This window comes from Hylobates moloch, unplaced genomic scaffold, assembly GCF_009828535.3.
Source record: "Hylobates moloch isolate HMO894 unplaced genomic scaffold, HMol_V3 SCAFFOLD_19, whole genome shotgun sequence".
In the NCBI taxonomy this organism is placed as follows: Eukaryota; Metazoa; Chordata; class Mammalia; order Primates; family Hylobatidae; genus Hylobates; species Hylobates moloch.
In genome coordinates this window covers 38,185,462-38,310,177 of record NW_026652294.1, presented here as the reverse complement: position 1 = coordinate 38,310,177, position 124,716 = coordinate 38,185,462, and the positions used below count along the sequence as shown (strand labels likewise).

The 124,716-nt window shown below is 54.0% G+C and overlaps 11 protein-coding genes and 1 long non-coding RNA gene across 38 annotated transcripts; 8 read left to right on the top strand and 4 right to left on the bottom strand.

Moving 5' to 3' along the window:
• The first annotated feature begins 8,644 nt into the window (after window positions 1–8,644).
• Window positions 8,645–15,044, top strand: YBX2 (Y-box binding protein 2). Of its 2 annotated transcripts, XM_058431835.1 has the most exons (10): window positions 8,762–9,066; window positions 9,761–9,824; window positions 11,246–11,279; window positions 11,753–11,797; window positions 12,149–12,238; window positions 12,759–13,040; window positions 13,246–13,349; window positions 13,592–13,769; window positions 14,471–14,555; window positions 14,661–15,044. In XM_058431835.1, the coding sequence occupies exons 1-9, from the start codon at window positions 8,793–8,795 to the stop codon at window positions 14,519–14,521; spliced, it is 1,122 nt and encodes a 373-aa protein (XP_058287818.1). In that variant the 5' UTR covers window positions 8,762–8,792; the 3' UTR covers window positions 14,522–14,555; window positions 14,661–15,044. The 2 variants fall into 2 exon arrangements, with proteins under 2 accessions (XP_031995636.1, XP_058287818.1); XM_032139745.2 differs by lacking the exon at window positions 11,753–11,797 and having other exon boundaries at window positions 8,645–9,066.
• Window positions 15,041–21,580, bottom strand: SLC2A4 (solute carrier family 2 member 4). The gene is made up of 11 exons (XM_032139743.2): window positions 21,331–21,580; window positions 19,948–20,064; window positions 19,664–19,836; window positions 19,447–19,571; window positions 19,220–19,335; window positions 18,930–19,092; window positions 18,637–18,824; window positions 18,375–18,479; window positions 18,125–18,226; window positions 17,392–17,595; window positions 15,041–16,871 (listed from the first exon to the last, which is right to left on the bottom strand). Exons 1-11 carry the CDS (start codon window positions 21,361–21,363, stop codon window positions 16,668–16,670), a joined length of 1,530 nt encoding a protein of 509 aa, XP_031995634.1. The 5' UTR covers window positions 21,364–21,580; the 3' UTR covers window positions 15,041–16,667.
• Window positions 21,581–28,882: 7,302 nt separating this feature from the next.
• CLDN7 (claudin 7) lies at window positions 28,883–32,200 on the top strand. Of its 2 annotated transcripts, XM_032139739.2 has the most exons (5): window positions 28,883–28,936; window positions 29,758–30,274; window positions 31,127–31,291; window positions 31,385–31,469; window positions 31,575–32,200. In XM_032139739.2, exons 2-5 carry the CDS (start codon window positions 30,052–30,054, stop codon window positions 31,735–31,737), a joined length of 636 nt encoding a protein of 211 aa, XP_031995630.1. In that variant the 5' UTR covers window positions 28,883–28,936; window positions 29,758–30,051; the 3' UTR covers window positions 31,738–32,200. The 2 variants fall into 2 exon arrangements, with proteins under 2 accessions (XP_031995630.1, XP_031995631.1); XM_032139740.2 differs by lacking the exons at window positions 28,883–28,936; window positions 31,385–31,469 and having other exon boundaries at window positions 29,623–30,274.
• On the bottom strand, window positions 32,165–40,509 carry ELP5 (elongator acetyltransferase complex subunit 5). Its single transcript, XM_032139737.2, has 9 exons — window positions 40,287–40,509; window positions 39,848–40,008; window positions 39,627–39,687; window positions 39,459–39,539; window positions 37,629–37,849; window positions 35,394–35,575; window positions 33,411–33,506; window positions 33,167–33,267; window positions 32,165–32,527 (listed from the first exon to the last, which is right to left on the bottom strand). Exons 2-9 carry the CDS (start codon window positions 39,939–39,941, stop codon window positions 32,413–32,415), a joined length of 951 nt encoding a protein of 316 aa, XP_031995628.1. The 5' UTR covers window positions 39,942–40,008; window positions 40,287–40,509; the 3' UTR covers window positions 32,165–32,412.
• Window positions 40,510–40,542: 33 nt separating this feature from the next.
• Window positions 40,543–48,604, top strand: CTDNEP1 (CTD nuclear envelope phosphatase 1). Of its 2 annotated transcripts, XM_058431496.1 has the most exons (9): window positions 40,543–41,178; window positions 44,978–45,044; window positions 45,139–45,257; window positions 45,459–45,530; window positions 45,952–46,068; window positions 46,185–46,296; window positions 47,565–47,649; window positions 47,951–48,007; window positions 48,245–48,604. In XM_058431496.1, coding segments are annotated over exons 1-9 (732 nt in total). In that variant the 5' UTR covers window positions 40,543–41,076; the 3' UTR covers window positions 48,246–48,604. The 2 variants fall into 2 exon arrangements, with proteins under 2 accessions (XP_058287479.1, XP_031995629.1); XM_032139738.2 differs by having other exon boundaries at window positions 47,951–48,604.
• LOC131381979 (uncharacterized) lies at window positions 41,155–49,288 on the bottom strand. The gene is made up of 3 exons (XR_009211098.1): window positions 48,827–49,288; window positions 42,225–42,358; window positions 41,155–41,259 (listed from the first exon to the last, which is right to left on the bottom strand). It is a non-coding gene; the product is annotated as an uncharacterized LOC131381979 (long non-coding RNA).
• Window positions 49,289–49,691: 403 nt separating this feature from the next.
• Window positions 49,692–51,730, top strand: GABARAP (GABA type A receptor-associated protein). Its single transcript, XM_032139742.2, has 4 exons — window positions 49,692–49,902; window positions 50,474–50,552; window positions 50,693–50,811; window positions 51,234–51,730. The coding sequence occupies exons 1-4, from the start codon at window positions 49,813–49,815 to the stop codon at window positions 51,297–51,299; spliced, it is 354 nt and encodes a 117-aa protein (XP_031995633.1). The 5' UTR covers window positions 49,692–49,812; the 3' UTR covers window positions 51,300–51,730.
• A 752-nt stretch (window positions 51,731–52,482) lies between these two features.
• PHF23 (PHD finger protein 23) lies at window positions 52,483–57,078 on the top strand. Of its 5 annotated transcripts, none has more exons than XM_032139732.2 (5): window positions 52,483–52,564; window positions 54,446–54,477; window positions 54,638–54,730; window positions 55,344–56,181; window positions 56,274–57,078. In XM_032139732.2, the coding sequence occupies exons 1-5, from the start codon at window positions 52,519–52,521 to the stop codon at window positions 56,486–56,488; spliced, it is 1,224 nt and encodes a 407-aa protein (XP_031995623.1). In that variant the 5' UTR covers window positions 52,483–52,518; the 3' UTR covers window positions 56,489–57,078. The 5 variants fall into 5 exon arrangements, with proteins under 5 accessions (XP_031995623.1, XP_058287840.1, XP_031995625.1 ...); XM_058431857.1 differs by having other exon boundaries at window positions 52,504–52,564; window positions 55,545–56,181; XM_032139734.2 differs by lacking the exon at window positions 52,483–52,564 and adding an exon at window positions 52,678–52,898 and having other exon boundaries at window positions 55,545–56,181.
• A 520-nt stretch (window positions 57,079–57,598) lies between these two features.
• Window positions 57,599–67,362, top strand: DVL2 (dishevelled segment polarity protein 2). Of its 2 annotated transcripts, none has more exons than XM_032139725.2 (15): window positions 57,599–58,047; window positions 61,844–61,913; window positions 62,213–62,358; window positions 62,489–62,598; window positions 62,701–62,836; window positions 62,968–63,058; window positions 63,202–63,271; window positions 63,430–63,569; window positions 63,659–63,735; window positions 64,659–64,726; window positions 64,920–65,048; window positions 65,168–65,299; window positions 65,434–65,613; window positions 66,069–66,287; window positions 66,391–67,362. In XM_032139725.2, the coding sequence occupies exons 1-15, from the start codon at window positions 57,854–57,856 to the stop codon at window positions 66,837–66,839; spliced, it is 2,211 nt and encodes a 736-aa protein (XP_031995616.1). In that variant the 5' UTR covers window positions 57,599–57,853; the 3' UTR covers window positions 66,840–67,362. The 2 variants fall into 2 exon arrangements, with proteins under 2 accessions (XP_031995616.1, XP_031995617.1); XM_032139726.2 differs by having other exon boundaries at window positions 57,616–58,047; window positions 62,489–62,586; window positions 66,391–66,982.
• Window positions 67,363–67,437: 75 nt separating this feature from the next.
• On the bottom strand, window positions 67,438–72,764 carry ACADVL (acyl-CoA dehydrogenase very long chain). 5 transcript variants are annotated; one of them, XM_032139728.2, is made up of 20 exons: window positions 72,634–72,764; window positions 72,483–72,558; window positions 72,144–72,209; window positions 71,987–72,059; window positions 71,833–71,897; window positions 71,605–71,739; window positions 71,012–71,156; window positions 70,615–70,744; window positions 70,391–70,516; window positions 69,828–70,026; window positions 69,455–69,559; window positions 68,962–69,048; window positions 68,817–68,879; window positions 68,623–68,724; window positions 68,449–68,546; window positions 68,299–68,371; window positions 68,140–68,212; window positions 67,989–68,061; window positions 67,819–67,894; window positions 67,438–67,746 (listed from the first exon to the last, which is right to left on the bottom strand). In XM_032139728.2, exons 1-20 carry the CDS (start codon window positions 72,693–72,695, stop codon window positions 67,606–67,608), a joined length of 1,968 nt encoding a protein of 655 aa, XP_031995619.2. In that variant the 5' UTR covers window positions 72,696–72,764; the 3' UTR covers window positions 67,438–67,605. The 5 variants fall into 5 exon arrangements, 4 of the variants coding, with proteins under 4 accessions (XP_031995619.2, XP_031995620.2, XP_031995621.2 ...); XM_032139729.2 differs by having other exon boundaries at window positions 72,649–72,749; XM_032139730.2 differs by lacking the exon at window positions 72,144–72,209.
• A 17-nt stretch (window positions 72,765–72,781) lies between these two features.
• On the top strand, window positions 72,782–103,327 carry DLG4 (discs large MAGUK scaffold protein 4). Of its 14 annotated transcripts, none has more exons than XM_032139717.2 (22): window positions 72,782–73,849; window positions 74,039–74,137; window positions 74,397–74,437; window positions 84,403–84,468; window positions 88,321–88,374; window positions 88,515–88,565; window positions 88,758–88,882; window positions 88,981–89,150; window positions 89,253–89,389; window positions 89,535–89,679; window positions 96,080–96,375; window positions 96,557–96,659; window positions 96,798–96,912; window positions 98,638–98,814; window positions 99,139–99,175; window positions 99,268–99,295; window positions 99,418–99,465; window positions 99,548–99,649; window positions 100,014–100,186; window positions 101,127–101,236; window positions 101,755–101,846; window positions 102,404–103,327. In XM_032139717.2, the coding sequence occupies exons 1-22, from the start codon at window positions 73,831–73,833 to the stop codon at window positions 102,508–102,510; spliced, it is 2,295 nt and encodes a 764-aa protein (XP_031995608.1). In that variant the 5' UTR covers window positions 72,782–73,830; the 3' UTR covers window positions 102,511–103,327. The 14 variants fall into 14 exon arrangements, with proteins under 14 accessions (XP_031995608.1, XP_058287018.1, XP_031995606.1 ...); XM_058431035.1 differs by having other exon boundaries at window positions 73,816–73,849; window positions 88,321–88,375; window positions 88,507–88,565; XM_032139715.1 differs by having other exon boundaries at window positions 73,816–73,849; window positions 84,403–84,567.
• A 10,629-nt stretch (window positions 103,328–113,956) lies between these two features.
• ASGR1 (asialoglycoprotein receptor 1) lies at window positions 113,957–117,912 on the top strand. Of its 2 annotated transcripts, none has more exons than XM_032138746.2 (8): window positions 113,957–114,393; window positions 115,559–115,675; window positions 115,814–115,909; window positions 115,989–116,060; window positions 116,862–116,948; window positions 117,035–117,186; window positions 117,257–117,363; window positions 117,490–117,912. In XM_032138746.2, the coding sequence occupies exons 1-8, from the start codon at window positions 114,324–114,326 to the stop codon at window positions 117,662–117,664; spliced, it is 876 nt and encodes a 291-aa protein (XP_031994637.1). In that variant the 5' UTR covers window positions 113,957–114,323; the 3' UTR covers window positions 117,665–117,912. The 2 variants fall into 2 exon arrangements, with proteins under 2 accessions (XP_031994637.1, XP_058287424.1); XM_058431441.1 differs by lacking the exon at window positions 113,957–114,393 and adding an exon at window positions 115,104–115,309 and having other exon boundaries at window positions 117,490–117,842.
• The last annotated feature ends 6,804 nt before the right edge of the window (window positions 117,913–124,716 follow it).

Genomic DNA, 124,716 nt, shown 5'->3' with positions numbered 1-124,716 from the left:
TTTTTTTTTTTTTTTTTTTTTTTTTTTGAGACCGAGTCTCGCTCTTTCGCCCAGGCTGGAGTGCAGCGGGATGATCTCTGGGCTCACTGCAACCTCCGCCTCCCGAGTTCAAGTGATTCTCCTGCCTCAGCCTCTCCAGTAGCTGGGATTACAGGGACCTGCCACCACATCCTGCTAATTTTTTTGTATTTTTAGTAGAGACGGGGTTTCACCATGTTGGCCAGGCTGGTCTTGAACTCCTGATCTCAGGTGATCTGCCCTCCTTGGCCTCCCAAAGTGCTGGGATTACAGGCGTGAGCCACCGCGCCTGGCCTCATGTACATCTTCTGCAAAAGAATCCCTTTAGGTCACGTGCCCACAGGATGAATTGCCTGGTCATAGGGAATGTAAATATTTAATGTGAGGAAGTATTGCTAGAAAAAAAAACGCATTTTAGACAAAGCTTTCTGCCTTCATTCATTCAGCCACATATCCACTGGTCACCTACTAGTTGCCAGGTACTGTTTTAGGAGCTGATAATACAGCAGTAAACAAGACAGACAAGATTCCAAGCTTACAAATTATAAACAAGAAAATACGAACAAGAAAATATCAAGTAATAGCTGGGCACAGTGGCATGTGCCTGTAATCCCAGCTGCTTGGGAGGTTGAGATGGGAGGATCACTTGAGCCCAGCCTGGGCAACAGAGCAAGACCTTCTCTCTACAAATAAAAAATTAAAAAATTAGGCCAGGCACAGTGGCTCACACCTGTAATCCCAGCACTTTGGGAGGCTGAGGCAGGAGGATCATGAGGTCAGGAGATCGAGACCATCCTGGCTAACATGGTGAAACCTCATCTCTACTAAAAATACAAAAACTTAGTCGGGCGTGGTGGCGGGCGCCTGTAATCCCAGCTACTTGCGAGGCTGAGGCAAGAGAATCACTTGAACCCAGGAGGCAGAAGTTGTAGTGAGCCAGGATGCGCCACTGCACTCCAGCCTGGGCAACAAGAGCAAAACTCTGTCTCAATCAATCAATCAATAAATGTGCCCGCCGGTCGCAGTGGCTCACACCTGTAATCCCACCACTTTGGGAGGCCGAGGCGGGCGGATCACGAGGTCAGGAGATCAAGACCATCCTGGCTAACACAGTGAAACCCCATCTCTACTAAAAATACAAAAAATTAGCTGGGCGTGGGGGTGGGCGCCTGTAGTCCCAGCTACTCGGGAGGCTGAGGTGGGAGAATGGTGTGAACCTGGGAGGCGGAGCTTGCAGTGAGCGGAGATCGCGCCATTGCACTCCAGCCTGGGTGACAGAGCGAGACTCCGTCTCAAAAATAAATAAATAAATAAATAAATAAATGTGAGAGGATAAGATGGACAGTGTGGGTATGAAACACTGTTGCTGTTGGGAAATAAGAGAGCAGTTATTAGGACAGAGAAGAGGTAAACTCTGATTTGGGCTGCAACAAAAAAGTTGGAGTGAAAAGTTTCTGGGAGTAGATGGCACCAGGGGATAGAGGTGATATCATCTTTTCTTTTGTTTCTTTTCTTTCTTACTTTTTTTTTTTTTTTAAGTTTTTGTAGGGACAGGGTCTTGCTATGTTGCCCAGGCTAATCTCAAACTATCAAGCAGTCCTCCCACCTTGGCCTCCAAAAGTCTTGGGATTACAGGCATGAGCCACCGTGCTCAGCTGACACCATTTTTTCAATCGTTCAAATATTATCTCAGTTTGATCACACAAATCTTCACCTTTATTGTGCTAAACCTGGGCCTCCGGGAAGATTGTTCTGCGCAAAATGACTGTGGATAAGTGGTGATGACGTAAACTCAGTGAGGAGGGAGAACGGAGGGAGGAAACAGAGGAGCTTAGACTTGGACTCATCAAATTCCAGAAGCCTGAGGAGCTGTTGGCTGGAGACTACCTGACTTGGGGGTCTGGCAGAAGGTGGGAGGGACTCAGGAGTGGAGACACAAGTTTGAGAGCCATCAGAAAGTGGTCATCGAAGCCAGGGAAATGGACAGAACAATCTAAAGAAGGGTTGTCTGGGCGCGGTGGCTCACGTCTATAATCCCGGCACTTTCGGAGGCCGAGGTGGGTGATCACTTGAGGTCAGGAGTTTGAGACCAGCCTGGCCATCATGGTGAAACTCCATCTCTACTAAAAATACAAAAATTAGCTGGGTGTGCCTGAAATCCCAGCTACTCTACCTCAGGAGGCTGAGGCAGGAAATTCACTTGAACCCGGGAGGCAGAGGTTGCAGTGGGCTGAGATTGTGTCACTGCACTCCAGCCTGGGTGACAGAGTGAGACTGTATCTCAAAAAAAAAAAAAAAAAAAGAAGGAAATGACAGGAAAACATGGCCTAGGAAACAGTGGGATTGGAGAAGGAGAACAAGCATAACAGGAGAGGTGTGAGGTGACAGGGAAGGTTGGATTGTGGAAGCTGTGGCAGGAACACTTCATTTGACAGAGTCCAAAAGGAACCAAAGCCATCCACTGCATATCTCAACTGAGAAGGGACAGTGGGGCATTGCTGAAGCTGTTGCAGTGGAGTGATGGGGCAGAAACCAGATTTGGGTTGGTGGGTTGTCAAAGAAAGTTGAAGTAAACACAGCAAAGACTGGTTTCAGGAAATTTGGTGTTCAAATAATGGAGAGGTACAGGGCAATAGTCGAGAAAGCAGGATTTTGTTTTGTTTTTTGAGACGCAATTTCACTCTTATTGCCCAGGCTGGAATGCAATGGCATGATCTCGGCTCACTGAAACCTCCGCCTCCTGGGTTCAAGCAATTCTCCTGCCTCAGCCTCCTGAGTAGCTGGGATTACAGGCATGTACCACCATGCCCAGCTAAATTTTTGTATTTTTATTAGAGACGGGGTTTCACCATGTTGGTCAGGCTGGTTTTGATCTCCTGACCTCAAGTGATCCTCCCGCCTTGGCCTCCCAAAGTGCTGGGATTACAGGCATGAGCCACTATGCCCAGCCTGTTTTTTATTTCATTTTTTGACGCATGGTGTCACTCTGTCACTCAGGCTAAACTGCAGGGGCACAATCACCACTCACTGCAGCCCTGACCTCCTAGGCTCAAGCAATCCTCTCACCTCAGCCTCCCAGGTAGCTAGGACTACAGGTGCACGTCACCATCTTCAGTTAATTTTTGTGTTTTTTGAAGAGATGGGGTCTCATTATGTTGCCCAGGCTGGTCTTGAACTCCTGAGCTCAAGCAATTCTCCTGCCTTGGCCTCCCAAAGTGCTGGGATTACAAACATGAGCCACTGCACCCAGCCTGTTTTTGTTTTTAAGTAATGAACAAAACAGACAGGTAAAGAACACTTCAGGTGAGCAGGAACTAATGGAAAGGAAGTGACAGAAAAAGAAGGAAGGCTTTTCACTAGAATTCCTGGAGCCCTTGTTATCTACAGTACTTAAAAGTATTTAAATAACCAGAAAATTATGGCCAGGCATGGTGGCTCACACCTGTAATCCCAGCACTTTGGAAGGCCAAGGTGGGCAATGGCTTGAGCCCAGGAGTTCACCTAGGGTGAAACCCCCTCTCTACAAAAAGTTCAAAAAAATTATCCGGGTGTGGTGGCACGTGCCTGTAGTCTCAGCTCAGGAGTGGGCCAGTTAACTACAGGCAGGAGGTTGAGATGGGAGGATCACTTGAGCCTTCAAGGTGGAGGCTGTAGTGAGCTGAGATGGTGCCACTGCACTCCAGCCTGGGTGACAGAGTGGGACCCTGTCTCAAAAAAGAAAAAGAAAGGCTGGGCGCGGTGGCTCACGCCTGTAATTCCAGCACTTTGGGAGGCTGAGGCGGGCGGATCACGAGGTCAGGAGATCAAGACCATCCTGGCGAACACTGTGAAACCCCGTCTCTACTAAAAATACAAAAAAACTAGCCAGGCGTGGTGGCGGGCGCCTGTAGTCCCAGCTACTGGAGAGGCTGAGGCAGGAGAATGGCATGAACCTGGGGGGTGGAACTTGCAGTGAGCCGAGATAGCACCACTGCATTCCAGCCTGGGCAACAGGACGAGACTCCGTCTCAGAAAAAAAAAAGAAAAAAAAGAAAAAGAAAATTACATGCACAAATCCTTCAACTGAAGAGGACAATGAGCTGCATCTCTCCGTGGTATCTGCGAATTCTCCTCCATGGGGATGAAGAGCACGTAGCTGTTGAGCTGTTGCCAGTGTAGCTGTTGTTTCAACAGCCAGGAGTACATTTCCCTGCAATGCTCCCACCTCTGGTCTCCTCACATCCTCCCATTTTCTCTTCTTTTCTTTTCTTTTTTTTTTTGAGACGGAGTCTCGCACTGTCGCCCAGGCTGGAGTGCAGTGGCGCGATCTCAGCTCACTGCAAGCTCCGTCTCCTGGGTTCACACCATTCTCCTGCCTCAGCCTCCCGAGTAGCTGGGACTACAGGCACTTGCCACCACGCCTAGCTAACTTTTTGTATTTGTAGTAGAGACGGGGTTTCACCATGTTAGCCAGGATGGTCTGGATCTCCTGACCTTGTGATCTGCCCACCTCGGCCTCTCAAATTGCTGGGATTACAGGTGTGAGCCACCGCGCCTGGCCACTTTTTTTTTTTTTTTTTTTGACAGAGTCTCACTCTGTCACCCAGGCTGAAGTACAGTGGCGCAATCTCAAATCACTGAAATCACCGCAACTTTCGCCTCCCGGGTTCAAGAGATTCTCCTGCCTCAGCCTCCCGAGTAGCTGGGATTACAGGCGCGCACCACCATGCTGGGCTAATTTTTTTTTTTTTTTTTTTTTTGAGCGGGTGTCTCGCTCTGTAGCTCAGGCTGGAGTGCAGTGGCGCTATCTCGGTTCACTGCAAGCTCCGCCTCCCAGGTTCACGCCATTCTCCTGCCTCAGGCTCCCCAGTAGCTGGGACTACAGGTGCCCGCCACAACAACCGGGTAATTTTTTGTATTTTTTTTTTTTTTTTTTTTTTTTTTTTTTTAGTATTTTTTTTTTTTTTTTTTTTTTTTTTTTTTTTTAGTAAAGACGGGTTTTCACCGTGTTAGGATGGTCTCGATCTCCTGACATCATGATCCGCCTGTCTCAGCCTCCCAAAGTACTGGGATTACAGGCGTGAGCCACCGCAACTGGCCAATTTTCTGTATTTTTTAGTAGAGACGGGGTTTCACCATATTAGCCAGACTGGTCTCGAACTCCTGACCTTGTAATCCACACGCTTCAGCCTCCCAAAGTGCTGGGATTATAGGCGTGAGCCACCGCGCCTAGCCAATTATTGTATTTTTAGTAGAGACAGGGGTTTCACCATGTTGGCCAGGCTGGTCTTGAAGTCCTGACCACAGGTGACCCACCGGCCTCCTCATCCCAAAGTGCTGGGATTACAGGAGTGAACCACCGTGCCCTGCCCATTTTCTTAATCTTACTACAAAAAGGTTCAGCTTCAGGCCGGGCCTGGTGGCTCACGCCTGTAATCCCAGCACTTTGGGAGGCCGAGGCGGGTGGATTACGAGGTCAGGAGATCGAGACCATCCTGGCTAGCACGGTGAAACTCCGTCTCTACTAAAAATACAAAAAATTAGCCGGGCGCGGTGGCGGGCGCCTGTAGTCCCAGCTACTCGGGAGGCTGAGGCAGGTGAATGGCGTGAACCCGGGAGGCGGAGCTTGCAGTGAGCGGAGATCGCGCCACTGCACTCCAGCCTGGGCGACAGAGCGAGACTCTGCCTCAAAAAAAAAAAAAATGGTTCAGCTTCCCTTCCTAGGTCCTCTTTTCTCACCCTCCAGCCTGTAGCTAACTGGCCCACTCCTGAGCTCCGTCTGTGCCTTCCATGTGATTCTTTTGCTGCAGCGGTCACACTGTGAGGTTTCTTGCCTGCCTTCCCCAGCCTTGGTCTTAGGCTTCTCCAATTTCTTGAGCTCAGGGCTAGGCACGGGTAAGTTGGTCCTTAACAGTCTAAGGCCAATGGTCATTCTTGTATGCTTCACGGCCTCGTCTTGCGACTTAGTTGTTTTCTTGTCTCTTCTCTTTTTCTGTCCACTGTGCGCGATGCCCCGGAAATCAGAATCTTCAACTCTGAAAGGGCCGGAGGGGTGCGGCGGGCGATAGCAAGTGGAGGGTCAGTGAGGAAGCGGAATCCGGCGGCCTCCGGGAGCGGCCGGCAGAGGGCGCGCCGGGACCGGGAGAGGCGACTACGGCTGCTGCAGGCAGCTGGCGGCGAAGGGGACGCGGAGGACGCCAGTCCTTGGGAAGCGCACGTGGGGCTTGCCCAGCAGCGCCTGGGGGCACGTGTGCTGCCCCGGGGCGCACTGCCCTGGCTAAAAATACAACGCGCACCCGCGTCCTCCCTGGTTGGGGAGGCGGCCCTAGGGAGGAGATACTGCTGGAGCCTCGTTTTTCTGGGATTACAGGCATGAGCCACCGCGCCCGGCCCATTAATCCTCCCAGGCTCACGAGAAACCTGGTACAAGCCTCGCACTGCCCCTCAGTCCTCTCATCTGTGGAATGGGGGGCCGTTCCCGTATTCGATAAATATTGAACGTGTACGTTGTACCAGGCACTGCTGCAGGCGTCCGGCTGTACAAGGCTCTTACTGCTGTGGAGTTTACAGCCTACTGTGTGCAGGGAAATAAAATAAGCAAATGGTCAGGATCAGACAATTTTCTTTTTTTTTTTGAGACGGAGTCTTGGTCTGTCGCCCAGGCTGGAGTGCAGTGGCGCAATCTCGGCTCACTGCAAGCTCCGCCTCCCGGGTTCACGCCATTCTCCTGCCTCAGCCTCTCCAAGTAGCTGGGACTACAGGCGTCCGCCACCACGCCCGGCTAATTTTTTGTATTTTTAGTAGAGACGGGGTTTCACCGTGGTCTCGATCTCCTGACCTCGTGATCCGCCCGCCTCGGCCTCCCAAGTGCTGGGATTACAAGCGTGAGCCACCGCGCCCGGCCAGACTATTTTCAAAAATGCCATTAGAAAAATAAGGAATGGTGTGATCGCGAAGAGTGGTATGTAAGCTGCTAGTTGGAGAGAGCCACCCTGAGACACGAAAGCGCGTTTTCGGCAGAGGAAACTGCATGTGCAAAAGGCCTCGAGTCCGCTGGAGCTTGACGCCTGGCCGGAGACCACAGCCCCGGGCATGCAGACGTGAGAGACCCCAAAGCCAGTCTAGGGCGGTAGACATCAGAGCTGCAGCGGTCGGTGTGGGCCACATGGGTGGACACATTGATCAAAACTCAGCAAAGCCTGGGCCCAGTGGCTCACCCTGTCATCCCAACACTTTGGGAGGATGAGGCGGGTGGATCACCAGAGGTCAGGAGTTCGAGACCAGCCTGGTCAATATGGTGAAACCCCATCTCTACTAAAAATACAGAAATTAGCCAGGCTGTGGTAGCGCACGCCTGTAATTCCAGGTACTCAGGAGGCTGAGGAGGGAGAATCGCTTGAAACCGGGAGGCGGAGGCTGCAGTGAGCCCAGATCGCGCACTGCGCTCCAGCCTGGGCGACAGAGGGAGGCCTTGTGTCAAAACAAACAAACAAAAAAACCAGCTCAGCGAAGAGTTGCGCATTGTACTACTTGTAAACTTTGTTTCCAATACAAACATAGGTAGGGCAGGCCGGGAGCCACCTCAAGGTGGCTCAAGGCAGGAGAATCGCTTGAATCCGGGAGGCGGAGGTTGTAGCGAGCGGAGATCGCGCCACTGCACTCTAGTCTGGACGACAGAGTGAGACCCTTTTTTTTTTTTTTTTTTCGAGACAGAGTCTCGCTCTGTCGCCCAGGCTGGAGTGCAGTGGCACAATCTCGGCTCACTGCAAGCTCCACCTCCCGGGTTCAGGCCATTCTCCTGCCTCAGCCTCCCGAGTAGCTGGGACTATAGGCTCCCGCCACCATGCCCGGCTAATTTTTTGTATTTTTGGTAGAGACGGGGTTTCACTGTGTTAGCCAGGATGGTCTCGATCTCCTGACCTCGTGATCCGCCCGCCTCTGCCTCCCAAAGTGCTGGGATTACAGGTGTGAGCCACCACGCCCGGCCTGACAGAGCCAGACCCTGTCTCAAAAAAAAAAAAAAAAAAAAAGAAAGAAAAAAGAAAAACAGAAAAGTAGGGGGTCCTGGTTCATGGGAGCAAGTGTGAGCCGGGAAATCCATTCTGCTGCGCTTTCCAGCCTATCCTGCGGGCGGACCCCGCAGCCCCAGGGTGTGCAGGGCCGTCCTGTGGGGAAAGGGTGCCAAGGGCGGTGGTGGCCGGAAGGCGTCTGCACCTGGCAGCATACGGGCAAGGTCGGTCTCGAGGGTGGAGGCGAGCGGTGCTACTCACTGCCAGAACCGAGGCTGTAGACTCCCGCCCCTCGCTCAGGTCGTCAGGGGCAACCTTGGCGCTGCGGCCCCGGCCCCGCCCTTCGCGCAGAGGCCAGGTGGCAGTTGGGGCGCGATCGGCCCGTTTGATTTCCCGCGGCCGGTGGAAAGGGGCGGAGGGGGGAGGGGAAAGGGGCCGACGGCCAATGGGTTGGGCCGGGGGCGGTCACGTGGCGGCCCGGGGGCGGGGCCCAGGTGTACTTACTGGGCAGCTGGCGGGGGCCGGGGCCGCGGTGCGAAGTCCGGGAGGCGGGGTCGGCGTGCGGGCCGGGGGGACTGCTTGGCTGGGATTGGCCCGTGGTCGGGAGGCGGGGTCTGCGCGAGCGGCGGCAGAGGGCTGCCATTGGCCTCGGCTCCGGGCCCGCTGCCGGCGTGCGGGCGAGGCTCGGGGCGCGAGGACCGAGCAGGGCGGCGGGTTCGCGAGCCGGGGGGAGGGGCTGGGGCGGTGGCGGCAGCGGCGGCGGAGGCCGGTACTGGACCCGGCGGGATGAGCGAGGTGGAGGCGGCAGCGGTGGCTACAGCGGTCCCCGCGGCGACGGTGCCCGCGACGGCGGCAGGGGTGGTAGCGGTGGTGGTACCGGTGCCCGCAGGGGAGCCGCAGAAAGCAGGCGGCGGGGCGGGCGGCGGGGGCGGAGCCGCCTCGGGCCCTGCTGCTGGGACCCCCTCGGCGCCCGGCCCCCGCACCCCTGGCAACCCGGCGACGGCGGCCTCGGGAACCCCCGCCCCCCCGGCCCGGAGTCAGGCGGACAAGCCGGTGCTGGGTGAGGGGCAGGCGCGCACAGGGCGGCTCTGAGGGGTCGGCGGGCTGGGGGAGGGGCAGTGTGGAGCCCGGCAGGATCCGGAAAACCAAAGGCGGCCTGGCCCGGAGGCCCAGAGCGCTAAATGGGCTGGGAGCTGCGCACCAAACAAAGTGGATTCCCCTGGTGGGAAATCCTGCCGTGCCTTCCTGGGAGAGAGGGCGGGGCCGGCAGGGTCAGCTAAGGTCTTGGGGTGGAGAATAAAGCCCCAGGGTCCGGCCACGCCCCCGGGCGGGACACAGTGCCTAGTTGACTGGGTTAGAACTAAGCAAACCTCTGAGCCCGGCAAGCAGGTGCACTGGGGACCCTTGCATTGGGAGGGCTAGAAAAACCCTCAGTTATGACCTGGGGGCGGCACTTTGCAGACCAGGTGAGTACCCAGTTCTAGGTGAAGGGGCTGGATTTGTAGGATGTGGGGAACGTGACTTAGAGTTGGAAGGCTTTTTGAAAGCCTGAGTCCCTGTGTGGGTGATTTCATTTGGTGGAATAGGGTAAGAATACCTTGAAGCTACTAGTGAAACCTGGTTGGCTTGAAGGTAAGCTTAATAAGTAATAAGGCAGTAGGCTAGATTTTTTTTGTTTTGGAGTGCCTCAAAACTGAGTTCAACTCCATCTCTTCCCCCCATCTCACTGTCCCCACTGCATCTCTGCCTGGCAGCAATCCAAGTCCTGGGCACTGTCAAATGGTTCAACGTCCGGAATGGTTACGGATTCATCAACAGGTATCCAAGGAACCCAGGGCGGGGGTGGAATGGGTGTCTTCCGAACTGGCCTGTGGGACTGGACACACGCCCAACCTCATCTCGACCCCTGCGGAGGCACATGGTTGCAATGTCCAGCTGATGCTGGTTGAAAGCCTTTAACCGCAGCACAAATGTGTGCTTAGTGACAAGAGGAAGCCTCCTCCACATCTTCAAGGGCAGCGGAGGATTAATGATTCAGGAACTTGGCAAACCTGGCTCTGACCCTGCCAGTTTCTCATCTCACCTTCTGGAATTGCTTCATTACTTTTACTCTGACATGCCTTTGGGGCAGAATGTATTATAGGGTTCTCTGTGCCTCAGGGCCCCAGGCTGGAATCCTCAATGATTTCCTGTTATGGCAGCACTCACAACTCAACTCCCTTCAAGAGCTGTGGCTCATTCAAGCCCCCCATCTGTTGGGACTGAGGCTGACAGTGGGACTGAGGCTGACAGAGGAAGGAGCCAGAGGCTGCTGCTTTCCTTCAGTAGGCAGCCCCACCCCTCAGCACTGGGAGAGGCTGTGGCAGTGGATTCTGAGCAGAGCCAGGTCTCCCCCAGTGGGTCCTTCCCCAGCCCAGGCATCCTGCCCGGCCTGGCTCTCCTGGGAGGCCCTAGTTCCCTCTTAGCAGGCTGACCTTTGTGCAGATCCAAGTGCTTCAAAGCTAAAACGTTTGTTCTAGGGAAGGGTCCCTGTCTAATTCTGGAAATGGCAGACTGGGTGGGGGACAGAGTATCTCCAGGGAAACTTTTCCTTTCTCCCCTCCCCCAACCCACTGGGGTTCTTGTGATAGAGAATGGGTGAATGTTTTCTTCTCTCACCCTTGGTCCCACGCGTCTGGAGAGTGGGCCTGACTCTGGGATTCACCTCCAGGCTGAGGATGAGAATAAAGTTTGGCAGCTGTTCAGAGCAAGTTCCTGACACGTTGTTCCCTTCTCAAACTCGTTCTGCACCTCTGGCCCCATCTGCACTTTCTGCCTCCTTGACTATAGAAGGAAGAAAACTGGAATTTTCCAACCCTGATGGGGGTTGGGGGAGGGGGTGTTGGCCAAGGACAGTTGCACCCAGCGCTGGCAGGTTGTAAGGCTAGCCTGGGGTGGGAGGTGGAGTCCCGGCAGGGGCAGAGCTGTCTCAGGTCCCTCAAGGTGCCTTTGCCTCCCCAGCCTGCCCTTTTCTTGTGAAGTCCAGGTTTGGCACTGAGGCTTTAGGTGTACCTCTCTTTACACCAGCTTCTGGGGGCCCTGCTGGCTCTCCCTCCCGTTCCCCAGGCCCTGTCTACCCCTAACTGGAATGCTGGAGAGGATGGGCCCACTGAGCTTAGACTGGGCAGCTAAGGGGGCCTCAGTGAGGAGCTGAGGGCTTTGTTAAAGTCCCTTCCTTAACGACCCATCCTGTTCTGCAGGAATGACACCAAGGAAGATGTCTTTGTTCACCAGGTAAGAGCTAGGTTGGCTTTCTGAGGGGAAGAACCGGCCGTCTTTGAAGGCCTTTGCCGTAATTCTTAGCAGTGCGCCCCACCATGTTTCTCTGGCTCTTCTTCACAACGGCCCATCTGCCAGGGAATAGCTCCCCCCATCCGCCTCGGGTGCCTGTGTCAGCCACCATTAGCCGCACTTGTGTTGGGTTACTAAACGTCTGTCAGAATTGAGCATGTTGCCCCTGGGCATGGCACGCTTACTACCTACTGGGACCTGTTAACACTCCAGGAAGCACTGAGGCAATTTTCAGAGGGAGAAGGTCCTTGGGTGCAGTGGTTCTCAGAGCGTGGCCCCTGCACCAGCGGCAGCAGCATCACCTGACATCCAAATTCTCAGGTCCCACCCCAGACCTGGTGAATCAATCAGAGCTGGGGCTGGGGCTCCGCAATCGGTTTAACGAGCTCTCCAGGTGATTCTGATGCACGCTACAGCTTGAGAACCACTGCTTGGTGGAGAGAGCTCTCACTGGGACTGAGGTAAGAAGCACAGTGCATTTTACCCACTTTGCAGCTGAAGGCTGTCCCTGCCTTTTGCTTTGGAGTTCATATTTCTTGCCTCCCTTTTTGAAATCCCTGAGGGGTAAAGCGGGGCGGGAGGGGGGGTGCGGGGAGTGTGTCCTGGGGATGTTGGTAACTGCACAGTCTTTGCTGAGGCCCTGAGTTCAGGACTTTTCCCCTGCTAAACTTTGACCACCGCCTTGCTCCACCCTCCAGCTCTAGACCCCAAGTCAAATGTTGAAAGAATGAAATTGGGTGGTGGCCCCAGCAGGGGTAACAGAGACTCCTGTCTTGCTGTCTCACTTTTCACGTGGCCTTTTCCCCAATCAGACAGCTATTAAAAGAAACAACCCCAGGAAGTTTCTGCGCAGCGTTGGAGATGGGGAGACTGTGGAATTTGATGTCGTGGAAGGAGAGAAGGTTTGGGGACTGCTGTGGGGTATAGAGTTGACTGGGCTTATGGGAGGGTGGCCTGGAGGTCATCACAGGCTAAGACCCTCCTGGGGCCAGCTCTGATGTCCTCTTCCTTAATGCTAGGGCTAAGGGATGTCCTAAGTATGTCCCTGTCATCAGTCGGCAGTGTCTGGGTTTCTTCTCTGTAGTTCACCAAGCACTTCGACATCCATTCTCCACGTGGGGCCCTGTCCTAGACTTCCCGACTCCGCCTCTGGAGTAAAAAGGTGGATGCTGGCTGCCAGGCCTTTCTCCACCCAGTCGTATACTGAGGAGGGTGCAGTAGCAATTATTTCAAAAGGACATGTTGCTCCTTCCCAGACGGGTGCAAACACATTCCACTGCCTCTCCAGGGAGGGTAGAAAGAAGTTAGAGGAGCTAAAGGAAAGCTGGAGAGGGGTCTTCCCCTGTAAGAAGGGGAAGCAAGTTGGGAAATGCACATTGGCTGTTGGAGCAGGTTCTGACTATTCCCTTACCACCTTCCCAGGGCGCAGAAGCCGCTAATGTAACTGGGCCCGGGGGAGTGCCTGTGAAGGGCAGCCGTTATGCCCCCAACCGACGTAGGTTCCGCCGATTCATCCCCCGGCCTCCCTCAGTTGCCCCACCACCCATGGTGGCAGAGATCCCCTCGGGGGGTACAGGACCTGGCAGTGAAGGGGAGCGGGCTGAAGACTCTGGGCAGCGGCCCAGATGGCGGCGCCCCCCACCCTTCTACCGACGGCGGTTTGTGCGAGGCCCCCGGCCTCCCAACCAGCAGCAGCCTATAGAGGTGAGGGGAAGCTGGAATATGGGAGCCAGTTCCCCAAATTCAGGAGAGGAGTGGGAGTTAGGATAGAGACCATGGGTCCCGAAAGAAGGAGGAACTGAGGGTTGGGCAGAGCTGCGGATAACCTGGCTCCAGGGCAGCTGCTGTCCCCACAGCTCACTGTCCCCACAGCTCACTGTCCCCACAGCTCACCTTTGCATGTTCCCAGGGCACTGATGGGGTAGAACCCAAAGAGACAGCCCCATTGGAGGGACACCAACAGCAGGGAGATGAGCGGGTCCCCCCGCCCAGATTCCGGCCCAGGTACCGAAGGTAAGACCCCCCTGCTGGGGCTTGGTCTTCCCCTTCCAGTGTTGGTTCCTTGGGGAAAGGGACAGGAGGATGGAAGGGCGAAGCTCTAGGCAGACCCTGGGCTCCTGGCGAGAGAGGTGCCTTGCGGGGAGGCAGTGCTCATGGGCTGGAGGCCTGGCTCCTGGAGGTGGGGTGGGGCAGCTGGGTGAGCCCTGGGGAGGGAGTGTTCCCTGGTCCCCTCAGAGCCCTGCTCCTTTCCTTAGGCCTTTCCGTCCCAGGCCACCCCAGCAGCCTAACACAGAAGGTGGGGACGGTGAGACCAAGCCCAGCCAAGGTCCCGCTGATGGTTCCCGGCCTGAGCCCCAGCGCCCACGAAACCGCCCCTACTTCCAGCGGAGACGGCAGCAGGCCCCTGGCCCCCGGCAGCCTGCAGCCCCTGAGGTGAGGACCTCAGATGTGGGATGAAAGAAGAGACTGAGACCAGCTCCCTCCCCCACCGGCTCCTTTTCTTTTTCTTTCCTACTCTTATCCTTTGGCTCCTCCCCTCCCCTGCCCTGGCCCTGCCACCACCCTCTTCCATGCAGCCTGCTGGGTCCACCCCTGGCAGGTGCCCCCTCCCACCAGGAAGCCCCTGCAGAGGCAATCAAGCCCATGACTGCCCATGATGGCCATGCCCCCCCCAACCTGTCCCCCACTTGCTGCCTGGAGCCATCCTACCAGCTTGTAGATGTGAACTGAGGGGTGTGATTGAGGTTTTAATGGGAAGGGAAAAAGTGAAAGAAGGTTGAAGTTCGGGGCTCTGAAGAACAAGTCTCAGCCCTGCGTGATGGCTCATGCCTGTAATCCCAGCACTTTGGGAGGCAGAGGCAGGAGGATCACTTGCGGTCAGGAGTTCAAGACCAGCCTGACCAATATGGAGAAACCCCGTCTCTACTAAAGATACAAAAATTAGCCGGGCATGGTAGCACGTGCCTGTAATCCCAGCTACTTGGGAGGCTGAGGCAGGAGAATCGCTTGAACCGGGAGGGGGAGTTTGCAGTGAGACAAGATCATGCCACTGTACTCCATCCAACCTGCAGTGAGACTCTGTCTCAAAAACAAAAAAAGAGAACAAGTCTCAATTGGCCACCGCTGTTCTTTAGACCTCAGCCCCTGTCAACAGTGGGGACCCCACCACCACCATCCTGGAGTGATTCCAACTCAAAGGACACCCAGAGCTGCCATCTGGTGAGTGGCTGGTGCAGTTGGGTGGGTGGCCAGGAAGGCGGGGTACTGGGTGGTGATGACAAGTCGCTCTTGTTCACAATCCGTCCATTTCCTTTTCTCTCTCAGGTATCTGCCAGTTTTTCCAACTGACCTTGTCCCACCCAGTACCCTGCTCCCCTTTCCCATAATTCATGGCATCAAAGCACCAGCTTTTCACCTTTTCCTTGAGACTCAGGAGGACCAAAGCAACAGCCTTTTGCTTTTTCTTTTTTCTTCCCTCCCCTTATCAAGGGTTGAAGGAAGGGAGCCATCCTCTGTTCAGACAGCAACTCCCTCCCATAACTCAGGCTGAGAAGGAACCAGCCAGCTCTTACCTCCTCCTGGTTGTTTTTCTTCCCCCCTCCCCAAGTTTATTTTTGTTTTCCCCCAGCCCCCTACCTCTGAAGCCATTTTATGATCTGTCATGTGCCACCTGAGCCTCCAGTAAAAACAAAAACAGGCTTTCCTGTGGTCTTGGTCTCTGTCTCTTCTGTTTTGGAGAATCGCTAGTAACTCACTGTTGAGGGTGGGGAGGAGGGGATGTGGGGCTGTGGGCAGGGCTTGGCATCCTTGCTCCCCTGTCTCCAGCTGTGCCCCTGGGGAAGAGTGCCCCCATCAGGGGTTTCACTGCCCATCCGTGACATGGGCTGACACCTCCCTAGCAGAGTGAGTATTCTGCAGATGCCAAGAGCAGTGTCCGGCACTGGCAGCTACAATTTATTGAGCATTTACTATTAATAAAGCAATGAGTAGAAATGTGAGTAGGGGCATGAGCAACGGCGTTCAGAAGATTCTGAGGCCTTGAGCTGAGGCAGGACAGAGGGAGGAAGGGGGTGAAGAGTTCTGGTCCCTGTCTCAGCCCGTCCTCAAGTGCCTCCACAATAGGTGGCACTGCTTGTCTTCAGCAGTGACTTTATAGAAGTATCTATATATATACATTTAGTACAACCGACCTTTGGTTTCTTCTCTCAACCCCCTTTTCAAACGTATATAAAAATATCCAAAGGCTCCTCCCAGCCCAGTGTTTCCAGGCAGCCTTTCAAATCCCCTCTTTGCCTTAGTTGGTCAAAAGCCTGTGGGTGCAGCACCCTTCCAGAAAGGGAGAGGAAGAAAGCTAGGGCTCCTTCTTGGCAGCCTTGGGGAACAATCGGGGTAGAGCCCCAAGCCTAGAGGCGGGAGCCTGCCATCCTTCCATCTTGCCACACATGGGCACATACTTTCCTGTTCCCTCTTGCCCTGGAAGGCTGCCTGCAGTGAGGGAAGTGAGTCCTTTTCCCTGCAGGGGTCAAGAGAGAACCCCCTTCGCCGGGCGCAGTGGCTCACGCCTGTAATCCCAGCACTTTGGGTGGCCGAGGCGGGCAGATCACGAGGTCAGGAGATCGAGACCACCTGGCTAACATGGTGAAACCCTGTATCTACTAAAAATACAAAATAAATTAGCCAGGCGTGGTGGCGAGCGCCTGTAGTCCCAGCTACTCCGGAGGCTGAGGCAGGAGAATGGCGTGAACCCAGGAGGCAGAGCTTGCAGTGAGCCGAGATCGCGCCACTGCACTCGAGCCTGGGCAACAGAGCGAGACTCCGTCTCAAAAAAAAAAAAAAAAGACAACCCCCTTTGCCCAGAGTCTGTGTGGCGAAAATTCAGTGAAAGTCCCAGATTGCGGGAGGAGTCCAGGGTGGTGGGAAACTGGATTTCTTGTCTCCTATCCTGCTCTCTGCTCTGGTTTGTCCCGCTGAGAAAGTCTAGACCTGTCTTCCCTCCAATCCCCCTTCTCTAGCAGGGAAGAAGGTATTCTGGAGCTGAGTATGGGGGGAGGTGGGGAGGAAAGAGGATGGGGGAAGGAAGAGGGAGGGGACAGTGGCCCACCCTGATGGCCACGGCCAAACCACAACACATAAATAATCCAAGAGAGTCACACGAGGGGAATGAGGGGGTGCTCGGACCACCCTTCCCCCAGCTTCCCAATTCTACCAGGCTGCAGGGATTCTTTTCCACCCGGAAGTAATAGGGAAGAGAGGGTTAAAGTGCTGCAGAGGAAAGGAAGGGGTCTCTGGGGCGGGTAGAGACAGCTGGCTCTCCCACCCTTGCCTGGCCCCTCAGTCGTTCTCATCTGGCCCTAAGTACTCAAGTTCTGTGCTGGGTTTCACCTCCTGCTCTAAAAGAGAGGGTGTCCGGTGGAAGGCAGCTGAGATCTGGTCAAACGTCCGGCCTCGAGTTTCAGGTACTCTTAAGAAGGTGAAGATGAAGAAGCCCAGCAGGAGGACCGCAAATAGAAGGAAGACGTAGGGCCCCATAGCCTCCTGGGACAGGTGGAGAAAGAGGTGTTGACAGAGTGAGGTGGGGAGGGAAGGGGTGGTTTCAGGCAACCAGGAGCTAAAGGCCTTCACAGGGAGCTGGGGAGACGGCAGACAGCAGCTGCCTCCTCCAGGGACAAGGGAAATGAGCAGGAATGAGAATTTACACTGAAAAGAGGATTCTCTGAACCCCAAACACTCTTTTAGTTTTCGCCCTCTTCACCATCCTCAGTTACTGCACTCAGAGGAGAGTCCCAGCTGTTTGTAGTATTAATGCAAAGTGTATCATTTTATTCTCAGACTAACGTAAGTTATGCCACTGGTGCGTTTCAGACACCTCAGTTACTATCCAATCTAGGTCAGCTCCCTTCCTTGCTTTGATTCTGTGGAGCAGGTGGTCCACCAAAGTGACCCAAAGACCCATGATCTGTGGCTGCAGGAGTCCCTGACGGGGAAGCAGGTGGGCTAGCTGTGTGATGCCCACCTCTGGCCTACAGTGTGGGAGGCTGGGGTGGGGGGGACCTACCGCAACATACTGGAAACCCATGCCAATGATGAAGTTGCTTGTCCAGTTGGAGAAACCAGCCACAGCCATGGCTGCCGGACGGGGTCCCTGGCTGAAGAGTTCGGCCACGATGAACCAAGGAATGGGGCCAGGGCCAATCTCAAAAAATGCCACAAAGCCAAAGATGGCCACAATGGAGACGTAGCTCATGGCTGGAACTCGCTCCTAGGGGCCAGACAGGGAGGGTGGAGAATCCAGTTGAGGCCTTTCTGGATCTTTCCTTGCCCTCAACTCAGAGAAGTGAAATCTAACCCCCTCCCCAGCAGCTTGTGGGGGGCCTGCCGTCCCCGGTTAGAGCAGGCCCTTGAGCCTTTCTGAGCACTGGCATTCTGCTGGCTATCCCAAGTGGGTTCAAGGCAGAGGAAATGTTACAGCCTCTCAGTTCTTATGACGGTCAGCTCTCCCTGGGCTCTAAAGCTGGGTCCTTAGGAATGATTGTTCCTGAGGCTTGACAGGGGCTCTCCCTCCTGGCTGCCAGAGTTGTGCCACAGCTGCCTCCCAGTGCAGCCCAAATCCCTCAGGAGCAGACCATAGTCCCAGCAGATTCTGGAGCCAGTCACCCATAGTCCTGGTCCAGAGCTGGCGCCAGGATTGAAAGCATGTGTGTTAAGAAGGGGCCCTGGCTGGTCACAGAGACTCTCAGGACCATTCCCATGGGCTGGGCTGCTAGCCTCTCCTAGTCTCCAGGCCTTACCAGCAGGAGCAGAGCCACAGTCATCAGGATGGCACAGCCACACATGCCCGCCAGGCCTAGGAGATGGAGCGTCCGGCGCCCTGCCCGCTCCACCAACAACACCTGCGGGGAGAGTCAGAGCTTGACCGGAGCCTTTCAGGCACAGGAAGTAGGAGGGGCTGCGTGGGTGAGGGCAACCAAGAGCAGGACCTCCGGGACACCCAGGGATGTGAAGCCAGTGGCTCGGGCCATTCCAGAGGTGAGCAGTTACCGAGACCAAGGTGAAGACTGTGTTGACCACACCCGCTCCTATGGTGGCATAGGCAGGCTGGCCTACCCCTGCTGTCTCGAAGATGCTGGTCGAATAATAGAAAACCTAGAGGTGGGGGAGAAGAAATGATGGCAGGAATGTCCCTTCCTCTACTCCAGCCACAACAGGCTGGCCCTACCCTGAGTGTTGGTGGAGTGTTTGCTCCCCACTCTCGTCTCCCCTCCCGGGGCTGTGCCCTGCCTGGAGGCTCCTCCACACATACAGCATTGATGCCAGAGAGCTGCTGGCTCAGCTGCAGCACGACCGCAATGATCAGGGGCTGCCGGTGGGTACGGCTGCCCAGGAGCTGGAGCAGGGACAGTGGCCGCTCATGCTCCAGCTTCCGCTTCTCATCCTTCAGCTCAGCCAGCACTCCAGAAACATCGGCCCAGCCTGTCAGGCGCTTCAGACCTGGAGAAGGGAAGGTCAGGCCTGAGGGGACCTGAGAGGAAGCCAGGTGCTAGCCAGAAGAGGCGGAGGCATGGGCCTGGGCCAGGCTGCAGCGGGAGAGCTTACTCTTTCTGGCAGGCCCCTCGAGATTCCGGATGATGTAGAGGTAGCGGGGGCTCTCGGGACAGAAGGGCAGCAGGACCAGCTGCAGGAGGGCAGGTAGCACTGTGAGGCCCAGGAGCAGTGGCCACAGGCTGGCAGTGCCCAGCAGGGACTCCAAGCCCAGCACCTGTGGGAGAAGGTTGGGAAAGAAGGCAGGTCACTCAGCCCTCCTGCCTTACCTTGGAAGCCCACCATATTCTCCAGAGCCCCACTCTAACCACTGCCCAGGCACCCATGAGGCTTGTCCCGGTCACCTGGGCGATCAGAATGCCGATGACGATGGCCAGTTGGTTGAGCGTCCCCAGGGCGCCCCGCAGGTGAGTGGGAGCAATCTCCCCCACGTACATGGGCACCAGCCCTGATGTCAGCCCTGGGCGAGGGAAGAAGAGAGGGCTGAGGGCAGGTGTCCATTCCCATCTGAAAGCCCAGGCATGGTGAAAGAGAACAGGGTGCTAGGCAGGGCTGCGGTGCCCGTGAATACCTGAGTAGGCGCCAATGAGGAATCGTCCAAGGATGAGCATTTCATAGGAGGCAGCAGCGTTGGCCAGGCCCATGAGGCTGCCCCCCAGCACCGCCAGGATATTGTTGACCAGCATGGCCCTTTTCCTGGCAGGCAGACAGAGTGAGGCTGTGAGGGTAAGGGCACCCAGCAGTGGCTCCCTTCCTGTTTCCCCCACCCCTGCCCTCCAGCTGCGAACCTTCCAAGCCACTGAGAGATGATACCAATGAGGAAGGAGGAAATCATGCCGCCCACGGAAAAGATGGCCACGGAGAGGGCCCAGAGGGTGGTGAGGGTGCCTGGAGGGATGGAGCTGGGTCCCTCAGGCCCCTGCCTCCCCAGCCACGTCTCATTGTAGCTCTGTTCAATCACCTGGGGGACAGCAGAGGACAGATTTCCTGCAGACCCTCCCCTTTCCACCACCCCCAAGACACCTGTCCTCCTCGTTTGGGTACCCCCACCCTGCCAGCTGCAGGCCCTCACCTTCTGAGGGGCATTGATGACCCCAATGTTGTACCCAAACTGCAGGGAGCCAAGCACCGCAGAGAACACAGCAAGGACCAGGGTCCCAGTCACTCGCTGCTGAGGGGGTTCTCCATCCTGGACAGGCAGACGCAAAGACACAGCATGTCACATGGAACCATGATTTTTTTCCTTCCGCTAGGGGCCCGGGCCCAGCTGGAGCCTGAAGATACTGGGCTCTATCCAGCATGTTGGGTGAGGGAAACTGGGCCATATTAGGAATTGCACAAAGATCTCAATGTAAACAGGAGCTCAACTGCAACCTGGGCATAAAGGAGAAACTGGATGTTTGAGTCCATAAGGCAGAGAAATGTTTGAGAACTTGTCTCAAAATTCTTCTGTGACCTTGAGACAGGCTTGGCCTTAAGAGCTCAGATTTGTGTGACCTTGGCCAAGTCACTTCCCCGCCCCGAACCTGAGTGTCCTCTGTGAGATGGGGGTGATGTTGCCTGCCTTGCCTACCTATCTGTGAGAGTGTTGTGAAAATCAACATCACATGTTAACGGTATCCCCGACAGTGCTGGTTCCATAAATTAACAAGTGCATTATCATCAGCCACTGTCCTCTTCCCTCCCCTCTGGGGGTTCTGTCTCCAGGAGGCCCCCAACAGGACCAAGAAGTGCTGTTCCAGAAAGGACATCCCGGTCATCTAGGGGTGGCCTTCTCTATCTATGTCGCGGCCTGCCCTCCCCCTCTAACCTCCGTGCAGGGAGGGCCGTCCAGGGGTTCTGCCTGGGAGGGCCATGCCCAGGGGAGGAGGGCAGGAAGGTGGTGTGAGGGGCGGTGGCAGTGGTGGCCGCTCGCTGGCGGCACAGAGTGTCTCCAAGCGGAAACCTGAGCTGGGGGAGGGGGGGCTGACAGTCCCCTCTGCCCCTCCACCAACCATGGGGCCAAGGGAAAGTTCAGCGTCCTGGAGGGCGGCCAGGAGTGGGGGTGGGGGCCCACGGAGAGCCTCTGGTCCTCGAAACACTGCCCGCGAGCGAAGACGGACGGACAGCTCCCGGAGGGCAAGACCCGCCTGGATCTGCTTTCCCGAGTTGGATCGAGGGCAGGGTGTCCCCGATTACGGAGCGCCGCGCCTCCTACTAGGCAAGGGGGTGAACCCTGGCTCGCAGAATCCATTTGCTGCCTGTGCCCCGAAAGGCCCTCCAGACCCACTCTGCCTCTTGGTAGGATTGGAATCTCACAGTCACGGGTTGTCCAGGCCGGGTATAAATAGCCAGCCCCCCACCTTCACCCCCTGCGCCTGCGCAGGAACCACCCCCAGCTGACCCCAACCGCGACCCCAGCCCAAGAAAAGCGGGACCCGTGCCCCCCCGCCCCGCCCCCCATGATGAATCCTACTTCGGAGCCTATCTGTTGGAAGCCCGACGGCATCTCGTCTTAGAGGAGCTGGACGCGCAGGGGCGGCGAAGATGAAAGAACCGATCCGGGAGTCTCTGGTCCCGGCCTGGCACGCAGAACCTGCGAAGGCCGCGGGGGTCCCGGAGTGACGTGCGAGGGCGGGCCCGATGGGACCCACAGCCACAAGCCAAGGAGCCAGAGAGCAGTGGGTCTCCCGCGGATCTGGCGGAGCGGGGCTGGGGGAAAAGACGCGAGGAGCCCCCGCCACCTCGCTCCTGCCCCAGCGGGCCACGCCCTTCACAGCACCCATTGGCCAGGAGCCCGCACACCCCAGAAGACCACGCCCCCTCCGCCTGGGGTTTAGAGTTTGGCTGGAGTTGGTGGGGCCGGCCAGTGAGGCCTCGCCCCTCCGCGTGGCTGGCGAGACACGCCTCTCGGGTTCCCGCCAGCCTCCGACTGGGAAGTTTTGAGAAAAGAGTCCCTGGAACAAAAGGCCCCGCCCACCCACGTGTTAGGACTCCGCCCACCAGCTAGGATCCCGGGCTGCAGAAGCATCTTAAACTCTGCGGGTCTGGACAGTGGGGTCTGAGAGATGAGGACGGGCCAGGTGTACTTGCCCCGGGGAAACGCCAGCGGCCTGAGACGGCTCGCGAGCCGGCGCGCGGTTTGGGAGAGGAGCAATGCCCCAAAGTAACCCGGGGCTATTTTTAGCTCCCACGTTGGGAGCCACCAAATGTCAGGTCCCGGGCGTCCCGGCCTGTCCCAGGAGGGGGCGGAGAGACAGGGAGATTAAGCCTTAAAGGGTCCGCGACATGCTTCCCACGCGAGTGTGGCCCTGGGGGCCAGGAAATTCCGTTCCCAGAACGTGTCTGGTGGCCAGGCTGCTTGGTCCTGTCTTTCAGTGCCTCCCTGCTCCGGGCACTGTCTATCCCGCCCTTCCCCTACACACATTCCCCAGGTTGGTTTCTGGAGCCGGTCCGAGGGACCACACCACCAGCCCTGAGGTCTCTGAGCCTCTGAGGTCTCTGAGCATATGCTGGCCGCGTGAACGACACGCTGTCTGGAGGCTGCTCCGGGTTTGGATCCTCGGCCAAATTCTGCCAGGCAGAAAGTGCGCGACCTAGGGTCGGCGCGTGGGGAGAGAGAAGCGAAATACCCAGAGCGTGGAGAGTGTCTGGCTCAGAAAACGGGCTTCGGAAGCGCAGGGTTGTGGTGCCACCTGGAGGGCGAGCGAGGAGCCGCAGTGGATTGCACTTGGAATCTCAACCCACTATCTCTCGCCTTTCCGCCACCCTAAGGCTTCAGTGACATCTAACCCAGGCCCTTCTCTGGAGCTGCAGATCCAGGTGTTCGTCACCGCCCGGATGTGGCAGCTCTAGTGATCAGCATGTCCAAACCTGCTCCTCCTCCTAACTTCCTTATTTCAATGAATTACCCGCCCAGTCACCCTATGGTAGAAGTCATGCTCGATTCCTCCTGTCCTGCGCCGCTCTCCCCGTTTATCCAGTTAGTTTCCAACATTGGTGCTTTGACCTCCAGAACTCTCTCACATTCATCCGATATTCTCCGTGACGGCTGCCACTTCAGTCCAGATCACCATCACCCTCACTGGTCTTCCTGCTCATCTTATTTCCTTTATGATGAGGGCAGAGAACAATTTTCGAAGGTCCAATCTCATCTCTCAAGCAAGAAGTCTCTGTTGCCCCAGTTGTCAAGTTCAAATCCCTTTTCAGAGTGAACAAAACCTCCTGCCTCTCTTATCCAATCTCTGGCCAGGTTTACCTGTCTCTCCTGCCTCTCCTTCTATCTCCTTGGCCTCCTGTTCTGGGCAATGCCTAAGTCCTTATTGTACCCAGAACACGCTGTGCCTTTACATCCCTTCTTGATCCCTTTGCTGTACTAATCCCCTGCAAAATCTGGAATGCCGGCCGGGCGCGGTGGCTCATGCCTGTAATCCCAGCACTTTAGGAGGCCAAGGCAGGTGGATCGACTGAGGTCAGGAGTTCGAAACCAGCCTGGCCAACATAGAGAAACCCCATGTCTGCTAAAGATACAAAAATTAGCCGGGCGTAGTTATGCACACCTGTAATCCCAGCTACTCGGGAGGCTGAGGCAGGAGAATGGCTTGAACCCGGGAGGTGGAGGTTGCAGTGAGCCGAGATCGTGCCCTTGCACTCCAGCCTGGCGACAGAGTGACTCCGTCTCAAGAAAAAAAAAAAAAAAATCCGGAACACTCCTCTTCAACCTTCAAAGAAAGCTTCCTCACCCAGCTCCTGCTCCACAGGTTCACTTTGCTTCCGGCTTCTGGGGACCTTGATCCCTGAGTTCCAACACAGAAGATTGAACGAATGACACAGTTATTAGCACACTGTCTTCACTGATCTATGTCTCATTTTTATTTTTGTTTTTGTTTGTTTTGAGACGGAGTTTCGCTCTTGTTACCCAGGCTGGAGTGCAATGGCACGACCTTGGCTCACTGCAACCTCCACCTTCCGGGTTCAAGCCATTCTCCCGCCTCAGCCTCCCGAGTAGCTGAGATTATAGGCATACGCCACCAGGCTCGGCTAATTTTGTATTTTTAGTAGAGATGGGGGATTTCACCATGTTGGCCAGGATGGTCTCAAACTCCTGACCTCGTGATTCCCCCCGCCTCAGCCTCCCAAAGTGCTGGGACTACAGGCATGAGCCAACGTGCTTGGTCTCCCCCCTTTTTTTTTTTTGAGACAGAGTCTTGCTCTTTTGCCCAGGCTGAAGTACACTGATGTGGTGTCGACTCACTGCAATCTCTGCCTCCCAGGTTAAAGCGATTCTCCTGCCTCAGCCTCCCGAGTAGCTGGGATTACAGGCCCCTGCCACCACACCCAGATAATTTTTTCTATTTCTAGTAGAGATGGGGTTTCACCATGTTGGCTAGGCTGGTCTCGAACTCCTGACCTCGTGATCCTCCTGCCTCTGCCTCCCAAAGCGCTGCGATTACAGGCATGAGCCACCACACCTGGCCGCACCATTTTTTTTTTTAAGAGACAGGATCTCCCTCTGTTGCCCAGGCTGGAGTGCAGTGGCATGATCATAGCTCACTGCAGCCTCGAACTTATGGGCTTAAGTGATCTTCTCACCTCAGCTTCCTGAGTAGCTGGGACTGCAGACATAACCACTGTGCCTGGTCATGTCTGGCACATTATAGACACTTAGAAAATATTTGTTGAGGGCTGGGTGCGGTGGCTCACACCTGTAATCCTAGAATTTTGGGAGGCCAAGGTGGGCGGATCACCTGAGGTCAGGAGTTCGAGACCAGCCTGGCCAACATGGTGAAACCCCGTCTGTACTAAAAATATTTAAAAAATTAGCTGGGCATGGTGGTCTGTGCTTGTAACCCCAGCTACTTGGGAAGCTGAGGCACAAGAATCGCTTGAACCTGAGAGGCAGAGGTTGTGATGAGCCAAGATCGCGCCACTGCCTTCCAGCCTGGGTGACAGCAAGACTCCATCTCAAAAAAAAGAAAAAAGAAAAAAGAGAATATTTGTTGAACGGTGAATGAAAACATTGTTTATTTGCAATTTGAAATCCAGACACATCTCTACCCTCTTGGAGCATACGGTACAGTGGTGGTATTGACACTGAATAAATAAATACATAAAGTAAATACAGTATTTTCAAACTGTGATAAGAGCTTTGAAAGCAAAGTACTGGTAGCCGTGAGAGTACTATGCAGATGATCTGACTCAGTTTGGGGTGGGGTGGTCAGGCCAGGCTTTCTAAAAGAAGTGCTATTTGAGGGATAGCTGAAGGATTAGTTGGTTAGCTGGATAGAGGAAGGTGGGTGGGAGTGGATGGAGAAGAGCTTCCAGACCCAGAGAACAGACTGTACAAAGGCAATTCAGCGGGCAGGAACAGAGAGAAGGCCAGTGTGGCTGAGGCAGTCAGGCCAGCCATGGTGTGGCACTTACTGGCAAGAACATGAGTATCACTGAAAGATTTTATTTTATTTATTTTCTTTTTTTCTTTTTTTTTTTTTTTGAGACAGAGTCTCGCTCTGTCGCCCAGGCTGGAGTGCAGTGGCACGATCTTGGCTCACTGCAAGTTCCACCTCCCGGGTTCACGCCATTCTCCTGCCTCAGCCTTCCCAGTAGCTGGGACTACAGGCGCCCGCCACCACGCCTGGCTAATTTTTTTTTTTTTTTTGTATTTTTAGTAGAGATGGGGTTTCACCATGGGATTATAGGCATGCACCACCACACTCGGCTAACTCTTTGTATTTAGTAGAGATGGGGTTTCACCATGTTGGTCGGGTCGGTCTCGAACTCCTGACCTCAGGTGATCCACGTGCTTTGGCCTCCCAAAGTGCTGGGATTACAGGCATGAGCCACTGCGCCCGGCCAACTGAAATATTTTAAACAGGAAATGACAAAGCTCTGAGTGGGTAAGAAGTGGTCACTCCAGAGAATAGAGTTTAAAAGGACCAGTGTGGAAGGGAGATTGGTTTGGAGGCAGTTGCTGTGTCCAGCCTTGGGCTGGTGTGCGGTGGCGGCAGTGAGTTTGGAGAGAAGCTGGATATAGTTAAGTGATGACAAACATTTTCCTTTAGAGCTGAAGGAAAATTTTCAAGAAAATCTCAGCTGGTCTGAAGGTAGTGAATTATTTCAATTGATTGTTCACAGTCAGTTACAGACGGAACTTCTTTTTCTACTCTCGCCCCTTTCTCACTACTGCATCTGACTAGTCTTTTAACATAATTAAAAAAAAGGCCGGGGGTGGTGGCTCACGCCTGTAATCCCAGCACTTTGGGAGGCCGAGGCGGGCGGATCACGATGTCAGGAGTTTGAGACCAGTTTGACCAATATGGTGAAACCCCGTCTCTACTAAAAATACAAAAATTAGCTGGGAGTAGTGGTGCGCGCCTATAATCCCAGCTATTTAAGAGACTGAGGCAGGAGAATTGCTTGAACCTGGGAGGCGGAGGTTGCAGTGAGCCGAGATCGCACCACTGCACTCCAGCCTGGGCAATAGAGCAAGATTACATCTCAAAATAAAATAAAATTAAGAAGAAAAAAAGAAAATCTCACCATCGGAAAAAAAAAAAAAAAAAGTTCGGGGCTAGGCGCCTCAGCTCACATCTGTAATCTCAGCACTTTGGGAGGCCGAAGCACGTGGATCACCTGAGGTCAGGAGTTCGAGACTGACCTGACCAACATGGTGAAACCTCATCTCTACTAAATACAAAAAGTTAGCCGGGTGTGGTGGTGCATGCCTGTAATCCCAGCTACTTGGGAGGTTGAGGTAGGAGAATTGCTTGAACCTGGGAGGCAGAGGTTGCAGTGAGCCAAGATTGTGCCATTGCACTCCAGCCTGGGAGCAGTGGCTCACGCCTGTAATCCCAGCACTTTGGAAGGCCGAGGCGGGCGGATCACAAGGTCAGGAGATTGAGACCATCCTGGCTAACACGGTGAAACCCCGTCTCTACTAAAAAAATACAAAAAAATTAGCCGGGCATGGTGACGGGCGCCTGTAGTCTCAGCTACTCAGGAGGCTGAGGCAGGAGAATGGCCTGAACCTGGGAAGGGGGAGGTTGCAGTGAGCTGAGATCGCGCCATTGCACTCCAGCCTGGGCGACAGAGCAAGACTCCGTCTCAAAAAAAATAAAAAAATAAAAAAAAATGAAAGTCAGTTGCCGTAGCTCACTCCTGTAATCCCAGCACTTTGGGAGGCTGAGGCAGGGCGATCACTTGAGGTCAGGAATTCGAGCCCAGCCTGGCCAACATGGTGAAACCTCATTTCTACTAAAAATACAAAATATTAGCTGGGCGTGGTGGTGTGCGCTTGTAATCCCAGCTACTCGGGAGGGTGAGGCAGGAGAATTGCTTGAACCCGGGAGGCAGAGGTTGCAGTGAGCCGAGATCGTGCCACTGCACTCCAGCTTGGGTGACAGAGCGAGACTCTGTTTCAAAAAACAAACAAAGCCAGAACAATGATGACACATGGCTGTAATTGCAGCTATTTGTTTTGGAGTGGGGGCATCCTTTGAGCCCAGGAGTTCAAGGCTGCAGTGAGCTATAATTGCACCACTGCACTCTAGCCTGGGCAACAGAGTGAGACCCTGCCTCTAAGAGTACGTTAATCCAGAAAAGTACCATTAATCCAAAAGTACAACAATAAAAATGAATAACAAAGAGTTCATGGCTGGGAGTGGTGGGTCACGCCTGTAATCCCAGCACTCTGGGAGGTCGAGGTGGGTTGGGATCACCTGAGGTCAGGAATTCGAGATCCGCCTGGCCAACATGGTGAAACCCTGTCTCTACTAAAAATACAAAAATTAGTTGGGTTTGGTGGTGGGCACCTATACTCCCAGCTACTTGGGAGGCTGAGGCAGGAGAATCACTGGAACCCAGAAGGTGGAGGTTGCAGTAAGCCGAGATCATGCCATTGCACTCCAGTCTGGGCGACAAGAGCAAAAACTGTCTCAAAAAAAACAAACAAACAAAAAAAAAACAGTTCATGAAGTCTTCATTTTATACAAAAGCAGGTCAATTAGCTTAGCATAAGGGGGCCTTTAATGTGTTTAGCGAATAAACGAAGGAAAGACAGAGAAATGTTTGAGAGGGCAAAATAAAGATAAAAAATGTGAGAGAGTTGAGATAAAAAATGGAGAGAGGAAAATGAAATGAGAGAGAGCCAGAATAAGCAGGGTATGTGAGAATCTGAGAAGTATGAGGAGGTTGGAGGGTAGTAGGAAGATTGGGAGGAAACTGGGCAGGGTGGGTGGGGAAAGTGCAGTGTGCACCTAAGAAGAGGAAAGAAAGATTAATTGCTGATACTGGGTTCCAAGGAGACTGGAGACAAGGCGCAAAGGTAAACGAAAAGACAAGGAGTGGGCTGGGTGCGGTGGCTCACGCCTGTAATCCTGCACTTTAGGAGGTGGGGGTGGGGGGATTGCTTGAGTTCAAGTGTTCAAGACCAGCCTGAGCAACATGGTGAAAACCCTTCTCTACCAAAAATACAAAAACTTTAGCTGGGCGTGGTGGTGTGCACCCGCGGTCCCAGCTACTGGGGACGCTGAGGCGGGGTAATCGCTTGAGCCCAGGAGGCGAGGCTGCAGTGAGCCGAGATTGCACCTCTGCACTCCAGCCTGGGTAACACAGACCCCCCCTCTCAAACAACAACAAAAAAAGACAAGGAGTGAAATAGGAAGCTCCAAAGCAGGAAAGGCAGGAAGGGGAGATGACCAAAGATGAAGGAGGAAGGAGCAAAAGGCTGGAAGGAGTGCCCGGAGGAAGGAGGGAGCAATGCTTTGGGGAGAGACAGCAGGACTGCAGGGTGAGGGACCATGGACGACCACCTTAGAGAGCCAGATTATAAGGAGGACGGAACAGTGAGGGCGTGAGAGAGTGCACAGCAATTGGCAGTCCAAGCCCAGGCCCGGGAGGGAAAGAAAAACGGGCGAGTGTGGGGGAGGGGTGGGAAAGGTGGAGGATAGGTCTGAAAGGGAGGGGAACGATGGGTGTGGCCAAGACTCTGACCTAGCCCTCACCCTGCTCCCCACCCTCGGCCGGCTTTCGGTTCCACTGGTTTCTTCCTCCAGTTAGGAGCCTTGATGCCGGAGGGGATAGTGGTAGGTGGGGAGGTTGAGTGCAAAGGGTTCAGGCTGTAAGTCATGTTGGGTTGGAATGGGGGCACAGGAAGGTGGGGCTGTTGGGGAGCCACGCTAAGCCGGGTGTCTGTAGCAGAGCCAGAGAACCGGGACAGTGAAGCGGGTGCTGAAGGAGGCGACTCTCAGGGATCGGGCCAGGGTCCCCGAAGGTGGGATCGACCAGGGTAGGAGACAGAAAAAAAAAAAAGGAGAGCAGCGGATGGGGGCGAAAGCGGGGCCGGGGAGAGAGCACTTTGGACAGAACCCGGCGGGGAAAGGACGGCGCCGAGGCTGGTCAGGGGCGCCCCGCAGCGTCCCAGGCGCACCTGTTGGGAAGAAAGGAAGGGGCTTCCCCCCGGTGTTCGAGGGAAATCCAGTCCGGAGGGGCTGACTCGGAGCTTGGGACTCCCGGGGAGCCACCGCCTCCTCCCCAGCGGCGGTCAAAACCGGGCAAGCGAAGGGGCGTGACCCTGGTGCTCAGGTTTCTTCCTCCTCACCTGGGCAAGGAGGGGTGGGGGCCACGACTTCCGGTTCAGGTGAGTGTCCCTTCGGTGACGTCAGGTCACCCTCGGCCGCCCCTCCGGTCCCGCCTCCCCCTCCCGCGCTCCCGGGGCCCGCGGGCCGCGCCCCCGACGCCCTACATATACTCAGGTGCGCCCCACCTGTCCGCCCGCACCTGCTGTCTCACCTCCGAGCCACCTCTGCTGCGCACCGCAGCCTCGGACCTACAGCCCAGGATACTTTGGGACTTGCCGGCGCCCAGAACCGCGCCCAGACGGCCCCTCCACCTTTTGTTTGGCTAGGGTCGCCGAGAGCGCCCGGAGGGAACCGCCTGGCCTTCGGGGACCGCTTTTGTCCGGAACCACCCTCCCGGCGTATCCTATTCCCTCTGCCGCGAGGCCATCGCTTCACTGGAGGGGTCCATTTGTGTGTAGTTTGGTGACAAGATTTGCATTCACCTGGCCCAAACCCTTTTTGTCTCTTTGGGTGACCGGAAAACCACCTCAAGTTTTCTTTTGTGGGGCTGCCCCTCAAGCATCGTTTGTTTTACTGTAGGGTCTCCCGCCCGGCGCCCCCAGTGTTTTCTGAGGGCGGAAATGGCCAATTCGGGCCTGCAGTTGCTGGGCTTCTCCATGGCCCTGCTGGGCTGGGTGGGTCTGGTGGCCTGCACCGCCATCCCGCAGTGGCAGATGAGCTCCTATGCGGGTGACAACATCATCACGGCCCAGGCCATGTACAAGGGGCTGTGGATGGACTGCGTCACGCAGAGCACGGGGATGATGAGCTGCAAAATGTACGACTCGGTGCTCGCCCTGTCCGGTAAGGCCGCGGGACAGACGGGGCGGACGCGCCCTGGACCGAGGTGGCGGGGTGGCGCGCGTGGGAGAGCCGAGGCCCCACGGCTGGGGGCCCTGGGTTGCTGGGGAGCTGCAGGGCGAGGAAGTGGTCGGCTGGGGGCGGCGGGGCTGGGTAGGGGCGGCGGGGCTGGGCGGGAGCCGGCCGGGGTTCTGGCGGCTGCACGTGGGCGCGCACCTCGGCCGCCCACGGTCCTCTTCCGCCCCCAACCCAGCCTCATCCCCGGCTCGGAGCAGCGGTCTTAGGCCGGGGCCGTCCCCTCCCCCATCCCCGGGCAGGCCATGGCCTCCGACATCTCCCGCCCTTTTCTCAGACATAAACGGCCCCGGGGCGCGGGGCACGGGGCGCGCCGAGGGCCGAAGGGCGGTGCGGCTGGTCAGAGTGGGCCGCCGCCTGCGGCCTCTAATCTTATCGGCCGATTAGCCGAAGCCACAAAGCCGGTGGCCTCGATAGCGGGCTCAGAGCAGGGACGTCGGCTGGCACGTGCGCCGCGCGGGGCTCGGGCCACCGTCTCGGCTTCTCTTCGCTGCCCCCTTTCACCCTTCCCCCTATCCAGGGCAGTTTCGCCGAAACCCCGGCGCCCCGGGCGGATCCTTGAGCGGAGAGGGCGGGGCGGGAGCAGGAAGGCCGCGCTGTCGGGAGGGGCGGGGACCTGCCCGCTGGGCCCAGGCCTTGGACACCTGGGCGCCGCTGGCCCGCGGCAGAACACGGCCCCGGACAGACGAGGTCCACGGGTTAGTGGGCGCGGCCGGCGGCACGAAGGCTGGAGCCGCCTCCATTTCCAGCAATGACGGCGCCCTTTCCCCTCGCCCGCAGCGGCCTTGCAGGCCACTCGAGCCCTAATGGTGGTCTCCCTGGTGCTGGGCTTCCTGGCCATGTTTGTGGCCACGATGGGCATGAAGTGCACGCGCTGTGGGGGAGACGACAAAGTGAAGAAGGCCCGTATAGCCATGGGTGGAGGCATAATTTTCATCGTGGCAGGTGAGCTCCCGGGTTCTCCATCTGGGAGGAGCAAGGCTGGGCAAGGTGCCCGTTTGGGGCCTCACTATACTGAAACCCTCATTCTCTCTCCAGGTCTTGCCGCCTTGGTAGCTTGCTCCTGGTACGGCCATCAGATTGTCACGGACTTTTATAACCCTTTGATCCCTACCAACATTAAGTAAGTCTGGGAACCCTGCCTCCTAAGGAGACAGGTCTGGGATCCTGGAATAGGGAGGAGGGCAGAGGCAGGCCAGGGTTTCTAACCACCCCCTTCTCTTCACAGGTATGAGTTTGGCCCTGCCATCTTTATTGGCTGGGCAGGGTCTGCCCTAGTCATCCTGGGAGGTGCACTGCTCTCCTGTTCCTGTCCTGGGAATGAGAGCAAGGCTGGGTACCGTGCACCCCGCTCTTACCCTAAGTCCAACTCTTCCAAGGAGTATGTGTGACCTGGGATCTCCTCGCCCCAGCCTGACAGGCTATGGGAGTGTCTAGATGCCTGCAAGGGCCTGGGGCTGAGCTCAGCCTGTGGGCAGGGTGCCGGACAAAGGCCTCCTGGTCACTCTGTCCCTGCACTCCATGTATAGTCCTCTTGGGTTGGGGGGGGCTGTTGGTGGGAGAGACAAAAAGAGGGAGAGGGTGCTTTTTGTACAGTAATAAAAAATAAGTTTTGGGAAGCAGGCTTTTTTCCCTTCAGGGCCTCTGCTTTCCTCCCGTCCAGATCCTTGCAGGGAGCTTGGAACCTTAGTGCACCTACTTCAGTTCAGAACACTTAGCACCCCAGACTCCACTGACAATTGACCAAAAGGTGCAGGTGCTCATATCTCGACATCCATTCCCACCCCCCCCCCCTTATTTAAATAGCTACCAAACTACTTCTTTTTTAATAAAAAAATGAAGATTTTATTAGGTCCGGTTCTACTCTCTCACATTACCCCATGTCTTCATCCTACCTTCTGTCCTGATGAGTGCTGCTTCCTGACTCACAAGGCGGGGCTCCATAGACAAGGGGAACCAAGGTGGGACAGGGACAGGGTAAGGCTAACACAAACAACAGAAAGATGGTTCTGGGTCCAAAGCCTTCCCGCGCCCCCTCCAATTACAATCTAATCAAATCTGGCCAGTCAAATATCCAGGTCGTCATCTGGGTCTTCTTGGTCCAGGTCATCATAAGCATCTGGCTCATAGAAGATGTGGCTGGTAGCCTGGCCTGGCCTAGGCCGCAGGAGAGCCTGCTGTCTGAGAAGGGAAGATGTGGTGCTGGTGAGGGTAGCTAACAGTTGGGGCTGGATACTTTCTTCCAGGTGACTGTGACTCTCATTAAGGCAACCTGTTAGGCCTCCATGTCATTTTATTGGTCCAAGTCCCTTTCTCTGACCTCCATGTTAGAGCTGAAGCACCATTTGGTACTGGGATAGATACCCTTGTACTGCTCTCCTAATAAAACCGTAAGTTCCTAGCAGCTTGAGGGCAAGGATCTTGTAGTCTTGCTTCATCCGCCCACATACTGGGCACAGAACAGCAGGCATGTAGTAAGCACTTGTTAACCAGCCTTTGCCACGCCCATATAGCCTTCTGTCCTAGCACCACTGCCTATTGATAGGGCCACCTCCCAAGGGTCTGCTCTGGCTCAGCCCAGGCCCAGGGTGCTCTGCGGACAACTGGAGCTGTGACCCAAGGGTCTAAGGGAGAGAAAAGGCACATAAAGGCCCTCTGCCATTATAGGGGGAATGGGTGGATCAAGAACTTGGACTTGTCTCTGGAGGTGGACTTCAGCCCCTATAAAGTCAGGTTAATCAATAACCTCTTGCCCCACCTCTCCACGGCCCAGATGCTGGGCTCTACTCAGGGATCCACGTACCCAGGTCCCAACCTTACTTTTCAGAGCTGAACTGGAAGGGCAGGGTCAGGCTATCTCTGGCTTCTCTCTCTTTCTTGGACAGGTGAAGGTTAAAGGTCAAATGAGTTGTGGGATCCACCTGTAGGTACAAAGGATGCTGCTACTCTGTCCCATCCCTAGAATCCCTGACCCCACCCCCAACCTCTGCAGCTTTTATTCTCTCTCCCTTGACCAGACCCTAAACTACATTTCCGTGTTCTGGCCCTGGCATTCTTAAGATACCGGGGGTATATGAGGATCGGAGTAGGGCTGGGACTCTACAGAGGGCCCCTCTTGGAGACGCAGGCTGAAGTCCGGAAGGATGGAGAACCACTGAGTCTGGAGAGAAAAAAGAAAAGAGTTTTTCTCATCTTACTGAAGAAACTAGACAGACTCCAGGACCTCACATCCTCAGCCCCCAATCACCTATTTAACTAACTGGTTTCAGCCGCTGCCCTCAACTTTTTTTTTTTTTGAGACAGGGTCTGGCTTTGTCACCCAGGCTGGAGTACAGTGGCGTGATCTCGGCTCACTGCAACCTCCGCCTCCCAGGTTCAAGTGATTCTCCTGCCTCAGCCTCCCGAGTAGCTGGGATTACAGGCACATGCTACCACGCCCAGCTAACTTTTGTATTTTTAGTAGAGATGGGCTTTCGCTATGTTGGCCAGGCTGGTCTCAAACCACTAACCTCAGGTGATCTGCCCACCTCGGCCTCCCAAAATGCTGGGATTACAGGTGTAAGCCACTGCACCCAGCCTCTATTTTATTTTCAAAAGTGAAAGCAAGTTGATTAAGGAAATAAAGGAATAAAAGGATGGCTACTCCTTAGGCAGAGCAGCCCCACTTACTCTTTTTTTGAGACAGAGTCTCGCTCTGTTGCCCAGGCTGGAGTGTAGTGGCATGATCTCAGCTCACCTCAACCTCCGCCTCGCTGGAGTGTAGTGGCATGATCTCAGCTCACCTCAACCTCCGCCTCCCAGGTTCAAGTGATTCTCCCGCTTCAGCCTCCCGAATAGCTGGGACTACAGGCACCCACCACTATGCCCAGCTAATTTTTGTATTTTTCATAGAGACGGGGTTTCATCATGTTGGCTAGGTTGGTCTTGAACTCCTGACCTCAGGTGATCTGCCCGCCTCTGCTGGGATGACAGGCATGGGCCACTTTGCCCAGCCCCACTTTTTTTTTTTTTTTTTTTTTCTGAGACGGAGTTTCACTATGTTGCCCAGGCTGGAGTGCAGCGGCATGATGTCGGCTCACTGCAACCTCTGCCTCCTGGGTTCAAGCGATTCTCTTGCCTCAGCCTCCGGAGTAGCTGGGACTATAGCTGTGTGCCCCATGCCTGGCTAATTTTTGTATTTTTAGTAGAGACAAGATTTCACCATGTTAGCCAGGCTAGTCTCGAACTCCTGACCTCACACGATCTGCCCACCTCAGCCCCCCAAAGTGCTGGGATTATGGGCCTGAGCCACCTTGCCTGGGCCCCACTTACACTTTATAACCTTGGTAAGTGACTTAAATTTAAACCTCCTTGGGCCAGGTGCAGTGGCTCACACCTGTAATCCCAGTACTTTGGGAGACCAAGGCCAGAGGATGGCTTGAACCTAGTTATTCAAGATCAGCCTGGGCAACAGGGTGAGATCCCATCTGTATAAAAAACTAAAAAGCTGGCTGGATGTGGTGCTACATGCCTGTGTTCCCAGCTCCAGCTACACCAGAGGCTGAGGCAGGATGATCACTTGAGCATGGGAGGTCAAAGCTGCCGTGAGTTATGATTGCACCACAGCACTCCAGCCTGGGCAACAGTGAGACCTTGTCCAAAAAAAAAAAAAAACCCCAAGGAAAAAAAACCCTCCCTGGACTGGCTTTCCAGCCTGAAAAATGGTGACAATAAAACAATCTACCTTAACCATAGCTAAGAAGATTAAATGAGGTGAGTAATAGAAAACAGAGAAATACCTAAATCAGCTTTTTTTTTAGAAAAGGTCTCCCTGAGGGGTGGGCACAGTGGCTCACGTCTGTAATCCTAGCACTTTGGGAGGCTGAGGTGGGAGGATCACTTGAGCCCAGGAGTTTGAGACCACCCTGACCAACACAGTGAAACCCCATCTCTAAAAAAAGTTTGTTTTTAAAGTCTCCTTGAAACATCAGCTTTTCATTGTTCTTCCCATTGTGCCACTCCTTTCTCTGCCCCCCGTTTCCAGTCCTTCCCTGTTGGTTCTTCTGACCTGGTGAGTTGGGCGCTGTCGGGGCCTCTGACACAGGATGTGGGCTGAGGCCTGGCCCATGGTACCGCCCAGGGTCACCTCAGTCTGAGCAAGGCTGCTGAGAGCTCCCACAGGGCCTGGTCCATGAAGCTCTTCATGTAGCAAGCCCAGCACACTCACTTTCCCCACTGCGGGGCTGTCACCTAGAGGAGGACAAGAAATGTAGAATAGTAGGGAGCATTCAGGTTGGTGGCCTGGGAGCAAACAGTGAAGAGGAAAGGAGAGAGCCTCACAATTCCATCACAGTGCTGCCAAAATCCTGACTTCCCTTGGCCAATCTCACTACCGTGCTCTGAGCCTCCTCCAGCCCACACCTTCATCTCCACTATCATCCCAATATAAAGCTGATCAAGGCACCGCTCTAACTTCTATCCTTCAGCAGCTCCTTCGCCTTCAGGATGGAATGAATGCTTCCAGCATGTGGTGTCCACTTACTTTCCAACCTCATCTCTTACACACGGAAGTACTTGTACTTTCTGGAACTTCCCAAGATCTCAGTCAGTGCCTTCAATTCTCTGCCTCCCTTTTTGGGAGCATTTAGAGTGTCAGGTACTATGCTAAACCCTTTAACACAATGTTTGAACTCTTACAAAGGTCAGCGTTTTTGGGTCAAACCATATGAAATCACTGACATTTAACAATTTTCTTTTCTTTTTTGAGACAGTCTTGCTCTGTCGCCCACGCTACAGTGCAGTGGCACAATCTCGGCTCACTGCAACCCCTGCCATGGGTTCAATACTGCCTCAGTCTCCCAAGGAGCTGGGACTACAGGCACGTGCCACCACACCTGGCTAATTTTTGTATTTTTAGTAGAGACGGGGTTTCAGCATCTTGGCCAGGCTGGTCTTGAACTCCTGACCTCGTGATCTACCTGTCTTGGCCTCCCAAAGTGCTGGGATTACAGGTGTGAGCCACTGCACCCGGACTGTTTTTATTTTTTTGAGATGAAGTCTTTCTCTGTCACCCAGGCTGCAGTGCAGTGGCGTGATCTCAGCTCACTGCAACCTCTACCTCCTGGGTTCAAGTGATTCTCCTGCCTCAGCCTCCCGAGTAGCTGCGATTACAGGCGTGCACCACCACACCCAGCTAATTTTTTGTATTTTTAGTAGAGACAGGGTTTCACCATGTTGGCCAGGCTGGTCTCCAACTCCTGACCTCAGATGATCCGCCCGCCTTGGCTTCCCCAAGTGCTGGGATTACAGGCGTGAGCCACTGCGCCCAGCCAATATTTAACAACTTTTGACCTAAAAAATGGCAATATAGTGGTCATCCTAATACTTCCCTTGTACCTTCCCCCATATACAGGGGAAAGTGAAGCAATGAGAGATCAAGCACCTTAATACAAAGCTGGGCGTCTGACTCCTAAGTCCATTTGAGTACCCACAGTGCACTTCAAGGCTAGTCCCAGTGCCCCTGCCCGGCCAAATTTGCCTGGCTGACCTGTTGCTCTTCAAGAGAGTGCCTTTTTTTTTTTTTGAGATGGAGTCTTGCTCTGTCCCCCAGGCTGGAGTGCGGTGGCCCCATCTCGGCTCACTGTAAGCTCCGCCTCCCGGGCTCACGCCATTCTCTTGCCTCAGCCTCCCAAGTAGCTGGGACTACAGGCGCTCGCCACCAAGCCCGGCTAATTTTTTTTTTTGTATTTTTAGTAGAGACGGGGTTTCACCGTGTTAGCCAGGATGATCTCGATCTCCTGACCTTGTGATCGCCCACCTCGGCCTCTCAAAGTGCTGGGATTACAGGTGTGAGCCACTGTGCCCGGCTGAGTGCGCCCTTCTTTAAGGTACCCTGTGCATGTCCTATATCATCACAGCCTTTATCAGACCATCTTGTAGCTGCCTGTTTACTTATCTCCATCTTTTATGGGACTTTGAGCTCCTGGAAGGCAAGGACCCAGCTACAGTCAGTCTGTATTTTGCCATTATCTAGAATTGTACTTGACACATTGTATGTATTTACTACTGATTTGTTAAATGAATGAATGAGTGAAACAAATGAGTAAAAAAATAACTTGGAGGAAAAAAAAGCAAATGGTAGATGGCATTAAGGAGAAGTTAAAAAAAAAACCAGACAAAAAGGTCAAAAAAATGAAAAAACATCTGGAGAACCCAGATGTTTCTTCTAGGGTAGAAAGGAAAAGGGGCACACTCCTTGGCAGAGGGAGATGTATGAGGGGAAACAATGAAGGAGGGGTCTCACCAGGACAGGAGTCCTGATGGCTCACAGCATGTAGGGCCTGGCAGAGTGTGGTGCAGGGAAGGCGAAGTAGCAGCCAGCTGAGTGAATCGAGAGCAATGGTGACAGGAACAGGATCTGTCCTCTTGCACATGGCTCTCAAGGCTCCCAGCGGCCCCCCAGGAAAGGCCTCCTCAGTTTTCGACCAGTTAAGAGGGTCTCTGAAGAAGTCATGGTAAATCAGCCTGCAAAGGGAAAATAAGACACAATATAATATTGCCCCTTCCCCCCAGAGGATCACAAAGTTCATCCTCTGATCTTTGTGGCTCTGTTTTCTCAATTTTCACGAATATCCTAAATATTAGTGAAAGATAATTACTGAGAGATAGCATACAGTGATTGGGAGGACAGACTTTGGTGTCTGACAGCCTGACCTCCAAGCTTGGCTTTGATACTTGCCCAAGGTCAGCTAACTGATACATTATCTCTAAGACTCAGTTGCTTCATTGGTGATATGAGATGCCAACCTCTAAGCATTCAGCACAGTGCTTGACACATAGTATATGCCTGATAAATGTTAGTTATCACCATTATCAAATATTTCCTGTGTGTGGCACCTAAAGTTTATCACCCTGGATGAAAAAAGAGAAAGCAGAGGACATGAGACTTGGTCCTGCCTGTAGAACAGCTTAAAGAAAGTCAAGAATTAAGTCAAGGAGTAACAACTACAGAAAAAACAGCTCAGGAAAGGGAGACTGGCATAGGTAGCAGAACTTTTTTTCCCAGATATCTCTTTTCTATCTTCTGGTTCTCTTGTGGAATGCCATCTTTTTCTTTTTTTTTTTTTTTTGAGACAGAGTTTCGCTCTTGTTGCCCAGGCTGGAGTGCAATGGCGCGATCTCTGCTCACTGCAACCTCTGCCTCCTGGGTTCAAGTGATTCTCCTGCCTCAGCCTCCCGAGTAGCTGGAATTACAGGCATGTGCCACCATGCCCAGCTAATTTTTTGTATTTTTTGTAGAGATGGAGTTTCTCCATGTTGGTCAGACTGGTCTCGAACTCCCGACCTCAGGTGATCCACCCGCCTCAGCCTCCCAAAGTGCTGCGATTACAGGCGTGAGCCACCGCGCCCAGCCATGGAATGCCATCTTAACATACACCACCACCTCTATCACAACAATGGCTGATGCAAAATTAGAGGCTCAACAGATAAGATGTAAACTACTATTAACATCCACTGAGTTGCCCGGACTAGGAAGTAGAAAGCATCCTACTAATGGTTCTTAATGTCTCCTGATCAGGCATGCAGCTGGGTTTAGGAACTTCCTTATCTCAATACTTTCTTCTCCCCCACATTAGTCAATAAATCCTGGAAATTCTACCCACTAAAGTCCTTTCCATGTATTCTAAAATTTCCATCTCTACTGCCACTGCCTTAAACCAGGCCTCTATCACTTCCTACCATTATTCCCAAAAATTCATTAGGCCAGGAACAGGTCTGTCTCACTCACTGCTGTCTCCAGCATCTTGCACAGCACCTGGTTTATAGCTGGTGCTCGGTACATATGCACTTTAATGAGTGAACCCGGATTAATGGATTACTGCAATACCCTTCCCACATGTTCTCCCTAACTCCAGGCTATTTCCCTCTCAACTTCTATGATCTTTGCTTTGGACTCCCCAAATACTCATCACTCCTCTTACTAATTCTTGCCTCTTGAAAGACCCATATCCAATTCTTCAATGAATATTTAAGGAACTGCTACTATATACCAGGTTCTGCGCTTGTTGTAAAGAAAATTTCCTTAGCAATATAGATCTCAAATTTAATCAAATCTCTTCCAACTGGTACTTACCGATTGTTGATATCAGAGTCAAAACCTTCACGAAACTCTTCCTCGCTCACTTCACAGCCCAGGATATGCACTTGCTCCCCACTAAGGCAGAGATGAGAAGGGATTGTCAAAGAGTGGGCACAGGCCCCCTATCCAGGGTAGGCCGGGGTGACACTGTGGGATACTCACCACAGTGCAGATTTCTTGACAAGCGCCTTCAAGAGACTGCGCCCCTCCCACTCCACGGAATCTGCAGAGCGAGGGAGGGATAAAGAGTGTGAGAGCGCTGGGATTACCGCCTTCGCGAACCCGTCGCGATCTCCACACCTAGCCTGTGACTCATGGCCCTTCCTCCCCACTTCCGTCCCATCAGCCAGGCCCGAACCCACCGCCGTGCCTCTGGCTCTCACCCCGAAGCAGCACCAGGCCGCCCAAGGCCAACAGCGAGTCCAACATCTCCAACTCGCGTCCGGTCCTTGCTCTGGCGCCCTCTGATGGCGTCATGACCCAGTGTCCCGCCCCCTCGGCGTGAAACGGGCGGGGCACTCGGGCGTCCTCCCACCATTAAGACCTAACATAGTCCGGAATGAGAGGTGATTATGTTCAATATTCCCAGGGGGGCGCTCACGCGGAGGGCGCCCCTCCCCGAGCCCTGGCGCACAGTCGTACGGACAACAACCCCGTCTAGATTTTCACTGTGACCGGGACGGGAAAAGCAGTTGGGGCAGTTGTCAGTAGGAAGCGGAGGAGGACCCACAAGCCCCCCCAGGCCCCGCCCCGCGGCCACATTCTGCGCGTGCGCAGTACTGCAGCCTCGTTCGGAGTTCTTCTGGCTTTCCTTATACCTACCCTCATAGACCGCGCAGGAGGAACTTGGTCCCGGTGACGCGAATACACGTCACCACCGGAAGTAGTGTCAAAGGGGAAGAGGAGGGGGAAAGATAGGAGGAGGGAGTCCTCTGGGCGGTAAAATGGCGCCTGTCAGAGTTGGAAACCCAGCTGCAGAGGCTGCAGCCCCGCTCCCCAGCGGCTAAAGGACCCCCGAGCTCGGGGAGGGGGACGCCGCTCCGGCCCAGCGCTCCGCGCCCTCCGGCTCCCCCTCCCCCTCCTTCCCTGCTCCTTCGCTCTGCAGGCCCGTTCTCTGCTGCCGCGGCCCTTTGCGCGCCGCTGCCCCCGCCCTCCCCTTTCCTGCGGGCAGCCCCCTAGCGCGCCTGCGCAGCGGGCCATTCTCCGCTTTCCCCCCTTCCCCTCCCCCTCCCTTTTCCCTTCCTCCCTTTTCCCTAGCCCCCTCCCCCACTGCCCCCTCCCCCAATTACCCTTCCCCTTCCCTCCTGGTCTCTGAGGACCCCATTCTAGCCCGACCTGTCTCGGCCCGCAACCTCCTCGAAGCCGTCGGTGCCACTCCCAGCCCATGTGGGCCCCCGCGGGCTGCCCACGCCTGTCCCCCAGCTCCCCGTTCCGCTGGGCTTTCCCCTCGCCAGGGGTGGCTTTCTGAGCCGTCCGCTCCGTGCCCCTCTCCGCAGCCTCTCCTGCCACTCGGGGCCCCCGTTCCCCCTCCCGGCGGCGGGGGGCTGCCCCCGGGGGGCTGGCGGAGCTGGGCCGCGGGGGCCCCGGGGCCGGCGGTGCCGGGGTCATCGGGATGATGCGGACGCAGTGTCTGCTGGGGCTGCGCACGTTCGTGGCTTTCGCCGCCAAGCTCTGGAGCTTCTTCATTTACCTTTTGCGGAGGCAGATCCGCACGGTGAGCCAGGGTGGGCGCTGGCGGTGTTGGGGACGTCTGTCCGTGGTACTCAGGGGTTTTCGGAGTGTCGGGCCTCTGGGCCTAGGAAGGGAATCCTGGCTGGGGCTTTTCTCGCCAGAGAATTGGGCACCCTAAGCGGGGCGAGGTGGGAGACCCTTGTAATAGAACCTAGCCCTTGGGGGTTTTGATGGGGCTAGATGGGACAGGATTTGGCAACTCTTGGGGGCTAAGGTGGTGGGTGGGGCGCTCTTTAAGAAAGCTGGAGTTGTTGCTAAAGAAACCCAGAGGCGGGGAACACCTGTTTGATGACAGCCAGATCTGTGGATGTGGGCTTGTGAAAGACCCTATTTGGAACCTCGGTGTGTGTTTGGTCCCATAACAAGGGAGAGACAGACTTGTGTGTCAAGGGTGGAGGTGGGTGGGAGGGCATATGTTACAAACAAGGACTGGAACTTGGGAAAACCCTGGGTGTGAAGGAGAAACTCCTGCGGTTTCCATTAAGAGAACTCCAAAAAGGCTGTGAAAATTTATTTCATAGTGTGAGTGTAGTATCTGGATTTATTGAAGACTAAAGTAGATGCTTTTATGACGGGCCTCTTTAATTGTGGGAGGGAGTTCAAGGTGGGTGCTGTGCCCACCACTGAAGCTGGGGTGTCCCTGTCAGAGGACAGCGCTGGGCAGTTGTAGGGCTTGAAAATGAGGACGTTTGCTTCTCCAGGAGAGCCTAGCATTCTGAGGGACACTGTCTGGATGGACCCAAGCATCTCTGGGTCCCCTCCCCCTTAGCTTTTCTCCAAGGTCAGAGGTCCTTCAGCTAACAGCACTTTAAATCAATGTGCTCTTGTGGTCTCACCACCACCAGGGAGAATCCTCGGAAGGAGTCTGGGGAGAATTTAGTAAGCGGAGACAGAGGTTCTGGGTCTGTACTCTGGTCTGTACCCCTTACCATACCTCAGTACAATTTGAAAGAATAAACCCAGGTTGGGGCGACCTGGGGTCCAGGGAATTTCCAGAAAGCCCTCCGTGGTAGTGGTGGTTGACTTAACTGATTTGGGAGAATGGGTCTGGCCTTGGGTTCATTCTGTCCTTTACCAGTCTGCTTCCACTTCTTGATTTAGGGTGCGAACAGTACAGGATGGTTGTGGCTGTAGGCAGCAGCGCTATTCCCTCGAGACAAGAGCTAGGAGCCAAGAAAAATTTAGGGCCAGAGATTCTGGGATATGTGTGGGGCTATCTCCTGGGGTTTTCTTTTCTTTTCTGAGACAGTCTCGCTTTGTCGCCCAGGCTGGAGTGCAGTGGCGCCATCTCGGCTCACTGCAACCTCCACCTCCTGGGTTCAAGCGATTCTCCTGCTTCAGCCTCTCGAATAGCTGGGATTACAGGCACCCGCCACCACACTTGGCTAATTTTTGTAATTTTAGTAGACGGGTTTTCACTATGTTGGCCAGGATGGTCTCAAACTCCTGACCTCAAGTGATCTGCCCGCCTCGGCCTCCCAAAAGTACTGGGATTGAGCCACTGCACCTGGCCTCCTGGGGTTTTCTTTATGGGTTGACTGCTGTCTTCTCTGACGTTCTCGCTCTAACACATCAGTTTTCTGGGCATAGGGGAGTGGCGCTTCAGCTCATCCACAGGTTACTTCCAAAATTGCTCTCCTTTGGGCAGCATTGATCCCATAGCCTTTTGTCCTCCCTTCCCTTCCAATCTGGTTTCTTTCCCCACCCCCCTTCTGGCAGATGCTTGGAGCATTCCCTACATGCCCAGCATTTGCAACCCAAGATAGCAAGGCTGGACACCGGAGCTGTTTCGGACCTCATCATGGCCCAGGGAGAAAAGAAGGGCAGATTTTGACTAGGGGGAGAGAGCCCTGTGGGTTTACAAGGGAGAACCTGGTTCTGGTGTGGCTTGGGGCCTAGGTATGCACTGAAGAGGGTTTGTGCCCTTGAAGAAAAGTGTGGAGGAGGGAATTGCCAGGCTTTGCATGGGGAAATGTGCATATTAGGAAACAGGAGCCCCTAGAGAAGGCTTGGAGAAGCAGAGCTGGAAGGATGAGGTGGTGACGTCCTTGTCCCTTATTCACCTCTCACTTACTTCACTCTGGCCTCCTCCAAACCCTGCCAGTCAGCCTGGCAGGGGCTTTCCAGTGTTCTTTGCCTCACCCTGGGTACCAGGATAAGGAGACTGTTCAGAGGGCTGAGGTTCTCTGAACTTGTGACTTGGCTAGAAGAGACAGAAGTGGACAGGTGGCTGGTTAAAATAGGCCTGGTGGCTCCTAGCCAGAGGAACTTAGCTGACCTGACAACCTCTGGATTCCCTCATTCTATATTCCCATTAAGGACCCAGGGATCTCCTCCCGACTCCTACTCCATGTGCACTAGGGAATCTGAGGCTCTTAGTTCCCAATGTGAGATGACGGTAGTTGCTACAAATAATTCTTGGGGTGAAGGTTGCGTTGTGGGGGTCGTTTCTTTGTTCAGTGTAGCAGGATAATATCACAGTTAAGAGGGCAGGTTCGGCTGGGCGCGGTGGCTCATGCCTGTAATCCCAGCACTTTGGGAGGCTGAGGCGGGTGGATCATGAGGTCAGGAGCTTGAGACCAGCCTGGTCAGTATGGTGAAACCCCATCTCTACTAAAAATACAAAAATTAGTTGGGCACGGTGGCACGCGCCTGTAGTCCCAGCTGCTTAGGAGGCTGAGGCAGGAGAATTGTTTGAACCTGGGAGGTGGAGGTTGCAGTGAGCCGAGATCGCGCCACTGCACTCCAGCCTGGGCAATGGAGTGAGACTCCCTTGTCAAAAAGAAAGAAAAAAAAAAGAGGGCACGTTCTTGGGTTGAACTGCATTGGTATAATCCTGGCTCTATCACTTCACTGATTCTACTTTTTTTTTTTTTTTTTGAGATGGAGTCTTGCTCTTTCACCAGGCTGGAGTACAGTGGCGCGATCTCGGCTCGCTGCAACCTCTGCCTCCTGGGTTCAAGCCACTCTCCTGCCTCAGCCTCTCGAGTAGCTGGGGCTACGGGCATGCACCACCACGCCCAGCTAATTTTTGTATTTTTAGTAGAGACAGGGTTTCACCATGTTGGCCAGGATGGTCTCCATCTCTTGACCTTGTGATCTGCTTGCCTCGGCCTCCCAAACTGCTGGGATTACAGGCGTGAGCCACCGTGCCCGGCAGATTCTACTAATATTAACTGACCACCTTTGCTACTGTGTTCTAGGCACTGGGAATACAGCTATGATCTAGACAAAATCATATTCTCATGGAGTTTCCATTTTAATTAGGGAGAGAAACAACTTAATTCCTAGCTGTGTGGCCTCAGTTTCTTTAAAACAGGGATAACAGTAATATTAGGGTTGTTTTGAGGATTAAATGAAAAAGGCCAGCATGGTGGCTCGTTCCTGGAATCCCAGCACTTTGGGAGGCCAAGGCAGGAGGATTACAAGGTCAGAAGTTTGAGACCAGCCAGGCCAATATGGTTAAACCCTGTCTCTACTAGAAATACAAAAATGAGCCAAGCATGGTGGCGCGCGCCTGTAGTCCCAGCTACTAGGGAGGCTGAGGCAGGAGAATTGCTTGAACTCGGGAGGCGGAGGTTGCAGTGAGCCGAGATCACGCCACTGCACTCCAGCCTGGGTAACAGAGCGAGACTCCGTCTCAAAAAAAAAAAAAAAGAAGAAATAATCCTAAATTACAATACACAGTACCTGTGGTAAATGTTCATTATGTGCTCCCTGTTACTGTTACTGGGGAAGGCTTCCTTATCAAGGGTTTCAATCCTCTTTTGTGCTATTTGTAGGTAATTCAGTACCAAACTGTTCGATATGATATCCTCCCCTTATCTCCTGTGTCCCGGAATCGGCTAGGTAAGTATGTGGTGGGAAACCTCCTTTAGGGTGAAGTAGGGGCCAGCTCTGGGCCAGAGGTCGGTCAATATTATTCCTCCCCACTGTGGTTCAGCCCAGGTGAAGAGGAAGATCCTGGTGCTGGATCTGGATGAGACACTTATTCACTCCCACCATGATGGGGTCCTGAGGCCCACAGTCCGGCCTGGTACACCTCCTGACTTCATCCTCAAGGTGTGTCGTGGTGGGGAGTGATGAAATGGTTTCATCTGTTCCTCTGCCCAAACCTGGACTCCCTTTCCCAGTGCCAGAGCATCTGTCTTCATCTGCTGGCACCAGTGTCAGCCTGGAGGAGGGAAGCAGATGGGTGGGGCGTTTTCTAGGCCTGGGTTGTGGTGGTCATGACTTCCCCCAGCCCATCTTGTTCCTCTGTAGGTGGTAATAGACAAACATCCTGTCCGGTTTTTTGTACATAAGAGGCCCCATGTGGATTTCTTCCTGGAAGTGGTGAGTTTTGGAGAGCTAAAGGGAGCTCTGTAATGAAGGAATGGTTTTAGGGCTCTGGGAATTCGGAGGATTTGGAGGAAGGGGTGAGGATAAATGGGTAAGAGCAGTTTTCTAGAGGGAAGGCTGTGGAATAGTAGGGGAGTGGCTTTCAGTACTTAGGGTTCATTGGTTGTGCTGATGTAATTCTTTTCCGCTGGCATCTTTCTCTTTTGTTCTTGCATTTCTGAATCTTAAAGAGTGTAGGATGCCTAACACTGAGTTTGGAGGTTTGGGCTGGGGGTTCAGAATTTTGTGTCCTCAGAGACATTTCATGTTGATGGAAGGCCTGAAGGACTGTGCCGTTGCCTTTCTGAAAAATAACTGTATGTCTAAAGGAATCATCGCCTTGTATGGCATCGCCCTCTCCCCCAATCTATTTCAGGTGAGCCAGTGGTACGAGCTGGTGGTGTTTACAGCAAGCATGGAGATCTATGGCTCTGCTGTGGCAGATAAACTGGACAATAGCAGAAGCATTCTTAAGAGGAGATATTACAGACAGGTAAGCTAGAATCCCAGTCTAAGAGTGTGGCTTGGGAGGGAGGCCACCAGGGAGGGATCTGGGTTTGAGGAGAGTGTCCTGGAGAGAGGCCTGCTACATGATCCCCTGCCTTCCAGCACTGCACTTTGGAGTTGGGCAGCTACATCAAGGACCTCTCTGTGGTCCACAGTGACCTCTCCAGCATTGTGATCCTGGATAACTCCCCAGGGGCTTACAGGAGCCATCCAGGTACGGGGGAGGGTGGCGAGTCTGGCAGGACCAGAACATGGTTCTGAGAAGGTATTTTTGCAGGAGACCTGGGCTTTGGTCCTTGAGAGCTGGGATTCCCTAGATTATCCCTAGTTTGCTATAAGTTGAAGTGCAAGTTATTTTTCTGTTTCAAATGAGATACCATATATGTCCATTTCATAGGTCAGATTTCTTATATTATTTTTTTCTTTTTTAAAATTTATTTCTGGCCGGGCACGGTGGCTCATGCTTGTAATCCCAGCACTTCGAGAGGCTGAGGCAGGTGGATCACGAGGTCAGAAGTTCAAGACCAGCCTAACAAACATGGTGAAACCCCATCTCTACTAAAAATAGAAAAAACTAGCCAGGCACGGTGGCGCACGCCTGTAATCCCAGCAACTTGGGAGGCTGAGGCAGGAGAATTGCTTGAACCCAGGAGGCGGAGGTTGCAGTGAGCCGAGATTGCACCATTGCAGTCCAGCCTGGGTGACAGAGCGAGACATAAAATAAAATAAAATTTTTTTTTTTTTTTTGTGGGTTCATCTTTCCAGGTGTGTGTCATTCATAGTCATGCGGCCTTGATCCCCATCAGTGATCGTTTTTTTCAGCCTCCCAGATAGTTCAGTGAAATTTTTTTTTTTTTTTTGAGACAGAGTCTCGATTCCGGGTGAATGCAGTGGATGATCTCGGTTAGCACCTCAAGGTTTCGTAGCCTCCCAAGTAGCTGGGATTACAGGCGCCTGCCACGATGCACAGCTAATTTTTATATTTTTAGCAGCGATGGAGTTTTACCACGTTGGCTAGGCTGTTCTTGAATTCCTGACCTCGTGATTCGCCTGCCTCGGCCTCCCAAAGTGCTGGGATTACAGGCGTGAGCCACTGCCCTTGGCCAATTTTTTGATTTTTAGTAGAGAAGGGATCTCGTTATGTTGCCCAGGCTGGACTCAGACTCCTGAGCTCAAGTGATCCTCCCACCTCGGCCTCTTAAACTGTTGGGATAACGGGCATGAGCCACTGCGCCTGGCCAAGTGTGTTTCAAGTGAGGCACAATGGCAGTAAGCTTGACTAGAGGCATCAATAGGTATGAGATCTGGTGATTAAAACTTAGTTTCGGAGCATAAATCAGGAAAGTTTTACTTAGGTTGTTGACTTCCGGTAGTGGGAGGCATATATTTTTAATAATAATTCCTCCTTCCCTCCAAGAAGAGAAAAACACCCAGTCTCTCTTGAATTCTGTTTCTTCTCATCTGCATTTTCACCCACCCTAGACAATGCCATCCCCATCAAATCCTGGTTCAGTGACCCCAGCGACACAGCCCTTCTCAACCTGCTCCCAATGCTGGATGCCCTCAGGTAAGGGAAGTGGGCTCTGGACACTTGGATATCTCAAGAAAGGAGGTGGGGATCCTCAGAGGGAATAAAAAACGTTTGTCCTGTTTTAACTCTGTTCCCTTAAGAATTTAACATTTGGACCCAGGTCTTCTTACTTCAAAGCTCATCACTTTAGCTAGTAGGCCGTGGGCAAATTGAACCTATCTAATCATGAATATGGTGATAATTTAGGTCCCACATCTCCAGTGATGCTGCCTTACATGAGTGTTGTGAGGGTATCAACTATAAGGTACTCTACCAATGCAAGTTATTGTCACCCCAGGTTCACCGCTGATGTTCGTTCCGTGCTGAGCCGAAACCTTCACCAACATCGGCTCTGGTGACAGCTGCTCCCCCTCCACCTGAGTTGGGGTGGGGGGGAAAGGGAGGGCGAGCCCTTGGGATGCCGTCTGATGCCCTGTCCAATGTGAGGACTGCCTGGGCAGGGTCTGCCTCTCCCACCCCTCTCTGCCCTGGGAGCCCTACACTCCACTTGGAGTTTGGATGGACACATGGGCCGGGGGCTCTGAAGCAGCCTCACTCTTAACTTCGTGTTCACACTCCATGGAAACCCCAGACTGGGACACAGGTGGAAGCCTAGGAGAGCCGAATCAGTGTTTGTGAAGAGGCAGGACTGGCCAGAGTGACAGACATACGGTGATCCAGGAGGCTCAAAGAGAAGCCAAGTCAGCTTTGTTGTGATTTGATTTTTTTAAAAAACTCTTGTACAAAACTGATCTAATTCTTCACTCCTGCTCCAAGGGCTGGGCTGTGGGTGGGATACTGGGATTTTGGGCCACTGGATTTTCCCTAAATTTGTCCCCCCTTTACTCTCCCTCTATTTTTCTCTCCTTAGACTTCCTCAGACCTGTAACCAGCTTTGTGTCTTTTTTCCTTTCCTCTCTTTTAAACCATGCATTATAACTTTGAAACCAAAGCGTCCTTAGGTCCTTCTCTGGGGTTTTGGGAAGTGAAGGGAGGGAACTTTGTTCACATGCACCCTGTCCCCCAGGCAGAGCGGGAAGAGACTGCTGTTGGACTCAAGGGGCAGGGGGAAAGGTGGTGTTGAGTATAGGGATACAATAATGTGGACACCAGATGCTTTGGCGGGAAGGGCCGAGTGACAGGATGGGCGCGCTGGTGGGGAATGGAAGGATACCTTCGGAGCAGCAGGCCATAGAAGCACGAAAGGGGAAACCTGGACGACCAAAGGGCGTACAGCTGGAGAAACTTCGGGCTTCGTCCGGGGCACTGACGTGGACAGGCTAAGCAGGCGCTGCCCCCAGGCGGCTGGCGCCCCGACCTCCGCTGTCGGGGGCGGGAGGGCGTCGGTCCCCCTCCCAGCTGTGGCCCAGCCGGCCCCGCCTCCCCGGCGCCCTCCCAAGCCGGCCCTACTTCGCTCACCCGCCACGTGACGCTTCGCCCTCTTTGAGATCACATGATTACACTCAAGCCCTGCGGTGTTCCTCCGCGCTGGCGTAGTCCCTACCTCTCCAGCCTCCTCTCCAGCCCCTGTTGGTCTCATTCTTGGCATTTAAGCGTTCTCTACATCTCTCCAAACATCTGTTTTCTTTTTGACCTCTTATTTCTGGAGATCATCTCCCCCACTTGGGTACTACTTTGTTTTGGTGTCAACGGCCGCCTTCAGCGTAGCAACACGGTTCGTGAATAGCTAACCTTGTAATTGTCTCTGCTGTTCCTCTACGTTGTTAACGAAACGAACTTGGAGAACCAAGTCTCGTATGATGATTACCATCTTTTACTCCTCTTCAGCCCCAGCTTCCTTGAGGGAAAGGTTGGGGAACAGGTTTAGAGTTATTTTCGATGAGCAAAAGCCAACCGTCTTTGCTACGTCGCCTGCGTAGCCCACAAATTGATTCCAAAGCGATTACGCTAATGGCGTGAGGGGGCCGGTCAGTGGGTGGTGCTACGCTAGCAGCGTTAGCGCCGCTGAGGTAGTGGCGTATCTTAGCGGGGGGGCAGTCCCCAATAGTCGGGGGCGGGGTTGGTGAATAGGGAAGTGGCGCAAATTCGTGGATCGCTCCGCTGAATCCGCCCGCGCGTCGCCGCCGTCGCCGCCGCCCCCCGTCCCGGCCCCCCCCGGGTTCCCTCAGCCCAGCCCGGTACAGCCCGGTTCCCGGGAGGATGAAGTTCGTGTACAAAGAAGAGCATCCGTTCGAGAAGCGCCGCTCTGAGGGCGAGAAGATCCGAAAGAAATACCCGGACCGGGTGCCGGTGAGGACAGTAGCCAGGGCCGAGGGCGCGGGACGCTTACGCTGACGCCACAGCCTGGCCTTGGATCTGGGACAGGCAGCGCAGGGATCAGGCTGCTGGCTGTGGTGGGGTTGGGAGCAAGCCTGAAACTGCTGTCCTTGGGACCCAGAATGAAAGGAGTGGGGTAGTGGTGAATGTGGGGTTGAGAGGGATGTGGACAGGAGAGAGAAACCTTAGCATTTGTGTGAGTGGAGGCCTTAGAGAGTTTGACAGCCTGAGCTTCAAATGGTCATCCCCCCAGCTAGCTAAGGTTGCGAGATTGAATCACTAGTCGACCCAGACAAGTCATCTCCGTCTGATTAAGATAGTTGTTTATGGTGACGCCCTATTGGGGGATGGATCCTGTATATTTAAATGAGCTCCAGTCAGTTAGGTCAGGATCTCTGGGACTCAGTGCTGCACCGCGTGTACAAAGACAAAGAGATGAGTCTGGGGTAGATTTAGGTACTAGGAATATTGTTTTTTGAGTTCTTGACAGGTGCAGCTTCGGGGCTGCATTCCTTCTGTCTCCTAATTTTCATCTCTTTATCAGGTGATAGTAGAAAAGGCTCCCAAAGCTCGGATAGGAGACCTGGACAAAAAGAAATACCTGGTGCCTTCTGATCTCACAGGTGGGAACCTGACTCAAGACTCAGGCTTGCTTCCTGTGGGTGGGAGTGCAGTCTCTGCGGGAGGAGGCTCCACCTAGCAGCTGTTCTTTTGAGGGCATTTTTGACCTCTGTGACTTTCTTGCACCTTGTATCTTTTGCAGTTGGTCAGTTCTACTTCTTGATCCGGAAGCGAATTCATCTCAGAGCTGAGGATGCCTTGTTTTTCTTTGTCAACAATGTCATTCCACCCACCAGTGCCACAATGGGTCAGCTCTACCAGGTATGGTGACTGGGAAGTGGTGGAGGCTTTGGAGAGGAATCTTGGAAGAGCGTGAGAGGAAGAAAGTGTTGTTACATCAGTAGTTTTGGACTAGTTTCCTGGCTTGCCTTAAAGTTTCATAATAGCTGTGGGTTGGGGGTTTGGACAGAACAGTAGGAGTAGAGAGAAGGAAAGAGAACAGTGAGCTAGAGAAATTGTCTGTTTGGGACTCTTCCCAGTCCCCCTCCCCATTCCAAAGCAGCAGAAAACAGTTTGAGGCCTTTTTGCCCAGGACTGCAGAGATTATACTGCTCGTGTGGTAGGCCTTGGAGTCAGTGAAGGAGTCAGGCAATGGTTTGTGGTTCTAGAAGAACGTGGCTGGGTTGTGGTTGGTTTAAGTAACTGGAGCCCAGTTGCTGAACAGTTTTCTGCTTTCATCCCAGGAACACCATGAAGAAGACTTCTTTCTCTACATTGCCTACAGTGACGAAAGTGTCTACGGTCTGTGAAGCTGCTGCCCCTGAGCTGGAGGGGGGTCTCATTCTACAAAGAGAGAGGTGGCCCCCCTTTCTTGACCTCCTCCTCCAAGCTCAAACACCACCTCCCTTATTTAGGACCGGCACTTCTTAATGTTTGAGGCTTTCTCTCCAGCCTCTCTTAGAAGGGGTAATGGTGGAGTTGGCATCTTGTAACTCTCCTTTCTCCTTTCTTCCCCTTTCTCTGCCCGCCTTTCCCATCCTGCTTTAGACTTCTTGATTGTCAGTCTCTGTCACATCCAGTGATTGTTTTGGTTTCTGTTCCCTTTCTGACTGCCCAAGGGGCTCAGAACCCCAGCAATCCCTTCCTTTCACTACCTTCTTTTTTGGGGGTAGTTGGAAGGGACTGAAATTGTGGGGGAAGGTAGGAGGCACATCAATAAAGAGGAAACCACCAAGCTGAACTGAATTTTGCCTTGTGTTGCTCCCCTCGTCCCGCTGATTTTAAGTCTTTCCAAGGTGTCAGTGGGTTTCAGTGGTGGGGAAAGAAGAGTATTGGGTACAAGCTGGAGGGATAGAAGTATATGTTGGTTTATTCTGTTCATGATGGGCTTTTCCCTGTCTGCAAAAAGAGGGTGCTTTTGTTGTGATGGAATGGAATACTGAGGATCATTTCTTGAAACTTTAGTTTGACACGTATGTGAAACTAAATGTTAAAAATGCTAATGTAAAAAATTTTTTTTTTTTTACTGTGGGTTCCTGTGGAGAAAGTTCCGAAGTACCTGCTTTAGGTGAACATCCACATTTGCTAGAACATTCTAATTAAGGAAGATATTTTCATGTGTGTGAGCTAGTAAAACGGCTGTTCTCAGTTGCATGTCAGTTGGCTAGACTTTTGCCGGTGTGTGGGATCCGGCAGAGTGGAATCAGGGAGGGAGAAAACTGGGAGGGGGAGCCATTATCGCCAGGAATACTTCATCTCCCAGCAATCATTTCTCCGGCAGGCCGGAAGTGGGGCGGTCCCCCGGGGGAGAAAGAAGCTGCAGAACGAGGCAGTATGGTGGCCGAGAGTTCTAATCCCTTCTTCCTCTTCTTTCTTGGTCCCGCCCAGCCTACATCTCCCAGGGGCCTGCGCGCGCACTTCCGCTCTCCCTCCGGCTCCTGGTCTCCCCGCCGCTCCCTGGGGGAGGGGGGCGGCTTGGTGCGCCTGCACCAGCCTGTGGCTTTCTGGGAATCAAAGTTCCGGAGGTTCATGCGGTCCCTTTTCCGCTGTCCCCGGACGGACTACAAAACCCTTGGTGCACTGCGCCTCGGCGCCGGCGGGGGGAGGAGGGAGAGAAGAGGAGGGAGGGAGGAGAGAGGAGGAGGAGGAGGAGGGAGCAGGCGGCCGGCGGCGCGGGGGGAGGGGGCCCGGTCCGGGAGTGCGGGAGGCAGTGGTAGAGGGAGGTGGCGGCAGCGGCTAGCGGACTCGAGTCTCAACCGGGCTGAGGCGGACACTTCTGTGGAGCGAAGCAGTGGGAGCATCGAGCACTAGAGGCGGCACCGGGATCCCCGGCTCCGGGGAGGGGGGCGCCGGACCGGGAGGAGGGGAGGGGGCGATGCTGGAAGCCATGGCGGAGCCCAGTCCCGAAGGTGAGCTCTCGACCGGCGCGGAGCGCTGAGCCGGCGGGGAGCGGGCGAGGAATCAATTGGCAAACTTGGAGGTCGAGCCCCGGAGCCCAGCGGGGGAGTTCGGAGAGGGGGTCGGGAGGCTGGCCCTGGAGGTGGGAGAGCGACGAGTTGAGAGACCTTGGAGAAAGAGGAGTGGGAGACTGGGCTGGGGTAGTTGGAGATCAGTCGGTGTGGGGGTGCGGGGGATAGGAGCTTGAAACCCGGAGCCTCGGGGGTTAGGGCCCGAAAGGGCCACTGGCAGATTGGGGCCCTGGAACTGGAAGGTTGGGGGAATCCAGTGGCCGGAGAGTTGCTCAGGAGGGAGGACGTAGAAGAGGCTGAGTGAGGGGCCCGGTAGTTCGCCGAGGTGGGGTAGTTTGTGGCGGTGGTACCGGAGCTCCGAGTAGTTGCCGCCGGAGAATGCCCGGTGATTGTCGGAGGGGTGGGCAGGTAGTTGTGGGGAGAAGAGGGGGTCTGGGTATTGTCTACGGCAGACGGACCTGTACCGGGGGGTAGTTGTGGAGAGAGCGAGCCAGGAAGCGAGGCGAGCTGGGTAGTTGTAGGGGGTGGTGGGGGGGGGGGGGGGGGGGTTAAGACCGGCGACCTGCGGGGGGGTAGGGTTGGTTCGCGAGGGTTAAGAGCCTGGGAGTTGCTGAGGGTGAGGGGGGCATCGGCGGCAGCAGCGGTGGCTGCTGTGGAGAGAGAGAGAGAGAGTGGCTGGTTGGGGGGAAGGGGCCAGAGTTGAGGAGTCCATAGCCTAGTGACTGGGTGGTGAGTACGGGGGCGGAGGGGGGGCGGCGGCCGGAGAGGGCTCGGAACAGGGCCGGGGGGGGGGGGGGGGAGCGGGGGGGGGGGGGGGGGGGGGGGGGGGAAGGGGGGGGGGCGGGGGGGGGGGGGGGGGGGGGGCGGGGGGGGCCGCGTCCGGGTTAGAGCTCCCGGGTCTGTCCCGGCCGTGAAGTAGCGTTGGATGTGTGTGCCTGTGTGCGTTTGGGGTGGGGGTGAGGGGCGCGCCGGGCCGCGTGCTCGAGTAGAAGGGGCCGGAGGGCGGGGAGGGCTTCGGCGTGGTCATCCTGGACCCTGGGGGCCGGCGGGCGGCGTGTGCGGTCTCGGAGGGCCCGAGGCGGTGGAGCGCGGCCGGGTAGGAACTCGGGGCTCCGGGCGCGTGTGAAGGACGGGGGCGGCGGGCGGCGGCCCGGACGCGGCCCCGGGAGCGGTACGGTGGGGTGGGGCGCTGAGGGATCCGAGTAGACTGGAGTCGAGAGAGACCGTGAGTTGGGGGGCGGGGCGCCTGCCTCCGGTTGGGGGAAGGGGAGCGCTATAGCGAGGCCTCAGAGGGCGCCGCGCCCAGGCTCCGCCCCTCGCGGGGCGGAAGGGGGAGCCGGGGCGGATCCAACACAGCTGGGGGCCTGCTGGCCTGGCCGAGGGACCTGGGAGAGCAGGGGGTTCACTTACGAACAACGGGGTTTAGAGGGGGAGTTTTACACAGACTGTTTCCTAGTATCTTGACTCAGCTTTTATTGCTTTTCCAGATCCACCTCCGACCCTTAAGCCAGAGACTCAGGTGAGGTTTGCCTTACCTTTGCAGCCTAGTAGCCCTGCCTGACAACGCCCCCCGCCCCCCGCCCCCCTTTTCTAGACGCCTCACTTAGGGACTGTGTCTCTGGGAATGCCCTTCTTAAACTGTGTGGCTTTCCATGTGATCCATATCTCCTTCCTTTCAGCCACCAGAGAAACGGCGGAGAACAATTGAGGATTTCAACAAATTCTGCAGTTTTGTTTTGGCATATGCTGGTTACATTCCCCCTAGCAAAGAGGTAGGGGCAAGAGAATTACTGACTTGAGGCTGGTGTCGTGGGACTATAGAGTGGCTGTTATTCAAACAGAACTGTATTGCTTTATAGGAGGCCCCTAGAAATTATATGTAAGACCAGGGAAGTTGTACACTCTTAGGGCTGTGGTAGGAAAGCTGGTATGCGGGGAGTGGATGGCAGGGATAGCTGGCTTGAACAGCAATGAAAAGGAAGGGGGATTTGGAGTCACTGGTTGAGATTTTGGCATAGTCTTGAGGTGCTGTGAATGGAAGGTGTTTATGGATAAATTTTAGGGAGATGAAAATGGTAACAAATGAGGCTATACAGAAAAAGAGCTAAGGACATACGGCTCTGGTCTGGGGGATACAGTGTTCCACAGGCCCTGGGCAGGGGCAGCGGTGAGGTATCAGACTTGAGGGTAGAGGTAACACGGAATGGTCAAGAGGACATGCTGATGGGAACTGGGGTGGGGAGAAGTTTTTGGAGCACTGTGGGATTTAGTGGTTGAGGTAGGACATTTTGGGGTAAGTCCAGTCACTCCTTTTCAAGCTGGGTTTGTGGAGGGGCTGAGATGACACTGGGGTTCTCCTGACCCTGGTCTCTTCCCCCTTTTAAGGAAAGTGACTGGCCAGCCTCTGGCTCCAGCTCTCCATTGCGAGGAGAGAGTGCAGCCGACAGTGATGGCTGGGACTCGGCCCCCTCAGATCTTCGAACCATCCAGACTTTTGTTAAGAAAGCAAAGTCATCCAAGAGAAGGGCAGCTCAAGCAGGTCCCACCCAGCCAGGACCCCCAAGGTCCACTTTCTCTCGTCTGCAGGCCCCCGACAGTGCTACCTTGCTTGAGAAGATGAAGCTCAAGGACTCTCTCTTTGATCTGGATGGGCCTAAAGTGGCATCTCCTTTGTCCCCCACATCCCTGACACATACCTCTCGGCCCCCTGCAGCTCTTACCCCTGTGCCCCTTTCCCAGGGGGACCTCTCCCATCCTCCTCGAAAGAAGGACCGAAAGAACCGAAAGTTGGGGCCAGGAGCTGGGGCTGGCTTTGGGGTGCTTCGGAGGCCTCGGCCAACTCCTGGGGATGGGGAAAAGAGATCTCGAATCAAAAAGAGCAAGAAGCGGAAGTTAAAAAAGGCAGAACGGGGGGATAGACTCCCACCTCCTGGGCCTCCCCAGGCACCCCCCAGTGATACAGACTCTGAAGAGGAGGAGGAAGAGGAGGAAGAGGAAGAAGAGGAAGAGATGGCAACAGTGGTAGGGGGTGAAGCCCCAGCCCCTGTGCTCCCAGCACCCCCCGAGGCTCCTAGGCCCCCTGCCACAGTGCACCCTGAAGGAGTCCCTCCTGCTGACAGTGAAAGCAAGGAGGTGGGCAGCACTGAAACAAGCCAAGATGGAGATGCCAGCTCCAGTGAAGGCGAGATGCGGGTCATGGACGAGGACATCATGGTAGAATCAGGTGAGAGGTTTGTGCTGGGGCGAGGGGTTTGAGGGTGTTGTGGATCCAACAACAGCTCAGGTGGAATACCAAACCAACCTTTTTTTCCCCAGGTGATGACTCATGGGATCTGATCACATGTTACTGTCGAAAGCCCTTTGCGGGGCGGCCCATGATTGAGTGCAGCCTGTGTGGGACGTGGATCCACCTCTCCTGTGCTAAGATTAAGAAGACCAACGTCCCTGACTTCTTTTATTGCCAGAAATGCAAGGAACTGAGGCCAGAGGCCCGGCGGTTAGGGGGGCCTCCCAAATCTGGAGAGCCCTGACGGCACCAACTTTAGCCTGGAACTTCCAAATGACAACATGATTTGGGAACTGAGCCTCAGGGTCCTCAGCCTATCCCCTGGAGCTTGGATACTGTCTGCACTTCAAGGCAGGAATTCCCAAGGGAGACTTGTTTAAAAATGAGTATCTCACTTTCCTACCCTATCGTTCCTCCCCACTCTGTGGACTTGAAATTGAACCCATTACGGTTGGGGATGGGAGGCTGTGTGTCTTGACACATAATCTCTGTCTCTTGGACCTGCCACCATCACTTTCTGGGTCAGGATTGGAATTGGGATGGAATGGGACAGTTGTCTATAAAACTCTAGTGTAAATATTAGCACTCCCCTCCCTCATCTTTTCTTCTATTTCACTCCCCATTTATTTTCTTCTACACCGGTTGTATTTTTAATTTTGGACTTCCCCTATTGGGCATGGCAGCTCAAAGGTGGAGTACTAGAGCCTGGCCAAGCGAGGAAGGAAAGCAGAAAGGTGACGATTCTCACTCACCTCTTTTGTTTTTAATAATATTGGCCGCTGTTTGTACAGACAGCCTGCGTGTTGTAAATAAAGCAGAGTGGGCTCTTTTGTGTTTATAGCCCTCACTGTCCTGCTCGGGAGGGAGGCTTTGGTGGCTGAAGACTAGCTGGAGGTGGGGCTGAAACCCACCTCTCAAAGTCGAATCTGAAGATAGCACAGCACTGGGCCTTTCCCACCCCAAGACACTTGAGTAAGCCACCTAAGAGCTTTCACTGTATTTGGCCCTCCCCACTCGAGTCTAGGAACCCCCACAGTCCCCACCTTCACTCCCTGCACACACACTCCTGCGGGTCGGAGTTGCTTCGTGCTCCATCGTGGGTGGGGTAAAGCGGGGTGGGAGCCGATTGTCCGCTTCCTGAGGGCACAGGCCAGCTTAGCCTGGGTGCTCGGAGGACCTCGGCTGGGGTACACGTTTGGGGGCTGGGAGACCGTTGCTGAAGGCAGCGATCATGTGGCGGGGGCAATAGGAGGAGTCAAGCGGTCACGTGATTGGGAGGGGATCACGTGGCGGGGGGCGGCTGAGGAGCGCGCGGCGGGCGGCTTTAAGTCACGTGACATGAGGAGAGGTGGGCGGGGACCTGGAGGACGCTCGCGGCGTCGGTGGCGGTGGCTCGCGGCGGCAGCTGAGACCGCGGCTTTCAGTCGCACCCTGCGGCCCGCCCCCCGCCGCCACCCTCGCCGATCCCTGCTTTTTTCTCTTTGCTTCTCTCCCGTACTGGGTCAGTCCTGTCCGCGCTCGCGCGTCGGTTTGCGGGTGTGCGCAGGCGCGGCAGGGGCCATTAGCCCCTTGGGTGGGCGGTGGAGCCCGGGAGCGCGCGGGCGAGACCATGGCGGGCAGCAGCACTGGGGGTGGTGGGGTTGGGGAGACGAAGGTGATTTACCATCTGGATGAGGAAGAGACTCCCTACCTGGTGAAGATCCCTGTCCCCGCCGAGCGCATCACCCTCGGCGATTTCAAGAGCGTCCTGCAGCGGCCCGCAGGCGCCAAGTACTTTTTCAAGTCTATGGATCAGGATTTCGGGTGAGCGCAAGGCCTAGATAGGACTGACGGGGGCTTTGCTAGAGTGGATTGGGCGACGTGGAGGGGCACACATCTACTTTGGGCCACACTGGGATTTTTCTGGCCTATGGTGGAGCAGATTGTACTATGCTGAGGTAGGTTGACTATCCCGGGATGGACAAGGTTATGCTTGGATAGATTGAGGCACACGGACAGACTGGGATATCCTAAACCAGATTAGACAAGATTAGGCTGTACTGGAATAGGTGGGGGCATATTGCTTTATTTTGGAGTATTCTAGTCTGTACTGAGTAAATTGATCCATTGTCTGGTTGTTTAGTACGTTCTCAGGAGTCCTGTAACGCCTGTAATCCCAGCACTTTGGGAGGCTGAGGCGGGCGAATCACGAGGTCAGGAGATCGAGACCATCCTGGCTAACACGGTGAAGCCGCATCTCTACTAACTAAAAATACAAAAAATTAGCCGGGCGTGGTGGCACGCGCCTGTAGTCCCAGCGACTTGGGAGGCTGAGGCAGGGAGAATCTGTTGAACCTGGGAGGCGGAGGTTGCAGTGAGCCGAGATCGCGCCACTGCACTCCAGCCTGGGCGACAGTGCGAGACTCCGTCTCAAAAAAAAAAAACACAAAAAAAACTTGGGCCATTATGGACTCTACTGCGTTGTATTGATTAATCCTGGTTTCTTTTGGGGCAAGACATGGTTTTATTGGAGCACTCAGTGTAGGGGCAGACAAGGCTGTTGGGGCCTATGCTAGCACAGGCAGCCGTTTGGGGTATTCTAGTCTAGACTGGTGCAGACAGCTGCGTGTGGGGGCATTGTAGGCTGTGCTAGAATAGATTGGGCTATCCTAGGGTAATTTGGGACATTCAGGGCTATCTTGGACTAGATTGGCGTGTAAATAATGCAGAGAAAGCCCTTTTGTGTTTATGGTCTTTGGGGCTGAGCCCTCTGGGTCCTCAACCACTGCTTTTTTTTTTTTTGAGACAGAGTCTCGCTCTGTCGCCCAGGCTGGAGTGCAGTGGCACATTCTCGGCTCACTGCAAGCTCTGCCTCCCGGCTTCACGCCGTTTTCCTGCCTCAGCCTCCCAAGTAGCTGGGACTACAGGTGCCCGCCACCACACCCGGCTAATTTTTTGTATTTTTTAGTACAGACGGGGTTTCACCGTGTTAGCCAGGATGGTCTCGATCTCCTGACCTCGTGATCCGCCCACCTCGGCCTCCCAAAGTGCTGGGATTATAGGCGTGAGCCACCGCGCCCGGCCCAACCTCTGCTTTTTTGAAGGCAGGCTGGATTAAGTTGGGATAGCATGGGTTTTAGAAGAACTGAACAAACTGGACTCTAGCTAGAAAGATTGTTTGACATGGGGATGCTGATACTATCTTGGGAGTTATCTTGGCTTTAAGTCAAGGTTCTTCTAGTTGTCAGCAATGTAATCTTGGACAATTTATTTAAATTTTGTGTCTTGATCTCATCTGTGACATGGAGAAAATCACAGAATGAAATGGTTAGTTCAGGTGTGTGGCACACGGGAAATTCTTGGTGAATGGTAATTGTCATTAGTATTGAGGCTGACTACTCTATAAAGTAGGTTATGGTGATACAGAATAATTTGTCTTAGAGTGGACCAAGCTATGCTGAGATTGTGTTATGTTGGGAAGAATCCTACATTATGCTGAGACGGATTGGTAGTGACTGGGCTGTGTTGTCACATTGACAGCAAATGGATTAAGTTGATATATATCGGCCGGGCGCGGTGGCTCACGCCTGTAATCCCAGCACTTTGGGAGGCCGAGGCAGGCGGATCAGGAGGTCAGGAGATCGAGACCATCCTGGCTAACACAGTGAAACCCCGTCTCTACTAAAAATACAAAAAATTAGCCGGGCGAGGTGGCGGGCGCCTGTAGTCCCAGCTACTCGGGAGACTGAGACAGGAGAATGGCGTCGAACCCCGGCGGGCAGAGCCTGCAGTGAGCCGAGATTGCGCCACTGCACTCCAGTCTGGGCGACAGCGAGACTCTGTCTCAAAAAAAAAAAAAGTTGGTATATATCCTGGCTCCCATGACCATATTAGGCTAATGGGTTAATTAGACAAGGTGTCCTAATTTGGGGGCAAGGGTGTCTGTGGAAAGATAGAGAGGAACAGCTAGGGCAGAGAGTCTGATGCTTTATACGTTTATTCATTTAGTCGACAGTATTCGTTAATGCCTAAGTGTCAAGTGTGTGGTGTGTGGCTAGGACATGGTGTTGACCAGAGTAAGTGTTCATGGTTTGATGTTGTGGTCAAGAAGAAGGAGGCCGGGCGCGGTGGCTCACGCTTGTAATCCCAGCACTTTGGGAGGCCGAGGCGGGCGGATCACGAGGTCAGGAGATCGAGACCACGGTGAAACCCCGTCTCTATTAAAAATACAAAAAATTAGCCGGAGTCCAGTATCGGAGGTGAGGCAGAGAATGGGTGAACCGAGGGGTTGCAGTGACCGATTGTGCCATGATCCAGCCTGGGAAAAAAGAAGAAGAAGGGGCAAGGCCAGTCCACCACAGGGAACCCATTGGAGAGATGACTCCAAGGCTGGGCTTTGGGCTCTGTCAGGTTGAGCAGAGTGCTTCATGCAGAATTTTGTGCCCGATGAGGCACAGGGGAATGGGAACCCCAGCTTGCCCTCTCCTTGGGAGCTTTCAGTCTAATGAGGAGCTTCCATTGTTTGTTTGATCTAATGGGTGTTTTTTTTTTTTTTTTTTTTTTTTTTTGTGATGTGACTCCTGCTGGAGTGCAGTAGCACAATCTTGGCTCACTGCAACCTCCGCCTACTGGGTTCAAGCGATTCTCCTACTTCGGCCTCCGGAGTAGCTGGGATTATAGGTGTGCACCACCATGCCTGGCTAATTTTTGTATTTTTAGTAGAGACAGGGTTTCACCATGTTGCCCAGGCTGGTCTTGAACTCCTGACCTCAGGTAATCCGCCCACTTCGGCCTCTCAAGGTGCTGGGATTACAGGTGTGAGCCACTACGCCTGGCCTCTAATGGGTGTTTCTACTCAAGAAAGAGCAGTCTTCTAGAAATGAATTAGAGAAAACTAAAGGAAAGTATAAGAGTAGAGACTTTCATGAGGACCGAAGCCTTTTTTGGAAGGTTTTTTTTTTTTTTTTTTGAGCCACCCAGGCTGGAGTGCAGTGGCGCGATCTCAGCTCACTGCAACCACCGTCTCCCGGGTTCAAGCGACTTTCCTATCTCAGCCTCCTGAGTAGCTGGGATTATAGACACCTACCATCATGCCCAGCTAATTTTTGTATTTTAGTAGAGACGGGGTTTCACCATGTTGGCCAGGCTGGTCTTGAACTCCTGACCTCAGGTGATCCACCCGCCTCAGCCTCCCAAAGTGCTAGGATTGCAGGCGTGAGCCACCGTGCCCGACCTTTTTTGGAAGGTTTGTAAGAAACAGGGATGGGGTTGAGAGGAGGCTACCAGCCAGTCTCGTTAGATAGATGTCTTAGGCAGCTGCATCAGTGTAGGGGATTGCCTTTGAAATTGGACTGAGAGGTTTGAATCAGACTCGAGGAAGTCTTTGGAGCAACATTGTGCTCCTGAGGGTGCATTAGGGAGAGGAGAAATAAGGAAAGGGGATTGAGTTTGGAGATTTCTTAGGTGTCAGACTGAGTTCTTTCAATGTAAGAGAAGAACTGAACAGGGCAGGAGAAAAGTCAACATCCTGGAGCCAGGTGAAGATTGGGAGAAAGTTTGATGGGGGTCGGGGTGGGGATGGTTGGTCCAGCTCACTGACTTCTACCTTGTCTTTTGGCAGGGTGGTGAAGGAAGAAATTTCAGATGACAACGCCCGCCTCCCCTGCTTCAACGGAAGGGTGGTATCCTGGGTAAGAGGTTCTGACACCGAGGGCCGGGTCCCCTCAGCATTGCCAAGCTCCCCCAAGCCTCATTCTGTTTCTGTAGCCCTCCTCCAGGCCAGGTGTTAGCAGCCCTGGCTCTTTACCTCCTGTCTGTTTGGAGAGCCGGCGAGAGGCCCTCAGCCTTCTCCTTCTGGAGTCTCTAGTACTTGCTAGATTTTTTTGCTCTTCTCCAGCTCTCTGAGACCCTTTCTCATTCTTTCACTTACTGCCACCTGTCACATCCTGACTCCCAGGTGAGCCACTGTTTGTCGTTTGCACCCTTCTAGCTGGTGTCCTCAGATAATCCCCAACCCGAGATGGCCCCTCCAGCCCATGAGCCTCGGGCAGAACTGGCGCCTCCAGCCCCACCTTTACCCCCTTTGCCACCCGAGAGGACCAGCGGCATTGGGGACTCAAGGCCTCCATCCTTCCAGTGAGTCCTTCGGATTCTTGACTGCAGGGGAGGGAGGTGAGGAGGGAACCCAGGCCTTTTGGTAGGGGACGCCTAGGATCCGGAGCCCTATTCTCCTGATGTGGGTTGGAAACCGTCTCTGCCTGTCCAGCCCTAATGTGTCCAGCAGCCATGAGAATCTGGAGCCTGAGACAGAAACCGAGTCAGTAGTGTCACTGAGGCGGGAGCGGCCTCGCAGGAGAGACAGCAGTGAGCATGGCGGTGAGGGGCAGGCCTGGGGGCTGGGAAGGGCTGGGCCAGACCCCAGCCTTGGTGGGGTGAGCAGGGGGAAGCTTGGTTCCTGAGCTTCCTGTCCATATGCAGCTGGGGGCCACAGGACTGGTGGCCCCTCAAGGCTGGAGCGCCACCTGGCCGGATACGAGAGCTCCTCTACCCTCATGACCAGCGAGCTGGAGAGTACCAGCCTGGGGGACTCAGATGAGGAGGACACCATGAGCAGGTGTGGCTCCACACAGCTCTCCCCAGCGCACCCCGCCCCGTCTCTCCTCCTCCAGTCAGTCCTCTCGTTCTTTCTCTTGGCCCCATGACCACTTTGGCCTACGTTTGCTCTCCTTCCCAACCTCCTGGCAGGTTCAGCAGCTCCACGGAGCAGAGCAGTGCCTCCCGCCTCCTTAAGCGCCACCGGCGGCGAAGGAAGCAGCGGCCACCCCGCCTGGAGAGGGTGAGGGGTTCCTACAGGAAGGCTGGTGCTGGGAGAAGGTGGGGCATGGGCTTTGGTCCGGGCGGTGCCAGGACACCGGCAGCACCCGAGGGTTGACCCTGGGTTATTGAAGGGCACTCTAGCTCCTTCTTTTCCCACCACAGACGTCGTCCTTCAGCAGCGTCACAGATTCCACAATGTCTCTCAATATCATCACAGTCACGCTAAACATGGGTATGGGGAGAGCCTGTGGCTAGGGTGTGGGGAGGGCCTGGTCTCTAGGGTTCGGGCGTCCTGCGGCTGGGGCTCTTCTCCTCACATGGCCTCTCTCTCTAGGGTTCCGGGGGTCCTGTGGCGGGGGCCTCCTCTCCTCACATGGCCTCTCTCCACAGAGAAGTACAACTTCCTGGGTATCTCCATCGTGGGCCAAAGCAACGAGCGGGGAGACGGAGGCATCTACATTGGCTCCATCATGAAGGGTGGGGCTGTGGCGGCCGACGGGCGCATTGAGCCAGGGGACATGCTTTTGCAGGTGTGCTGGGGTAGGGCCACTGAGCTGCCCTGCATGGGGGCCCTCAGCCTCTCCCAGCGTGTCTCTGACCCACTTCCCCTCGCTTCCAGGTGAATGACATGAACTTTGAGAACATGAGCAATGATGACGCCGTGCGGGTGCTGAGGGACATTGTGCACAAGCCTGGGTGAGTTGCCGAGCGGGTTGCAGGTCCTCAGTCCTCTTTTTTTTCTCTTTCATGTTTTGTTTTGGAATTTTAGTAAGTACTAAGACAGCGGGGTGTGGTGGCTCGTCCCTGTAAACCCAGCACTTTGGGAGGCCGAAATGGGTGGATCACCTGAGGTGAGGAGTTCGAGACCAGCCTGACCAACGTGGTGAAACCCTGTCTCTACTAAAAATAGAAAAATTAAGTGGGCATGGTGGCGCACGTCTGTAGTCCCAGCTAGTGAGGTGGCTGAGACAGGAGAATCACTTGAACCCCGGGGAGTGGAGGTTGCAGTAAAATGAGATCACGCCACTGCACTCCAGCCTGGGCGACAGAGCAAGACTCAGTCTCAAAAAAAAAAAAAAGTGCTAAGACATAATGTTCAAAGTACATGAAACATATGCATGACGTAGCAAATAATACTAGAGTGAATATCTATGTCACTGCCACCTAGATCATCAAATAGGAGATTGCTGATACTCTAGAACTTCCTCCTCAGATGTTCCTTCCTGCTCCCAAATATCTCACTCTCCCAGGGGTAGTCACTCTCCTGACTTCTTTGGCCATCACCATAACAAAGAAAAGCTTTGCCTCACTGGATAGTTACCACCCTTGCATGTATCCTTGAACACCACGGTTTAGTTTTACCTGTTTTTGGACTTTCTGTGAATGGAATTGTACAGCGTGTACTCTCTTGTCTCACTTGGCAGTATGTTTTTAAGAGTTTTCCATGTTGATGAGTCATCCACATTGTGGTGCCTTCCACCCTCACCTTCTCTAGCCCAGCCGCGATGTGCTTGCTTCTCCCCCTCTTTGTGTCTCTTAATCCATCCTTGCTTCAGACCCCCGCCCTCCTGAGGCCTCCTCTTCCCCTGGGCCCTTGACTGGACTTCTCTTCCCCATAGCCCCATTGTGCTGACTGTGGCCAAGTGCTGGGATCCCTCTCCTCAGGCCTATTTCACTCTCCCCCGAAGTGAGTGACACTCAGGGAGGGGCCTGAAGTTGGTGGTGGGGGCTGGCCAGGAGGCTGGTGCTGGGCATGTGGTCATGGGGAATGGGTGGGAGGAGGGTCTAGGCAGAGGTGGAACAGGAGGCTGAGTCAGGGAGGGACTGGGCTGGCTTTTGGGGACTGAGAATGGGTCATTTTGGTGCCATCTTTGTCCCAGATGAGCCCATCCAGCCAATTGACCCTGCTGCCTGGGTGTCCCATTCCGCGGCTCTGACTGGCACCTTCCCAGCCTATCCAGGCTCCTCATCCATGAGCACCATTACATCTGGATCGTCTTTGCCTGATGGTGAGCCGCCAACCCACCTCATCCCACCCTCCCAGCAGAAGGCTGTCCCACAGTGGTCTGACCCATTGCCCTTGTGGGAGTGATCCCTGACTCTGGTTCCCCGTTGTCTCCTCTGCCAGGCTGTGAGGGCCGGGGTCTCTCCATCCATACGGACATGGCATCGGTGACCAAGGCCATGGCAGCTCCAGAGTCTGGACTGGAAGTCCGGGACCGCATGTGGCTCAAGATCACCATCCCTAATGCCTTTCTGGGTATGGCTGGGTCCTGGGCAGGTCGCTGGAGAAGGGGAGGAGGTGGCGACCAAAGCCAGGAATGGCACAGGCAGAGGCGAGAGCAGGAGTTGGAAGGAGAACCTGAGGGCTTTTTCCACTGTGGGTGCTCCCAGGCTCGGATGTGGTTGACTGGCTCTACCATCACGTGGAGGGCTTTCCTGAGCGGCGGGAGGCCCGCAAATATGCCAGCGGGCTGCTCAAAGCGGGCCTGATCCGACACACCGTCAACAAGATCACCTTCTCTGAGCAGTGCTATTACGTCTTCGGAGACCTCAGTGGTGGCTGTGAGAGCTGTAAGTCCCCGTGCCCCAACTCTGGGAGTGTGGCTTTGCCTGCCTTGTTCTGCCTCTCCAACCCTAGACCTAGCCCAGAAACCGCAGCCAAGGCCACCATGGATGGTCGAGCAGCGTGTGTCCCGCACTAAGCCCTGCACTGGCCGAGGATAGGGGCTGACATCCACCCATGTGCTGCTGGACAAGTCATGTGCCAGGTGCAGGACTGTGTCCACCGGGGGAAGGTGCACCTCTTCCTGAGTCCCACAAAGACATGGGCTAGTGGTGGCCCTGGCTGTGCCCCTGCCCTCATGGCAGAAGTGTATGGTAGTTTCCTGTCAGAGACCCTTGTGAACCCCTGTTTGAGCCCCATCGTGGGTGGGTCTGGGAGAACTGTTCCCAGTTCCTCTCCATTCGGGGTCTTGGGGCCCTGGCCTGTGAAGCAATGGTTTTTCCTCTCTTCCCCTGCTTTCCAGACCTAGTCAACCTGTCTCTCAATGACAACGATGGCTCCAGTGGGGCTTCAGACCAGGATACCCTGGCTCCTCTGCCTGGGGCCACCCCTTGGCCCCTGCTGCCCACTTTCTCCTACCAATACCCTGCCCCACACCCCTACAGCCCGCAGCCTCCACCCTACCATGAGCTTTCATCTTACACCTATGGTGGGGGCAGTGCCAGCAGCCAGCACAGTGAGGGTAAGTCATCCCCACATACCTGTACAGGGTCTGAGGGTGGATCAGAGGGGAGCCAGGGAGGAGCCTGGGTGAGAACTCAGTTGCCCCTCCCCTCCCTCCACAGGCAGCCGGAGCAGTGGGTCGACACGGAGTGACGGGGGGGCAGGGCGCACGGGGAGGCCCGAAGAGCGGGCCCCCGAGTCCAAGTCTGGTAGTGGCAGTGAGTCCGAGCCCTCCAGCCGAGGGGGCAGCCTTCGGCGGGGTGGGGAACCAAGTGGGACTAGCGATGGGGGCCCTCCTCCATCCAGAGGCTCAACTGGGGGTGCCCCTAATCTCCGAGCCCACCCAGGGCTCCATCCCTATGGACCGCCCCCTGGCATGGCCCTCCCCTACAACCCCATGATGGTGGTCATGATGCCCCCACCTCCACCTCCAGTCCCTCCAGCAGTGCAGCCTCCGGGGGCCCCTCCAGTCAGAGACCTGGGCTCTGTGCCCCCAGAACTGACAGCCAGCCGCCAAAGCTTCCACATGGCCATGGGCAATCCCAGCGAGTTCTTTGTGGATGTTATGTAGCCCACTGTGGGGCTAGGCTGGGCCTGGCGCTCCTGGTGTGTGACTGGGTGTCCTGGCCATCATGTGCTTGCTCTTACAGTGCCTGGGCTCAGCCTACCAGCTGCTGCCATACAGGAGATTGTGGCCACTGTGACTCTCACCAGCAGTGCCTGGTTCCTCCCCCTTCCCTCAGGGGTAGACAAGGGACCTTTGATTATTTTTAGTTTTGTTTTTTTATAAGCCTTTTTGGGGGTTAAAATAGAGTTTCTTACATTTTTGGGACTTTTTAAATAGGGGTTTCCTCTTTTATGTGAAGAATTCCCGTCCGTTGGGCCCCTTCTAACCCCAGAATGTGACCTCCTCCTCCAGTTACCGACAGCCCTGCCCTGTGCAGGGTTGGGGGTGGTCAGCGGTACCCCGGGGTTAGGCATCCTAGACAGCAGCCTGAGGAAGCTGGGAGATTGGGGCCATGTAGCTGCCTTTGTTACTCTATTTATTTTAGTCACTTGTATAAAACACCAAATAAAGCAATAGAGGCAAACTCCCCACGCCTCTGGCTCCTTTCTTTGGGAGGGAGGCAGGCAGCAGAGGGAAAGAACCATCATACAGAAGCAAAGCATGACTGGTTAGAAATTTTATTATTTGCGAGGCAGTAAGTGCTCTTGAGAGCAGGCACAGTGCTGGGAACACTAGGCCCCTTCGGGACAAACCAGGGCCCTAAGGAAAGGGGCTTCGGCTTTGGCTTGAGGAAAGGCACATAACTGGGCCAGGCCCTGGCCGGGAGTATTCAGAAGCCAAGTGGGTTGCTGGTGACCACACCACCCCGCTCCACCAAGGCCTTGGAGATGCTTTTGAAGTTGCGGTAGAGCTCTTGCTGCCAGGGGTCAGACTGCAGGGCGGCCATGCCCTCTCGGATCCGAACTGCAGCCTGGGGAGAGGGAAGGAGGGGTTGGGCCTGCACGTCTAGCCCTCACCTGAGCTTGGCAGCCCCGAGTCTCACCTCGATACACCAGGTGTCACAGAGCATTTTCTCATGCTGGGCTGTGGGGTGGCCCTCACTCAGGGATCTTGAGGCCCTGGCAGGAAGCAGGAGATGAAAATAAATCTGGGCCGGCTGGGATCCAGGCCCAGGCCCCCTGCGGCTCAGGCATTCCCTGCCTGCCTCCTCACCTCGAGAGAACCACCACCATGGCATAGAGGTCGATGGCCCCGTCTGCCAGCCGCTGCAGCAGAAACTGTTCATCTGTCGGGTAGGTGGGGGTGGGGGCCTTAGTCTCAAGGAGAGGAAAGGGAGGGGCGGAAGGGTGTAGAGCTCACTCACTGACAATCCCCTTCTTGTGTTTTATCAGCTTGGCCTCCACCACAGTGGCAAACTGCTCCAGAGCCTGTACTGCCTGAAGAGATTGAGACAGTGCAGGGCTCAGAGGGGCTGTCGGCTGCAGTCCCTGATGCAGGCTCTCCCGGACCCCTGGCCACTTACCAGCTCGCCGCTCCGATTCAACTCCGGGTGGACAATTCCACTGAGACTCAGGCCGCTGCCCAGCCCTGCCCGCCTGAGAGGAAGAGGGAGAATGACTGGTTAGTTGCCATACACCACCCTGCCCTCCCCTGGCTCTGGCCCTAAGCCTACCGCCTCAGCTGTTTGCCTGCCTCTCCTAGCAGGAGGCCAGCATTCCCAAAGGGATTCTTTAGAGCACTGCCGAGCCCAGAGAGCTCCTTTCCTTTGTCCTATGGGGGAAGAGGGTCCAGCAGTCAGGACTCACTGTCCTCCCCACCTCTACCCCCACCCAATTCTCCCTCTTACCATGCAGCCCTGCAGAGCCACAAACAGCCGAAGAATGTCATTTGTCCCCTCAAAGATCCGGAAGATGCGAAGATCTCGGAGCACACGCTCTACTCCAGGTTCCTAGCACAGGGCCACACAAATTATATGCCCCTGCTGAGATGTGACTACCCACCCCTGGCCCAACTGAGGCTCTGCAGAAAACTGTCCTGTACCTTCATGAAGCCCATACCCCCCATGATTTGGATGCATTCATCTGTCACCTTCCAGGCTGCCTCCTAGGGACAAATAACAGATGAGACTGGTTTTGGGAGCTGAGCACCCAAACTGGACTCCCTCCCAGCATGCCTGGGACCTCACCGAGCCAAAGATTTTGCTGATGGCGGCCTCTATCTGGAAGTCCGTGGATCCCTGGTCCATGTTAGCACTCACCATGTAAGCCATGGACTGAGGTTGCATGGTTGGGACATGGGAAGGAAAATTACAAAGGGCTTTGTCAGACTTGGCCTCATCATCCAGATCTCCAAGATAAGGGCTGACCTAGCTTGTCAGGTCAGGCAAATACTTGTTCTGGGTCAGTTCATCAGGCGCTTCCAGGTATTTGTTTTCTTAAAAGGGGTGGATGTAAGGGATGAGGTAGAATTAACTTCTGGTACTGCTGGCAGGCACCTGAGCAGAACATCATTGCTGTCTCCCTTCGCAGAAGCTGAGCTGACTATGCCTCCCCGCATCCCCTAGGGCATTGGTGTAAAGCTGGAGACCCACTGCCCCAGGTGCTGCTGGGGGTTGTAGTCTGACCCGACTGGGAAGAAAGCCCCAGGGCTCCAGGGAGAGGGGCTTGGGAGGCCCTCACCTCAGTTACATACTGCAGCATAACCATCCGTGCCAGCTTCTCCTGGATCAGCCCAAAGTTGTGAATTTTCTCCCCAAACTGGGTACGATTAGTGGCATGATCTACCTGGAAGAGGGTCCACGCATCCCGCTGTGGTTCAGTGTGGTTCTGCAGTCTCCCTAGGAGAGGGGCTGGGCTTGCGCCAGAGGGATGGGTTTTGCATACAACCAGAGTTCAGTCTATGCTGGATGGAGACCTAAGCTAGCAAGTCTGGGGCTGCTGGTAGGGGAGGAGTTTCTAGTGTAGGGAGTGCCTGCCAGTATCAGGGACACATGGCAAGGGGGACAGTGAGACTTCTGTTCGGGTTACCTAGGGACTCGGGCAGGGTACTCACCGCCTTAGCAATGATGCCTCTCATGGTACCTGCCAGGGCCGCAGCCATGCCAAACCTTCCATTGTTGAGGATGTGCATGGCGACCTTGAAGCCACTCCCAACCTCACCCAGCACGTTCTCCGATGGCACCCGTACTCCATCAAAGAACACCTCTGCTGTGTTTGAAGCCTTGATGCCCATCTTCTTCTCAGGGGGCCCACTGTGTCAGGGCAGTGTGGGAAAGCAGAGGTGTGTTCAACAGGTTGTCACTGGGGGAAAAACTGCTCCTTCGCTCCTTATGCACCAGGGAGGAATGACAACTCCTAGACCATTAGAGGGTACAGCCGCCACTTCCCCTCAGGCCCTGAGGGCTAAGGAGGCCTGGCTATATCCTATTTTGTGTTGGACTTGGTTGCTGGAGCCAAAACTTTGGCTCAATTGCATACATATTAGTCCCAAAGGCCACATTCAGTCCACCTGCTTTGGCTTTTGCACACATCCCCAGGGTGACTTGCAACAGCCATCTGCCCAGGAGCACAGTCCTGCCCCTCAGTCCTAAGCTCCCCCAACCCAAATTCACTCACTGGGTAACGCCCCCGAAGCCCCTCTCCACCACAAAAGCTGTGATCTTCTCCTTCACGGCTCCTGTGGCTGGATCTGTAACTGGTGTCTTGGCAAAGACTGTGAAGATGTCTGCCAGGCCCCCATTACTGTGGAAGAATGAAGGGATATTCAGGGCATGGAAGACGGGGAGCAGTGGGGCCTGGAATTGGGCGGAGGAGAAGGGGAGAAATGGGAGGCAGATTGCCTGATCCAAAGCTTGCTTCCATTGAGGGTATAGTATTTTCCACAGGGGCTGGGCACAGCAGAGGTTCGGATGGAAGCTGCATCTGACCCGCTTGAGGACTCGGTTAGACAGAAAGCGGCCACAGTCTCCCCTGTTGGGGAGAGAGCTCCTTTACCCCAAGTTCTGATGAGCTTCAAAGTCCCCTCGGCCCACTTCCCCATCCCTCCAGCAGGCAGTTCCCCCTTAACACCTGGGAGTATCCAGTTTTCTTTTGCATGTCCCAACCAGCGCACTGTGATGCCTCCCCAGGACCTTCCTCCAACCGAAATGCCCAGCCATCTGATTAAGTGCCAACTGGCCTAATCTGTGCCAAGCCCAGTATACCCCCCAATTCCTGGGTCTCCTAGGGTTGCCTCACCAGATGCCAGTTTGGGGAGGTATTTTTCTTTCTGGGCCTTTGTGCCAAAGAGCAGGATGCCTTTGAAACCGATGCTCTGATGGGCCCCCAGGGTAATGCCCACGCCAAGGTCATGCATGCCCACGATCTCCACCAAGCGGGCGTACTGGAGGGGAAGCAGGAATCTGGGGCTGTCACTGGCTGCAGGGGGACCTGACCTTAACAGGAGAGTGTGGGCAACAGGGCAGTTCCTGACCTAGGGCAGTACCTGACCTGGGCCATCCCCAGTGTGTGGAAAAGAAGGGTGTGCAAAGGGTACAGCAGAGAATGCTGGTCTTAGGTCTAGGTGGGAGGGTGACTTGCTACTAGTCTATTAGGGAATCCCCAACTTAGAGATTTGTAAGGACTTGGGAACCAGGGTGAGGCCCATGGCTCAGGCCTAGGGGACTGCATGTAAATTGTGTTATGTTTGGACAGTTAATATCCATCCCACAGGCACCCAGGGCAGGTGCTTAGAAGAGACCTTAGCCGTAGTCTCTAGGTCTATGGCAAAGGAGGTGAGTCTGCCAAGCTGGGGTATGGGATACTGGGATGTGGCGATAGGGTGCCCTCACCTGGGTATTGCAAAGGCCCACACCACCCAGCTCACTGGGCACTTGCAGACCAAAGGCCCCCAGCTCCTTGAGGCCCTGCAAAGTGGTCTCCTCCACCATCTCCAGAGCGTCATTCTTGGCAGGATCGTTCACTTCCTGGGGAAGGCACAGGATCCCACATCCAGGCTCCTTTTGAGCTTAACATCTCCAAACACCCCACCAGGGACCAAGCCCCGAGTCATTCCTTACCTCGAAGAAACGGGACACAGGCTCCACCAGCTCTTTAAGAAACTGTGTCTGCTCTTCGTTGAGCACTGCAGAGGGTGAGGGACAGGCTAGTCAGGCCAGGCTGGCAGGGGAAACCACCCTGGCCCCACTCAGCTCTGATTATCCCTTCCCTTACCGGACGGGTATGGGAACACCTGATTTGTAGTGAGCTGGCCTTTGAACATCCCCACAGCAAAGGACTTAGATTCCTGGGCAGAGAGAGGCGAGTTTCAGGCCCTGGTTGGGGTGAGTCTGTCTCTGGCTAAGGTCCACCTGGCCTCGGGGCTACCTACCGCCTTGGCCGGTTTTTCCCTGGTCAGAGCGTCAGAGGGGTGGGAATCTGACTTGTCCAGAGCCAGCTGGGAAAAGAGACGGTTAGCAAGTCCAGGGAAGGGGCTTGCGCTGTGTCAAGGGGAGCACAGGCGAGAGCCGCGCGGGGAGGCGGCGCGAAGCGGTGACCTTTCCCCTAGTTTCGCCCTAGGGCACCCTGGCTTGCCCTTTCCCCTACTTTCGGCGACAGAGCAGTCGGCGGGTACCTGGTACCCAGAGGGAGATCCCTGCCGACGGCGGGAGGCGGGCGCCGAAGCGGACCACCGCTCCCGCACCCCCCTACCAAGGCTGCTGTGACTTACCTGAGCGGCACCCCCGGCATAGGGCCGCCGGGCAGGGCCGGGCCGGGGCTGCCCCAGGAGCGCCGTGAGCCGCGAGCTGTGGGGAGTGGGGGTTCAGTCCTGGCCCGGTGCCCAGGGCCGCTGCCCACCGTCCCTCTTGTCACACACAGACCTTCCGCCCCCGAACCTCAGCAGCTGCCGCCCCAAGCTCGGGGCCATCCGAGCCGCCTGCATCTCCGAGTCTCTCCGGGAGCCGCTGGCTAGAGCTCTGACACAGCTCTGGCTTCCTGCACGCCCAAGTCCTGGCGCCCCTAGCCCTGACTCATCGTCCACAGTGCACCGGGCGGCGGACGGTCGCGGGCCCCGGGGCATGCTGGGAACTGTAGTTCCCTGGAGCCCGGCCCTCAGTTCCGCTGACTTAGAGGGATCTCCAAGCGTCGCTCGTCGCCCCCAAACTCCTTAATCCCGCCCGTCTGGACTAGAGTCTAGTCCTCCGACGGGGTGATGGGATAGGATGGGACGGAAGAGGAAGGGGCTTAAGTCACTGCAGCCAGAGGGTTGGAGGTGGACTGATGGGAGGGCTTCTCCGGTGGAGTTAGAAGGGAGAAGTAGGGAAAGAGAAGTGTAAGGTAGATGGCAAAGGTAGAGACATGGAAAGACAGACTCTAGGGTTCCTGATGAAATCTATCTCGGCCAACACAAAAGGGAGGGTACAGTGGTGGGGGGCACCCAAGCTAGGGTGTGAGTACCCTAAGTGTATTCTTCTGAGATGTAGGCCATTCACTAACTCTTGAAACAGCTACAGTTTCACAGTAGGAAGGCCCCCCCAGATTCACTGCCCCTCCCTTAATAAAGCCTCTGAGACCTTCCTGAACACTCCCTTTTGTCTCTGCCCTCTGTTCCTTCCAGAGACCATGTGCCCAGGCAGATGGATTCCTCCCGGGCCTGAGAGGAACTGCAGGAATTCTCCTGCCTCTTACCCGTAAAACCCCAACTTCTCTAGCCCTAGGTCAGGAAGTCCCAAACAATTTCTACTCCTCTTTCTGCAATTCTCATTGGGGTGAGAGAAGGCCCAGGAGGAGAGAGAGCTGGGCTCAGCTACGTTTTGAGCTGCTGGAGCCCTGTGTGAGGAGGCCCTCTTTGCTGGCTTCTCAGGAGAATGTGGCTAGGTTCTGCCTGCCTATGGGAAGAGGGGGCCAGGGTGTGTGGAGCAAGATGGTGGCGGCGCTGGTGCCTTGGGACCTGGAGGAATGGGACAGCTGGTTGGTTCAGAGACGGCCTACTTTACTCACAGCTGGAATTTAGTGGGGAGAAGCAGCTCAACTCCAATCCTGGAGGATTAGGGAGATTAAAGTGAGAGAAGAGAGAGATGTCCCAGAGACCAAGAGGTGAAAAACAGGGCTCCTTGTGGAGGGGAGGCCTGGGAGCAAAGTGGGGGGCTGGGGCTCGGAGATCCTTCTCCCCAAATCTTTCCACAGGGGCTGGGGTGAAGGACACAGGCTGGGGAGATGAAGTGACTGTGTTCGTCTTCCTGTGTTGGCCTCTTCCCTGTCCCAATTCTCCTTGCATCTCACTAGCTCCCAGGTCAGCCCTCTGGCTCCTGGCACCCCCACTGCTGCGGTGGGCACCCCCCCTCCTCACAGTGCTGCATAGCGACCTCTTCCAGGCCTTGCTGGGTGAGTAGCCCATTTTCTGAGGGACCTGGGCCTCCAAGGGCCGTTACCGAACTTCGGGGGCTGTTTGGGAGCCTGGAGATCATTTGGTCCAAGCTGGAGCCCCATGCAGGGTCCTGCCTATGGTGTCCTCCATGAGTGTGGACCAGCCTTGGCTGAAAGGGCTCCTCCCTTGCCAGCCAGCCAGCAGCAGTGATGACAGAGGTGATGTGCCTGGAGAGGCCTGGGGTGGGGAGGTAACTCAGTTCTGTTCCTGTGACAGACATCCTGGACTGTTATGAGGCTTCCCTCTCAGCGAGTCAGGTAAGGAGGTGGGGGCGAGCGCCTAACTTCCTGAGGGGCAGGCAGGGCTGGAGGGGTGAGCCAAATATCGCTAATTGGGGGCCCTGATGACAAAAGCCTGAGTTGGTGGCCCAGGGACTTGGGGCACCGAGAATGCACTCTCTGTGGTCCTGTACCCACTCTTCCTTTCTTCCTCATTTTCTTTGGCTGCCCCACTTTCAGGCACTAAAGATTCTAGGGCTTAACTTTTTAGGTTTCCCCCTGAGAAACCTGAGGGAGAACTAGGCCCCCAGGGATTGCCTCCTGCAGCTCCTCCCTCACACCCGACCCCCTACCGCCTGCCGAGAGGCCTCCCTCCTGTATTCAAATAACCGTGGGTGCTCCCAGCCCAACTATAGATGCTTCCTTCTCTAAGAAATGAAATCCAGCCTCATCGTCTTTGCTGTCATTGCTGGTGGCTGGCCAGGTCTCCATGTTTGCCTCAGGGCCTCTGTGCTTCTGCTTCTATCTCCTTTCCCATTATCCGGGTTCCTGCCAGCACGGAAGGAGTTAACTCTGCCAAGGCACCCCCCCCATTCTGGCTCCTAGCTCCCTCCCTCCCTCCCCCTGCTTCCTCTCTCCTCCTCTCTCCCCTTCCCTCTTCGGCTCCACGGCTCCCTCGGCCGCTGCCGTTTCCAACCCCCCCACCCCACTCCCCCGCCACGGCCCCTAGCCCCTGGCCGTTTGGCAAGACCCCCCCCTACCCCGGGGCTCCCCGAAATCCAGTTCCCCTCCCCCACCCCAGCTCATGCCCCAGCCCCCGAACTCCGGGGCTGCCAGCCCCCGGTGCCCCCGCCCCTCCTGAGAATCGGGGTGTGCTCCCCAAGCCCCCTCCCCTCCACTGGGGAGCCCCTTTTAGGGCCCCCTTCCCCTCCCTCCCACGCTCCCCTCCCCTTCCCTTCTCCAACCCCCTCCTTCCCCTCTCACCCCTCCCCCCATCCTGGCCCCCCCTGCAAAAGTGGGGTGCGGAGGGGGGAGGGGTGAGAACCCACGGAGGGGAGGAACGAAACTCCGATGAAGTCAGAGCCCCTTACCCGCCGCCGCGGCCAGGCCCCCCAACATGGACTGTCTCTGTATAGTGACAACCAAGGTAAGCATGATGGGGGGGCTATAAACTGGGGGGAGGGTATGAGTTTGTGGGGAGGGGTTAGTAGGCCTTATCTGGGACTGGCGCCCCTGGAGTGGCAGCATCAGAAGTAAGATGTATTTGGTGGTCTTAATTTAGTTTTGGGGTTCACATCTGAGAAAATGCTGGATTCGGCCACAGGTGCCCCCTGGAGTGATCCCTTTGTACCTGTAGGGAAATGGAAAATTTAGAATGTTCCATGGTTTGGGGGGCCTGGTGGGTTTGGGGGTTCATCAGCGCTGTTTGAGGGAGACTTAAATTTAAGGAGAAGCCTGGCTCATAAGGGAGTCCTGCTGGTGTATGTGGGAAGGTGGGCTATGTTGGAGGGTTCCTCTTTCCTCCCCAGGGAAAAGCTGGCTTCCAAGGGCCTTGTCTAGTTTTGGGGGGCTCCTGGCATGGGGTAAAGGTTATTGGTTGTGAGTGCCTGACTGGTCTGGGGGTGTCAGCTGGCGGGCAAGGGGTGGGCCTTCAGACTCTAGAACAAGCATCTCGTGGTGGCTGCATTTAGGGATGCTCTCTCAATTTGAGGGAACTGTTAATTTAGGGTTCAGTCATATAGAATGGAGGTAGTTGGAAGTTGTCAGAGGGCTGGGGCCCTGGCATGGGATCACTTGAGGGAATGGACCAGGTGAGGCAAGGATTTGGGGGTACTCCCATAGGAGGCAGAAGATTGCAGCAGCCGAGCTTGCCAGCCCCTGAGGAGGAGGATGAGAGGCTTAGGGAGAGAGGGGATTTGAGGAGGGGGACCGGGTGGGTGGTGCACAATTTGGGGGTGGCCCAAAGGCAGGTGCCCAATGTCCCCATCTCCTCCCACACTGTATCTAGCCCTGATCAAGAGAGAGGGAGAAAAGCAGATTTGTGGACTGTTCCAGATACCCCTGAAGCTTGGGATCAAGGTGGGGGAGGACACCTGGATTTAAGGGTCCCTGAGGGCTTATGACCGAAGTTACTGAGGTTACTGGGGTGAAAAGGTGTAGGAGGAGGGCAGGGCTGGTAGCGATGGGGATCTGTGCAAGAGTGTCCCTCTGGTTGGAGCCTGGCAAAGGCAGGAGATCTCGGATGGAGCACAGGCGAGCTCTTGGTGGGATGCGGATACCTAGGCTCTGCTTGGAGACTCTGGGACTGGAGAGCTGGATGCCTGGTGTGTGGAGGGAGGCTTGGGCGGGTGGCAGGCAGCTGGGGGCTGGGGGGTGGGACAGGAAGTGGGGGCCGGGGGAGGCGGGGTCCGGGTGAGTCACAGGCTGGGGAGGGGGTTATATTTAGTGGGAACTGCAGCTTTTCATGGGAGGGAGCTGAGGACACACATGTTCCCTGCCACAAACTCACACATGTGTGTACACATGCATTGTGCATGTGTGAGGATGGTTGGAAGAGATTGGGGGCTGAGGACCTTTAAATCTGGAGCCCCCACCCTCCCTCCACCAGGGCGTCTTGCTTGTCCCTCATTCTGTGGGTTTCGGGCTTTCTCCCAGGCTGCCTCTTCCCCACATCCCCTGTAGTTTCGGTGGATTTTTATGCCTCAGTTTCTCTGGCCTGGTTTCCTCTGCTCCCGCTGTTTCCTGCCCTTAGGCCTGTCACTTGGCCTTAGGCTCCCTGGCTGTGGTCCCCTGTATTCCAGGTGTAAATAGAAAGCCCGCTGGAATGTGTGGGCTCTGCTTCCAACACGTGAACACACAAATGGGAGCGAGGGTGAGGGGCTTGCCAGCACTGGCAGCTATTCTGGGTGGGTGGGTGGCCTTATTCATTACCCACTCCAGACTCCTACTTCTTCCATGGAGCCCAGGGTTGAGCATCCCTGAAGGAAGGAGGCTTACAGAGCAGATCATGCATTTGGGATTTACAGAGGCGTGGAGACCCAGGCTTGCCACATTCCTTGGCTGAAAAACTTGTCAGCCTCGGTATGGCGGGGACTCCAACTCCCATAAGGCCCCGAGGCACAAGATCCCTCAATGTTAGAGGGTTGCTGCCCATGGCGCTGTTGGGAGTTGTGGTTCATCTCTATCCAGGGCAGACAGCAGAGGGTAGCCCAAGAGGAGCCTGCAGGGGGCACATGGCTCCCGCTTCCCCAAATGCTGGATGGGGTAGGGAATGCTCAGGCTTTGCGGTCGTTGAGCTCCGCAGCTCTGCCTGAGTCTTCCATCTTTCATTGCCTATATTTAGACTCCTGCCGCAGTAATTTAAGGAACATTTATTGAAAGCCTACTACGTGCTAGGCCCTGTGTTGTGTGCAAACTCCACTCTACAGCGATCACTTTGTCTTTCTTGGTGCCTTTATCTCTGCCAGCATCTCTCGTCTCTGAGCATCCCTTTCTCCCACTCCGCCCCCGTCCCTCCCCCTTTCCCCGCGCTGCTGCCGCCGTTGCCATGGTAACCGGCGACGACTGAAGCTGCGTGGCGGACTGGAGGGCCGGGCGAGGGTGGCGGAGGGCGGAGCAGAACAAGTGGGGGTGGGGATACAGTGGGGGAAAGACTGAGGCTATTTGCCAGAACCCCAGGAGCGAAGCGGTTAAACCCTCCGGGTGGTCCTTATTGGGCAAAGCCGAGATGCCGGGGGCGGGGCAGTGTGGCCGACGGCCTCATTCATTGGCCGGCAGGGGCGTGGCGGAGGGACAGTGTGGGCGAGGCAGGGGGAGCGAACGGGCGGGAAGTGGACGGAGGCGTGGCCTCCCGGGCAGGTGGGCGGAGTCTGGCTTACTCTATCGAGGGAGGCAGCAACCCTCGGAAAGGGGAGGAACCTTGGGGCTGGGTTGCCTGACCGAAATGAGGGCGGGGCTGATCTGGGATGGGCGTGGCGTGGCCCCCAGTGCGTAAAGGAGACAGGGTTTGAAGAGCTATTGTCCAAGTAACTTCAGGGCGCGGGGGTCTTTGGAAAGGAGAATCCGGGGGTTGGGAAGTCTGACGTCTCAATTTTCCTAAGATGGAGGTCTGTTCAGATTTCATCAGAGCACCCCTCCTACCTCAGCTCTGTGTTCCCAGGAGACGGTTGCTAGGCGACAGCAAAGTCCTTGATTGCTGCGTTGCCAGGCAACAGAGAAACGGAAAATGGAGGGAAAAGGGAAATGGGGGATGGGGAAGGGTCTTTATGGGCCATGGCGCCCACTGGTGGATAAGCAGGGTCTGCACGTTTTCTATTCTAGAAGGAATTTTGAGTCCAGCCTCTTCCGCACTGACTCCTTGGATCCTCTGGTGATCCAAGCCTTCCTACCAGATATGAAACTAGGACATTGGGGGTCATCTTGGGGGCGCATGTAACAGATGCCGATCAACGGGGTCAATCTCGCTTGGGTGAGAGTCTAGGGAAGTCGTCATTTCTACCATGTATGGGCATTTTATAGAAGTCAGCCGATTTGAGGAGACCCCTCACTGGGTTTTAAGAGCTAGAAGGGTGGGCGTTCAATGGGAGAATATTTGGAAGAGAGGCTTTCAGGTTAAGTTGTTTGGGAGAAAATGGAAATCTCTGAAGAGACCTGAAAGAGGCGGTTGGGACTGTTCTGGACGATTTGTGGGTCATTGCAAATTGCCGGCCCCTATCTTTGGTGTGTATTTTTTGAGGCCTGAGTGTGGAGAAGATATATTTGGGAGAAATCTTCTGACAAAGTTGGAATTCAGAATTGTGGAGGGGATGTTCTGGGCAGCCAGAAAAGGGTGTAATCTATGAACCCCAGGGGTAAAGAAAAGGAGAGGAGGTGCCGGGTGCGGTGGCTGACACCTGTAATCCCAGCACTTTGGGAGCCCGAGGCGGGCGGATCATGTGAGGTCACGAGTTCGAGACCAGCCTGGCCAACATGGCGAAACCCTGTCTCTACTAAAAATACAAAAAAATTGGCCGGGCGTGGTGACGGACGCCTGTAATGCCAGATATCCGGGAGGTTGAGATAGGAGAATCACTCGAACCCGGGAGCCAGATGTTGCAGTAAGCCGAAATCGCGCCATTGCACTCCAGCCTGAGTGACAGAGCGAGAATCTGTCTCAAAAAAAAAAAAAAAAAAGAAAGAAAAGAAAAGGAAAAGGAAAATACTTTTAATTAATTAATTAATTAATTTATTTTTGAGACCGAGTCTCACGCTGTCGCCTAGGCTAGAGTGCGGTGGCATGATCTCGGCTCACTGCAATCTCTGCTGCCCAGGTTCAAGCGATTCTCCTGCCTCAGCCTTCCAAGTAGCTGGGATTACAGGTGCCTGCCACCGCGTCTGGCTAATTTTTGTAGTTTTAGTAGAGATGGGGTTTCACCACCTTGGCCAGGCTGGTCTTGAATTCCTGACCTCATAATCCAACCGCCTCGGCCTCCCAGAGTGCTGGGATTACAGGTGGGAGCCACCGTGCCCGCCCCAAAATTTTTTTTTAGAGATGGGATCTCACTATGTTGCCCAAGCTGGTGTTGAGCACCTGGCCTCCAGCGATCTTCCCGTCTAAATTTCTTTTTGTAAGAGTTTTGGAAAAAATTGACGAGGTTGCTATTTAATTTGGAGGGTCTGCTTTAAAGTAGATTAAATATTTCCTGAAATTGGGTTCTGGTGTGGATTTGGAGACTGGCATATTAAGAAGTCATGAGTATCTGATTAGATTCGGGGGTTTGGACAGGGGATCCCCAACAAATTGGAGGACTTGTTATTTGGATGTTTATATTAGAGCAAGAGTACTATTTGCACTAATTGCAAGGTCCCTGTTAGTGGATTGGGAGATAGATGTGATATAGAAAGGGATGATTTAGCATATATTAATTTGGGGGGCCAACAAGGCTCTGTGGTTCCTTAAACTCTTGAAGAAACATGGGCTGCCTATCAGGTGGGGCTGGACTGCAGGGGAGAACTATGCTGGTTAGTGTAGGAGATGCCTTGGAATCTGAGGAGATGCTATCCACAGCACCGATCTTGCGGGGGTTTGGTGGGAGAGGCAGTGTAGATCCCTTGGGGATTCTTGTGAGAGAAGTGCCGTTTGCTTCCCTGGACTCTGGGAGTCCAGTAGTGACGAGATGTCCAGTGAGGTTTTGGAATGGTTTGGGGTCTCGCGATGTTGGGGTTGGGGGATTAGATGGGATGGAATAAGGGGTCCCTGAGAACTAGAGAGATAAACTGGTGAATTTAAATCTGTCTCTATTTGTAGAGGGGTCGGAATAGAAGTATACTGTGGAAAGTCAAGTTCACAGAGAAACAGCGTGAACCAGGGAAGTTGGTGGCTAAGAGGGTCTCCCCTCACCCCTCTCTCTCCCAACGTGACGCTCTCCCTTACTGCGCAGGCGCCGTTCCCCCCCTCCGGCCGCAGCCTCCAGTTGCCGCGGCCGCCGCAGCCCCCGCCCCTCTGCCCCTCCCCCTCCCCCAACCCCGGGACCCTTGATATCCCACCCACCCCCTTCCCTCAGTCCCCCTCCCCTTCTCCATGTCGGCTCGGAACAGATTCGCCTCCATGTGTCTCTGCGTGGTACGTGCCGCGGTATGGGCTCCGGCCCCGCTCCCCTCTTCCCGGACCCCCGCAAATATCAGGGTGCAAGCTTCAAGCGTTGTCGTTCTTCCTTCTGCTTGGTGCGGGGTCTCTGGGTTGCAACTTCTCGCGGACAGGCGCCGTGGGTCGCCCCTCTTATCATTCACTTTGACTCACACCCCTATGTTTTGGGGGTGCAAGCCTCGGTTCCAGGTCATTCTGTGCAACTGGGGCTCCGGTGAGGAGGGGGCCAAAGGGGAAGGAACAACAGCGACTCCATCCGTGTCCCCCATTCCCCAGGCCTTTTACTTGTTTTAAGCCCTAATATTTTGGGGGTGCAGACATGTCCCAGTAGCATCTGAGTTGTCTGGGTTAGGGCCCTGAGTCCCAGTAGGATAAAGGGTGGGGGGGGTCCTCCTTTCCCATCCTGCTTTAGTTGCCCTGTAATCCAAGACTGAGAGGTACTGATCCCCCACCTCCCCAGCCCCCCAGTCTGCAGTTTCAGAATTACTCTCCCCCACCCCCGCCCCTCCAGACGTTTACCCCCGCCCCCCTACATGTACGTCGAAAATTTCCAGAGACTGAACCTAGTCCCTAACCGCTTCCAGCCACATTCTGGAAACCCTGGTACCCATTTCTTGTTCTCCATTTTCTCCATGTTGCCTCCCAATCCTGAGGAGCCTTTTCTTCAGTGCCAGACACCACCCTCCCTCCATGGGGGCGGGGCAGGGAGAGGTATTGGGGGCTCGCTGAGATAAAAGTTTACCTTCATTTCCTCCCTAGAATAAATGATGAAATGGCCCTCCTCACGTTTCCATTTTCTTTGGGTGCACGCTGACATTTCCTCCTCAGATTCAGGAATTTTCTCTCTGAGGTGGAGTGAAGATGGAGGGGCACTGGACTCAAATCCTCCTCCAGACTCCAAAACTTAGAGCTTTGGTCCTAATTTACCTTGCAAGGAATTGGAGGCCTTGTGAAGAAGAGTGGATAGCGGAGAGCGGCTTCCACCCCTTCCCCCAGGTCTCCTCAATTCTGGGGCTTGCCCCTCAGCTTGTGCACTGCCCAGGTAGAAGACCACCTTCTCAGGATGTGGAATGAACAGTCTCTGTTGGCTCATAGAACTCCTTTATTCAAGACAGTTCAGCCTTGGAGGAGGGCTATTTTGTGTGTTCTCCTATGTTCCTTCTCTACTTTTTGTGCCCATCGGATTGAAATCTGGAGTTCAGGATTCTCTCCAAGTCTGTGGCCCAGAGAATAGACTCCATCTTGCTGAGCCCCTGTTTTCCTTCTTTAAGACTCTTTAAATGTATCAGGGTGCTTCTTGATTCGAGTTGTCTCTGTGTTCTGGGTTTGAGAGTTTTCGTGCTGACAGGACCACTTCCCTTCTCCCATTCTCTTATTGTACCCTTACTCGACAGCCAAAGTTGTGTTATATTCTCAGCCTTGATTCATCATCCTTAACATTTTCAGAATCCTACTCTAGGATTGGCCATTGACCTTGATAAGCTTCCTCCCTTTTGATCTCACAGCTGCTGCCCTCTAAGTATTAGGGCACTCTGAGCCTCTCAGAAACTTTTGGGAGGGAAATTCTGCTCTCTCTCTCTCTTTTTTGTTTTGGAGAAAGAGTCTCACTCTGTCGCCAGGCTAGAGTGCAGTGGCATGATCTCGGCTCACTGCAACCTCCGCTTCCCAGGTTCAAGCAATTCTCCTGCCTCAGCCTCCCGTGTAGCTGGGATTACAGCCATGCGCCACCACGCCCAGCTAATTTTTGTATTTTTAGTAGAGATGGGATTTCACCATGTTGGCCAGGCTGGTCTCTGACCTCAGGTGATGTACCCACCTCGGCATTATAGGCATCAGCCACTGCTCCTAGTCTCTCTCTCTTTTTGAGACAGGGTCTTACTCTGTCGCCCAGGTTGGAGTGCGGTGGTGTGATCATGGCTCACTACAGCTTCCACCTCTTGGGCTCAAGCAATCCTGCCACCTCAGGCTCCTTAGTAGTTGGGACTACAGGCGTGCACCACCATGCCCGGCTACTTTTTGCATTTTTTGTAGACAGGGTTTCACTGTGTTGCTCAGGCTGGTCTCCAACTCCAACTCCTGGGCTCAAGCTGTCTGCCTGCCTCAGCCTCCCAAAGTGCTGGGATTACCGTGCCTTCTCTTTTTACCCATGTGTACTGGGCGGTGCATTCTGTCTTCTTCAGTCCCTGATACCTTCCCCTTCCTGAACCTGGACCTTGGAGGGTCTGTCTCTGCGGAGGCCCGTTCCAGAGGAGAGGAGCAGGCGAGGGCAGAGGCGGACAGGGAAGGACCCAGGCAGAATCGCTCTCTTCTTCTGCTGTCTCCATCTGCCCTTTTCCTCCTTCTCTGGCCCCCAGTTAATCTCATTTTACTGTTGTCCTTATTAAGCTAGCACAGGAGGCCCTTGGGATGGCAGCTGATTAACTGGGCAGGGAGTCAGGGGTCGTGTTGGGCCTCTCACCCCAAAAGACCAGAGGGAGACCAGAAATTCACTCTGAGGCTCAGCATGCTACCCTCCTCCCCAACTAGGGAGGCTGGCACTCATTCTTACCCCTGTCCTGAGCCCTGCTGTCTCTGTTCTTCCCCTTCCTCCCCCAGCCCATGCCCTTATAGCATATCCGGATTAGCTGGCTGGGCTGTGGGCTGTTGTAGGGGTAGGGCCAGACTCCTGGGGCCCCTCTGTTGACTGCTTGGAAACCAGCAAGGGCAGCGAACTGGACAGGCTTAGCCTTGTCCTGTCTCGGGGGCTGATGCCAAGTACCTTCTGGTGGAAGGGGCTGACTTCAGTCCTTGCCTAAGGAGTGCAAGGTAAAGGAGAGCCAATCACCCGTGGGGTAGAGGCTGCAATGGGGAGACTGAGGCCATGGAGGTGGGGTGCGGGGAGGATGCCATGCAGAGTAGGAGTAGCCAGAGGGGTAGGAGAGGGGAAGCTAGAACAAGAGTGAGTCTGAGATGGTGAGAGAAGCAAGGAAGTTGGGGACTGGATGTAGAGAATGGAGATGTGAGTGTCGGGGGCTAGAGCTCTGAGAAGCTGGAGAGACTCAAAGATGAAGGTGGCGGGGAAAGGGGTGAAGACACAGATGCCAGAGGGGCTATGCCCACCAGAAGGCCAGTGTCCCAGGATGTGAGGAGTAGGAGTTGGGGGATGGGATTGGGACCTGGGGATTGATGAGAGGTGCTGAGGCCCTGGCGGGAGAGGGGACTGTTGGGAGAGTGGAGGGAGGGGAGCCAATGGGCTTGAGGAGAGGGAGGGGGAGGAGCTGGTCAGGCCCCAGGGCCTTCCGCACTGCACAGGCTGGGGGAAGAGGCGGCGGCCAGGGCGGCCTGCCTGGAGCCTGAGGCACCAGGCTGGCCCCAGTGACACCTCCGTCCCCATCCCCAGAAATACCGCTACCAAGATGAAGACACGCCCCCTCTGGAGCACAGCCCGGCCCACCTCCCCAACCAGGTAAACGCCCCCGAGCTGGTGCACGTGGCGGAGAGGAACTTGTCCCACCTCGAGGCTGGCCACGGGGTCGTGGGCCACGCCCACCTCTCCCCCTTCAAGGTAGGAGACCCTGGTGGCCCCCTCCCCAGTGCGGCCCTCGGAGCCTCGGAGCTGCAGCAATCCCCAAGGGCCGGTAGGGTGAGAGAGAGCCGTGGGGAGGGGGATGCTGGGACTGGGGGCGGGGGTTTGGGGCTTGGGCTCCTGGGGTCTGGGGGAGGGGGCGTTTGGGGAGCTGGAAACACCTTGGTCCCACAGAGGAGAAACAGGCCAGGCCAATGGAAGTGGATGTAGAGCCCAAAGCAAGAATGTGTGTGCGTGCGCGCGTGCCTGTGCCTGTGTGCGTGTGCTGTGTGTGTCTGTGCCTGTGCATGTGTGCAGGCATGCGTGCCTGTGCGTGTGTGCGTGTGCTGTGTGTGCACGCATGCGTGCTTGTGCGTGTGTGCGTGTGTGCGTGTGCTGTGTGTGTGTGTGCGCTGTTTGTGTGCCTGTGCGTGCGCTGTATGCGTGTGTGTTGAGGTGTGTGCATCCCCCAGGAGGCCCCCACGCCTGGGACCTCTTCATTCCTTCACACCCCCAACCTCCATTTCCATTTTCTGTGTCCAGAGCTCTGTTCCAAGCGCCTGCTGCCCTCATTTGCTCTTGTCCCTTCTCTGCCTCCTCCCCCTACCTCCGCCTCTGGGCCTGGCTCGCCCTGTCCCCAAGTCTCCAGCCCTTTCCATCTGTCTGGCCTGAGACTTCACATGGTGGGGCCTTGCTGCCTCGTCCCCTGCCCCAGCCTTTGCTCCACTCCTGAGCTCTCTCCCCGCTCTGCAGCCTTTCCTCCCTGCTGGCTGGCTGGCTGGCTCTTGATGCTGTCTCTCTCTTCCTCCCACGCATTCTCCTCTCCCTCTCCCTGATCCCCAGCTCAGGCCGCTGGGGCCTGATCAGTCCTTTCCCTCATCAGTCCTCTCCCTCTGTCAGCCAGCTCCCCTTTCCCATGTTCCCTCTTTCCTATTCATCTTCACCTTCTCTCTTTTCCTCCTCCCCTCTCTCATCCTCTTGGGTTGTCACCTCTGCCATATCTTCTTTCTGTGCCCCTCTGCCCCCTCCATCATCCCCCACCACCTGTTTCCCTTTCTCCTCTCTGCTCACAGCGTCCTCCTGTCTCCAGCCCCAGGAGGCCTGGTTTCTGGGGCCTTCCATTCTCCAGTCGACTTTCCATCTTCCCCTCCCTCCGTCTCCTCTTCTGGGGACACAGGATGGGGAGGACTGGAGAGCACCAGGCAAGCTGTGAGATTGAGGGGACACCCGGGGGGGTCAGGGTGGGGATTCTAGGATGTTGTGGGATGCTCTGGGAAGGAGGAGGTTGCTGACATTTCACCAAGAAGATGGGGAGGAGGTCTCTGAGCCTAGGGAGTGGGCAAGCAGGTTCCGGAGTGAGAATTGGCAAGAGAGGAGTTGGGGGATAGGAAGGGTAAGAGGTCCTGGGTCAGGGGCTGGATAGGGATAAGACTGTGAGATCAGGGCAGTGAATGGAGCTGACAGAGCAAGGAAAGGAAGGCCCTGGAGACAGGGATGGTACAGAGTGTTTGTGCGAATTCTATGGATGCTAGGAGTGAGGGAAAGAAGACTAGAGATGCTTTTTGCAAGGCAGGGCCATTAAATCCCTGAGCAGGGGGAAGAGGAGGTAGGGAGCCTGAGGGGTGGTAGTTAGTACAGAGCTGCTGTGGATCAGAGTTTAGGAGCAGAAGAGGGTGGAGGGAGAGAGGGTTGGAGGCCATAAGCATGGGGTGGAGGTCTCAGGACAAGACCTCACCTGGGGAACAGGAGAAGCCCCAATTTTCAGAAGAGACGGGAGTTGACTGAGAAGTGTAAGATTGTTACTTGAGAATAATCTTGACGGTATGAAGGTAGGGTAAGGGAGAATAGTGATAAACTCTCTGGGGAATCAGAAATTGAGATGGAGTAGCTGGGTGGGGTGGCATGTGCCTGTAGCTACTCAGGAGGCTGAGGTGGGAGGACTGCTTGAGCCCAGGAGTTCAAGGCCGCAGTGAGCTATGATCACACCACTGCGCTGCAGCCTGGGTGACACAGCGAGACCCTGTCTCGGGAAAAAAAGAAATTGGGATGGAGGATGAGGCCACGACATTGGTAAGGGATGCGGCTGGAGGGTGCGATAGGGCCAGGGAAGCGGATGGAGAATGGAGGCTGGGGTTGGAAGATGGATGTTGAAGGGCAAGACAGGGATGGAGATGGAGCGTGTGGGATGTGGGCAGAGATAGGGATGGGAAGCAAATGAATGTCGTAGTGGATGAAGGTGGGTGTGCTGGGAAGGAGGTTCCAGGATAGGAATGGGGATGGGGATTGAGGATGGGCTATGGGATGGAGGATGAACACGTGGATGAGATTTTGGCAGTCAGTGGCTGTTGGTTGGACAACAGCATTTGCTGAGATGTGAAGGGTTGGAGGGTGGTGTTAATAGATTTATGGGTGTCAAATCTATGAAACAGCTTGAAAATGGTCGGTAGTTTGTAGGCTTGAGAAATAGCAGTAGGAGAGGGGAGGGACCCCTTTGGACGGGGAGAGCGGGAAGGAGACTGGGGAATCCTAGTGCTTGGGCGACTGCAAATACATGTTTCTTTAAGGAGGAAGTAGGTTGGGGACCCCGGAAGGAGGCTCTTGGCGGCCTCCCCCAATTGCCATAGAGACGTGGCTTCGGTTGCCCTGGCAATTGGGGAAGCCCCTAGGACCGGCCTAAAGCTGGCCCCGCCTGGGAGTCTAGAGACCAGGCGATTGACGTCAGGGACCTGGGCACGCCCCACTTTAACCCTTTCCCGAATGAAGTGGGGGGAGGGAGTAGATGAGCGGGATAGGACCCGGATGTCTTTCACCACTCCCCCTTCCTGACGTCCTTTGCACTGCGTAGGGTGAGGGGCGTAGGGGAGCGAGGAAGGCAGATTATTCAGGATGCGCTGCGCCCACAAACCTCTTCAGCCCGGCCTCCTCTCGGCCTGGCTAACGCGGGGCGGGGCCCAGGGCAGGAGAGGCGGGGCTAGCGGATCCCTTCTGCGCTCAGGAGTTTGGTCGGCCCCAGGCCACGCCCCACCCCCCTGTTGTCCTGACGACAGGGCCTCCTGGAGGTGGGTCTCCCCGGGTCTTGACTGGTCCTAGATACCGTTGCTAGGCAACACGGTCCCTAGAGGAAGGGGTGGATTGGACGGCTGGTTGGTGAGACCGAGGGAGGGGCCTGCAGCTGGGGGAACCCCGGATTCCCGGGGTGCAGGGTTTAGGGCAAATGTGGTGAAGGTGAGGGGCAAGTCTAGGGGAGGGTTATGAAAATCTCTGGGTAGATATGGGGGGTTGGGGGGATGGGGCAGGAAGTGGGGACCAGGACCCGGTGGACATGATCCCTGGGGTGTCCGTGTGTAGCACATAAGGCATGTAACACCCTGTGGTGTTACATCCGGTGAGAAGCTCCCTTCCCCCAATCCTACCCCCCTCTCCCCACTCTTTGCCATCTGCTGCTCCCCTCTCCGTCTGGCTGTCTCCCTTCCCGCTTCTCCTACACCTCCTTCCACATGCAGGGGGCCCCGGGCTGGGCAGAGTTAGATCCGTGCGCGTGTGCATCTGTGCGTGTGTGTGCGCGTGCGCCTGTGCACGCGTGTGCGTGTGTGTGTGATGTGGATTGAGGCTGGGCCCTTGAGCAGCTCTCAGGGTGGCGGAGTGGGCTTGGCTAAGAGGCTGAAGGGTAGCCACGCTGATGGGACTCTCCGTTATGGGCTCCCTCTCGAGTCAAGGCTCATGCTGCTTTTTGTCTCTTGTTTCCCCAAACAGGCCAATTCTCCCCCAGTGATTGTCAACACAGATACCCTAGAAGCCCCAGGATATGTGAGTTGTTTAGATTTTGGGGCTGGGGCCATTGCAGAAGGAAGGAGGGAGTAAGGGAGGGCAGCAGATGACAGGCAGGTTGTCAGGCAGGAATGTCTGTCTCACTGCTTTTGTGTTTCTGTCCCGTGCTGGAGTTGCAGGTGAACGGGACCGAGGGGGAGATGGAATACGAGGAAATCACATTGGAAAGGGTGAGCAGGCTCCTCCATCGGCAGTCTCCTTGGCCTCCCGTCCGTACCTTTCTTTCTGCCCATGTGATCTGGGTGGCCAGCCCCTCACCCTGTCTCTTCCTGCTCGGGCTGCTCCAAGCCATTTCCCACCCCACTTGCCTTGCCAGACTTGGGCAGTGAGGGGAGCTGACCCTCTTCCCCTCCTTCACCCAGGGTAACTCAGGTCTGGGCTTCAGCATCGCAGGTGGCACTGACAACCCACACATCGGTGACGACCCATCCATTTTCATCACCAAGATCATTCCTGGTGGGGCTGCGGCCCAGGATGGCCGCCTCAGGTGGGGAGAGGAGACAGGGGTTAGGATGCTTGGTCCCTGGAGAGGGAGGGCCAGGGCAGCAGGAAGCTCTTGGCTCAGGCCCACCTTGCTGCTCCCAGGGTCAACGACAGCATCCTGTTTGTAAATGAAGTGGACGTGCGCGAGGTGACCCACTCAGCGGCGGTGGAGGCCCTCAAAGAGGCAGGCTCCATCGTTCGCCTCTATGTCATGCGCCGGAAGCCCCCGGCTGAGAAGGTCATGGAGATCAAGCTCATCAAGGGGCCTAAAGGTAGTAACTCATTTTCTTCCCACCCCCATCCCAACTGTCCTGTGCCCCCAAGCCTGCTTCCTGGGCACCTGGGCACCCACCTCTGGCCTCCCCTCCATCCAGGTCTTGGCTTCAGCATCGCAGGGGGCGTAGGGAACCAGCACATCCCAGGAGATAATAGCATCTATGTAACAAAGATCATCGAAGGGGGTGCTGCCCACAAGGATGGGAGGTTGCAGATTGGAGACAAGATCCTGGCGGTGAGGACCCCATCTAGCCCATTTTCTAGCCCAGATCTGGGTCTCACCTACTAGCCCTGGCAGGCCCAAGTTCATCACTTCACCCCAGTGCATCTGTCTTGGGCCATTTGTGGCTTTGTCTGAGCTTTGCTTTCCTTGACTCCAGGTCAACAGTGTGGGGCTAGAGGACGTCATGCATGAAGATGCTGTGGCAGCCCTGAAGAACACGTATGATGTTGTCTACCTAAAGGTGGCCAAGCCCAGCAATGCCTACCTGAGTGACAGCTATGCTCCCCCAGACATCACAACCTGTGAGAGCCCTTCAAACGCCAAAGCTCCCCATGACCCATCCCGTTTAACCCATGACATGCAGTCCCATGACATCCCTGTAGCTGTCCCTCTTCAGATATTCCCCATGAAATAGCCACAACCTCTGATCCTTGCTGTTGTTGGAGAAGAGATGGAAAATCAATTACCATAAAAGAACTAGAAAAGATCGTCAATGATCTCTCTCCTGGAAGGCACAAAGCCTGGTTGGTTTTATGGCTAATTTTGTGAAATTCTCAAAGAATAGATATATATTTTTTTTTTTTTTTTTTTTTTTGAGACGGAGTCTCGCTCTGTCTCCCAGGCTGGAGTGCAGTGGCGCGATCTCGGCTCACTGCAAGCTCCGCCTCCTGGGTTCACGCCATTCTCCTGCCTCAGCCTCTCCGAGTAGCTGGGACTACAGGCGCCCGCCACCACGCCTGGCTAATTTTTTGTATTTTTAGTAGAGACGGGGTTTCACCGTGGTCTCGATCTCCTGACCTCGTGATCCACCCGCCTCGGCCTCCCAAAGTGCTGGGATTACAAGCGTGAGCCACCGCACCCGGCAAAGAATAGATAATTCTTCTGCTCTTCCAGAGTATAGGAAAAGATAAAAGATTTCACATTTCATTTTATAAGTCCAGTTCAAATGGTCACAAGGATAACGTAAAATAAGGAGAGTATAGACCCGTTTTGCTTCTGAATAGAAATACAAGAGTTTACAATAATATAGTAGCAAAGCAAACATGGCAGCATATTAAGGGAATAACATAGGGTTTGTTTCAGAAAACTAAAGATGGCTTAATATTAGGAAATCTCTTAATATGATTCATATATTAAAACGTTATGGGAGGCTAAGTGTGGTGGCTCATGCTTGTAATCCCAGCACTTGGGAGGCCAAAGTGGGAGGATTTGAGACCAGCCTAGGCAACACAGCGAGATCCTGTCTCTACAAAAAATTAAAAAAATTAGCACGTGCCTATACTCCTTGCTCCTTGGGAGGCTGAGGCTGGAGGATCGCTTGAGCCGAGGAGTTGGAAGCTGCAGTGAGCCAATGATTGCACCACTGCCCACCAGACTGGGTGACAGAGCGAGAGGAGAAAACGATATGATTATCTCAAATAGACATGAAAAAGGCATTTGGTGAAATTCACCATCTCTTTTGGATGAAAACTTTTAGTAAACTAGGAACAGAGAAATTTTCCTTAAGATGGTGAAGACTAGTTATCAGGAACCAGTAACAAACATTTTATAATGATACAATTTTAGCAGTGTGTCCATTAACTTATTTTTAAATTTAATTTTAATTTTAATTTTTTTCTTGAAATGGAGTTTCTCTCTTGTTGCCAAGGCTGGAGTGCAGTGGTGTGGTCTCGGCTGACTGCAACCTTTGCTTCCCAGGTTCAAGTGATTCTGCTGCCCCAGCCTCCCGAGTAGCTGGAATTACAGGTGCCCACCATGATGCCCGGCTAATTTTTATAGTTTTAGTGGAGACAGGGTTTCACCATGTTGGCCAGGCTGGTCTCGAATGCCTGACCTCAGGTGATCTGCCCTCCTTGGCCTCCCGAAGTGCTGAGATTACAGGCGTGAGCCACCGCTCCCGGCCTCCATTAACTTACAAAGAGGGCAGGGATGCCTCTTCCCACTGCTATTATTCTTCAATGCTTTAGAGCAGAGTTTCTCAATGTTACTCCTGACATTTTTGGACCCAATAACTATTCATTGTGGGGGGTTGTTCTGTGCCTTGTGGGATATTAAGCAGCATCCCTGGCCTCTGTCTATCAGATGACAATGGTACTCCTCCCCCCTCAGTCATAACAATAAAAAATGTTATGACAGAATTGCCCCAGCGAAATTATTGTGGTTGAGAATCACTGCTTTAGAGATTTCAGACAGTGTAACGAGACAAGAAGAATAGTTACATTTGGAAGGGAAAAACAAAAGTTATCTCTATTTGTAAATTATACTACTGTGCATCTAGATCAAAATCTAAGTGAATTAACTGAAAAAATATGGGAAGTTAAGAATGTGGCTATTTGTTGGCCGGGCGCGGTGGCTCATGCCTGTAATCCCAGCACTTTGGGAGGCCAAGGCGGGCGGATCACCTGAGGTCAGGAGTTTGAGAACAGCCTGGCCAACATGGAGAAATCTTGTCTCTACTAAAAATACAAAAACAAATTAGCTGGGTGTGGTGGCGAGTGCCTGTAATACCAGCTAATCCTGAGGCTGAGACAGGAGAATTGCTTGACCCTGGGAGGCAGAGGTTGTGGTGAGCCAAGATCGCGCCACTGTACTCCAGCCTGGGCGACAGAGCGAGATTCCATCTCAAAAAAAAAAAAAAAAAGGCTGGGTGCCGTGTCTCAATCCTGTAATCCCAGCACTTTGGGAGGCCGAGGAGGGTGGATCACGAGGTCAGGAGTTCAAGACCAGCCTGGCCAACATGTTGAAACCCCATCTCTACTAAAAACACAAAAATTAGCCGGGTGTGGTGTGCGTGCCTATAATCCCAGCTACTTGGGAGGCTGAGGCAGAGAATTGCTTGAACCTGGGAGGTGGAGGTTGCAGTGAGCTGAGATCTCACCACTGCACTTCAGCCTGGGCAACAGAGTGAGACTCCATCTCAGAAAAACAAACAAACAAACAAAAAAAACAGGCCAGGCATGGTGGCTCATGCCTGTAATCCCAGCACTTTGGGAGGCCGAGACAGGTGAATCACCTGAGGTTGGGAGTTCGAGACCAGCCTAACCAACATGGAGAAACCCCGTCTCTACTAAAAATACAAAATTAGCCGGGCATGGTGGTGCATGCCTGTAATCCCAGCTACTCAGGAGGCTGAGGCAGGAGAATTGCTTGAACCTGGGAGGCGGAGGTTGCGGCTAGCTGAGATTGTGCCATTGCACTCCAGCCTGGCCAACAAGAGTGAAACTCTGTCTCAAAAAATAAATAAATAAATAAAAGGAATGTGGCTATTTGTAAGATAAATAACAGGAATTAGTAACTTCCCAGCAATAAGAAGATGTAGTGAATAAAAAGCCCCCTTTTGCCATAGAAAAAATTTCTATAAAATTATTAGAAATAGAAACTTGACAAGAAATGTAAGATTTGTATGAAGAAAATGACAAAACTTTACTGAAGGACATAAAACAAGACTGGAAGGGGTGAGGAGTCACACCGTGTCTCTGGATGGGAAAACTTAATATGCTAAAGATCTCAACCAGCTCCAAATTAATCTACATTCCATTCAATCCTAATCAGAATTTTAATGTTGTTTCCCCGCTGGGAACTTGGAAGGTTGATACTAAAGTTCGACTGGAAATATTTGTGTGGAAAAGCTAAGATATTTTGGAAAAGAATAATGAGGTGTGGCAGCCCCTACAAAATATGAAATAATACTATAAAACCATATTAAAATCACATGGTACTATTCCTAAATACCATAATCTACCAAAAGGAACCTGGGCTCCTTGGAAGAAGGGTCTTTTTGACACGGAGTCTCGCTCTGTCGCCCAGGCTGGAGTGCAGTGGCACGATCTTGGCTCACTGCAAGCTCCGCCTCCCGGGTTCATGCCATTCTCCTGCCTCAGCCTCCCGAGTAGCTAGGACTACAGGCGCCCGCCACCACGCCTGGTTAATTTTTTTGTATATTTTAGTAGAGATGGGGTTTCACCGTGTTAGCCAGGATGGTCTCAATCTCCTGACCTCATGATCCGCCCACCTCGGCCTCCCAAAGTGCTGGGATTACAGGCCTGAGCCACCATGCCCAGCCAATTTAAAATCTTTGGCAATAAATGTATAAGATGAGCTTCTAACTTCTTTCATACTGGAGAACAAGGAAGGTATCCAAGACTAATAGGGTCTCAGCAAAGACACAGGATCCAAACTGAAGGGGCTTCTACTGGCCAGTGAAAACTCATTAAATATATTAAAATCTTTAAGGTCCTAATAATACTTAAAAATATTTTGGCTGGGCGCAGTGGCTCACGCCTGTAATCTCAGCACTTTGGGAAGTCGAGGCAGGCAGATCACCTGAGGTCAGGAGTTTGAGACCAGCCTGCCCAACATGGCGAAACCCCGTCTCTACTAAAAATACAAAAAATTAGCCGGGTGTGGTGGTGGGCGCCTGTAATCCCAGCTGCTCGGGAGGTTGAGGTGGGAGAATCCCTTGAACCTGGGAGGGAGAGGTTGCAGTGAGCCAAGGTTGCACCACTGCACTCCAGCCTGGGCGACGAGTGAAACTCCATCCAAAAATAAAATAAAATAAAATAAAAAACTGGAGGATGCTAGGCAATCTCATTCATTCTGAAATTGGTGAATAAAGGGAGAGAGGCATGCAGAGAGAGGCATGCATTTATCCTCCCTTTCGAGTGCAAACTACCTCAGAGAGTAACCAATAGGTTGACATAGGGCTGTTTTTTTGTTTTTTGTTTTTGCTTTTTTTTTGTTGGAGGCAGGTCTTGCTTTGTCACCCAGCAAGCTGGAGTGCAGTGGTGTGATCTTCGCTCACTGCAACTTCCGCCTCCTGGGCTCAAGCGATCCTCCCACCTCAGCCTCCCGAGTAGCTGGGATTACAGACGAGTGCCATCATGCTCAGCTAACTTTTTTTTTTTTTTTGAGATGGAGTCTCTCTCTGTCACCCAGGCTGGAGTGCAGTGGCATGATCTTGGCTCACTGCAACCTCTGCCGCCTGGGTTCCAGCAATTCTCCTGCCTCAGCCTCCCGAATAGCTGGGATTACAGGCGCCTGCCACTGCGCCCAGCTAATTTTTGTACTTTTAGTAGAGACGGGGTTTCACCATCTTGGTCAGGCTGGTTTTGAACTCCTGACCTTGTGATTCACCTGCCTCGGCCTCCCAAAGTGCTGGGATTACAGGCGTGAGCCACTGCGCCCAGCCTCAGCTAACTTTTAACTTTTGTCTTTTGTAGAGATAGGGTTTCACCATGTTACCCAAGCTGGAGGATTTTTTTTTTTTGAGAGGGAGTCTCGCTCTGTCGCCCAGGCTGGAGTGCAGTGGCACAATCTTGGCTCCTTGCAACCTCCGCCTCCTGGGTTCAAGCAATTCTCCTGCCTTAGCCTCCCGAGTACCTGGGATTATAGACGTGAGCCACCATGCCCAGCCAATTTTTGTATTTTTAGTAGAGACGGGATTTCACCATGTTAGCCAGGCTGGTCTCAAAGTCTTAACCTCGAGTGATCCGCCTGCCTTGGCCTCCACAGTGCTGGGATTACAGGCGTGAGCCATCATGCTTGGCCGAGATTTTTCTTTTTTACAGAAGAATTCCCACTAGTAAATGACAATCGCCACCATTTTGCAGTCCTTGATACATATCAGAACCAGGCGGTGATTGTCAGTGTGGCTAAAACTTATCTGAAAGGCTGATGGGGCACTAGATAATGGATGGACTGGGCTGATGACCCTGAACCTACCATTAATCTTACCTGACAGAAAGACAACCAGGCATTATTGCATCCTGTGGTGATGCTGTAGGAAGAACGTAGCGCTACCTATGAAGTATATAGGACTTACTAAAAAAAAACTCTGAATTGAACTTGAAACTGATCAAGCCTCCAGAATGAACTGCCAGTTTACAGGAGATACAGGGGCAGAGGCATAGGCTAAACAAACCACAGGAGGGTAAGCAGTAATTTCCCTGTTAGAATTTCCCTCATAGGCTGGTCAAGGTGGCTCATGCCTGTAATCCCAGCACTTTGGGAGGCATAAGCGGGTGGATCATTTGAGGTCAGAAGTTCCAGACCAGCCTGGACAACATGGTGAAACACTGTCTCTACTAAAAATACAAAAATTAGCTGGGCATGGTGGCATGCACCTGTAATCCCAGCTACTTGGGAGGCTGAGGCATGAGAATCACTTGAACCTGGGAGGCAGAGGCTGCAGTGAGCTGAGATCATGGCACTGCACTCCAGCCTGAGACTCCTTCTCAAAAAAAAAAAAAAAAAAACCAAAAAAAGAATTTCCCTCATAGAATGTGGGAAATTCTTTTAGACAAATGACCTAGTTTTTTCAACGAATGGATGGCAAGGAGGTGGGGGAAAAAAGAGAGAGAAGAATTTTATGGATTAAGAGATTTGAGTGACACAGGAACCAAAAGAAAACCCCCAAAGCGTAATATTAATGTTCCCTTTGACTTCCCTATCCCTGGCATACTGAGGACATATAACGTTCAAATCCTTTATCCCCCTAGGACAACCAGCCTCTGATGTCACCTATAGATTCCTGACCCCTGATGTCACTGTGATCTGATATCCCCTTACCACCCCACCCTGGCATCTCTGGCAGAATACCTTCCCTTCCACCTAACTTTGGCTCTCCTGGCATCCCGGGGAGAAGGTTGGGTGGCGGGTGCTGTTTCCCTCCAGGCACTTTCATCTCTGCCCTGTCTTCCTCAGCTTATTCCCAGCACCTGGACAATGAGATCAGTCACAGCAGCTACCTGGGCACCGACTACCCCACAGCCATGACCCCCACTTCCCCTCGGCGCTACTCTCCAGTGGCCAAGGACCTGCTCGGGGAGGAAGACATTCCCCGAGAACCGAGGCGAATTGTGATACACCGGGGCTCCACGGGCCTGGGCTTCAACATCGTGGGTGGCGAGGACGGTGAAGGCATCTTCATCTCCTTTATCCTGGCCGGGGGCCCTGCAGACCTCAGTGGGGAGCTGCGGAAGGGGGACCAGATCCTGTCGGTGAGGGAAGGCCTGCCCCTACCTGCACCACCCCCTCCCCACAGGGCAGAGCGCAGAGCTCTTGGGGAGGGGCCTGGGTGGGCTGCAGCCGAGTCCTCTTGCGGTACCACTCCCTGCTCCACCTGGACCCAGAAGTGCTGCCTCCTGTCTCTGGTGACATAGCCTGTCGTCCTCTCTCTAGGTCAACGGTGTTGACCTCCGAAATGCCAGCCACGAGCAGGCTGCCATTGCCCTGAAGAATGCGGGTCAGACGGTCACGATCATCGCTCAGTATAAACCAGAAGGTATCAGGCTGGAAGTTCCTTGTCTTATGAGCTAAAATGGCCCTTAGAACTCTTTGTCAGCTGATGGCTTCAGTAGGGGAGGACAGGGGTGGCAGTAGGATGGGGACAGAGCTCAGGAACCTCCCTGTCCTTCCTCAGAGTACAGCCGATTCGAGGCCAAGATCCACGACCTTCGGGAACAGCTCATGAACAGCAGCTTGGGCTCAGGGACTGCGTCCCTGCGGAGCAACCCCAAAAGGGGTTTCTACATCAGGTCAGAGGCTTCCCGGGCCGGGCTCCTCAGCCCCTCTGCATTCCTGGGCACTCTGTGCCTGGCTCGGGCCTCAGCTGCTTCTCCTCTCCACCCTGCCTGCTCTAGCTCCCCACCCCAGGCCTGAGGCGCAGCCAGGGTTCATGGGCTTGGCTGCACAGGTTAACATTTGAAGTACTCCCTATCGATGGGAAAATAGCCTCTGCCCCAAGTATCCCAATTGCCTTCTAGCCCCTGGTCATCCCAGCACTTCCCCGGGACTCCCAGGCCACCCCATAATTTGGCATCTCAAAGGTTAGTGCTTGGTGAAGCAGGGTCCTCTAGGGTATTTGGAGTGTTGCCCCAGCCTTCATGTCCCTATGGGCAGTCCCGGAGAGGTGGGCTGCAGCTCTGTGGTGCCTGCCCCCGTCTCTCCAGCGGCATTTTGCTCCCCTCTTAGGGCTCGTCTCCATTGACTCTTTTTGTGGCTTAGGTTTCTGCCAAAACACACCTCTTTCCTGCCCCCGGGGGTCACCCCTCCACTTCTCTCCCTCTCTGGCCCTGTGGCTTGCATGGGCTCCTCTGCTGCTGTGCTCTGCAGATGTCTCTCGGAGGTGTTTGCCCTGGCTGACCTCTTTCCAGAGGTCAAGACCTGCACTTCTGGCCATCTGCTTTCTGGCCATCTCCACCGGGATGTCCCACAGGCGTCCCACACTCAACATGTCCCACACTGAGCTCATCATCCTGCCGTGGACCTGGGTTCCATCTTGCTGTGCCAGCAGTTTCCCTCTTGTTGAATGTTACCACCAGCCACCCAGACGCTGGCTCCCACCTGAGCCCTTGCTCTTCCCTTCCTCCCTGCTCGGGTCCGGTTGGTCCCCAAGGTTGTTCTGACTCCCAGTGACCACAGAGGTTGTGTGGTGGCTCCCAGGGGGAATGTCATCTGGTTATCACACTCCCAGGGGGCCCGGGGTCTCCTCCCTCCTCCCCAGGCCCATTGCTTTCCTCCGCATCTTCATTCCTGCTCTGGTTCTGACCCCAGGGGTTGTGACTTACTGATAGAAATTTGATACTGGTAAGGGTAACCATTATTTGGAAACACGGGACATTTTCTTTTTCTTATGAATTTGGGCAGATTCAAAGTTACCCCTGTGACTTTATGACGTGCATGTGTACTGCACACTGCTTTCTTTTTCTTTTTCTTTCTTTCTTTCTTTTTTTTTTTTGAGATGGTGTCTCGCTCCGTTGCCCAGGCTGGAGTGCAGTGGCGTGATCTCCGCTCACTGCAAGCTCCGCCTCCTGGGTTCACGCCATTCTCCTGCCTCAGCCTCCCAAGTAGCTGGGACTACAGGCACCCGCCACCACGCCCTGCTAATATTTTGTATTTTTAGTAAAGACGGGGTTTAACCATGGTCTCAATCTCCTGACTTTGTGATCCGCCCGCCTCAGCCTCCCAAAGTCAGCTGGGATTCCAGGCGTGAGCCACCACGCCCGGCCCAAACTGCTTTCTTGAGAGGGTCAAGTTCAAGCCCTCCCTCTGGAAACTGTGCTCAGTGTGGACTGAGTGATGGCTAATAGTTGTTATGAGTTATAGTCAGCGTTTGGTCCCCACACAGTTTTGGGTTCCTCGGCATCCATAGCTCCCATGGGAGTGCCATCTGCAGACCTCTGGGCCAGGTCTCAGGGTGACTGGGGCATCCTTCCTGGAGTCCTCAGCCGGGCTCTGACCAATAGCCACTTGCCCTCCAGGGCCCTGTTTGATTACGACAAGACCAAGGACTGCGGCTTCCTGAGCCAGGCCCTGAGCTTCCGCTTTGGGGACGTGCTGCATGTCATCGATGCTAGTGATGAGGAGTGGTGGCAGGCACGGCGGGTCCACTCTGACAGTGAGACCGATGACATTGGGTTCATCCCCAGCAAACGGCGGTGAGGCTCCTGGGCTCTGTAGCCTTCCTGCCACAGGCACTGAAGTTCCCAAGTTCCCCTGGGGTGGGCAGCCAACAGGGGATGGGTTTGCCCTCTGAACTCCTAGGGGTTTGTCTGTTGGGTCCTCCTGAGGTCCGTGGCTCCCATGAGCCTTTGGGAAGGACAACTCCTTATTGAGGAGCACAGCGTCCAGGGCTGCAGGAGAAGGGGTGTCAGCTGCCCCGGAACATGGAGAAAGGGTTGTTGGCTGGCCCGGAGCATGGGGGCGGCGGGGTTCCTCACTGGGCATTCCCCTACCCGCCTATCCCTCCATGTATCCCACAGGGTTGAGCGACGAGAGTGGTCAAGGTTAAAGGCCAAGGTAGGTGGAGGAGGGTGTGAGCCTGGGTGGAAATGTGAGGGCTCATGGAGCTGAGCTCATCACTAACCCCATGGCCTGCTTTTTCTTCCTAGGACTGGGGCTCCAGCTCTGGATCACAGGGTAGGTAGGGTCAGTTCGGGAAGATGTGGGTGGGAGGAGCACTGAGTTGCTTCCTCAAGGGGGAGACAGGGCTCCAGGTACCCTGTTTCAGAACCCCTTGCAGATGCCCCACCTCCCACCAGGTCGAGAAGACTCGGTTCTGAGCTACGAGACAGTGACGCAGATGGAAGGTGAGCCCTGGCCCCTGCCTCGGCCCCAGCGCTTGCTGCTCCCCCAACCCTGCGCTCGGCCTAAGCCAGGCTCTCTCTACAGTGCACTATGCTCGCCCCATCATCATCCTTGGGCCCACCAAGGACCGCGCCAACGATGATCTTCTCTCCGAGTTCCCCGACAAGTTTGGATCCTGTGTTCCCCGTGAGTGCTGGGGCCTTGGATGGAGGAGAAGGTGGAAGTGGGGTTGGGGCGGGGGAGGCCCATCCCTGGGGCCATAGGCAGAGCCTCCTGGGGGATCGGTGTGTAGGGAGATACAGGGTTTCTCCGAGAAGGGGTGTTTCTCAGCCACCCTCTCATTCCACAGTACCCATGCCCAGGCCAGAGACTTGGAGGCCCTGGAGGGTGCTAGGGGAAGCAGTTCTGGCCTCTGCAGTCTTGGTCTCCCTGGCAGCTCCCTTTCACCAAAGGACCAGCTGGACACTATGGGGATTTGATTGAAGTAGGCAGGATTTAAGCTAGAGGGATGGTGGTTAGATCTTTGGGGGGTGGGGTGACTTCCTGGCAGATACGACACGGCCCAAGCGGGAGTATGAGATAGATGGCCGGGATTACCACTTTGTGTCGTCCCGGGAGAAAATGGAGAAGGACATTCAGGCGCACAAGTTCATTGAGGCCGGCCAGTACAACAGCCACCTCTATGGGACCAGCGTCCAGTCCGTGCGAGAGGTGGCAGAGCAGGTAGGACCTGGTGGGCACCCGGTCCTCTTCCTTCTCCCCTCTCCCCACCCCACTGCCTCCCTCCAGCTCTCTCTAACTCTCTCTCTCTCTGTCTCTTTCTCTGCTGGGTCTCGACTCCGCTCCTCCACCTCCTTCTCCTCTTGGGCAACTCTGTCTGACCGCCTGCTCTCTGCCCCTGCTCTCTCTCCCGCCTCCCTCGCTTCCTGACCCCAAATTCCCCACCACCATCTGGCCTCTTTCTCTCCCCACTCCCTTCTCCTTGCCCCATTTCTCCTCTCTTCCCATGGCCTTGTCTTTGGTGGCTTGTCCTTCCCCATTGGGTCCCTCCCTTTTTCCTGATTCCCCTCTGGCCCTCTCCCCTGCCTCACCCTTTCCTGGGGCCCCGCTCCCCTCTCCCACTCCTCTGCTAACTCCTTTCCTTTCCCCACTGCTCCTCACCCTGCCCTCCCTCCCTCCATGGTTCCTTTCTCCATCTGCCTCACTCCCTCCCATCTGTCTCCTTGTTCCTTCCATCTGTCTGTCCTCTGTCCGTCCTCCCCTCCCTCCTCCCTCTATCCTACTTCCTTTCTCCTTTTTCTTGGCTTTCCTTCCTGCCTGTGTCACCTCTGCCTTGCACACCCCGCCCCACTCGCTGCTGCCCCGGCTCTGCCACCATCTCTTGGGTCCTTGCCTGCCTGGTGCTCCTCCCTTCCTCCATTCTGTCCTGTCCCTGCCCTCTCCCGTGCTCTCCATCTTCCCTTTCCTTTCTCTCTGTCTTTTACTCTGTCCATACCCCCTTCCTGCCTGACTCGCTGCCCCCGTGTTTCTTGACATCCATGTCACTCCCCTTCGGCCAACTTCCCATTCCCCACCTCTCCCCGTCTGTCCTTTCTGTCTGTCCTGCTGTCTGTCCTTTCTTGCCACCCGCTGGCCCCCCTCCGCCCACCCTGCCTGCCCCCAGGGGAAGCACTGCATCCTCGATGTCTCGGCCAATGCCGTGCGGCGGCTGCAGGCGGCCCACCTGCACCCCATCGCCATCTTCATCCGCCCCCGCTCCCTGGAGAATGTGCTGTGAGTATGGTCCTGGGGGCCTTCCCTCTGCTCCCCCAACACCTGTGGCCCTGGGCCTCGCAAGGCCTCTGCGGTCAACTCTCCCTTCAGAACCCTGGACAGCGGTTTCAGCAGCCCCTGAGAGGGATCCCTGGACCCCAGAGGATGTGGGGGAATCTGGCCTTTCCCCTCCTCTCCTGCCTTGAGCTAGACAGGACTACATCTCCCAGCAGCCCCTGGGGCATACCGGCTGGGGCAAGTCAGGGCCTCCAGGGTTGTTGGGAATTGGAGTCCGAATCCCATCTCTGGGGCTGAAGGCTGGAAGGATGAAGCTCCGTAGATGTCCCTGGAGTAGCCACACCTGGCTGGGGCAGTTGCGGGTGGGGTCTCATCTATGGCTCCAGAGGATATTGGGAATTGTATTTCTGTTTTTGCTATGTGCTCCAAATAGAAGAATACTTAACATTCCTGGATAGAGGAGATAAAAGGCAGGGTCAGGTGGGCCCAGTCTCAGGCCTGCTCTCCCTCCCTCTTCACAGAGAGATTAACAAGCGGATCACAGAGGAGCAAGCCCGCAAAGCCTTCGACAGAGCCACCAAGCTGGAGCAGGAGTTCACAGAGTGCTTCTCAGGTGAGACCACAGCAAGGCTGTTGCCAGCACGTAGGGTGCCTTTGCTCGGATTAGAAAGAGCTCCCCCGCCACCCCTAGTGGATGGCTTAGAAAGAGGTGCCCCTGTGGGCGCGGCACGGTGGCTCACGCCTGTAATCCCAGCACTATGGGAGGCTGAGGCGGGTGGATCACCTGAGGTTAGGAGTTCAAGACCAGCCTGGCCAACATGATGAAGCCCCGTCTCTAGTAAAAATACAAAAATTAGCAGGGCGTGGTGGCGGGCACCTGTAATCCCAGCTACTCGGTAGGCCGAGGCAGGAGAATCGCTTGAACCCAGGAGGCAGAGGTTGCAGTGAGCAGAGATCGCACCACTGCACTCCAGCCTGGTGCTAAAAAGTGAAACTCCATCTCAAAAAAAAAAAAAAAAAAAAGGTGCCCCTGTGGGCGGGTGCAGCGCCATGACTCATGGCTTGGAGAATTGGAAAGAGGTGTCCCTTCCTCTGGGCTGGTGCAACCCCCTTGGCCAGGTGTCCTCTGGCCCTTCCTTGGCCTCACTCCCTGCTCCACCCCACTCCCAGCCATCGTGGAGGGTGACAGCTTTGAGGAGATCTACCACAAGGTGAAGCGTGTCATCGAGGACCTCTCAGGCCCCTACATCTGGGTTCCAGCCCGAGAGAGACTCTGATTCCTGCCCTGGCTTGGCCTGGACTCGCCCTGCCTCCATCACCTGGGCCCTTGGTCTGAACTGAATTGCCCAAGCCCTTGGCTCCCCCCGGCCTCCCTCCCACCCCTTCTTATTTATTTCCTTTCTAACTGGATCCAGCCTATTGGAGGGGGGACACTCCTCTGCATGTATCCCCGCACCCCAGAACCGGGCTCCTGAACGCCAGGAACCTGGGGTCTGGGGGGAGCTGGGCTCCTTGTTCCGAGCCTTTGCTCCTTAGGGTCCCCGCCCCCGCCCGCCCCCACTGCACACACAGACCCACCGGGGGCCACCTGCCCTCCCCCATCCTCTCCCACACACATTCCAGAAGTCAGGGCGCCCTCGAGGAGCACCCGCTGCAGGGATGCAGGGCCACAGGCCTCCGCTCTCTCCTAAGGCAGGGTCTGGGGTCACCCCTGCCCTCATCGTAATTCCCCATGTCCCTTGATTTCTCATTTATTTTTTCCACTTTTTTTCTTCTCAAAGGTGGTTTTTTGGGGGGAGAAGCAGGGGACTCCTCCGCAGCGGGCCCCTGCCTTCCACACGCCCCCACCTTTTTTCTTTGCCGGTTTGCATGAGTGGAAGGTCTAAATGTGGCTTTTTTTTTTTTTCCTGGGAATTTTTTTGGGGAAAAGGGAGGGATGGGTCTAGGGAGTGGGAAATGCGGGAGGGAGGGTGGGGGGCAGGGGTCGGGGGTCGGGTGTCCGGGAGCCAGGGAAGACTGGAAATGCTGCCGCCTTCTGCAATTTATTTATTTTTTTCTTTTGAGAGAGTGAAAGGAAGAGACAGATACTTGAAACTCGGTGTGTGGCCTGGTTATTTGGGACCTGGGTGTGGAGGGAGATGGGCGCAGCAGAGTCAGACCCTTCTTCACTCCAAGCCAGAGAGGTTAGTGGCCTGGAAAACGGGCCATGGAGGTAACTGGCAAATCAAGGAACCCGAGCTGGTGAAGACTGGGCCTGGGAAGGTCTGGACCTCTGTCCAAAGTCATGACAGGCCAGAAAGGGGAGGCTGGAACTTGTCTGGGGCCCTGCAAACTTAGTCCAGCTGTGATCCCCGCCGGGCTGTCTCAGTCCTGTTGGGAAGCACAACAGTCCCTAAAGGAAAATAGAGAGGAAACTTCCTTCATTCATGTTCATGGAGTTGTGGACAGAGCTAGGATCTGGAAATGATTTTTTTTTTTTTTTTTTTGAGACAGAGTCTTACTCTGTCACCCAGGCTGGAGTGCAGTGGCTTGATCTCGGCTCACTGCGATCTCTGCCACCCTGGTTCAAGTGATTCTCCTGCCTCAGCCTCCTGAGTAGCTGGGATTACAGATTACTGCCACCGTGCCTGGCTAATTTTGTATTTTTAGTAGAGACGGGGTTTCACCATGTTGGTCAGGCTGGTCTTGAACTCCTGACCTCGTGATCCACCCGCCTCAGCCTACCAAAGTGCTGGGATTACAGGCGTGAGCCACCGCGCCCGGCCTGGAAATGATCGTTACAGAGTTTTGCTGATAAGAAATGCTGTGTGAATATACGCTAGGTTTCTTTATGTGCCACCCCCCTTTTTTTTTTTTTGAGACAGAGTTTCGCTTGTTTGCTCAGGCTGGAGTGCTGTGGTGCAATCTTGGCTCACTGCAATCTCTGCCCGCTGGGTTCAAACGGTTCTCCTGCCTCAGCCTCTCGAGTAGCTGGGATTACAGATGCCTGCCACCACGCTTGGCTAATTTTTGTATTTTTAGTAGAGACGGAGTTTTGCTATGTTGGCCAGGCTGGTTTTGAACTCCTGACCTCAGGTGATCCGCCCGGCTCAGCCTCCCACAGTGTTAAGATTACAGGCATGAGCCACCGCGCCCGGCCTTTATGTCCTATCTCTATGGGAAAGATCTGAGGCAGCTTTGTAAATAATGAGGGTAGGAAAATAAGAATCTAAATGCCAAAGATGAAAACTGGAGAAATGTATACGAGCTGTGAGGGTAAATGTGATCTCTGAGCTTCCTGATAGCCATGGCAAAAAAGGAAATTGTCAATTACCTAGTTCTTTATTATAAGGGAGAAAGAATTTTAGTTCTTTTAGGGAGTCACGTTTTCCTGGCCCTAAGTCCTAACTGAAGCTTCTCAGATCCTGCTATTATAGAATGGTAACTCTCAGCCTTCTGCCTTCTTCATGTGTTTGGCACAGATGAACCTTTGGAGGCACCTGCTGGGGTACTATTCTCAGGTGCTCCAGTGGGTAAGGCTGAGGCAGAGGGCCCTAAGAGTTGTGGTGGTTAAATCCCAAACAGTGCAAAAGGGCATTTTTTGTAGCCACTCTTGACTAAAGTTGAGACCAACCCAGGGGTAGTGATTCTGTGGATGGCATGGCCGTTCAAGCCTAAAGTAGTCCAAGAATAGAGGCAGAGATCGCTGAAGGGGTGTCACTTCAACCAGTAGCCATGTATTGCCCTGCAGGATTTTCTATGCAGGACCGAGTCCATCAGGATCCTGGGGATGGGGACCAGGGGTCTGCATTTCTGGAAAGCTCCCGGGTGATTCTGATGTCTCGCTGGGTGGAGAAGCACTGCTTCAGAGGATGTTTTTCTTTCCTTTTTTTTTTGAGACGAAGTTTCACTCTTGTTGCCCAAGCTGGAGTGCAATGGCGCGATCTCGGCTCACTGCAACCTCCAACTCCCGGGTTCAAGTGATTCTCCTGCCTCAGCCTCCCAATAGCTGGGATTACAGATGCACGCCATAACACACAGCTATTTTTTAATATTTTTAGTAGAAACGGGGTTTCACCATGTTAGCCAAGCTGGTCTCCAACTCTTGACCTCAAGTGATCCGCTTGCCTCGGCCTCCCAAAGTGCTGGGATTACAGGCGTGAGCCACTGCGCCCGGCCCTGGATGTTTTTCAAATAATCCTTCTCTTAGCTTGGTTCTGTGTAATAGCAGATGGCTTGAGGCTGTGATAACGTTCTCTACCGTGAGCTGAAGGGAGAAATCTAGGAGCTGAGGAAGGTATGTGCAGGTAATGCGTCTGCGTGTTAAACTAGAAGGGGCAGAATCACATACTTGACCTGGATGGGGTAGAATCACATAATTTTGCATGTATTATTATTATTATTGTTAGAGACAGAGTTTCGCTCTTGTTGCCCAGGCTGGAGTGCAGTGGCGTGATCTCGGCTCACTGCAACCTCTGCCTTCCGGATTCAAGTGATTCTCCTGCCTCAGCCTCCCTAGTAGCTGGGATTACAGGTGCATGATAGCACGCCCGGCTAATTTTTTGTATTTAGTAGAGATAGGGAGTTCACCATACTGGTCAGGCTGGTCTTGAACTCCTGACCTTGGGTGATCCACCCCCCTCGGCTTCCCAAAGTGCTGGGATTACAGGCATGAGCCACCGCGCCTGGCCTGCATGCATTATTTTGTAAATTGTAATCGATACACGTATCTGACAACAATTCAAATAAATATAGAAATACATACTGTTTTAAAAAAGTTTCCTTCCTGTTTCCCTCCACGCATTATTCCTCAGGGGAAGCACGGTTGCAGCTGGGGCTGTATTCTTCCAAGGCCATGGAGAATTCTTCCCTGGACGCTTGAGGAGGCAATGTAATTAATGCACTGGAGCCCTGGGCTCCCAAACAACGTAGGTTCACATCCTGGCTCTTCTTCTCCCCACACTTTTTATTTATTTCAGTAAATACTTGGATGTTCCTTGGAACCAGGCAGTGTTCTAGACGCTGGGAAGGCAACATCCCTGTCCTTAAGGAACTTTGGGTGCATCCAGTGGAGATGACAGACTATAGGGAGTACGTGAAAACAGAGTGTTTAGACAATGATGGGTGCTGTTATGAAAGAGAGTGATGGCCCTTGCTGGTTTAGACCGGGAGCTCAGGGAGGCCCCTTGCAGCAGCATTTGGGATTGTTGTCAGGAACGTGTGAGGCCTGTTTGTTCCCTGTGGAGGGAACCATGAGCCGGTTACTCTGGGTGTGAAGGGGAATACACAGCAGGGGGCAATGGAGAGCCAGCTAGGCTGTTGCTGGCGTTAGGATGAGGGATGATGGTGGAATCACTGTCACTCTGGGGAGAGCTTAACCTCTCTAAGCCTCAGTATACCTAGCTGTAAAATGGAAATAACTATCTAACTTGTGAGGAATAAATGGGAAAGTACATGTAAAGCCCTCAGCACAGTGCCTGACACATGGTAGAAAATGGTAGCAATTATTGTCATTGGCCTCTTGGTCTATTTTCAGATATGCGTAAGCCCAAAAGTTAAAGCCTGGAATCATTTGGAGTTTTAACAAGTTTTACCCTCAAAAGATAGGAAAGAGGCAGGCCTGGCATGGCGGCTCACGCCTGTAATCCTAGCACTTTGGGAGGCTGAGGTGGGCAGATCACGAGGTCAGGAGTTCAAGACCAGCCTGGCCAACGTGGTGAAACCCTGTCTCTACTAAAAAAAAAAAAAAAGCTGGGAGTGGTAGCGGGTGCCTGTAATCCCAGCTACCCAGGAGGCTGAGGCAGGAGACTCTCTTGAACTCAGGAGGTGGAGTTTGCAGTGAGCAGAGATTGCACCACTGCACTCCAGCTTGGGTGACAGGGCAAGACTCTGCCTCAAAAAAAAGTAGGAAAGAGGTATAGAGAGGGTCCTGGGTCAGAGAATCCCGGCTGTCCCAAGGTTGAAAAGGTGGGTGTGCCTGGGGTAGACAGAGTGGCATTGAGGAGAGACCTGGGGGAGAGAGACCCTACTGGAGACAGGGAGCTTGGGCCCCCATTCCTGCAGGCTGGCTTCTTGTCAACTGCAGAGATGGGATATCGAAGTCCTTGGGGTGGGTTGTGTCAGCTCAGATTTAAACTTGTGTTCAGAGGCCCGTCTGCTCCTTTCAGCACTGGTGGTTCCCCTCTTCCCTTGCCCCGGCACACAGCCCTCCAGCCCGAAAGGCTGGAGGACAGCCTTCCTTTTCCTCAACCTCCCCTGCTTCATCTCAACCCAATTCCTGCTCAGCCTCTTCTAGATATGGGACCATAAGCCGCCCTCTTTGGGAAGTTTGTGAAGAGCCTCTGCTTTGCCCCTCCTGCCTGTTTGTTCAGGTGCCTCTTCTTCAGATCTGCGGGTGTTAGACTCCCTGCAGGCCTGGGAGGAGGTCTAGCCACAGCCCTTGGGTGCACAGGCCCATCCCAAACATGAGGCTGGAAAGTGCTCTGAGAGGGTTGGCAAGGATGAGGGAGCTCGGAATCCTTCTCCATAGCAGGGGAAGGGACTGTCTTAACTCAGATAACCCCCGGGCCTCCAGCTCTGTCCCAGTGAAGTTGCTAACCACCCTCTGGGGTGTGGAGACAGACATCCTCTGCCATCCTGATCCCAATCTTCCCCCTTTTCTCCTCCTCCCACACTGGAAGAGGCCTTGGAGGTCTAACGCAACTCATGGCTGTGTTGCTAGTGAGAATAATGAAAATAAAATCAGCTAGCACGTGCTGAGCGCCTGGTGTGTGCCTGCACTGCGCTAGGTGCTTTTCACTCATTATCCCATTTAACCTTGATGAGCACTCTGAGCCAGGCACGAACCCATTTTCCAGATGAGGGCAAGGTGGAGCAGGTCTGGCTGATGGAGGGCCTCAGCCTGGTTCTGCAGCATGAGCATCTTCCTGGAGCCTCCGGCCTTCAGCAAGCTTCTTGCTCAGCAGCCACAAGCCCTCTTGCTTCCAGCCCCTTCGCCTCTGTTCACCAGCGGCTCAGGCCTCCCCCAGTCTGAAAATACTCCAGTCTTCCTGACTTACCCTTATGGGAAGTTCATTCCATTATCTCTCCCCAGCAAAAAAAAAAAAAAAAATATATATATATATATATATATATTTTGAGATGGAGGCTCGCTCTGTCACCCAGGCTGGAGTGCAGTGGCGCGATCTTGGCTCACTGCAAGCTCTGCCTCCTGGGTTCGAGCAATTCTCCTGCCTCAGCCTCCAGAGTAGCTGGGACTACAGGCACACGCTGCCACACCCAGCTAATTGTTTTGCATTTTAGTAGAGACGTGGTTTCACCGTGTTGCCCAGGCTGGTCTCCAACTCCTGAGCTCAGGCAATCCGCCCGCCTCGGCCTCCTAAAGTGCTAGGATTACAGGCGTGAGCCACTGCGCGTGGCCTCCCTAGCAATATTTAACTTGGTACTCATGGTCCCCAGAGCTGGCCCTGAAGCTTGGATGACTGGCAGTCCTGGGTACTTCCTTCTGCTTCTCCCACAGGCAGGGACTGTCCTGGGCTGCTTTCTTTCCACCATGCCCTCTTATGGGGCAGGGTCACCACGGGGCAGGGTCGCCACGGGGCACTTTGCCACACCTGGACCTTGCCCACGACTCTGCTTTCAGAGGCTCCTGCTCATAAGTCTCTTCAGACTCCAGACCCATCTACAGTAGCCTCTGGACCCTGGGCAGGTGTGCCACTGTCCCCCACCTCCCTGGTCCCCTCCTGACTGCACATTCAGTAGCTACAGGTCCACTTCATTCCTCTGCTAAAGTTCTGCTCATCTGGCCCTCCCTGTCTGGCCTCCAGCCTCGCAGTTTCTCACTGAGACCAATGCAGCAGCCTCCTGACTCATCTCCCTGCCTCTGGGCAAACCATCTCTGAGCCATCACCCACTCCAAGGCCAGGCTGTTAAACTCACAGATCTGACCTCACCACTGCCCTGACTGCAACTCTTTATTGGGTCTTCCTTTGTTATCAGCAATACAAAATTAATACAGGAGACTTTCTCCACAAGGAAAATCCAAGGTCCATATCCTTTAAAATTCTTCAATATTTGAAAACGTTATTAATTTTTATTAAAGAAAATATTTATTTATTTATTTATTTATTTTGAGACGGAGTCTCGCTCCAGGCTGGAGTGCAGTGGCGCGATCTTGGCTCACTGCAACCTCCGCCTCCTGGGTTCAAGCCATTCTCCTGCCTCAGCCTCCTGAGTAGCTGGGACTACAGGCACATAGAGAAAGGGTCTTGGTCTGTCACCCAGGCTGGAGTGCAGTGGCATGATCTCGGCTCACTGCAACCTCCACCTCCCAGGTTCAAGCGATCCTCTCACCTCAGCCTCGCAAGTAGCTGGGACCACAGGCATGTGCCACCACACCTGGCTAATTTTTTGTATTTTTGGTAGAGATAGGGTTTTGCCATGTTATCCAGGCTTGTCTCGAACTCTTGAGCTCAAGCCATCTGCCCGCCTCGACCTCACAAAGTGTTGGGATTAGAGGCGTGAACCACCGTGCCTGGCCAAAAAAATTTCTTTTCTTTTCTTTTTTTTTTTAAGAGGGAGTCTCGCTCTGTCGCCCAGGTTGGAGTGCAGTGGCGCAATCTTGGCTCACTTCAAGCCTCGCCTCCCGGGTTCACGCCATTCTCCTGCCTCGGCCTCCCGAGTAGCTGGGACTACAGGTGCCCGCCACCACGCCTGGCTAATTTTTTTTTTTTTTTTGTATTTTTAGTAGACACAGGGTTTCACCGCGTTAGCGTGGATGGTCTGGATATCCTGACCTCGTGATCCGCCTGCCTTGGCCTCCCAAAGTGCTGGGATAACAGGTGTGAGCCACCACGCCCAGCCAAAAAATATATTTTCAAGAAAGGCATTCAAATTTATTAACATACACAGGGATAAACCACAGAGTGATTACCCTAACCAAGGTATATAATCTTTTTTTTTTTTTTTTTTTCCTAGACGGAGTATCGCTCTGTCGCCCAGGCTGGAGTGCAGTGGCTCAATCTCGGCTCACTGCAACTTCTGCCTCCTGGGTTCAAGCAATTCTCTGCCTCAGCCTCCCGAGTAGCTGGGATTACAGGCGCCCGCCACCACACCTGGCTAATATTTTTTTGTATTTTTAGTTAGTAGAGACAGGATTTCACTATCTTGGCCAGGCTGGTCTTAACCTCCTGATCCACCTGCCTCGGCCTCCCAAAGTGCCGGGATTACAGGCATGAGCCACCATGCCTGGCCTATAAACTTTAATTTAATTAATTAATTTACTTATTTTGAGACAGGGTCTCACTCTATCACCCAGGCTGGAGTGCAGTGGCACCATCATAGCTCACTGTGGCCTCAACTCCTGGGCTCAAGTGATCCTCCCACCTCAGCCTCCCAAGTAGCTGAGACTACAGGCACAATGGGGTCTTGCCATGTTGCCCAGGACTCATGTCTCAAACTCCTGGCCTCAAGCGCTCCTCCTGCCTTGACCTCCCAAAGTGTTGGGATGACAGATGTGAGCCACCAGATCCAGCCTAACATGTTCTTAAAGGAATAAATGTAAAGGGTGAATGAATTCTCAGAGGGCATCAGTCTACCACCATTGTGGCATAGTTTTGTTTTTAGCTACTTTTTGGTTTTCAGTATTATCTCTGGTATTTTGCAGAGGGCTTGGAAGTTAGTGGCCTGATACATGGTATTATTTGTTTGCCTTCCATCTCTGACTTCCATTCTAAAGTTACTGGCTTTGCCAAGGGTGGTGGCATGAACCTGTAATCCTAGCTACTCAGGAGGCTGGGGAGGGAGGATTACTTGAGGTCAGGAATTTGAGACCAGTCTGGGCAACACAATGAGACCCCCATCTCTAAAAAAAGAATAAGAATAAATGTTATTGGCTTTGGAGGGTGTTGTTCAGCACTGATCCAAGCACTGCTCCCTAATCAATGAGTTTGGGGAATGTGGTTATAGAGTAGAAATCAGATTTGAAGGCGCCTTACTCCAGTATAATGTGCAAACAGAAAAATGCACATAAGTGCATACCTTTCTGCAGCTTTGCAAGCTGAACACCAGCACGGTGTAACCAGCATCCAGACCCAGGAGCTGAAGGTTTACATCATCCCCGACGTGCCTCTTGTGCTCTTGGCTAGTCACTATTTCTGCCAGGGCGACCACTATTCTTTTGTTTTTGAGATGGAGTGTCCCTCTGTTGACCAGGCTGGAGTGCAGTGGCGCGATCTTGGCTCACTGCAACCTCTGTCTCCCGGTTTCAAGCATTTCTCCCGCCTCAGCCTCCCATGTAGCTGGGACCACAGGTGCTTGCCACCACGCCTGGCTAATTTTTGTATTTTTAGTAGAGACGGGATTTCGCTATGTTGGCCAGGCTAATCTCGAACTCCTGACCTCAGGTAATCCGCCTGGCTCGGTCTCCCAAAGTGCTGGGATTACAGGCATGAGCCGCCGCGCCCAGCTGGGTGACCACTATTCCGACCGAAATAATGTAGGTTCATTTGCCTGAATAAGCCAGATTGTAAGTGATTATATTAGAGGATGTTTAATTAACAGCCCAACAGTCAACAAAATCACTGGCCATTGTCCCAGCACATAAAAATGACATGGTGGTTGTCAGGACACAGACAAAGGAGGGCACACACAGAGCTGTCACATTTTATGCAAGAGATGTGTTCCTGAATATCTCACATCATTGAAAACTCTCAAAATTCAAGCCTTGTTTTCTCACTGAAGTAACTGTAAAATAGGATTTGGATGACTTCACATTTGGGCCTAAAGTGAGACTTATTATCTTTTCTTTTTTTTTGAGATGAAGTCTTGCTCTTGTCCCCCAGGCTGGAGTGCAGTGGCGCGATCTCAGCTCACTGCAACCTCCGCCTCCCGGGTTCAAGTGATTCTCTGCCTCAGCCTCCAGAGTAGCCGGGATTACAAGCGCCCGCCACCACGCCCGGCTAATTTTTATATTTTTAGTAGAGACGAGGTTTCACCATGTTGGCCAGGCTGGTCTTGAACTCCTGACCTCAGGTGATCCACCCACCTCGGTCTCCCACAGTGCTGAGATTACAGGCATGAGCCACTGTAGCCAGCTGAGACTTATTATTATTATTATTATTATTATTATTTTTTGAGATGGGGTCTTGCTCTGTCACCAGGCTGGAGTGCAGTGGCATGATATCGGCTCACTGCAACCTCCACCTCCCGGGTTCAAGCGATTCTCCTGCCTCAGCCTTCTGAATAGCTGGGATTACAGGCATCCACCACCATGCCCTGCTAATTTTTGTATTTTTAGTAGAGACGGGGCTTCATCATGTTGGCCAGGCTGGTCTTGAACTCCTGACCTCAGGTGATCCGCCCACCTCGGCCTCCCACAGTGCTGGGATTACAGGCGTGAGCCACTGTGCACAGCCGAGACTTATCTTTAATATTGCCTGATTTCCAAGTGAGCATAATTCAAATTCACATGGCTCTCTCTGAAGCCCCGTGGGGCCGTGAGGGACCATGGTTTAGCATCTCTGGGACACTGGAGCCGAGCTGTGTCAACCGGATGGGATCCTGGCTCTGTGTGATGGGTGTGGTTCTGGGGCCCGAACGCAGTGCCTGGAGTCAGGCTGCCCAGGTTCTAGTCTACCCTTTGCTGCTTCCTTGCAGCATGACCCTGGGCAAGCTCTTACCTTGTAGGGCCTTAGCTTTCTCATCTGTGAAATGGGATGTGCTCTGGGGATAATGAAAGAAGTTCATGAAAGCAGTGACCTGAGGCACACAGTAGCAGTGAGTGGAGGTTTGCTGGCACCAGTCCCAGCGGAGGCTCTCCTGCCTCTCCTGGAACCAAACAGGCCCTCCTGCTGCTTGGAGGACTTTACTCCCCAGGAGAGGGAAGCAAGTCAGGCCACAGCTGGGAAGCCTGGGGCTCAGCCCCACAGGAAACTGGGGCCTGCGGCTCAGGTGCCAGGGTCACAGGTCTGGATTGGGCAAGAGCAGAGAACCGGTCCCTCTGATCCTGTTCAGGGATATTTGGAGACACCAATAGTTCTGGGGAATTTGGAGGCAGGAGGCAAAACGGGGAGGGAGCGGGGATATGGCAAATCCCACCCCAGCCCCTCCTGGCCTGGCACCCCTCCCAAACGGTGCACAGAAGAGTGAGGTGACTGGCGTGTGTGAGGGCAACACGATTCTCCTCCCTGGGGAGGAGAGCAGAGGCAACCCATCCCCCACTGCCACCCCCACACTCACCTAAGTTCCAATCCATTTCCACCTCTGTTTACTGTCCAAAGTCCCGGGCACTGGAGATGCCACATTTGGTGTGTTTGGACATATAGACACGCAGACACAGAGACACTGGGGCCCAGGGCCCTCCTATGGACCCTGCCCGCTCCCCTCCCGTCGTCCACGGCTGTTCACCCACCCCCATTCTCCAAGCTTCAGCCCCTCTCCTTAGTCCGGCATCTGCACAGCTCTGAAGAACCTGGGAGTCAGACCCTGAGACCCTGAGCAAGTAAAATGGGAAGAGAGGTGGCGGGAGGCTGGCTGGGGGTGCAGGGGTGCGGAGGGAACCCAGGCTGTGTTGGGGGGTGCTGGGTGGGAAACATCAGAGGATGGATTCTGGATGTCAGGCCTGGGAGGGGATGGAGGAAAGAAGAAAGGTCTCGGCTGGGCGCGGTGGCCCATGCCTATAATCCCAGCACGTTAGGAGGCTGGAGTGGGTGGATTGCCTGAGCTCAGGAGTTTGAGGCAAGCCTGGGCAACACGGTGAAACCCTGTCTCTACTAAAATACAAAAAATTAGTCGGGCGTGGTGGCATGCGCCTGTCGTCCCAGCTACTCGAGAGGCTGAGGCAGGAGAACCGCTTGAACCCCGGAGGCAGAGGTTGCAGTGAGCTGAGATCACACCACTGCACTCCAGCCTGGGGACAGAGCAAGACTCTGTCTCAAGAAGAAAAAAAAAAAAGGAAAAAGAAAAAGAAAGAAAGAAGAAAGGTCTCCATGGAGCCGTCAATCAGATGGGAGTAAAGAGATGGGCCCCTCATTCCAGCTCTAGTCCTGGTGAGCCCCCACCTCAGCCCCAGCCTCAGTCTTGACTCAGTCCCAGGTCCAGCGCCAGCCCTATCATGACCAGGGAGTATCAAGACCTTCAGCATCTGGACAATGAGGAGAGTGACCATCATCAGCTCAGAAAAGGTGAGGGCCACCTTGCCCTGTCTCTACAAGGCTAGAATTTGCGGTTCTCCAACCCCAGCCACAGCTCCTACTCTTGCCGGTGAGCCTGGCTCTTTCTCTGGGTCTGTCTCCCTCCCCCGACACTGGGAAAGGTGTCGGAGCTGCCTCTCTCAGGAGAGGGGCAGGGTGTGGGGTTGGAGTCCCTTTATTGGTGACAGGTGCCCAAAGCTTTCCTATGCCTCCTGGCCCTCAGGGGTGGACCCAGGGGGGTGTGGGAACAGCTGGAAGCTGGAGAGATGAGGTCACTGTCGGCTTCCTATGACAAAGTCAGGCCCCCTCTTCCTTTCCCCTTCCAACACCACCCAGGGACCCCGGTCGTGCGTGCGCGTGCGTGTGTGTGTCAGTGATCAGTTTGGTGAAGGAGGGAAAGGTTTCTGCGAAGGGTCTGAGGATTCTGTGAGGGGGGATGAGGGGTCTCTGACCTGAGGGAGAACGAGACTCTCTTGCTTCAAAAACAAATTCCCCTTGACCCATTTCTTTGTCCTCCGAGAAGGGAATTGTTTAGGCTGAGCAAGGATGAAGTTCTTGGGGGGTGGGGTGCAGCGCGCTTTGACGGAAGGAGGGTCCGCAGCGGAGGAGACCCGGCAGGCAGGCCCCCCCAACCTTCCAGCTCTCAAGCGACAGGGCTAACGTGTCTCTTCCCCCTGCTGGGTGGAAGACTTGAGGGCCTGAAGGGTAGCTATTGCACCTTCTCTCCCTGCACGCAGCCAAAGACGAGTGGAATTCATGGACAGAGAAAGAAACCTTCTTCCTTTCTCCACTTTCAGGGGAAGCAGCGACTCCGAGGCGCGGGCCACTCAATTGCGTTTCAAGGCGCGGGAGGAGGGGGTGGACTGAGGTTCCTGGATTGGTTGCAGCGACGCAGTCATGCCATTAGGTGTCAGCAAAAGCTCAGGGCCTCGGTGGGATGGGGCGGCTCAGCGCTTAGCCCCCTTCCCCAGCCCTCTTTTCTCGCCGATTTCCAGTTGCCTCTGGCCCTGCAGGGTCGCCCACCGCCCGCATTTCTTCACGTACATGGTTCCTCCTAGACTACTAGGGCCGCCTTAGCTTGCTCCCCTTTTAGGACCGTAGAGCTGTGCCAGGCTCCCCTCTGTCCCCGCGCTCCTGACACCCCCTCCTCTTGCAGGGCCACCTCCTCCCCAGCCCCTCCTGCAGCGTCTCTGCTCCGGACCTCGTCTCCTCCTGCTCTCCCTGGGCCTCAGCCTCCTGCTGCTGGTGGTTGTCTGTGTGATCGGATCCCAAAGTGGGTGCCCCAGGGGTGGGCAGGGAAGGGGGCAACATTGGGGGGTGTTGACGGGGGACCGTGGCGAGGGAGTGGTGGGTGCAGTGGTGGTGGACACAGCGCCCCCGTTTTGTTCTTTCTGCATCCCCTCCTGGCCAGACTCCCAGCTGCAGCAGGAGTTGCGGGGCCTGAGAGAGACGTTCAGCAACTTCACAGCGAGCACCGAGGCCCAGGTCAAGGGCTTGAGCACCCAGGGTGAGGGAGCTGGGGCGGGGCTGGGGCTGGGGCTGGGGCTGGGGGGCTGTCGGGAACGCTGAGCGAGTCTCTCCCGCAGGAGGCAATGTGGGAAGAAAGATGAAGTCGCTGGAGTCCCAGCTGGAGAAACAGCAGAAGGACCTGAGTGAAGGTCAGAGAGGGAGTGTGTGCGTGTGTGTTTGTGTGAGAAAGAGTGTGAGTGTGTGTGGATGTGTGTGAGAATGAGAGGGCGTGTGTGTGTGTGTGAGTCTGTGTGTGAGAATGAGGGGGAGTGTGTTTTGGGTGTATGAGAGCCTGTGTGTGGATGTGAGAATGAGAGGGAGTATGTGTGTGTGAGTGTGAGAATGAGATGGAGTGTGTGTGTGAGACTGTGTGTGTGTGGGAATGAGAGGGAGTGTGTGTGAGAGTCTGAGAATGAGAGGGAGTGTGTGTGTCTGTGTGAGAATGAGGTGTGTGTGTGAGAATGAGATGGGGTGTGTGTGAATCTGTGTGTGTGAGTGTGAGAATGAGATAGGGTGTGTGTGTCTGAGTGTGAGAATGAGATGGGGTGTGAGAGATGAGAAGAGAGGATGTGTGGTGTGTGAGAAGAGGATGTGGATGGTGTTTGTGATGTGATATGTATGTATGTGGGTTAGGGTGGGTTTGTGTGTGTGAGGGTGTGTTGTGTGTATGTTGTGTGTTTTGTGTATGTGGGTTAGGGTGTGTTGTGTCTCTGTGTGTTGTGTGTGTTTTGTATATTGTCTGTGTGTTAGGATGTGTTGTGTGTCTGTGTGAGTGTGTGTGTAAGGGTGTGTTGTGTGTGTGTGTATGGGGGTCTCTCAGGCCAACTCTGCTGCTGTTTGTGGCAATGCGATGGGTGTTCGGGTCCCAGCAGGAGGATGTAGGGCTGACCTCGTTTCCCTCCCCGTGGTTTCCGCATCTCCTTCCGCTCCCCTCTGCCCCATCTCCCCAGATCACTCCAGCCTGCTGCTCCACGTGAAGCAGTTCGTGTCTGACCTGCGGAGCCTGAGCTGTCAGATGGCGGCGCTCCAGGGCAATGGTAAGGAGGCCAGCGCGGCCCGCTCTCTGCCTCCCGCGCGCCTCTGGGCAGCGCCTAAGCCCCTGCGCCCCGTTTCTCCCGCTCAGGCTCAGAAAAGGCCTGCTGCCCGGTCAACTGGGTGGAGCACGAGCGCAGCTGCTACTGGTTTTCTCGCTCCGGGAAGGCCTGGGCCGACGCCGACAACTACTGCCGGCTGGAGGACGCGCACCTGGTGGTGGTCACGTCCTGGGAGGAGCAGGTGAGGACGCGGAGGGTCTGGGAGGCTGGCTGGCCTCGGAGAGATCACCACCCACCTCCTCTCTCCTCAGAAATTTGTCCAGCACCACATAGGCCCTGTGAACACCTGGATGGGCCTCCACGACCAAAACGGGCCCTGGAAGTGGGTGGACGGGACGGACTACGAGACGGGCTTCAAGTGAGTGCGCGCCCTCCCTCGGCCTGGGTCCGGCCGCCTTCGCGCCTGGGGCCCTGGGCGGAGGGGTCTGGAGCGACCCGCCTGCGGATCCGACCTCCTGGGGCCCACAGCTGGCTCTGTCCCCAGGAACTGGAGGCCGGAGCAGCCGGACGACTGGTACGGCCACGGGCTCGGAGGAGGCGAGGACTGTGCCCACTTCACCGACGACGGCCGCTGGAACGACGACGTCTGCCAGAGGCCCTACCGCTGGGTCTGCGAGACAGAGCTGGACAAGGCCAGCCAGGAGCCACCTCTCCTTTAATTTATTTCTTCAATGCCTCGACCTGCCGCAGGGGTCCGGGATTGGGAATCCGCCCATCTGGGGGCCTCTTCTGCTTTCTCGGGGATTTTCATCTAGGATTTTAACGGAAGGGGAAGGATAGGGTGATGTTCGGAAGGTGGGAAGCTTGAAACTTGTGGCGCTTTCTGCAGTTTGCAGGTTATCATTGTCAACTTTCTTTTCTTTTCTTTTTCTTTTTTTTTTTTAGAGTAAAAAGAAATATACCTAAACCTTCTATGAGTTGTCTGGTTATTGGGGATTCGGAAGCAGGAGTGGGCTGGTTGGCATTATGAAGACTTGGCGGGCGCTGTGGCATCATGAGAACTGTGTGGGCTTTGGGCCAGAATGGCCAGACTTTGTTATTTACAGATATGTGAATTTGGGCAAATTATTGTTCTCTGTGTCCCAGCTGTAAACGAGCCATCTTACTGGAGGCCGTCCTACTTGGAGCAATGCCCCCGGGAACAGAACAACCCGAATTTTTTTTTTTTTTTTTTTTTGGAGATGGAGTCTTGCTCTGTTGCCCAGGCTGGAGTGCAATGGCACAATCTCAGCTCACTGCAACCTCTGCCCCCCGGGTTCAAGCAATTCTCCTGCCTCAGCCTCCCAAGTAGCTGAGATCACAGGAGTGCACCACCACGCCCGGCTAATTTTTGTATTTTTAGTACAGACCAGGTTTCACCATGTTGGCTAGGCTGGCCTCGAATTCCTGACCTCAAGTGATCTGCCCCCCTCGGCTTCCCAAAGTGCTGGGATTACAGGCGTGAGCCACCGCGCCCGGCAGAACCACCCGAATTTGTTGAGTGCTTCAACAACTTCGAATGAAACTCACTGGTGTCCTTTGCATTCATTACAGCAAACAGAAGCAGCGTTCATAGACAGGTAGCAGATACAACGAACACACAACCAAGAATCACCAAACATACTAGGAAAACCAGTACTGCGGAACAGAAGCAACAAAGCAGATAGAATCAACAACCAAGGATGGGAGTTAGGACAAACCGATTCAGACACGGAACTGTGAACAAAAATTGCCAAAGTATTCACCCATAAACAAGACCCCAAGTGATTCCTAAAAGGAGCAATGCTCTGACCACAGTGAAATAAAGTTAGAAATGAATGTGAAAGTACAGCCAAGAAGAGATCTATCAACATATAATTTTCTCACCATCTTTTTTTGTATTACTTCCTAAGTAATTCTGAGTTTAAGAGAAAATCGAAATGAAAAAATCAAGCAATTTAGAAATGAACTACAAGAGTACTACATTTGCTGAAACCGTGGGATGCTCAAAGTAGTTCTCAGGAGAAAATGTAAGTAAAGATAAGCACTTCTATTTTTTATTTATATTTATTTATTTATTTATTTATTTTTGAGATGGAGTTTTGCTCTTTTTGCCCAGACTGAAGTGCAATGGTGTGACCTCGTCTCACTGCAACATCTGCTTTCCGAGTTCAAGGGATTCTCCTGCCTCAGCCTCCCGAGTAGCTGGAATTACAGGCACCCGCCACCACGCCTGACTAATTTTTTATATTTTTAGTAGTGACGGGGTTTCACCATTTTGGTCAGGCTGGTCTCGAAGATAAACACTTTTACTAAAAAACAAGAAAGCCTGACTTGAAATATGCTGTTTCAACTCAAGAAACTTGAAACAGAATAATAAGATAAATCCCCTAAAGTAGAAGAACTTATAAAACTATAAGCAGAAATAATGAACTAGAAAATAAAAATGTAGATATGATCAAAAAAAGTAAAATTTGATGCTTAAAAAAGGCAAATAAGGCCGGGCGTGGTGGCTCACACTTGTAATCCCAGCACTTTGGGAGGCCGAGATGGGCGGATTTCCTGAGGGCAGGAGTTCATGACCAGTCTGACCAACATGGTGAAACTCTATCTCTATTAAAAATACAAAAAAATTAGCCAGGTGTGGTGGCGGGCGCCTGTAATCCCAGCTATTCCAGAGGCTGAGGCAGGAGAATTGCTTGAACTAGGGAGGTGGAGGTTGCAGTGAGCCGAGATGGCACCACTGCACTCCAGCCTGGGTGACAGAGCAAGACTCTGTCTCAAAAAAAAAAAAAAAAGGCAAATAAAATAAATATGAAGGAGAAAAAGAGGAGACACAGACATAACTTTAGAAAGGAGAAAGATTACATAAGTAGAGACATAGGGGATATAATTACATAACACTTCCCGATTTAAAACAGTAAAGCAAATACAGTGTTTTTCCTGCCATTATTGTAATTTTTAGGCAAATCTCTTAGAAGCCGGGTTATAACTTTCAAACTTATAAGCAGGAAAAACGAAGAAAAAAATTAAACTAAAGGAAGAGAATAAAGGAGAAAAAAACCCAGAAGAGGTAGATAAGAAAAAACGCAAAAAGTTGGTTATGAATCCACATATGTTGCTGATTTTATTAAATGCAAAATACCAGGTTATCTTGTTAAAAGACAAAAAAACTTTCCAGACAGAATAAAAAATAAAATCCAACTATATGCCCAAGAGCCACATCCGAAACAGGCTGGAAGCAAAATGATGAAAGACACATTGGTCAAATTCCAACCAAATGACTATCATATGAAGTAAACTTTATTTTATTTTATTTTTATTATTTTTATTTTTTATATATATATTTTGAGATGGAGACTCACTCTGTCGCCCAGGCTGCAGTGCAGTGGCACGATCTTGGCTCACTGCAACCTCTGCCTCCCGGGTTCAAGCAATTCTCTGCCTCAGCCTGCCGAGTAGCTGGGATTACAGATGACCGCCACCATGCCTGGCTAATTTTTGTATTTTTAGTAGAGATGGGGTTTCACCATCTTGGGCAGGCTGGTCTTGAACTCCTGATCTCATGATCCACCCGGCTTGGCCTCCCTAAGTGCTGGGATTACAGGCGTGAGCCACCACACCCAGCCATGAAGTATACTTTATAACAAAAAGTATTATTAGAGATAAAGAGGATCACTTCCTAACGATAAAAGGTTCAATTCAACAGGAAGATTACACCAGTACTAAATATGCATGTACTGAATAACATAGCCACAAAATATGTGAAACAAAAATTTTAGAGGTATAAGAAAACAGACAAGTTTACATTCATAATAGATTATAAAATATCTCAGTAATTGATAGATCAAGCAGACAAAACAATAAGGATACAGATGTTTTGAATCCCAGATTGAACTATTATGATCTAATGGACACATTTAGTACACTGTACTCATCAAATACGAAATGCCCCCCCCTTTTTTTGAGATAAGGGTCTTGCTATGTGGCCCACGCAAGTCTCAAACTCCTGGGCTCAAGCGATTCTCCTGATTTAGCCTCCCAAGCAGCTGGAATTACAGCCATAAGCTCCCATACCCAGTGGAATACCTGTTCTTCTCAAGTATACTGAGACATTCTCAAAAAATTGAGCAAATACTGGGCCATTAATCAAGCTTTAACAATTTCCAAATGGAGGCTTTTCTTTATAATGACCAGGAATGTAAAATTCTTCTTTTTTTTTTTTTTAATTGAGACAGAGTCTTGCTCTGCTGCCCAGGCTGGAGTGCAATGGTGTGATCTCAGCTCACTGCAACTTCTCTCCCAGGTTCAAGTGATTCTTGTGCCTCAGCCTTCTGAGTAGCTGGGATTACAGGTGCACACCATCATGCCTGGCTAATTACTTTTTTTTTTTTTTTTTCTTGAGACGGAGTCTCACTCTGTCGCCCAGGCTGGAGTGCAGTGGCGCAATCTCGGCTCACTGCAAGCTCCGCCTCCCGGGTTCATGCCATTCTCCTGCCTCAGCTTCTCCGAGTAGCTGGGACTACAGGCGCCTGCTACCACGCCTGGCTAATTTTTTTTTTTTTGTATTTTTTTTTTAGTAGAGACGGGGTTTCACCATGGTCTCGATCTCCTGACCTCGTGATCCGCCCGCCTCGGCCTCCCAAAGTGCTGGGATTACAAGCGTGAGCCACCGCGCCCGGCCCAATTACTATTATTATTATTATTTGAGACGGAGTCTCACACTGTCACTGGGCTGATGTGCAGTGGTGCAATCTTGGCTTGGTGCACCTCTGCCTCCCAAGTTCAAGCGATTCTCCTGCCTCAGCCTCCCAAGTAGCTAGGATTACAGGTACCCACCACCAAGCCCGGTTAATTTTTTGTATTTTTAGTAGAGACAGGGTTTCACTATGTTGGCCAGGCTGGTCTATTGCGGGATCTGGCCAGCAGCCCACAATGCAATGAGGCTCTTTCTTTGTTCCCAGGCAAATCGGCAGGTCAAGAAATAAAAGACACACGCAAGATAGTGAAAGCTGGGTCCAGGGGGGCACCGCCTTTTGGTCCTGTGATGCTGCCAGTGCACTGGATATACCAGCATTTATTATTAAGTTTAGTGAGGGTGGGAGTAGGTTAGTGAGGGATTTAGGGTCGTTTGATTATGAGGTGAGATGGTCACATGGGGATGAAGTAATTCTTTAACATAACATCAGTATGCAGAAGTACAGTATATAGAGATAAGAATATACAATACAGTGTGTGCATCGGCAATTTCTAACAGAGCCTTAAAACAGAAACACAGTCTATCCCTAACCTATGATTAGCAAGATATTAATCAGCAGTAACAGTTGCAGCAAAAGCTGGTTACAAACAATCCATAGAAACAGGATGTGAAGCTAGACACCTGGTTAGACCAAAAATTCTCAGTAGGGAGTATGCCTTAACCCTAAAGAGGCCTAGAAGAGCCGTGGCAAGATAAGGGCATTTATAACCCTACCTTATCCATATGAACAGGTGCCCCTCATGCGACCATTTATAGGCTCTCCACAAGGGTCACATTCCACTCCCAGAGCTATGAACATCTACTTTTCTGGGATAGGAATCTGGGAGATATGAAACCTCCCTGACTGCATGTCCGTTTATAGGCTCTCTGCAAGGGGAAGCACATCATGTGCTGTTGGCTCATTCTGGCAGCCCAACCTGGCATTGTCTTTACACAATTCTGCATGCAATTTTGTATTTACAATAATCAAGAGCATTTCATCTTTATTCCATAGCAATAGTTTCAGGGGATCTCCCTACACTGGTCTTGAACTCCTGACCTTGTGATCCACCCACCTCAGCCTCCCAAAGTGCTGAGAATGCAGGCTTGAGCCACCATGCTCGGCCAATTTTTGTTTTTAGTAGAGATGGGGTTTTGCCATGTTGGCCAAGCTGGTCTTGAACTCCTGGCCTCAAGTGATCTGCCTGCTTGGATCTGCCCTCAAGTGTTGGGATTACAGGCATGAGCCACCATGCCCAGCCTAAAATTCTTTTATCTGATATTAGACTATCAAATCAAATGCAGCATTAAAAAAGATAACATGGCCAGGTGCGGTGGCTCACGCCTGTAATCCCAGCACTTTGAAAGGCTGAGGTGGGAAGATAATGAGGTCAGGAGACTGAGACCATCCTGGCTAACATGGTGAAACCCCGTCTCTACTAAAAATACAAAAAATTAGCCGGGCGTGGTGGCGGGTGCCTGTAGTCCCAGCTACTTGGGAGGCTGAGGCAGGAGAATGGCATGAACCCAGGAGGCAGAGCTTGCAGTGAGCCGAGATCATGCCACTGCACTCCAGCTTGGGTGATAGAGCCAGACTCATCTCAAAAAAACAAAAAACAAAAACAAAAAACAAAAAATAAAAAAATAAAAAAGATAACGTGTTCAAGTAGTATATACGCCAAGAATTCAAAGATGGTTTAACATAAGAAAAATCTGTTAATATAATAGATTTAGAGAGTACAGAAAAATAGATTAAAGGTATACAAAAGAAAACAATTACACAATGCAGAAAAACCACTCAGCAAAAGTTCAGCTCTGATTTATGATGAAATCTTTCTGGACTCTAGCTGTTTCTACCTTGTTGCTCCATTGTTTCAATCTACGGCGTCCATCACGTGTTCCAAGATGTCTGCCCCTCCTGTCATGACACATTCCGGACAAGAGAAAGGGGAAAAGGGAAGGAGAATGATGCATTCTCTCTCTGTCTATGTGGACACTTCCACCACTTCACTTTATATCTCTTTGATCAGAACTAGTCCCAGGGCCACAGATAGCTGCAAATGGGGCTGAGAAATGAACTTTATTCCATGAGGCCACATTCTAGCTAAAAACACAGGATTCTATTATTGTAGAGAAGGAGTCCATAAACTTTGGCCCTCACCTGCTTCTGTAAATAAAGCTTTCTTTTTCTACTCTTTTTTTTTTTGTTTTGAGACAGAGTCTCTCTCCGTTGCCCAGGCTGAAGTGCAATGGCACAATCTCGGCTCACCATAACCTCTACCTCTCAGGTTCAAGCAGTTCTCATGCCTCAGCCTCCTGAGTAGCTGGGATTACAGATATGCGCCACTATGCCCAGCTAATTTTTTGTAATTTTTTTTTTTTTTTTTTTTTTTAGTAGAGACGGGGTTTCACCATGTTGGCCAGACTGTTCTCGAACTCCTGGCCTCAGGTGAGCTGCCCATCTCAGCCTCCTGAAGTGTTGGGATTACAGGTGGTGAGCCACCACACCTGGCCAGTTTTTTTTTTTTTTTTGTGACAAGATCTGGCTCTGTTGCCCAGGCTGGAGTGCAGTGGCGTGATCTTGACTCACTGCAGCCTCTGGATCTTGACTCATTGCAGTCTCTGCCTTCCAGGCTCAAGTGATCCTCTTGCCTCAGCCTCCCAAGTAGCTGGGATTACAGGTGCAAGCCACCATACCCTGCTAATTTTTGTATTTTTTGTAGAGATGGGGTTTCACCATGTTGCTCAGGCTGGTCTTGAACTCCTGTGCTCAAGTGATCTACCCGCCTTTGCCTCCAAAGTGCTGGGTTACAGGCATGAGCCGCGGATCCCGGCCTGTGAATAAAGTTTTATTGGAACACAGCCATGCTTGTTTGTTTACATGTCATTTATGACTGCTTTTGTGCAGCAACAGCAGAATCGAGTAGTTATGATAAAGACTGTATGACCTGGTAAGCCTAGAATATTTGCTATCTGGCCCTTTATAGGAGATGTTTCTGGACCCCTGGTGTAGCG

Coding starts and splice junctions, on each gene's coding strand:
- DLG4 (XM_032139712.1), top strand. CDS start 73,831: ATGTCCCAGAGACCAAGAGGTGAAAAACAGGGCTCCTTGTGGAGGGGA. Junction 99,296..99,417: donor CTCCAGCTCTGGATCACAGG/GTAGGTAGGGTC, acceptor ACCTCCCACCAG/GTCGAGAAGACTCGGTTCTG. Junction 101,237..101,754: donor CGCTCCCTGGAGAATGTGCT/GTGAGTATGGTC, acceptor CCCTCTTCACAG/AGAGATTAACAAGCGGATCA.
- DVL2 (XM_032139725.2), top strand. CDS start 57,854: ATGGCGGGCAGCAGCACTGGGGGTGGTGGGGTTGGGGAGACGAAGGTG. Junction 65,300..65,433: donor CATCCCTAATGCCTTTCTGG/GTATGGCTGGGT, acceptor GGGTGCTCCCAG/GCTCGGATGTGGTTGACTGG. Junction 66,288..66,390: donor CAGCAGCCAGCACAGTGAGG/GTAAGTCATCCC, acceptor CTCCCTCCACAG/GCAGCCGGAGCAGTGGGTCG.
- ASGR1 (XM_032138746.2), top strand. CDS start 114,324: ATGACCAGGGAGTATCAAGACCTTCAGCATCTGGACAATGAGGAGAGT. Junction 114,394..115,558: donor CCATCATCAGCTCAGAAAAG/GTGAGGGCCACC, acceptor CTCCTCTTGCAG/GGCCACCTCCTCCCCAGCCC. Junction 115,910..115,988: donor CAAGGGCTTGAGCACCCAGG/GTGAGGGAGCTG, acceptor TCTCTCCCGCAG/GAGGCAATGTGGGAAGAAAG.
- YBX2 (XM_058431835.1), top strand. CDS start 8,793: ATGAGCGAGGTGGAGGCGGCAGCGGTGGCTACAGCGGTCCCCGCGGCG. Junction 9,825..11,245: donor GGTTACGGATTCATCAACAG/GTATCCAAGGAA, acceptor CCTGTTCTGCAG/GAATGACACCAAGGAAGATG. Junction 13,770..14,470: donor GGCAGCCTGCAGCCCCTGAG/GTGAGGACCTCA, acceptor GCTGTTCTTTAG/ACCTCAGCCCCTGTCAACAG.
- CTDNEP1 (XM_032139738.2), top strand. CDS start 41,077: ATGATGCGGACGCAGTGTCTGCTGGGGCTGCGCACGTTCGTGGCTTTC. Junction 45,531..45,951: donor TGGATTTCTTCCTGGAAGTG/GTGAGTTTTGGA, acceptor AATCTATTTCAG/GTGAGCCAGTGGTACGAGCT. Junction 47,650..47,950: donor CCAATGCTGGATGCCCTCAG/GTAAGGGAAGTG, acceptor TTGTCACCCCAG/GTTCACCGCTGATGTTCGTT.
- SLC2A4 (XM_032139743.2), bottom strand. CDS start 21,363: ATGCCGTCGGGCTTCCAACAGATAGGCTCCGAA. Junction 19,572..19,663: donor ATCTCTCAGTGGCTTGGAAG/GTTCGCAGCTGG, acceptor TCTGCCTGCCAG/GAAAAGGGCCATGCTGGTCA. Junction 18,825..18,929: donor CGAGGGGCCTGCCAGAAAGA/GTAAGCTCTCCC, acceptor TCCCTTCTCCAG/GTCTGAAGCGCCTGACAGGC.
- ELP5 (XM_032139737.2), bottom strand. CDS start 39,941: ATGACGCCATCAGAGGGCGCCAGAGCAAGGACCGGACGCGAGTTGGAG. Junction 37,850..39,458: donor GACTCTGATATCAACAATCG/GTAAGTACCAGT, acceptor TTCCCTTTGCAG/GCTGATTTACCATGACTTCT. Junction 35,576..37,628: donor CCATCAGGACTCCTGTCCTG/GTGAGACCCCTC, acceptor GTCCTCCTCTAG/GTGACAGCCCCGCAGTGGGG.
- PHF23 (XM_032139732.2), top strand. CDS start 52,519: ATGCGGTCCCTTTTCCGCTGTCCCCGGACGGACTACAAAACCCTTG. Junction 54,731..55,343: donor ACATTCCCCCTAGCAAAGAG/GTAGGGGCAAGA, acceptor CCCCCTTTTAAG/GAAAGTGACTGGCCAGCCTC. Junction 56,182..56,273: donor GGACATCATGGTAGAATCAG/GTGAGAGGTTTG, acceptor TTTTTTCCCCAG/GTGATGACTCATGGGATCTG.
- ACADVL (XM_032139728.2), bottom strand. CDS start 72,695: ATGCAGGCGGCTCGGATGGCCCCGAGCTTGGGGCGGCAGCTGCTGAGG. Junction 72,210..72,482: donor ATGCCGGGGGTGCCGCTCAG/GTAAGTCACAGC, acceptor CTCTTTTCCCAG/CTGGCTCTGGACAAGTCAGA. Junction 68,547..68,622: donor TGGCTCTGCAGGGCTGCATG/GTAAGAGGGAGA, acceptor CTTCCCCCATAG/GACAAAGGAAAGGAGCTCTC.
- CLDN7 (XM_032139739.2), top strand. CDS start 30,052: ATGGCCAATTCGGGCCTGCAGTTGCTGGGCTTCTCCATGGCCCTGCTG. Junction 31,292..31,384: donor CATAATTTTCATCGTGGCAG/GTGAGCTCCCGG, acceptor TTCTCTCTCCAG/GTCTTGCCGCCTTGGTAGCT. Junction 31,470..31,574: donor TTGATCCCTACCAACATTAA/GTAAGTCTGGGA, acceptor TTCTCTTCACAG/GTATGAGTTTGGCCCTGCCA.
- GABARAP (XM_032139742.2), top strand. CDS start 49,813: ATGAAGTTCGTGTACAAAGAAGAGCATCCGTTCGAGAAGCGCCGCTCT. Junction 50,553..50,692: donor GGTGCCTTCTGATCTCACAG/GTGGGAACCTGA, acceptor TATCTTTTGCAG/TTGGTCAGTTCTACTTCTTG. Junction 50,812..51,233: donor CAATGGGTCAGCTCTACCAG/GTATGGTGACTG, acceptor CTTTCATCCCAG/GAACACCATGAAGAAGACTT.